The 129,164-nt window shown below is 37.7% G+C and overlaps 2 protein-coding genes and 3 long non-coding RNA genes across 10 annotated transcripts; 1 reads left to right on the top strand and 4 right to left on the bottom strand.

Annotated features, from left to right (window-relative positions):
- Positions 1-8,810: 8,810 nt before the first annotated feature.
- Positions 8,811-49,443, bottom strand: LOC127971884 (uncharacterized). The gene is made up of 4 exons (XR_008156944.1): positions 49,380-49,443; positions 12,178-12,268; positions 12,015-12,096; positions 8,811-9,547 (listed from the first exon to the last, which is right to left on the bottom strand). It is a non-coding gene; the product is annotated as an uncharacterized LOC127971884 (long non-coding RNA).
- An 8,741-nt stretch (positions 49,444-58,184) lies between these two features.
- On the bottom strand, positions 58,185-127,602 carry LOC127971724 (uncharacterized). Of its 6 annotated transcripts, none has more exons than XR_008156900.1 (4): positions 127,257-127,602; positions 127,032-127,140; positions 112,086-112,148; positions 58,185-61,496 (listed from the first exon to the last, which is right to left on the bottom strand). It is a non-coding gene; the product is annotated as an uncharacterized LOC127971724 (long non-coding RNA). The 6 variants fall into 6 exon arrangements; XR_008156901.1 differs by having other exon boundaries at positions 58,185-60,753; positions 127,257-127,599; XR_008156902.1 differs by lacking the exon at positions 127,032-127,140 and having other exon boundaries at positions 58,185-60,753; positions 61,432-61,496; positions 127,257-127,599.
- Positions 77,742-81,812, bottom strand: LOC127971721 (zinc finger protein ZIC 1-like). Its single transcript, XM_052574936.1, has 2 exons — positions 80,598-81,812; positions 77,742-79,108 (listed from the first exon to the last, which is right to left on the bottom strand). The coding sequence occupies exons 1-2, from the start codon at positions 81,556-81,558 to the stop codon at positions 78,501-78,503; spliced, it is 1,569 nt and encodes a 522-aa protein (XP_052430896.1). The 5' UTR covers positions 81,559-81,812; the 3' UTR covers positions 77,742-78,500.
- On the bottom strand, positions 83,113-85,790 carry LOC127971725 (uncharacterized). The gene is made up of 2 exons (XR_008156903.1): positions 83,910-85,790; positions 83,113-83,681 (listed from the first exon to the last, which is right to left on the bottom strand). It is a non-coding gene; the product is annotated as an uncharacterized LOC127971725 (long non-coding RNA).
- Positions 87,114-91,277, top strand: LOC127971723 (zinc finger protein ZIC 3-like). Its single transcript, XM_052574937.1, has 3 exons — positions 87,114-88,372; positions 89,335-89,498; positions 89,722-91,277. The coding sequence occupies exons 1-3, from the start codon at positions 87,373-87,375 to the stop codon at positions 89,902-89,904; spliced, it is 1,347 nt and encodes a 448-aa protein (XP_052430897.1). The 5' UTR covers positions 87,114-87,372; the 3' UTR covers positions 89,905-91,277.
- Positions 127,603-129,164: the final 1,562 nt, after the last annotated feature.

The following is a 129,164-nucleotide window of genomic DNA, read 5'->3' as shown; positions in this document are numbered from 1 at the left end:
TGATTGAACTGGATCATCAAAAGTCTGCAGCACCCTGGTTAATAAAATGGGATTAGATAAATTTTTGTTATTTAACATATTTAATTATTGCTGGCTTGCATCATATTCTGATGTTTTAATTCATTTTGATGAATGCTGAATCTGCTTTTGTTTTGTTTTTTTGAGTGGGATGAATTAATGCACATTCACATTTAGTCTAGAACTATATCATGTTCTCACAGCACACACAACGCCTCTTGACATTCGATTTATCCCAATATGGGGACAGGAGACTTGTCAGTCAATAAATGGGACAACAAAGTAACTGGCACTACTTTTTTGAAACTCAGATATTTTCTTGTAAATTAAATAGTAACGCATTACCTTACTAGTAACTCGAAAAAAGTAATCTGATTACGTAACTCGCGTTACTTGTAATGCATTACCCCCAACAATTATGTCACTATTATTAAAGGCATTGGAAATCGGCTTCAGACATCTATTCCATACCAATATTACTCAATCTGCTCCTGTATGCATTTACAGAACAATCTGAGATACAGCTACAGTATGTGACCTGCATGGACATTGTCAATGTTAAAACGTGTAAATAATGCATAAAATCTTAGGTTGAGGTGAAGCAGCGGTCCTTTCGAAGAGTCTAAAGGCGATACAAGCCCCACATGTGATTAACAGTCGGTTCTTCTGTCTCTGTCAAACAGATGCTGTTTTTAGCACTAAAGAATCCTCAATATTAATATCTGTCATCCGATCTGATTTGCCCCTTCCATAGTAAATTAGATCCTCTAATGGGAATAATTCCACTGTCTGAACCGTTTCCGTCCTCCCTCTGTCAGCAGAAACAGATGAGGCCCTCGAGTCCGCTGAAGGAGGATGTGGATTTTCAGAGAAGCGACTGTTAAAAAGACAGACACATGAGAGTTGGGGGATGCAATCAACAAAAACGTGATGAATCATTCTGGGCTCAACTAAGCTTCTTTACATGTTTGGATCACTTTAAATACATCTTTGTTACTTCGGTGTGGGTAGCTCCCTGTGCTCATAACTCATCTTCTGTTTTAGCTGTAAAGTGAAGCCACATCTAGAACAAAAGAAGAGCTAATTTTTTAGGGAAGAAAAGGCTTCATCTGAGACAACAGCTTGTGTATTGGTGGTCTTAAGGCAGCATACAGCACTCCCACACAGAACGCATATCCACCTAACAACCATCTCCTCTGGCCGAGCAGCAGACTCATACCGGCCGATATTAGCCTCTAATGAAACCAGGCAACAGGCTGCAAAATCCTCCTAATGCCTAGTGCATGAATACAGTCCAAATCATGGCCTGCCAATCAGTTCCTATGGTAACCTTACTCGCAGTTCACTTCTTGATTTTGCTTTAATGATCACGCTAGGGAATGTATTGGAGGGATACAGGATGTGCAAGTGTGAAAGGGATTGAAATATAAGGGGGAGAGAGAAGACGTGTGAATGAGTCATTGTGCTCAAGCTGTTGAACAAATGTATTCAAATGAGATGAACGTAAATGCTGAGCAGCTTCTAAAAAACGAGCCGACTTCATTAAACTCCTGTATAACAAGGCATACAGTGTGATAGCTGCTCTCTCTAGCGAGTTTTATTGTTCTGTACCTGTTTGAGTTTCTCTATCAAAACATTACGAGAGACAGAGAATGAGTCACTGGCTCGAGCTGCTTCATGTGTGAATGATAAGCAGACAATGCAGTCTTCCCATAACCACAGCAGCAGCATTATCAGAGAAACCCCTGCTACTTTCCTCCTAGATTTTTGTAGGTGATACATTACTTCCATATTTGAGTGTATTTTTTCTCAACTTTGGCCAGTTTATTTCATGAGGGTTGATTTTTGTTACAATTAAAACATTTTTTTTTTTTTATGAACATATTTTATTGTACTGCTGTCCAGTCAGGCTGTCATTTTTTTATATTATGCCAAAAGATAAATATATATTTATTTAAGTGCATTTTTAGCTGTAAACCTTAGCAAAAAAAAAAATAAATAAATAAAAAAAAAAATTAAAGAAAAGAAAAAAAAAAGAAAGCAATCAGACATTTTATTAAAATAAAAATCTAAACTAAAATAAACAAAATACAAACAAGTGAAAGTGCAAAAATAAATAAATACATAAATAAAAATAAATACATAAATACATTCTACATTTTCTAAAAGTCCACAGGGCAAAAGTGTCCGTTACAGAACAAACACCATTTAACCCATATTATTTCTATACTTCTAGCTGATTATTATTTTCTCTTGTGCTAAGAACACATAGTTTATAATAATCTGAAAAAAAAGGATGCAGAAAAGGCCTGAATCAAAGTGTAGATGCTGGTCCCTGAGCTTGTTCTTCAGTACTTTGATATTGTGATTGAATCAGAATCACAACCCACCCATCTTAATGGAAACCAAGATGCTTCAGAATCCATGTGTCTAACACAGCAGAATACCACCAATATCCCTTTAAGGCAGGTCAAAATAATGCAGGCATGGAGAAATGCCAAATCAGTATCAATAATATGAATCATGAATAAAATGTAAAAACAACTGAAATCATTAATTGTACTTTATAAACTCATCTCTCTCTCTCTCTCTCTCTCTCACACACACACACACACACACACACACTGCATTTCTTCAAGCTGTTCCTGCTAAAACCCATGCAAATTCAAAAGTAAAGTGAACCGACAATCTCCTTCTGATGTCCTTCTCCTTCCTGTAAGGTCTTCTAAATTTGCTTAATGACACACCAGAGCACACCTGCCTCTATCTATCATTCTCTCATATCTAATTACACGAACATGAGAACAAATACAGTCCTGCAGTGACCATTGCCAGGCCGAGAGACCATTTAGAGTCCATTAAAAGAGATTGATATGACTTATCAGCACCAAGTGTTTAAGTGCAACTTCATCAAAAGTGCAACTGTCCCATTCAGTCTACTTCTCAAGTGATGAGGAGAGTAAAAGACATGACACTCATTTAGAACAGTCAGCAGACTCTGACAAACACAATGTTGGCGCATTACTGACAAAATGATGCACCATACTTTAATTTACTGATTCTACAGGCACAGGACCTGTTGTCCTGGCAGATAGATAGATGCGGGTTTAGTCTGTCTGGCTAGCAAGGCTGTGTCTAGACGGTGTCATTAGGATTTGTAACAAAGCCAGTCATAATTTTGCCATAAATATGCAAGCCGTTCATTAGTATATTTAGTCCCACTTCATTTGGAAACTGAAATGCTAATTCAACAGTAATGGCCTTATAATGTCCCACACAAGAAATGCAACTGGTCTTTTACTTTTATAGAAGTATGAGAATGTGGACCATCACAAGCACTAGTACACACACTACTCAAAGTGCGATGGGTAAGGTCTTTTATTTTTTATATACCTATGACCCCAGAATATGATGATCCCTTTTCTAATATATAAATTCAGCTATACTTTCATGTATAGCAACCCATATACTGTTTGAGGAAAGTTCTATCACAACAACTCTCTGAAGTTTTAGAATGGTAATGGATATGACACTTTTAATATTTGGTCTTGGCAGAATAGATCTGGTATGCTGCAACTGCTGAATTGCTACAGTACTGCTGTTGGTTATTTCTGTTGGTTTATACATTATTGTTGCTGCTATTCGCTGCAAGCAAGTACAGGAACGTTTTACTGCCAATACATAAAGCGATATAGTGCTGTGAGTATTTAAGACATACTGCTGCTGCACAAATAACAAATAAAACCATTAAACCAGCCATTTAAATGTAAAGCAGCGAGGGTAACACTTTAGAATAGGATAACACTTGTTAACTATTAACTATGACATTTCTCTCAATAAATTCTTAATTTGCTGCTCATTAATAGTTAGTAAGGTAGTTGTTACAGTAGGTTTAGGTATTGGGTGGGATTATGGATGTAGAATCTAGTATGCATGCTAATAAGCAACTAATAGGTGTTACATTCTAAAGTGTTACCAAATATAAATATATTTCATTAATATCTCAAGTGAATTCTTTCAAATTTCCAGCCACTTGATCCTGGTTTACAAACCTTTACTTCGTGCTTGTTCCTCCAGTTTTACAAATGCAGTGACTATAAGTGTTACCACATCCCTAATATATTAAGAGCTTTATCTCACATACTTGAGCTGTGATACACACGTTGATGACTAATAATCTTAACATCACATTGCTGCTGGGCTCCAGACAGGCTGCTTTTTCTGTGAGTGAGACTGGTGCCATAAACCTCTAACAGCTGCCTTCTGCTCTTCTATGATGACCAGAATATTCATAATGGGGAAGACATCTGTGTCATCACTGATTTCTGGAAGCCTAATTATGATCACCGTTTGCCCTCCTTCTCGCCTGGGACACATAAGCTGCCATTTAGCTTTTTGTGATTTCCAGAGCCTTAGCTAATCAGCAGTGCTGAAACAAGTGAACTTGTTATGGTTTTACTTGAATTTTAACTCAAAATGTTGATTCAAACATACTGTAGTTATTGTATTAGAGGTTACCACAGAAAGCATTTCTGCATGTTTAAAAACAGTACTTAACATTTTTACAGTATTTGATCTTCACTTTTACATAAGAACAATAATCTGCATTGCAACAGCTCAAATGACTCTTGTTTTTGAGCAGGGGTTGACCAAATGCTGATCCATTAAACAAAAAGAAAAAAAAAAAGACTTTGTGCTTATATAATGTCACAGCTTTAATGGCTCTGAAGCACAGGTCCTTATCATTTATTTATTTACCCGTGAATCCCATCCACAGCATGCTGCAGGAACCCCACCATGTCACTGTTGACAGCGGCACCCTGCAAGGCTGCGCATAGGAATGGAAAGATTTGGTGGTAATGTTTTCATTGACATCAATACAAACTCAAATATAGAGTCTTTACCAAAATAAGCAGAACAGACCAGGCACCTAATTCATACATTATCAGGGAAATGCTCAGAAGTATGGACGTTACTTTATGCTGACCCAAAAAGCCCCTTGTTTCCTCTGGGATTTTCGCTCCATTTGTGTGAAAGCCTTTTTTTCTGTTACTGCAGTGTTTTTTTATTATTATTATTGCATTACTTTCATTTAAACATGATGTGGTGTACATGGGAGAATAAACTCTCTAATGCGCCCCTGCAGTCGGAGAGTCGTGCCAGAACTTCCTCCCTCCCCGTCATCACACACACCAAAGTGCTCTTTTGTACTGAAAATGTATCCACTGTTCTTCTATTTTAAATCCAAAAAACACACATTCTTCCTCTGTCAGACATACTGTAGATGTTAGATTAATGAGTTCTAATGAGGCACCCTTTGTCCTTTTTTTCGGATAACTTTGCGATTATAAATGACTGCATCTTAGAACGGGGGGAAGAATAGACTGTTCCTCTTAACTGCTCATGTTTGGTTTCCATACTTCTGAGGATGTGAGAACAATGGCTGTGTCTTCAGTATAGTCTCTCATTGCCAGACTGAAGGCACAACGCTGACCTTTGTGTTTTTAATTGGAACAGCTGTCAGGAAAGCAGAAAACCTGGCCAATTGTCATAGCTCTGTTTAGTAGTCATGATTCTTCTTGAGATTTAGTGGGAAAACAGCAATAGGCAAGTTAATATGAAATTGTCATTTTCAGTTGAATAATTTGTCAGTCTCACTTAAATAGTACATTATATTTCAATATCATATATAATAATATTTTATAATTGTATACAATCCCATGGAGTGAAATTACACTACTGTTCAAAGTTTGGGTCTTTTTTTTTCAGAACCCTTTACTTTCAAAAAGGATGCATTAAATAAAAAATTACAACAACAATGGTTTTCATAAGGTTATAAAAGAATCGCATTTTAAATCAACACAAACCTTTTGCACTTTCCACTAAAAGATTCCAGTAAAAATGTATCACAGTTTCCACAAAAATATTAAGTAGCAAAGCTTTTTTCAACATCTATAATAATTAGAAATGTTTCTTGTGCAGCAAATTAGCATTTTCAAATGATTTATAAAGGATTTTGTGATGATGAAGACTGGAATAATGGCATTTTATAAGAATTACCATTTTATATATCAAATAGACAACTAATTTAATTATAACAATATTTCACAATATTAACTCTATTTTTGATCAAATAAATACAGCCGTATGCATTAAGCATATTAATAAAATATTACAAAATTCTTAAATTATCTCAAACTTAAATAAATGTTGTTTGGACTAGTTATTTGTCCGATGCCGCCCATTTGAATTTGAGAATCCCCCTGTTCCTCTTAGGAAATAATACTGGTTAAGAAGGTCAGGATCCACTTAATGTCAAATTGCCAGACGCTTGGCTTCCAGCACAAAGTCTAGTCATTGTAGCTTATCCTGGCTAAGAATAATCCATTTAGACAGTAAAAGACCATCTGACTGACATGCATATTGTCCGAATATGGCTTGTAGGCGGTCCATGGGAAGGTTGTCTGCTGCCGAGTCTCCACCTTTCCCCTTCCTTTAACCCATTTCCTCTTCTCTCCAATGTGGTCCATAAAAGAATACACTCTGTAGTGGGCAAGATGAAAGAGAGAGAGGGAGATTGGTCTATGAATCCTATTATTTTTAATATATCAAATTTGTGCTGCTCATTTATGATAGATGGTCTTGACAGTTGCATTACAGGGCTCCTGTCTTATGTCTGAGTCTGAAAGAGAGAGAGAGAGAGAGAGAGAGAGAGATTACATAACCTGAAGTCTGCTTTATGAGAACTGAGAGAGGCGTGATGTTCCAGACTGCAGATGCTAAGCTCCAACATCAGAAGGACCACTAGTGAGCTCTCAGTCACATCCAAACCTGGCTTTCACTGCTTATTTCAGATACATCTGATGTGTGTTATCAGCAGAGATCTCTTCTCGAACAGAGCTCATTTTCTTGGTAATACTGAGTCACTCCCACACAATTACACAGAGTTCTGATCAATTTGCATGGTCTGTATTCAAGGAAATATCCATTCTGGCTACCCACCTTATATTTTGATGCAAAAGTAAGCTAATTCCTGGGAATGTGCAAGATATCAGATTCATTAGCTGATAATATAAAGAACTAGAATAATAACAAAGTGCAGTAAATAGAAAAGCTATTTAAACTACAAATCAGTGTACTTACAATTGATTATTATTCAAAATAATAACACTGTATAACAAGGTTCCTTTTGTTTACTTTTGTAAAAAACTACAGTACAGTATTTTGAAAATTGTTGGTAACCAAACAGTTGCTGGTAGCTATTGAGTTCCACAGTATTGAGTTCCACACTGGAATACTTCCAGAAAACATTGTCGGGGAACACAATCCACTGTGCCATTCGCCGTTGCCAGCTAAAACTCTATAGGTCAGAAAAGAAGCCATATCTAAACATGATCCAGAAGCGCATTTAAAATGGGCTGTGGCAAAGTGGAAAACTGTTCTGTGGTCAGAAGAATCAAAATTTGGAGAATCGGGACATCATGTCATCTGGTCTAAAGAGGACAAGGACAACCCAAGTTGTTACTAGAATAATAACAAAGTGCAGTAAATAGAAAAGGTATTTAAACTACAAATCAGTGTACTTACAATTGATAATTATTCAAAATAATAACACTTTATAATAAGGTTCCATTTGTTTACTTTTGTAAAAAACTACAGTACAGTATTTTGAAAATTGTTGGTAAGCAAACAGTTGCTGGTAGCTATTGAGTTCCACTGTATGGAGAAAAGTCAATGGAAATCAATGGAGACTAGAAACTGTTTGGTTACCAACAATTTTTCAAAATACTGTATCTTTTTTACAAAAGTAAACAAATCAACTATCAACGATCCCTTTAATGTTAGTTAACTAATTAACTAATGTTAAGTAATGAGACCTAATTGTGAAGTGTTACGAAATATTATGATGACAAATATGCAATATCAAGCAGCATAATGGACTGTTTTTTGTAGAATAACACAATAATAAAAAAAATTGTAAGAGGTATGTAAATTTAATGTATGGGTGCAATATGGGTGCACAGTATTTATATACCAATCACATCAGTCATCATAAAGCACAGAATGCTTTTGAGAACTGAGAAACAACATCAACAGCATTTCCATTAGCAAGATTCAGTATTGTACAATTACAAATTATTCCATGCACAGATATCTCAGCATGGTTAGCTAACCAAACAGAAGTGCCATGATGGTGGAACAGCTTTAGGGATGTGGCAGATCATGAATCCTCACTTGTCAGTTGCTAGGGTAACTCTGGTGTTACAAGGTACTGTAGCTATCTTAACTAGCTAATATGTGACCCTGGACCACAAAACCAATCAAATCATTAAAACAAATCATACATTTTTTAAAAATTGAGATTTATACATCAATAATAAATAAATTAATAAAGTTTTCCATTGATGAATAGTTTGTTAGGATTTGACAATATTTGGCCGAGATACAACTATTTAAAAATCTTGAATCTGAGATAAAAATAAATAAATATATATATTATCCTAAATATTGAGAAATAACTTCCTTTAAATTGAGCAAATGAAGTCCTTAGCAAAACATAGTTTTGATATATTTACGGTAGGAAATTTTCAAAATATCTTCATGGAACATGAGCTTTACTTAATATCCTAATGATTTTTGGAATAAATTTTTTTTTGGATTATTTTGACCCATACAATGTATTGTTGGCTATTGCTACACATGCCACTTATGACAGGTTTCGATGTCCAGAGTCACATATTTGGCTAACAGAAGAACATAACAGAAGAACAATAAGTGATCTATTAGATTTGTAATTCTTAAAAAAAAAAAAACAACAACAACAACATGCAACTGTGTCAAACATGCCGGATCATTACAGATCCAGCTACAATAACCATTCAGTCTGAAGATGATCTCTTGTCACACAGTTGTCTACTTCCTGTCTGTAAGCCACTGCTGTTTCAGCCTGCACACTTGTAGCTCCAGAGAGCAGGAGGTGGAGCCTGCAGAGTTAACTCTCATCTCAGGCTCCGGTTAAACTGAAAGTGACACTGGTGAAATTAAGACAATCGACTGCCAGGTGAGGCCAGTGGCCTTGTCCACAGCATTTACTTGTGAATCTTGAACAGACGAATTCATATGCACTCCCTCCTTCTTCAAGCAGCACTCTCTCACACACATAAACAAACTCACGCACACTTACATGTCATGTTGTAAAACTCCAGGCATTAACAAAAGCCATGGCTGTTTTTGTATAGCTTGTTCCTGAAAAGCGCTCATCTGAGACCTGTCAATGTAATCATCTGACTGCAGCATAGCAATGCACAATCTTTAGAACAGTTTTTTTACCATTCCTGCCTAGTTTTGTTTTCTTTCTAAATTTATCGGCGGATGGTGACCTAGGAGTCGGCGCTGTCGTGGTGACGCTGATGGATTTATGCAAATGTCAAGGCTAGCTTTGTGCCGTGGCTGTAGCCTTTTGGAAAGCATGTCTCCAGGGAGGGAGACTGGGACTTGGAATGCAGTTGTTTCATCTTCAAAGGCTCTCCTGAAAATAAGCAGACACACTAAATCACCTGCTGGCTTTATTTATTTATATGGTGATGTGCAGAACAGGCGAGTACAGCTGAGGGCTTGCGAGAGAAAGAGAGACATTAAATGGTCATTTTTATGCTACGGCCTGTCTCTGTATGTTAGCTGATGACAACTATAAACAGCATGTTAGCCAAAGCTTCTTTTTTAAGTTAATCTTCCTTTTTAAATTAAACAAATTAATAATTTTATTCAGAAAAGATACATTAAATTGAGGAAAAGTGAAAGTAAAGACATTTATAACATTGCTAAATATTTATATTTTGTATAAAAACTGTTCTTTTTAAATTCCTAAAATTTTCTGGAAAAAATCAAATAAAATCACAGTTCCAACAAAAATATTAAGAAGAACTGTTTTCAACATGGATAATAATGAGTAATGTTCTTTATCAGAAAATTGTAACCATTTTTTCTGTAGTTCATGTGAGTAAACTAAAGTCTAAAATCTTACCAAACTCATTTTTTAACAATAGTGTATGTTCTATATACAAACCTGATTCCAAAAAAGTTGGGACACTGTACAAATTGTGAGTAAAAAAGGAATGGAAAAATTTATAAATCTCATAAACTTATATTTTATTCCCAATAGAATATAGATAACAAAACAAATGTTGAGAGTGAGACATTTTGAAATGTAATGCCAAATATTGGCTCATTTTGGATTTCATGAGAGCTACACATTCCAAAAAAGTTGGGACAGGTAGTAATAAGAGGCCGGAAAAGTTAAATGCACATATAAGGAACAGCTGGAGGACCAATTTGCAACTTATTAGGTCAATTGGCAACATGATTGGGTATAAAAAGAGCCTCTCAGAGTGGCAGTGTCTCTCAGAAGTCAAGATGGGCAGAGGATCACCAATTCCCCCAATCCTGCGTTGAAAAACTTTGGAGCAATATCAGAAAGGAGTTTCTCCAAAAAAAAATTGCAAAGAGTATGAAGTTATCATCATCTATAATGCCAATTATCATCCAAAGATTCAGAGAATCTGGAACAATCTCTGTGCGGAAAGGGTCAAGGCCGGAAAACCATACTGTTCTGTGGTGAGAAGAATCAAAATTTTAAGAACTGAGATGTCATGTCATCTGGACTAAAGAGGACAAGGACAACCCAAGATGTATCCGTGCACAGTTCAGAAGCCTGTATCTCTGATGAGACGACATCAGAACATCAACATGACAAAGCCAGACCACATACTGCATCAATTACAACGTAATGGCTGTGTAGAAGAAGGATCCGGGTACTAAAATGACCAGACTGCAGTCCAGATGTTTCACCCATAGAAAGCATTTGGTGCATCATAAAAAGGAAGATGCGACAAAGAAGACCTAAGACAGTTGAGCAACTAGAATCCTGTATTAGACAAGAATGGGACAACATTCCTATTCCTAAACTTGAGCAACTTGTCTCCTCAGTCCCCAGACGTTTGCAGACTGTTATAAAAAGAAGAGGGGATGCCACACAGTGGAAAACATGGCCTTGTCCCAACTTTTTTGAGATGTGTTGATGCCATGAAATTTAAAATAAACTTATCTTTCCCTTAAAATTATACATTTTCTCAGTTTAAACATTTGATATGTCATCTATGTTGTATTCTGTATAAAATATTGACATTTGAAACTTCCACATCATTGCATTCTGTTTTTATTCCCAATTTGTACAGTGTCCCAACTTTTTTGGAATCGGGTTTGTATTAATATATTTATACATTACTACACAATTAATGAGCATTAAAGAACAGTAACATATTTATAAATCAACTTTAGCCTTTAGCCTACATTATTACTACATAAATGCTGTAAAGAAATGGGCTGCCGTAAGCCATGGACAGCCAAGCATGTGCATAAGAGAAAGCTGCTTAAAATAAAACTGCTCACAAACTGCAACAGCACCAAAAAAAAAAGAAAACCCCTGCCACAGGCCATCACTTGGCATATTCCCAGCAGTCGAAAGGCTGATAGGCAGATGCATTATATACAGAGGGGTCACCGCTGTACCACAGATCTGAAAGTGTCCTGGTCCTGCTAAAACATTTTGCAGCTGTTATAAAGCTTCACTGGTTTTGAAAGTGTCATTTATTTTAGGACAACTTGAAAGATTCTTAAATTATACCTTGGAAAACAATAAAGATATGGTAATGTATAAATTGTTGTACCAGCTGTACCATCAATATCTGTGTTTGTGCGTCAGATGGATGGAATAAGGAACTGTCAGTTTCTATATCTCTATAGTCTTCTATATCTTGGTTACATTATGTAACAAACATTTCATTGAAGTCAACCTGTAGTCAGCTCACAATAACTGAAAATAGCCAGCTTTGATGTAAAAGTAAGTTTTTTTTTCACTCTTTCAATAAAGCTAAAGTTGACAGTCAAACCCAGACATGGCAGTGCACAGATGAAAAGAGAGGGGGAAAAAAACCTACTTTAACACCAAAGAGCCTTCTTTAATCAAATCATTCTGCCAATCGAACTGCTTAATCTCTCCAAGACACAAAGGAGAAGATCCTGTAGGTATAAATATATCAGTCAGACAGATAAATGCAATTATAACTGATCTGACATGTTATGGATTTTTAGATCCCTTACAGTGACACGAGGAGGGATCCTGAGAGCTACACTGCCACCTCTTGGTCAAATGAAGTCTGCTCGACATGCTGACGTAAAGTAGACTGCTGGCCTGTTGTCAAACCAGTAGAGTCAACAATTAATAATGTGGCTATTATGATAAAAGAACAAGTAGTCAGGAAACAGGCCAGTGCACTCACATTTCGCTGCTGGTTATATATATGCTCTATATAATCTTTAATTTTAATTTACACAGAGATGGATTCGATAAATGGAAGGATGAAGTAAACATCTTTAGTGTGTATGCATGTCTGTAGAGGTACATGGATTACATTCACCATCCATGAGCGTTGATCTCATTGATGATGGCAGATTGGAGAGTGTTGATATGGACATTTCGGAGGCTTTTAGATGCATTCTTTGAGATCAAGCAGAGAGCCAGTTCCCTTCTGCCAGGACAAACAAGGTTTTTAATAGACAAGACTCTGGGGAAGCTGGACACTTAAGGGGATGAGAAAGCTGCCATTTTAGGGCTAATTTTAAAAGTACAACATAAGGTGCAAATTGATCCTCTCCACCTGTGATGCTAAAGATGAAGATAAAATAGGACAATTACATAAAATTAGAAACAGTGTTAAATGTGAAAATCTGATATGATGCGTTTAAAACCAGCAGTAGCCTTATATGAGTTAAACAAAGCTGCTGGAATTTGAACATAAATATGGAAAAAAACAAGTTACTAAAACTGATGAAGTACATAATCAGCTTTTAGCGCAGCTTGTTGCTGTTAATCAGTAAACTTAAGTGTACACATACTGAACTATACAAATAACATGGACACAATAATATAAAGTGTTTGAATAGAACTGGTTGTTTCTGCAGGTAAAAGAGTGCATGGATGCATTCCACACAATCAATACCGTAATTGCAGCTTCACTTTTGTTCGCGTATGGTCACCACTGAAGTACTTAGGGTTGCTTTTATGGTTTGAAGGCTTTTTTAGCCATGGAAAATAACATTAGTGGGGCAGTGCTGCAGAAAGGCTGAATAGCAGCAGAGTAAGAGACATTCTGCACTACGGCAGGCCAGGACAGCAGGGGAACACAAGCATATAAATGGAGGCATGCAGCCATTGGCAGGGCGGCTCAGGGGAGATATTCTACACCAAATAGGTTTGGAAGAGTTCAGGTTTAAAAGAATATGCAGAGGCAGTGCTCAGAAGCACGTAGAACACTGAAGCCTTAAATCTAGATGGTTTGGTTTATCCCCACAATAAATTCAATAGTAATAGTAAGTTAATGAAATAATTACACACATAAAGTTGCTTTATTTTAAATGTACATTTGTACTACTGTACAATTTATAAATAAATCATTATTATTGCTCTTCAATATATAACATTTATAAAGATGATATTTTTTCTATTCACAATTTTAGCACATAAAAATAATAAAAAAAAAATAATTGCAATAAAAATATTAATATCTTAGTTAACAGCTCTACCAATAAATCAAAATTCCCCCAGAACTTTTTTGACCCCCAAAGAATGAATTGTGGCCCCATTCTTATAGGCATCCTTTGTGTGTGTGTGTGTAATTTATTACATCTGCAGTTTAACATCCCCATTGGCCTCCCTATAATCCATCTTACTTATATTAAAACCCCTCTTGAATTCTAGGTCCATACACTGCAGGTCTGTTATTAAACCAAATCAAAGCATCTCTTAAAATCCCTGATGACAACACTAACCTGCGCTGAAGCACTGCAGGCTAAAAAACAGAGTCCTTATTGCTTTTTCTCTAAGCTTCTTAAATTGCAAGATCAACTTCAGCAGTCTAGGCCTTAAAACCACACAACAGTTTAGCAAACAGTGGTTTTAAAATCCACAAAACAAGATCTCATACCAAGACTAGACACGTCTCAGACAAGCCTAACTGTCCTGTTAACTCTGATCAGCTTTAATAATCCCGATTCTGATCCCATCCCATTAGTGTACATTCAATTAAATCTGAGCGGGTGTGCTCCCTGATATGTGTGAAAGCCCAGAGGCTTACGTAGGGGTAATTAATAAGAGTGCATGAGATTAACCGAGTCCCCTCCTCACTGAGACCAGCACTGCTGCTGCTTTATTATACCACTAAACACATGCTCAGATTCAGATGAACACTGGTGGAGAACAAGCTGTTAATTCCAAAGAAATTTTTGCATTGAAATCTGTGGAAATGATCTACATCATACAACTAACTATTCACTGAACTTATTTCATCTAAATGTAATATAGTGCCATAAGGGAAGAGCTTCGGTAGATCAGAGGCTGTGTGTGCATTCAGATCTGTACTTGGGTCTGAACATTATAGATGTCTCACAGAACATATTCTTCAAAGCGGAATCAAATACCCTTGATAAGAACATAAATATGTGTCTGAGAAGCTGCGTGCACTTGCATTACACTTGTGCAGACAAGCCGTGATTCACAATCTACTGCCGTCATGACTACTGAAAATGCAGGACTGAAGCGAAACGCACAAGAAAACAAGAACACAACTAGAACACTGATATGTTCCCTCTTAGGACAAATAAAACAGGTCTGCATACAAGCATTTTGTACAAAATGTGTGGCTAATGCTAACTGCAAATTGCAATTTTCAAATAATCCTGTTGAAATCCAACACAATTTAAATGGTTAATTTGAAAATCTCATACTTTTCTTTTAATAGAAAATTTCTGTGTGGTTCTTTTGATTTGCATTTCCTCATAGAAATTGCATTAGCAATACATTAACATTCCTTTAGAAGTTTTCAGCATTCCATCCATCTTTTGAATAATGACCTCAGAACAAGGTGATTTTCTGAAGTCAGCTCAGAGCTGTCTCTATGACTGTCAGTACTCATTTACAGAAAGCGTAAGTTTGACCTTACGCAATCTTCAGAGATGGTCCTCAATGCAAGACACAAGATCCAGGGGGTGTGGTTGGATCCAGATCCAACTCCTCCCGCTTTACATACACCTTAACCTACCCGTCTCCATCCCCTGATCCCTAAACCCACCCCTGTCCACCCATAAATCTACCAATCTCCACCCTCTAGATGTGGATCCAACCATGCCCCCTGGATCTTGTGTTCTGCAGTGAGGGGCTACTGAATCTTCAACGTTCAAGGAGTAAATCTTGGGAAAGAAGTGTTCTCTTGGCGCCCTCCAGTGTTCATCCGTGAGGGGACATTAAGTCAATAGTCACTGTACCATTAAAATATAAAGTTCTGCATTTTAGCTAATTATCACATTTTCATGTTTGAATGATTGCCGTATTATTGTATGTATATATTATTTATTTGGTTATATGAATTACTGATTAGCTTAGGATTTTGTGCTGTTCATCAGTGGGATGACATAAAGACAACAGTATATGTGCAACACATACATTCATACATACATGAAAAGGAAAGTTCAAAATTTTAACTAATCATCAAATTTTATTTGCATGCCTTAAAACTGTACTAATTTAGTGGTAGTTTGACATATATAGCAATGCAATAGGCCTGTTTTTAATATGAATTCACTGATATGAATATTTTATATGAATACATATTTTATTTGATTATCTTCAGACAGTTAATGTTGTTTTTTTGGTGCTGGAACAAGGCTTTGTAAGATTCCCAGAAATATTTCTGTGCACATAATAAAAACTTAATTTAAAAAAATGTAATTTATTTGATTTACTAAAAAATTTTATGTGCTACACATAAAAAAATAAGTGTGTGTGTGTTTATTTGTGAACTTAATAGGCTTTGGGGTAAGCTTGACTTGTATTTAAAGAACTATTATGACCTTTGCAATTTTGGACCGCTAAAAGCTACTTGTGTGTATTTTTCTCCAAAATATAACATGGCAACAAAAACTACTACATCACGTTCCTAAATGTCTGTTAACAAATTGTTCTGCAGATGTCAAGAAATTTTTGTGATAGACAATGAACTGAGATTCAATGTCAATATTTTGTGGCTTTACAGTTGCAAAAAAAAACAGATGTAAAAGTATGGTCAGAAAATATGGATAAGTAAAATGTTCCATTTAGGCACAATATGTCATATCTTTGTTGGTTTGCTCAACTAAACAGGAGTATAAACGGAATCATTCGACCTGACACCCTCCATGTGGACGTTGACACAAACAAGGGGAGATGTCTTTGAATTAGGACACATCTTATGAGCTGGAGGTTCATCATGAGATGAATAAATGGAGTAAATGAATCCAGGTGACCATCTGCTTAGAGCTCGGAGCTCACCGGAGTAAACATACTCCAGAGGTGCCAGGAGGTTTTGTCATCTTTAACTGAAAATGAGCTCTGAGTTTAGAGGAAAAAAGTGTGTCTGTCACTCCTCTGCACTCCTGATGAGAGTAAGACAGCTAAAGGGCTCGAACGAAGGCTCTCATTGTCAAAGTCGCCTGAAACCTGTGCTGGTTTCCACTCCCTCTTACATCTCTCCCTCCACTCCTCACAGCGCTCCTGACATGCATGAACAGGCACAAAACACAGTAACAAGTTTGTCTCATGTCAGCTTTGAATAAACAGTGCGATAACTTCTTTCCTTCTATATCAGCCTCTCTCATTCTCTCCCTCCTGCTCTCTCATTTTGCTCACTCTGGGACCCCATGCTGATTGATAGCAGCCTTAAAACGTTGCATGTTCAAATAGACTAAGCTCTGAAAGCCTCGTGTGCAGAGTGGAAACGGGGAACAAAGCACCTCCACCTCCTCTCTAACCTGTCAGATTTCAAATCAGGCTCTTATCCTGAGCGAAGAAGGGCATTCGATTTGAATAATAGCTCTGTCTCCACATTAAACTTTTCTTCTTAAAATACGGTAACGTGTACGCTTGGAGATGGTGCGTCACATGGTGCCGACTTATAATGATAAATGTAACCTGTTGTTTTCTCACTACAAACTGTTTATAGAAACACGGGTTCACTTAGCATGCTTTTATTCCGGGCCCAATGCAGAATAAAATGTCACTAGAGTTAATAACATTTAATTTAAGCAGGAATGTGATTTATATTTAGAAATTTTACCCCCTGCTGGAGTGTTTCGGTTAATGGAGATGTAAACCTTCAGTGTGTCGCTGTCTAAACGTGATGATTCTTGAACATTCCTGCTGGAGTCGGTGTTAAAAGGTTTTAAAGTTTTATGCAAAAAAATTTAATAAAAATAATAATAATAAATAAACTGTGAAATATGAAATTAATTTGTACTCAAACAAGCTGAAGATTTTCTCTTAGAAAAAAAATCATTTTATGCTCCATATTGACAATCATGACATCGCCATTTTGAGATCACATGACCATCCATGTCATACAAGTGACTGAGTTAATAATAACAACTAAAATGATAGCCAGTGCTCAGGGAGCATCTTATAAGGTGAACCAGAACCAGAACCAAAAAATGAACTATACATACCTAAATGTAAACAAAAACTCAATCATTTTAAACAATAAATAAGCGAAGCAGCAACAGCTTGTTAATATTCTGATGCACTCAATTATAACCCATGATACTGTTGTAATGAAATACGTGTGCGATTACAATGACACCTGTACAATTATTATGACTACAAAATACTGTATTTTAAGCCAACCTAAAAGACAGAAACACTCAGCAGGCCTGACCCAAATTCACATGACTTAAGGGTACGAGAGACACGTCAATCCATTTTCATGTCAGTTTGTCACTGCCTACATTATGGATAAAACAAGCTGCCAAATCATCACAGTCAGTGAACAAATCCTTCACTCAAACACTCTTTCATGTTCTTAACAGCATTGTAATGAAGCGATCAGTATTTAATCTTCTTGTGAAGATACATAAAATAACCGATAAACTTTGTGAATTCTGAACACATTTACATTTCAGTGTAAGAACAAAAATTGTCATCTTTAAAGTGAAAACAAGGAAAAAACCACAGGAGAGTGATTCGACAAGACACATTTCTACCATTACTTGTACAAACCAAAAGAGGGCGCAACTAGCCACTGAGAAACAGCACTACTTGTCAGTCAGTCCACTCTTAAGGCTCTTCTCTTCTCTTCTCTGAAGTACAGCAGCCATGAGTGCAGAGACACTGAGGCCACATCTCTCCCACAAGCACGTCCTGGGTCATGGGACAATAGCACATGCTTGTTCTCTGCAGGGTTCCCTGTGTTCCTAGCAAACTTTGACCCCTCGCGTCTGTCTGGTGCACTACCAACACCTGCGCTTTGAGACTTCCTCCACATCTTAACATGTGGCTGATGTGAAACTGCTCTAATGCACTTTTGCTGTGGATACAAGCATTAAACAAACTTTGGATTCCCAAAGGAATGCATTCAAGAAAAATGACTGCCTAGGGATATCACTGAATGAGAATAATAAATCAAATTAATCAAATTACACAAAAGCAATGCTTGTCAAGCACAATGTGCATTTTCAATTAGATGACGATCAAACAAAAACGTGACTTTTTTCTAGTTTCTTTTCTTAACTATTTGAGGTTTCATTTATATCCACTGATGTTACTATCATTCTATCCTTCAACTGTTAAAACAATGCTCAGCTGAACCTTTAATTATGAAGGCTATGTTTACCTAAATGACTAGTGATATTGAGTCATTTTGCATTAATTTTCATCCTGAGCATTTGCACCTAGAATCTATTTGTGATGTATTTTGATTTCACAAACCCTGTAATCTACTTCTTCCTGGTGAGCGCACCAGATCAAAGAAGAAGCCAGGCACATCTCAGCACAGAATCACAGAAAAGCACAATCTATCAGCCAGATTAACACACATCATTTCCCAAATACATTATAGGGTGAAGATTATAACAGCACTAACTGCATACAGTGCCAGTGTATCTAAGCAGTAGGTAAATATTATTCTGCCATCTTCACCATGTGAGAAATTAGTTCGAACAACTTTAATTTCTGGGCAAATTAAAGTGCGGCTGACTTACCTGTGTTTGTTTATATTGATTCAACACAACAACAACAGGTTGTGTTGAATCAATGACAGTGAGATTACACGGTGTAATTGTGTAATCAATGCCAGAGAGTCAGTCACAACTAAAACTTTCACCTCAGACTCACAGACCTGTAAACAGATGCACTCGACAAGCGCTTCTGAGATGCACTGGAAACGTCAAGAGCATGTGTTTCAGTGAGCAGATAGCGGATATGCAGACTTTAAAGTTTGTTTGGATGATTTACGGCTCCGATAACAGCAGGGACATAATGACGATGAGATTGCACAGATGGATTCAGCACAGTTTACCCTGACGCCCGACCGAGGAGCTCTCCACAGGGCCGTATGGCTTCAGTCTGATTTATAGCAAGCTCTCAAAGGGAGTGGCACTCCATTTATTTTTGACTCTACTTTAAGATGTCTCTGTTCGGATTGGAAATCAGGTTTTTATACAGGAGCCTTCCACTACCTAGCATAAAATCTGTTTGAACAATTCAGATTCTGATTATTTAGCAATTTCTCTTGATTATTTACATTTTCAACCTTATTTATAAATATATTTTCAGTTACACTTTAAGACTCTTTATTGGTATCTGTAGTTCCATGAGGAACCTTTCATATCCATGGAACCTTTCAATTCCACAAAAGTTTCTTTATAGTGGAAAAGGGTTCTTTAGATTATTCAAATGTTCCTCCCATGAGAAAAAATAACTGTTCTTTTGAGAACTGTTCAGTGGAATGTTTTCTGGGGAACCAAAAACCTTCTATGGCACTGTGAAAACAATGTGAAAAAAAATGTCAATTCTGTCATTATTTAGTCACCCTCATGTTGTTTCAAAAAAGACAAAAGAAGATATTTTGAAGAATGTCAACCAAATAGTTTTTTCCCCCAATGAATGAAAAAAAAAAGAAATGAAACATGTCTCAAAATACATTATTTTATGTTCCACAGAGGAAATGTCATATAGGTTTGAAACAACATGAAGGTAAGTAAATAATTATAGAATTCTCAATTTGGGTGAACTACTCCTTTAAGCATCTGTCAGAAGCTTTTACTCAAGCAGCTTGTAATTGTAACCTAATATTAAATTAAGATAAACTAACAATTCTGCGAAGGTTGCTAGAATCAGTTGTGCAGTTCACCTCTAACAGTTGATGTGTGGTACATATAGTTTGAGGTTATGTAATTATACTCAGGTGAATAGTGTGAATAGTGAAAAGTGTGTTGCTATAAATAATGACACTCATAACAAGAAATGTTTATCTTGTTTGTTTTCACATCATTACTTAACTTTATATTTCTCTACTCTTCTCTCTATCTCTCTGCAATTTACAGTATAATTGATGACTTTTGCGAACGCTTTAGACTGTGATTACAATTGTTTTGAGATTTCAAAATTAGTTTTTGCCTTTTTTTGCAGTCTCTCTGCTCAGATCAAATGGGGGCATGTGTGGAATTCTCAGGCATGGAAAACTGGGGTTGCATAAATGTGGATTTTTAATCGCCTACCAGTGTTTATTTTTCTGTGCGTCTCTCTATTTGATGTGCCGTTCCCAGATGTGCGTAACGTCTTACTCGCTTTAAAGGCCCGGAGAGCAGCAGCAATTGAGAGCAACTTCTCGCTCCCTCCAACCCATGATTAAGAGTAATGGCGCTCTTTAAGATTTGCATGGTGATGTTAACCAAGCATGGTTGTTGAAATATAATTGACTTTTCTCATGGACTCCAAAGACAAACAAAGACCCTAAAGGGGGTCCAAAAGCGAGCGGCATTAAAAAAAAATGGGCTAAGCAAGCTCCTTCCACCCTGATGAATAAGCACTGGAATTTAGAGCTGGAGGCAATGTTCACTGTTTTCTTTTTCGCCTCTTTTCTCCCTTTTTAGCCTCACCCTTTGTGATCACAGCCACATTTATTAATGGTCACTAAGATGTCAGCCATAGCCTTTACACATCAGTCACCGAGGGCTGTCTTATTTATTTTTACCGTTGTTCTCGCCCCTTCTCGTCTTTGTTTTTTCTTCTTTTCTTGTGTCAGGTATTTAAGCAGGCTGTCAGTTTTATAGGCTCTGGTGAATGGGGTTGATAGGGGAGACTCTCAAAGGACTGCATGTGACCCATCTGCCCACAACACCCTTACACACACCCTCTCCCTTTTGTGCCCTTGTTTTTGTTTGTCTGGGAGAGCCGAGTGAAAGATAAACTTTACTAGGTAGGAGGTTACAGATCGCCGTTCCCTATAACAATGCAAGGTAGCTTAAAGTCCCTAAATGATTTTGAATTAGAAAGCTTAGTACACTTGGAGACCCAAGGGGTGGGGGACAGCAATGCTAGGTAGGATACGTCATAGCATTTAACATGACAACTCGAAGTGATACTACCTTGACGTGACTGAAAGCTGAAATAGCTTGAACGCTCAGATTCTGTCAATCAAACGAGGAAACCTGTACGCTCTATGCTATTTTTCACTCCAGATGCACTGTGTCATGGTAAACGTCGCTGTGTACTACATGCTAGTCGGGTGGCCGATGTGGCGTTAGATGTGTGGAAGAGACAGGGGTTGTTGTGAAGTGCGTGAGCGATGGGGCTTTCACGCTTCAGCAGACATATTTGCTTAGAGCTGATTAACTGCACCCCAGAGAGGAAGAGCTGTAGTGCTCTGGCTACTAAGCTTCAGAGGGAGTGTGTGTTATACAACTTAGAATAACAATAGTAATTGTGTATAAATAGATATGTTAAAACGTATTTAGCTTTGATGAATCATTGCAGCTATTTAGACCAGACAAGTTAACTACAAACTACACTTTTTGACTCATGCATTATAACATTAGCAATGATGATCAGAGATTCCCAACTGGTGGCTCACAATTCTAATTGGTTTGCGGACAGGAAAAACAATGATGATGTTAATAAGTTAGGACACAAAATAAATCTCCTCATCAACAGGAAAGAGACTCAAATTGCATTCTGGGAATCCAACCCTTGCTCTACTGTTAGAGCTAAAAGAACACCAAAAAGGGAGGAGCTTTAAAAATAGGAGAGGAAAGGTTTCTAACAGCTTTAGTGGATGTAAAAGGTTGTTGTCCAATCAACACACAGTATTTAGACACAGATCTATTTAATAGATGTAATACAATATAGGCTACTAAAAGAATATATATATATATATATATATATATATATATATATATATATATATATATATATATATATATATATATATATATATATATACACACACACAAATAGTTTGATATCAGTAAGCTGGTGTTGTTGTTTTTCAAGAAAGAAAGAAATTGATCATTAAATTGATCAAAAGGGAAAGATGTTCCAAAATAAATGATGTTCTTTTAACCTTTCCATTCATCAGAATCATGAAAAACTATCAAGGTTCACACAAAAACATTACCCACCCAACTATTTTCAACATAAGATGATGATGATGATAATAATAGGATTTCTGAAGGATCATGTGACAATGAAGGCTGGAGTAATGGCTGCTGAAAATTCAGCGTTTCACATTTTGGTATCACAATGTTATCACATTTTCAAATATATTCAAATAGAAAGCCAGTTATTTAAATTTGTAATAATACTTCATAATACATCTACTTTTACTCTATTTTTGACCAAATAAATGCATCTTTGGTAAGTATAAGAGACGACTTATGAGTTAAATATTACTGACCACAAACTTTTATTTGTTTTAATATTCAGTCATCACTGTATGTCATGTTAATCACACAGACTGTATTGGTAGGCCACTTCGTGTTAATATATTTCGTATAATAAACAGTGCTGTTATTGTATTAGCTCGCAACTCATTATTAAAGTAAAATATGGATCCTGAAAACAAACCCAGCTCAGAATAACTTATCTAGATGAGAATAAGCATTCAGACCACTTTTCACCTACTCAATAGTCACCTAAACACTTAGAAAACTGCAAGGCAGTAAAATGACGGGGTTTTCCATCACTAGTGGTAACAGCACCTATGTCATTAAAGCAGTTTTACCCTGAGCGGCTAAAATCTTCCTGTGTGTAGAACAAAGCACAACTTGTATACGACAGCTTTTGCCAAAAGCACCTCCCACACAATGGCCCTGAGGAGGGACCCCCTGTAGCCGAGACCCCAGTGCCCAGACCACTCAGCTTCTTTTCCCGCAATTTTCCACACATGTGGCAGCCCCAGGCCCATGCGTAATAGTAACTTCATTAGATACCTCTTTAACCTGGCCCTTCTCCCTCTCATTTTCTCAGAAGTACCTTTCACAGGTTGACGGGGTCAAGCAGGCGCAGGGTGTTTTGGCCTAGACCCCCAGGAATGATGGGCCATGATGAAGTGTGTAGTATGCTAAAATCTGAAGGACAGGGGCTCTTCAGGATCAGGATTGAACAGCACTGACATAAACACTATAATATAACACTAAAATACATGGTTTTTAATGCGACAAGTGAATTTAGGCATCACAAAATAATGTACCATGTCAAAACTTATATTTGAGATTTGCTCAAGATTGCAATTAACCTAACTAATTATTGTGTTAAAGAATTGCTTAAATATAGGTTTTAAAAATGCGCTTAACTGATATTGATAGTAATATATTGTGTATCCCTACTTTATATCTCACAATGTGTTATATTTCTCAACTGCAGCTTTGTTTCTCATAATCACAACTTTTCACAATGTGACTTCATACCTTGCAAAAGCAATTTCACTTCTCCGAAAGCCAACGGTAGAAGAAATGAAGTTGCAATTTGAGATACATTTTCTAAGAAATTATTCTCATTTTTTACTCTCAGGTGGAAATGGGCTTCCAAACAAGACAGATTTTTATAGACACTAAAATAGTTACTGAAAATAGTTGGAAATTATCCTTGCTGGGGCAGAAATAATCTAGCTTATGATTCATCAAATAACTCCATAGCACTTGTATATCGTCAATAAACAGGAGCAGCATGTGTTTAATATCAACGGAGGAGTTAAACAAAATTAAACCAAGGTGATGCCATACTACTCATAAATGTTACACATAATTACTCATAGCATTACTCATAAATGTCATTACAACTGCCAGCAGAGAGATAATACTGCACTTACAGCCTGACATCTTTCAAAAAAATTCCAATCTATCACAAGCAACGTCTTTAGTGCCATAAAATGTGTCTTTAAAAGGAAGCTTTTGGCTGTATGATTTCTTTTGTGCCAGGCAGTGAGCCAAGCATACAAAGTAGTGGATGAAACATGTTTATTTGTAATCCGTAGTAAACCTTAGAGTGTGTAGTTTAAAAATTCATGCTGCGATCCTTGTTGCTGATGAGCGGTGTGCATGTATTACTGCATTTGGCCTCAGCACAGAACAGAATGTGTGTCTACTACTGAATAATGGCTGCGAGTCCACTATGACACTGAGACGCTAATGAGCACGTAGCTTCAGGCGTAGTTAGAAACACTGTCTGCCACTGAGAAAGTCATACAAATCCCAGCAGTAAAACGAAACAGCTGCATCATATCAGAGCGTTTAGCAGAGCCCGCAAGTGTATTGGAGCATCTGTTAAACTGTGCTATTAGCAACTGCTCCTAACAGAGCTGTAGATCAATAAACCGCAAGTACAAGCACAACATTTAATAGGCAATATTTTAGCGGTTGTAGGGAGCGTGACCTGCCAAACTCACATCCCGAATGAAGAGCTCTCCTCTCGACACACCCAAACGCTCCACCACTTTCCTTTTGGAGCATCTATCTGTGAAGTTCCCCAAGCGTAGGCGCCCTTGCAGACCCTTCAATGATGCCAACGTCAAAGAGGGGCTTGTCATTACCTCCCCTCATTCACATTTGTCCACTCAAACGTGGCAGAGGAAAAAAGGCACAGATGTTAATCTCTCTCTTATCCCCTCCTTTTTATTAAGGGAGATTAAAAAGAATAGAGTGCAATTTGGACGAAGGCCAAGGCAGACTAGTTGTGCAAAGTATTTCTGGATTATTTCCACTTAGTACAGGCGGGGGCTGAAAGGACGGCTGTCTTGTTAGCTGGTGTGTCATTGAAGACTTCACAAGCCAGTTGGTCAACCGGAATCACAATAAACGCTGCTTGTGCCATGACAAAATTCCCATGGAGGCTGACTGGCGCAAATGCACGGCTCAAGTTAAATATGATGATGAGAGATGAAAAGTTGGGGTAACAACTTCTTCCGAGCGTTTGGTTGCTAGAGACCTCAATCCCGCCCGCCTTTCATGTTTTTGGTTAAAAGGAGTAGAAGTGGAAGCGTAGCGAGGCTAAAAAGGACCGCTTCTATTTGTTAATCTCTTTCTCTGTCTTTTCATATGGCCAGACCTTCCTTTTTTTGATTCCTTTCACCTCAAAAGAAAGAGAAAAAAGTTAGTCAGTCCCCTGTTCCTTTTGTTGTGCTCTTTCTTCTCCACACTCTTTATACTTTTATCCTAATCCCAACCATGCATGAGTGATCAGTTGTGTCCTGTTGTTTCACTGTTCTGCTAGTTTTCAATCGGTAGGGTTCCGTCTTTGTTCCCTTTCATCGAGAAAAACAGAGAAAGGTAAAGAGAGGGAAGGGTAATGAAACCTCCTCCACAGACTTACTCCTTTGTCTTCTTGATAAGGTTTATTTTTCTTTTTCTTTTAGAGACATAACGGACTGTAATTAGGAGAGATCGGTGCTGTGATGATGTGTTCTTTGCCAGCTCTCAGTCTTTGGAGAGTGCTAGAAATGCCTCATCAAAGTCGACTGATGAAGTCCAGCGGTCACAGAGCCGGAGCAGGTTTTGATGTATGAATTCAATATAAAGATCAGCAGATGTCAGGCCCTGTCCAAAGGCCGTACCTGACAGGTGGAGAATGCTCTCATCCAACATGAAGCAAATAGGCACGAGGACATCTAAAATTCTAGCTGAAACGTGAACAAGCTGCACCACGAGGGCCTGGGGGTTTGTTGGTAGCTGTTTGGATGTTTGGCTTCTGTTTTCCCAGCAGTCAAACAGGGGTTTTGATCCCCAGACACGTTGGGAATATATAGAAAGAACTGAATTCTAGCTACAGTATTTAATTTAAAAAGGATGTATATACATTGTCCTATGTGAAAAATGTGTGCTATTTTTGCTGTGGGCAAATAGGCATCAATGGCGTGACACTCTTGTTTTATTTTACTTATTTAAAAATGCACGTAACTAAATAGACATCAGTGTGGGGTAAGATTTTAATTTCTTAACTTAAAAAAAATGACATTCTGTGATGTGATGCAAAAAATAAATTATAAATTTGTGATGTCTGTTAAAAATACTTTATATCTTGAAAAAATATATGTAAAAACATATAAAATTACAAATAATTATGGTATACGCTCACGTGTTCAAGTTTAAGGACTTAATTACTTGACAATTACACTAACTGCATTTTAAAATTCACTAAATTTAATGTAAACCACAACATGAATACAATAAGTACATTTTTAAAAACACGCGAGTTTTAAACTAGATTTTTTTGTTTTTACGTTTTCCTTTTCTTTATAGTGACGCATTATATAACATTGACCCATATACCTCTGAATCCTGAGTAGTTTGTGCTTCATTTATTTCTTCTCTGTGCATGACTGTTATGAGATGCATAATAATTTGATTCTCTGCTTCTCTGCAGAGTAAAGGCTCTGGTCAGTGTGTCCTCTGTTCAAAGGGACAGTCATTGTTGCTGACTGATCCCTCCTCTCTGTGGTTGTCGGGCCTATTTAAAACTATTCTGGGGGCGTGGGGTGAGCCGAGGGGGAGGGGCCGGCCAGCACTCCACAGGAAATTATGATTGCAAATGTCTTCCTGTCAAGTCCTGCGCTTGGCACTAAAGTGAGGTGAGCCGGCAGCACCTGAAAGGGCTGGAATCCAAGCAGACATCCACATCATCCCAGTCCATAGTCCAGCGGGGTCGCACACAAGTGGCCTTTGTGGCCGGCGAAAAACGGGATTAAGGAGGGGTCTTCAAGAGAATTGATTTTCTGTGGAGAACAATGAGTGGGTGAGAGGAGCTGGGGCCAGAGCTCTGAATCACACAGCCTCAGTGCCCCATGAAAGACCAAAGCCGCACAACACTGAGATTAAAGCAATCAGGTTCTTTACCCCCTTACTGCTTCCCCGCTCTCCCCCCGCAGCCACATTACACACTCGGCTCACAATAAGGAGAAAAGGCCAAAAAGAAGAGGGATGAAACAGACTGTTTGCTTTTGCCTTCTCCTCCAGCCCTCCAAACGGCTGCACTGAACAGGGCTGGCGGATCTTGTTAAAGCAACAGCAAGGCATAAATGTAGCATCAGTACTTCTGGACGTGGCGGCAAAGAGGGCATGGCTTTTTTGGGACGACACTGTCAGGGTTACGATGACGCGGTGTGGTGATGGGATCAAGGGATACACATGAAAGAAGAGGGCTGCACGGGTGCAGCTGTGCGGACCATTGTGGTCAATAATTTGCATGCATTTAGTCCAAGCCCGAAAACATTGAGCTGGCTACTTTGAGAACGCAAGCAAACCTTTATTGTATTAAATACACTACATTAAAACTCACAAATCTCATAATTGACTGTTAAAAGAGGAGTGAAAATGAAAATTCTCTCATCATTAGCAAAGTGAAATATTGTTCCAAACCTGTACAAACAATCTTTTTTTTGTGTGGTTTTTGTCTATATTATAAAAGTTAACGGGACCCAAAACTTTCCAAAAGTTACATCAAGGTAGCATGAAATTAATACATACAACTCAATGCATGCATATGGCATAACAAACCTCAAGTGTCAACTAACATCAAACCTCAACGGTTCTCATATGCCTTTGAAACGGAGATAAATCCATATAACTCTACTGGTGATTTCAGCTGTTTTTGTCCATATAATGAAAATCAGCGGGAGCTAAAGTTCTAAAAGAACATGTTTGGAACAACATGAGGGTGATTTTTGGGTGAACTATCTTTTTAAGTGAGAAATACAAAAGAAAAAAAAAAAAAGCTAAAGTGCTGCAGGGACAGATAAGGACGTCCTTTCTTTGACCGGGTACAGGGTTAAGTGTGGACTCTTCCAGAAAGGAGCTTCTCTATCCAACCAGGGATCAGATACATAAGGTCGACGAGCACTAAGCCCCTCTGCCTATCCAGAATGAGGGTTGTGATCTCCCTTTGTGGCTCACTGGGAAGTGTTGGTGCACTTGCAGGCCCCGTTCCATCATTAAACAGATTGTGAGCAGGCTGCTGAAGGCCACAGCCAGGACTTGAGGAGCGGCAGCCACTTCATTAGGGGTATTATGAGGGAAAAAAGGCTCTTCTTCTCTCTCCCATAGTCCAGAACGCTCAGGTTGGTTTAATCGTATAATTCTTTTCTAGTAAGGCTGTGTGCACAGTAAGAGCACTTTAGATACATGACAACTCAGAGATATGAATTATATTCATTCTCTAAAGTATACTCAGAATGAGATGGAATTTAATATCAGCTGTCCTGTGTTATTTTCTCTCCTCCTCTTCCCTTTTCTCTTGTCTTTTTCCAGCTGGCGCTTTGAAGTGTTCCTGTTTTTGTTCTGGGATGGCTGTGCATCCCACTGCTCCCCGAGCTTTGATATCTCCGGTGGGGTGAGGGGTTACCAGGCAGAGGTCTGGAGCTGGGATATCCTAACTTCTCTCTCCAAGAGGGCTGACCTCTGCACCCGAGGGGCGGTGCAAGCGATTCCAAATGCACGGCTCCTTTTGATGTGCCCTCTTTCAGAGCACTTAATTAACCAGTGGATGAACATTTAGCTTGAGCGAGCAAGTGTCCTTAAAGTCACTGACTGCCTTTTTGTTGTAAGTCAGAGTGTGGTAAGGGCTACTGAATCAATGACGCCTTGGAACACTAACTTGTTTGGATTGAGAATTGACTAAACCCGTCTGTTTACAGAACAGCAATGGGTGAAAAGAATGAAAACAGTGTTCTTTCAGAAGACGAATGCTCTCTTCGCATCATATTGTCTTACAGGTCTGGCTATAGAATTTCAAAACTGTTCATATTTAAAACAGATTTTGATCACTTACTTTATTGTGCCAATCATGATGCATCAAATATGGTGATTTTGTTTCTTTTTTTTCTGACAGTAATACAATCAAAAACTGATAATTATTTACATGATACAGGAAAAAAAAGATAACCATTAATGTATATAAATTATATCATATCTTCTCTAAATAAACAGCAAATAAATATAAATAAAACGTTAAAATAAAAAATGAAAAAGCGAGAGAATTAAGGTATCACAATATTAAAATGTATGGAAATCTATATTTATTTTGAGAGTTGATCAAGACAACATTTTTTAATAAGATGTTTGAGGTTTAGGCCTAAATCTCAAATTTAATGGAAATAAAAAGTAACGTTTGAAAAATACAGATAAAGAAATATATCCAATATCTTCTGTTAACCAATATATTATATATTCCTAATAAGAGTTTACCCTCTTAAAACTAAAGTGTGTAATTCACTATCCTGACACACCAATTTTGGCTTAACCAATAGCACTTTGAAAGAATACAGTACAGAAGCAAATATGGCTGAGAAATTCAGGAAATGCATATTAATAAGCACAACTGTAAAAACAAAGTTAAAAATATTTTACTCTGTTTTGGTCTCATGAAAAAGCTTCAACTGAACTTTCAGATCTCACTGTGTTGTAATTAAGACATGAAAGGAGTTTGCAATAATATCTCAGGAAAGTAGTATAATTACGAAGCTCTTATTACTGAAACAAGACTTAACCATTCAGCAGTCCCACGACGAGTGCTTTACCCTCTCTCAACATCTTCTCAAGCTAGACAAACACTTAACCAAAAAGCCTGAGATCTTCATGTCTGATTTGGAAACAGTTAACATCAATATATGACGAAATGATTGTCATGAAGCCATCAGTGAAAGGTAGGGCTTTTTAAAGGACCCAATTTCCAGTCCCTCCTGCTCGCTGCTGCCCAGGAGAAGCAGCCTCAGCTGGAAAATGCTGGATTCATCAGGCCTGGAAAATCAATTTCTTATTGCAGCACTTTGTGGCTAATAATTTCCCTGTGTCTCAGTAGGAAAGAGCAAATAAAGCCTGTTTGTTTCATTTTGGAGGTCCAGTAAAACTCCCCCATGCTGCTGGACAGACTGTGACTCCTCTCCACTCATTAGGGAACAAAATCCTTTTGACATCACACCATAGGCATTCGGTTTGAATTTCACTAATATATGCCTTATGTCAGTAAAGCTACCAGAAATTATATAAACAGAATTCTTACGCGAGAAACAAAAACTGTAGAAAAATCTGGAACAAAAAACACTGGACTTAGACTCTGCTATGACAAACTAAAAGATGTGTTCCCAAAGCTAGATCCTTTTGTCTAACAAGCATAAAAAGATTTTAAGAGATTTACTTGCCGCCTCTGACTTAAACATCAAGGCTTAACCTATTTCTTTATGAATAAGTAGCTGCAGTATCGCTGTAGCGCTCAAAGCAGGACCTGATGATTCAGACTTCCACTTGCCCTGGTATATGAGAGCTGGAGTCTTAATGACTTTGTTCCCATGCGTTTCAGTCATGCTTTGTGACATCTGATCAAACACAGTTGGCACACGCTCAGCGGCAGTTACTGTACATGGCCAGAGACCGAAAGACAGAGCGAGAACATGTTGTTCAGCGAGAGGGGGGATTTGAATGAAATGGACTGTGGAGTCTCACAAGAGATCAACCGCTGCTGGATGCTGCGAGCATGATGGACGGATCTGATACCATTTTGTGGCCTAATGAGGTAGCAAATCAACTCCGGCGGGGAAAAGAAATGCCCTGTTCTTTTTTTTATTCCTTTCAAAAACTATTTTCTGAGTCGAAAAGAATGTCTTTTTCTATAAGCATTTCTCTCTCTGGTTGGTAAACAGTAAGGTTAATATAAGAGTGTGTGTATGAATTTATATCTGCGTTCTGTGTGTGTGTGTGTGTGTGTGTATGTGAGTGTGCTGTTCTGGTAAGGTGTTTTGCAGTCAGTCGATGTTTGCCAGTTCACATCGATGATCTACAGACTGCCTACCTGTGGCTGGCCGATCGATTATCTCTGTGGGATTCTCCAACAATGACCGAAAAGGGCTTTCTGTTCTCCTCAGCTTGCATCACACTCTTTCATACCCCCTTAACTCCATTCTCAAATCCACTACTATGGACAGCATACTGTGGACATGTTTATAGTGCTTCGGTTAGACCCGTGTACCACCAAACAGAGGATGACTCAAATACTTTTCAGTTTGTGCCACCCACGAAACACTTGAGTCATTCCAGCACTTTGGCTTTAAGTAGATTTCGCACACAAATCATAGTTCTAGGCTATGAAAATCTCAGTGAAAAACGTTCAGAAGTGGCATTCGTGAATTAAAAAAATGTGCGACCCTATCACTTTTCTACAACTGTTGAATCAATCAAACAAGGGAACACAGAAGGTGTGACCCTATTATGAGCAAGATTCCCTGTGAAATGTCATAGCATAAGACAATAACGTTTGGTTGAACTCTAGATATTAAACATATGGGCAATATAAATAATTGTGCTGACCATTATTAAGATTACAACATTACTATTCATAAATAAACTAAAAATAAAACAGTAAAAACTGAAATCAATTTAATCCATTTTTAAATGACAGCACAACATGAGAACGTTCAGTACAATAATGGATATTCACTTTGAGCTTTGCTAAAGATTATATTTAATTGGTAATTTTTTTTTGTGTATTTTGAAAGACTTTTTATATTAATTGAGAGCTAGATTTAAGTGAATGTTAGATGACGGCTACGGTCACCTGAATGTTAAAGTAGGAAAAATAAGCATGCATAATTAAATCTAGAACAGCATTAATAAATAAAAAATACTGACCTATGGCCAATATAGAACTGACATATTATGCATCCCTAATAATAACACAAAATTTACTCCACAACAGGGTGGTCAGGAATATGACATTAATTGTCTTTTTGTGTAATCTTAGGGATATGTATTTTGCACTAACGACTGACTGTACATTATCCCGCAGTTACTTATCAAACAAGAGCTTATGTAATACTTCATGGTCAAATAATTTGATTCTTTGAGAAGAGGGAGACAAAGAAAAACTGAAGTAACACAGAGTAGGAGGCTGGCTGCCAGGAACAATGGTCAAATTTACAGCTCAGCTTCTTTCTATGGCTGATATTGACTTAAAATTCAGATACAGTACATTAGTGATACAGAAAGTGGCATGGTTATTCAGACCATCTCTCTGTGTGAAGCTTTAGCTTTATTTAAGACCTCATATCTGCAGTGAACCACCAGTTCTACACTTCCTACTACTCTGTTCCCTGAGTGGTGATAAACACTCAACATATGGGAAATTACTGTTGGGTAATAAAAGGTTGTTGGCTTTTGCTGACATGTAATAAATTAGGCCGTTTGCATAGGAGAGCTACAACAGGGGCTCCTAAGAAACAACTTTGTGGTACTTTTTTCATGCACACTGTCATTTTTTTTCTTCTTTCTTTGCTTTTTTTACATTAACTCTGTTATATCTGTCGTAGTTGGTGGTAACACAGTGGGGTATACACACACACAAATTACACAAATAAAACTCCTGAAGCCTGGAAAATATTTTAATAGTTTCCGTCCCACTGCCATAAAGGCAGAGCGCAGAACGTGCCACACTGGTGAACTCCACGAGTATTACTGACGCAATTAAATGTGAAACGCTGGGAGGACCAGGAGGGAAAAGATGCCCAAAATGGCAGTAAACAAGGGAAATGACACTTGACAAGTTGTAATTTATCGACGTTGTTTGAAAGGAAAAAGACTCACTGTTTTACAGAGAGAAAAGAGAGGCATGGGGAAGCAGGCGTTAAAGAAAACCATTCATAGAACGCAAATGCTTCAAAAGCAACCCAGAGCGGAAAGAAAAGAGGGAAAGAGAAAAGAGAAAGGGAGAGAGAGATAAAGAGACAGGGGGAGAGAGAGAACAGCGAGACTTCAAAGTCCATATGCAATAAGCAGAGCACACAGAGAGCAGTGCACATGATAGGACAGAGAACAAGAAGAGCCCCCTGGAAGCTTGTGGGGGCCTCTCCTCATATCATCTCATCTCACAGAATACCAGATTTCAATCTGCAGCCTGCTGATGAACGGCCATTACACAGAATGAGGAAGAGAGAGAGCGCAAGCACTCATAAATAAACTTACCAACACCACCCGGCCCCCAAAATAAAATGAACCCCAAACTGTGCTTTAAAACAGCTGCATTAAAAAAAAGCATCTAGTAAAAACCACCGGTTACAAACTCAAACACGCTTTTTTTTAAATACATAAAATGCTTTATTCTGCATCTATGGCATTGCAGTAGCTGAAAATGTAATTGCATGTCACCTTCCATGATAACAGGTACAAACAACTTAAGCGAATCTAGATAATAAGTCCAATTAGGTATTATCTTTGCTGGGAGTGAGAGGAGCTGCTCTGATAATGGTGTTATCTTTCCATCTCTGCACATATGTCCATTACACCTCTGCATCTTGGTGCTATTAAAAATGGCAGATTGATAGCCATTCAGCCGGTAAAATAACTCGAAATAGAATGTAAATTGTTCCAACAAAATGCACTGTCACCAATCTTAGCTAAAAGAAAATAAATAAATAAATAAATGCGAATAATAACAAGTGCACTGCTTCAATTTGTGCCTGGCAGATGGGTAATGGAATGATTATGGGTATTGTGTGATAAACTGGACATGTGTGAGTGTGTGTGTCTGTGAGCAAGCGTGTATCTTCTGTCCATTAACAAAGCGGTGATATTTTTACACAAAAAGAATGCGCTTTTTTGGACTGCTTACCAAAGAAGTGGCAAGCTGTATGAGTTTTTTCTCCAACATAATAATGAAATGATAGGTATCAGATAGATAGTGAGAGGCTAATATGAAATAAAATGAGCCTTGAAAGCTCACAAAAGGCTGTAACTTGTAATCATTGAGCAGCTAGTATTAGATCTGCGAGTGTAAATGCCTTATCCGCTTTCATAGTGCTTGACACAAAACAACTGTGAAAAAGAAGATCGATTGTGTTTTGCGATTAAAATTATTATACTTTGGGACCGTTTTTTTAGATGCACGCAAATCTTCTGGGGATTGGAGCATAAAGTTTCAATTTATGCTTCGATGGGGGGGGGGGGTAAACAAAAAAAGCATTAAAAAAAGGTTTTCCGAGCATTGTTTGCTAGTCGGAGGCATGACAATCTCAGTGTAAATGAGGAGAGCTAACGTGCTACATTAGAGGTGGGGAATAAATATTCCAATTCCAGCCCAAAGTGTCTTTATTTTGACTCAAATGTGAGATATGCCGTTGCCATGGTGACATGGTGCAGGCTTCAGCCCTCTCCCCAGCTGTTGAGAGGTTTTGTCTGTGTGTGTGTGTGTGTGCGTGTGTGTTTGTGCAAGCCCAAGCGCGCACATTGAAGCCCCGCTCTCGTGCTGTGTTCCCCTTTCAGCCGCCAGAATAGAGTCTCAACTAATCCGTGAAAGTTGCGGTGCTCTGAACCGCCAGCCAAGCCTTTACCCACTGAATTGAGGGCCGGGGGTCTGCACTGGGCTTTACACTTGATTGGTCTTCGCTGTGGCAAGACTCCCCTCCCTGCTGGGTGTGGGCCCGTCCCCCTCGCTGTGCTGCTCGGGTCTAGGCTAATCGGCTTCTCCCCGCCGTAATTACCCACACCCGGCCTGGGCATGCTGAAACCACCAGTAGTCTTTCTGTCTCTTTCTTCTTCCCAGTCCCTCACCAGTATTGGCACATTAGACCACAGACTGGCATCAGTGCCAATGCCGGCTCAAGTCTGTGGCACCGGGTGCTGGGCAAGGGGACGGTAAGCTAGCGAGAAGGTGGCCTCACAACTGTCCTCCTCTACATGCACAATCCGAGGATGATGGGTTTATTTGGCACAGCTAATCAGGTAATAGTTTGTCTTACAGAAACGAGTGAAAGCGTCTTGGTTGGTATGGTCCACAGGAATAGATCGGAGGTGTCTGGTTTCATAGCATCTATCAATTCGGAAGGCATTCACAGGCCGCAACCCCAGTGTAGCACACTTTTGGCACAACAGTAGTAAAAAACGCAAACACCGTGACTGAGAATATTCTTTGTGCCCCAGATTTACAGCAAGATGAAACCTCCTCAGAGAAAGTCTTCATTTCCATTCAGCTGGAAAATAAGTGAGCCATATCAATATTGAGGTGGCCCTCTTAAGATGCACCGTCACATTTCCAGAGCTCTGTAAGGGCAAAGGAGAAGACAGTTCACAAAGATTACAGAGCAGTGCAGAGGATCTAGAGCGTTTTGTGGGGAACGAGGGAACCAAGAAGACAAGGGGTGTTTATTGGACCCCCATTTGCTGCGAACATCTTATTATGGAGATTTTTTGTCCCTCCAAATCAGTCGGCAGTCACTCTCACAAATCCTAAGACCCTCGCTCAGTCAGAGCAGATCAAAAGATAACTCACATTTCAAAATACGGAAAGGGGGGGAAAAAGAGCAAGAAGAAAGGACAACAGAGAAAAGAAGAGAGCCAGAAGGGGGCATACTGCTCTCTCTTTACATAGGCGAATAAGGCGTTTGAAGCATGCCATGTGTGCCTCCTTCATTCTGTCCTATTGCACAACCCAAATTTTTCTAAAAAAAAAAAAAAGCAGCCATTGTTGTTTTTAGTTTTATTTCTCAGGGCAAATTAAATTTTCAACTTCACATCATAAACGAACCCAGAAAAAAAAAATCAGTACTTAATGGTCCATTCATTGCAGGGGTAAAATGAAAGGCCTGGAATCTGGCTTCTAGGAAGTATCGAGACCCCCTTGAAGCTGGAATGAAAAGTGTAAGTTTAGCCTCTCAGCTGTGTGTCTCAATCCATAATCCTGCCCCAAAACCCCAGCGGAGAGCAGCCTGACACTCCCATGGCGTTCCTGACCAGTGAAGGCCTGGCCTGTGCAGATTTATGGAGTACAGCTCCGTGCCTTACACTCCTAGTTGGGCTGAGACTTTGAGTCAGACTGCTAGAAGTTGCACAAGATTAAGAAGAAAATAGATCTGGTCCAGCAAGCTCCAAGCTACACATCATAAACCGTCATTATGCAGGAGGTGTATAAAGAACATGAATAAGGTGAGTGTTTATCTACATGTGTGCAGTAAGGTGTGCAAGTGTTCTTGCGGTCATATAAATGTTTACTAGGCCGTGTTGTGATTGATAGATCAGGTTATTGTGAGTTGATGTTGTTGCACTCTGGTGAGGCCGAAGGTGCATGTGCTGAAAATGGACTATGGCTAAATTGAAGTTCAAATAAATAAATGCATCCATGTTAAAAAAATAAAAATGAAGCCTTCTACGCTCAACAATATCCACAGCTCAGCTTGAAAGAAGTGTTTTTTTGAGGGGGATTACATTACCCGCCATCGTTCCAGGGTGATCATGAGTTGCAGATGATGGATTTTCAAGTTGCTGTGTTGGCAGAAATAGTTGGTCATACGGATCCTGTGTTCTCCTGTGAAAATATACTTACAAAACTTCAGCACTGACCCGGCCTGTCAAGAAAAAATTAAAAATGTATCAATTCCGTTAAAATATTCCTGAGATGTGGAGATGTTAAAAAGGCTATGTGATTTGGGAGATCTATTATTAATTAAGGACATTATACATCTTCAAAGAGTTCTAAAGCCTTTAATTGCAAAAGTAGCAAATTATGTTAAAGCACTCTTTCAGAGTGTTTTAAACCATGCGGGTGCTCGCACAGAATTCCTTAGCTGTTTGCCATCTTCAGATTGGATGAAATTAATTTTGTACTTGATTGAAAGGCTAATGAAGCAAAGAAAGATTATATCAACATTTGATTAATACATCATCTGCAGTGTCACTTGCTAGTTATTCACTTTACCTTTTCAGTCCAAACTAGATTTTCTCTTCTGGCTGACTTTGTCAATTCAGGATAAAGTCACCTCTGGACAACAAGCTCAGTGTGAGAGCGAGTGTAAGTGTGTGTGTGTGTGTGTGTGTGTGTGGACACGGTGGGTGGGGGAGCAGGTGTGAGATTGGCTCTTCAATGAGCCTCATCTTGTCCCATGTTGGGTGCTTTGGTGCATTTGTGTGTTATGTGTGTGCGTGAAAAAGAAAGAAAAGAAGGGAGGCATGTGGCGTAGCTACTACTCAATAGTGTCTGGAGCTTTCTGAGCGGAAGAAGAGAATCATAGGCACTACCTCAAAATGTGCATTTTCGGTCAGGGCCAGACAAAACGAGAACATGTGACATGGGCATTTGATGTGGCATCATAAACGTTGTATAAAATGATGGTCTAGGTGTCATTCAATGAGAATGGAGGCACATTCAGAGAGAGCCAGACAAAATGGCTGCCTCTTTGTGCAGTAGTGAGCGAGAGTTGTAAGTGATATGATATTTGTGGTAATGCAGCGCAAATCGCATTTCCCATCGCATGAGTAATCGCACACAGATATGAATAGATTGTGGTTTTCTACATAATGACATGAAGATCTATCATTTCTTTCTTGATTTATCCACAGCCAGGATGTTATTTCCCGCAGACACACACACCCACATACCCCACCCACAGTTTGGGTACCTTGTTTTGTTGAGAGGAAAAAGCTTGGTGATGTAACACTCCTCGGTATTAACTTGCCCCATTTTGTAACTAAAACTTTGCCCCTTTTTGTGCATCTTAACACAGCTCAGTTTTATGTTTATGCAACTATTTCCTTTCCTTCTCGCGCGCTTCTAAAGAGATCCATATGAATTTTGTTTCTCCACCTTTGTGTGGATAAATCACACCAAAAGGGGGAAAAAATATGAGAGTTGATTTAAACCATGCACATATGCTGTTGCATCACTCCTCTTTGAGAATAGCACATATACAGTATGGAGCATGTCTTTAAGGCTAGAGGGACATTGTGGAGAAATTCAATCTTTTACACTAAAAAAAAGTTACTTTCATTAAGACCTATTAGTTTGTAAGATATGACAACCTCATATAGGAGTCTCTTTGATTTTTTTTCTTTAAAGATTTTATAAAAAGAAGGGAAAAGGCCTTTATCCCATCATCCTTTTTCTCTGTGTGTAATGTTAACTTTGGGATCATGTGAGAGTTTATTTTTATTTTTTATTTGGAATGACTTTCCTAATCTCCGAGGTTCGGAGAGTTTGTCTGGAGAAATGGGCACGGCAGAATAGTAAGAACTCACTGTTTGCTTTTGGACTTTTTCATGAGCGGACAGAGAAGGGACCCATTCCAAACACTACAAACAGATAATGTAGTTCTCACATTCTTTAATTCTATTTCATTTAATTTAAACTGAAAAAAAAGTATTTTATAGGTAGGCCTAATCAGAAATGTATTTGAGCCTACATAAAACCACATAAATATCCTGTCAAATGACAATTATTTAAATTGCTTTCATTACATAGAAAGCAGCTGATTTCTTAAAGGTTCACAAGTTCCCAGCATGCACTGCAGCCAGGATCAATTTTGCGGTTACACTTATAGGGTTGTTGTTTGCTGACTATGCTATTGCTGTTGTTGTTTTTGTCATCACTGATGTTTATTTATTGTGCGGTGACATTCCGAGCGCATTTTTATGCAACGTTTGTAGAATGTTGTTATTGAGGTTAGTCTTAAGTGTTGAAGTCTACAAGTGTCTGTATAAAAATAGCGCATATTATATTTTGGATTTTGCAAGATGTTTTCTTAGGAAACAAAATAAAATAGACTACTTCAAATAAAATAAAAAACATAAGTAAAAATGAAAACTGAGAAAGTGAAGTGAAATTGCGTTGTCAATAATTTGTTGAAATCTTATATTGTCCTGGCTGGAATTTATGGACTGAAAGAGACATTTAATGAAAAATCTAAAACGGATGAATGTATATATAAAAATGGATAAAGTGTAGCATTGCAGAAATATTGAAAGTGCATCATATTAACTTTTTCTTCCAACAACTTTTTATCTATAAAAACTTTTTTTGCAATGTACACTCGTATCTAAATATATATATTTAATAAATAAATATAATTCATTATATATAAATACACAAACATATACATACGGTACTACAGCCCACACAGTGCGTAAACTTAATAATTATAAATGCACATACACAATTTGTACTTTTAGCAGATGAGAGTTTAGCATATTGCTAAATAGTGCAAATCTACTGGTGTGCCATAAAATGATGCAAATGAACAGATGACTGTAAATATCAATTAAAAGAGATGGAGTCTGAGTGGCACTCAGTAAAGAAGTGTAAAATGAGCTGATGACAGAGTCTGATGTCTCCAACACTGAGGAACATGTGAAAAACAGATGGTATGCTTTCATTCAGCATTCTCCTAGTGTTTCCCTTCTTACACAGAGGAACCATCTGAATAAGAGAGCAGTTTTGATCAGGCCTGCGCCTCTGTCGATTCCCTCCTATCATTAACTATGATTCGTTTATGACTCAGTATAAACCATTCATGACCACTCTCCTTGAAGAAGTAAAAAGCCTCACTGGAAATGAAAGAAAGTTTTGCCAATTAGATTCTGCCATGAAATACCTAATGACCCGAGACAGCTTTTGATGCTGCGGGTAAACTTTACCAGCAAGATAAACAATACAAGAAATGCGACAAAAAAAGTCCTCTGAAACAGATGGAGAAATCAAAAATGCAAAATAAGCTGAGAATGCATTACCGGCTTTTTTGTTGGTTTTCAAACACTCATTGTTTAATCAAAACGCTTCTATGCTTCCATAGTTTCAACTGTCTGTAATACAAACAACAAACTTTGCACTAATTAAAAATGAGAAAATATGCGAGAAAAACTTTCAAGTCATGCATTGTAAAGCTTTTCAAGTATTAGAACTAATACAATTTGAATATATATAATATAATATAACATTCAAATTTTAAACAACATGAAAGAGTCTAAACTATTATGTTAACAAGTAAATAGATTTGGGTTAAATATAACCCTATGTCATGCAGTCTCACTGAAGAACTTTATTAGAATTTATTGTATTAATACGGGGGGTAAAAGTGTGTATGTTATGCGGTTTACAGCATTTTGCAGCTAGTTAATCAATCATCTCTTTTTACAAAAAAATAAATAAAAAAAATAGACCACTTGCTTTTTTCCACATTATAATGCACTTTAATGCTGTTTGCAATTGTATTAGTACGCAGTAATCTTTTAAATGTAATTGTCTTTGAAACTTTCAAATACTTGACAACATTCAACATTTTACAAATTATGTTTTTCCTAAATAGCTGCTAAATTTTGTAGTACTTTCCTATTTAAATTAATGTTCATATAAAGGTTTATTGAACATTAACATTTTCCGAAAAAGATCCGTTAAATCTTGCTGTAAATCAAGAGTGATTTTAACAAATTCAAATCATTACAGATTATTATTTTAAAAACTATTTTAATGACCTCGTCGGCAGGTTTATAATTTTTCATCAGTGCAATAAACACACCCTCAATTAACTAATGACATTTACAGAATAAAATAATACATTCTCTTTGAATATAATAATAAAAAAAAACTTTCATTATTTTCAGACAAAAACAAATGTTATGATGTGGTTGCGACTCTATAATTGTGTACATTGTGTATCTTATACATTAATTTGCGGTGTGTTTATGTATTTCATTATATCACATAATTTATAATGTAATAAAACATGGCATATTATGTTTTGTGTTTTTTCTATTTTTTTTTTTAAAAAGAACATTTATTTGTTTTGAAAACAAAAACTAATATACGGTAGTCATTCAACAAATATATAATGTTAGCTGACTGTTTACACAATTTTAATAAAATCAGTCATTTAAAATGTGAGCACTGTTTCAAGGAACAGAACTTGAACGCTTATGAATAACAAAAGTGCAAAATTACAGTTCAATAATAATTTATTGTATAGCGACTTTTTTTGTTCAAATATGACTTAAGGAAACAAGATATCAATAAAAAAAAAGCTAGAGATTAAAGGTATTGTGCCGTTCAATTAAAAAAGTTATGTTTTCATGTTTTATATCACTGAAAAACAAAGAACATTGCTGTATTTCTGTTAAAATGATATTAAACTAAATCAAACAGGAAATGGAAGAGAAAAATATGAACATGGCATCGGTAGACCTCCCTCTATGGAAAGTATGTATACTCGCATACTGAAAGCTAAACTAAAGAATTAAACAGTAAACCACTTTGAGAAGAATATTTCAGATAATATATGATCATATATTTTTTTGCAAGTGTCACTAAAATTAAAGGCAAAATGTGTTGGCAACTCCACAAACTATTCAGCCATCTTAACTCTATTACCATATTTCCTCACAGCAGATGCTATGATTTATCTGTTAGATTTGTCAAAAAACGCATCTCCCATGGTTCTCAGTTGTCAAGCACTTTGTGTTTAGCAGGTGACAAGTCTGAGTGTAAACTGGCTGAGGGGAAGATGTTAAAGCCCCCTTGCAGGAAGAGGCATGTGGACCACTGACATGCAGGTTTATGGCTCTATACTAATGAGACGTGATTTCAGAAAACAGGTTCAAGCAATGTTTAAAGCAATCAAGGACAATGGCAAATTAGGACAAGGGCTAACGTCAGAGGAAAGGTAACCGGCACTGTAAAAGAGGGTGGGATATTTGGGCAAACTACATCTACGGACAACAAAAAAGGGTTATATTTTTTCTACGTTTTTCTACGACTTATAAATTTGCTCACATCCCCTGAGTCAGGCCTGTGATGATCTGCCTTTGCAGAAAAGCAGGTCACATTATAAAACCAGGAAGTGGCCTGCCAATGTCCTGCAGCTTGTTTATGGAGACATCTTGTTACTAGGGTGACAGGGTCCTGTCTGGGAGCATCTTCATTAGTGGTCACACATGGTGGGCACAGGCATTCTGTTCATTCACCTCATGCTACTAGAAGCCTTGGCCAGGACCCCTAAAGCCACCCGTTCACCTAACACCTCCAGCCTGCCTGAAACTCACAGCCTCCCACCGAAACCACGACGCTCGTCTGCGGACACAGCTTTAATTGGAAGCGACATGGACAAACTCAAAACCGGCTGGAAAGAAATGCAGGCAAACTTACAGGATTTACTTACAGGAAAGGAGATTCCTATCTAAAGTCTGACCGTTCCTGAAGAAATTCCTTCATTTTCCACAAACGATCCGAAAGGGCAACGCGAGAATCGCTTGCATTTTCAAAACCAGGACGTTGTAACTTTTCAGAAAAAAGCATCGGGAACACATTCGGATTACCAATTGCATGAGTTTGAGCATGAATCACGGCAAATTCATAAAGCACAGTGAAGAAAATGAAATCACAGTAGAGACTGACCGCGGTCCATTTTGTTAAATAACAAAATACAGAATGATCACATTTTTCGACATGCTGAGACCGGCCATTCTGATTACCTTTTAATCTGAGGGCTGAATTCCAAATGTGCCCAAGTTTCCTCCGGGGGGAGCAGCAGGAGGCGCTGTAAAGCAGTTAGCCTTTTGATAATGAAGTGCCAGCAAAAACAAACATGGCTGATGAGGGGGGAAGGGTTAGCACTACCTTACAGTGGCTCGGCAGGGTAATGCAAGATTAACATTGAATGAGCATTGGGAGCCCGTACTACTGATATCAAATAGATACGGCCCCTACCCACCCATGCCCAACAACAAAGAAGAGTCAGCTATGACCTCTGCTCACTCCGCAAAGTCACGAGCGATGGCTTCATTACACACAATGCCGGGGGAAGCCGCCATTACCGTGTAGTGTGAAGCACAATGCAAAGTGCCACATCAAGGTGTTTTCGGTAGAGGTGTGAAAGCACCTCCAGAATAAAAAGGTTGTTTTGGGTTATTATCACTTTCCCTCATTGTGAATGTGGCGGCCTAAATACAGTATTCACAGCGGAGAGTTTAGTGATGTTCCTGTTAATGCCATATTCTTTTTAGCTTTTGCATTTTTATATTTTATGTTTATTTTAATATTTTCCACAACAAAAAAATGTCTGTACTGTGGGTCTCTTGAGCATAAAGAGGCATGCTGTTTTAGGTCACTTCTATCTCACTTTTATTTCATTATTTATACGGGAGACTTTTGATATTTGTTTAAAAAGAAGTTGAATTGGAATATTTGTGTCTGTTCGTTGTATAATAAACTTTGAAACAGGACTTTACGTAACAAGCACTGTGACTTGCAGATTATCTAGATGGCCGATATTACCTACTTCAAAATAACATGCAAAAAAACTGTGCTTTTAAAAAGTTTATTTCCACTATTAAGATTCAAAATAAGAGCCGTGACGTTGAAAGACAGCCTCCCCTTCAGTGCATTTATATCTTTATTTCTTATGTGATTTTTCTGTATTATGATTTTATTGATTTAACAATTTTATTTTATTTTGATGAAGATTTTACAATTTATATATAGTAAAATGAGACACAATGAACAGATAGGAAAACGGCAAGAAACTGTGCTCCATGCATTAAGGAAAAAAAGCAATGGCTAGTTTGACTTTTGTTCTTCATTGATATTACTAACTGCATCTCACCTACGTTTAGACAACTCTAATTTATGCTGTAAAAAATAATCTGTGAATATGCCAATCATTATTTCCCACTGAAACAGAGAAGAGTATAACCGATGGATAGAAAACACACACAAATTGTTCCAATAATGTCTGAGAGTTGCCCCCTAAAATGAAAATTATGCACGGGAAAAGAAATTCAGTTCAGTTCAGGAAAAAAAAAACTAAATATGCAAAAATACATAGAGCGCATCTACTTGCCAAACCATTTTACCCGTTGGCTGCTTTGAACAACAAATGATTGTAAATTACACAGTCCCTTTTGTCACATCGTGCAAAATATCATTTTCAAAGACATTTTGTGGTGTAGACGAGCCAAACTAACCACTTACATATATTATTCTAGCCAGAAGTGAAATAAAGGCCGTGGAGCTTCCCTCTAATGTGGGTCGGCTCATGTTCCTGTTCTATTGAGGTTAAACATTAAATCACTGCTGTTTTTAATCAATGATAATTTCCTAATGTGGGGTTAATTAATTGCACTAAAAGCTAAATTTAGACATCATGACTTAGATGCCATCCTCAGAGTCTAAAGCAGCCCTTTTGCATGGAGTTAAGGACCCTGATGAATTATTAATTTTTAATCCACATGAGAGGTGCGGGATTGCGAAATACAAGGCGAAGTAAATCTCGGTCTTGGACTACATTCTTCTGTCTGCCCTGCTGAGGCAAGCAGTATTTCTGACTTCAGCGGAGACCAAAAAACCAAATTGAAATGAATGCTGGGATCGATAGACTGAGGGGGACAAGGCACTGCCAAACCAAAATTGCCAAAGAAGCCTCTCCTTTCCATTCGCCACTAGTCTGCTCTATAAAGACATCTGCTGATGACACACTTCGGGGAGGCCTGCTCAAGCAGAGACTGGTGGAGAATCGCTATAACGAGATTGAACCACATGACTGCTTGCTGAAGGAGCCTGAAGCAGGCTTCCACACAACCTGCTGCCAAGCAGGGTGCCACAAAGCTGAACAACCACCACAAAAATGCCCTTACACTATTCTACAAGACGCGGCCTGGACGGCAAGGGTGGCATATACCATTATAAAATGAAGACCAGCTGACATGTTATTTATATTCCCACTCAACAGGCAAAAACTACTATGCCATGGGCTGCTCTTCTTTCCAAATAATATGCATAGATCATTCTATCTATTTTCTACAGCTTTTGGTCAAAAGGACAAGAGAAGAAGAAAACGTTCATGTTCCTAGAGGTCAGTGGGTGATGCACAGTTGCCCTGACATGAGCAGGTACTTTAAGTACCAGGCAGTGTTGATCTTCTTCAACCACATGCCTTCTCCCAAAATCCGACCTACCAACCCTTTCTATGTCAGAAAACTTAAAAGCACACAATGATTGTAAAGTGTCTATTTAAGAAAAAAAATTGGGTTTGGTTAAGTTAAGCTCAGTCTATGAAAAATAAAAATTGTGTGAATAGTGCCAATGTGTAAACATGAAAATGTGCACTGCTTTAACAGACATCAACAATATGCATGATGCTATTTAAAAACACCTAGTAACATTTTCCATTTTAAATTATATCCTATTTTACAACTTTATTGCCACAACAAAATAAAACCATTAAAAAAATATATTATTTGAATAGCTTTACAGCTAAAATAATAAACAAATTTTAACTGAATAATAATAATGTAGAGGTCGGGACAGCTGTTTTGGTCATTATCCAGGACTTTCTCACATTTTTTACAAACTGTACGGCTGTAACAAATTACATTATTAGCTGAATGAAAGCAACTCTACATGATGGAAAACCAAAGAGTCTGAATAGAAATCAGAATGACAAAGAATCTTGGGAAAACCACACTTGATGTCTGACAACAAAAGCAGAAGTAGGCAGTGCTGCAGACAATGTCAAACTATTTACATCACTATGAGTGAACGCTGACTTACGGCACCTTTGATTCAGATAACATCACTACAGAATAAGGCTGAAGTGATGGATAAATGCATAACAGGTTTATGGTTGCCCTGACAGGCACACATGAAGTTCCGGTGAAGGATGGATACATTAAAAGGTGTGAGGGAGAGATTTTAATTGTTTAGTTTTGAACATCCTTCTTTCACTGTCTGCTTTAATTAATTTCAAAAGAAAAAGGAAAATGTAGAGTCGCTCCAGCTACAGTGGTGTTAAAATGTTCTCTCAGTGCATTTTCCAGATCAAGTGAACAATACTTTGGCTTTGAAATTTTAAAACCCCTCTGTCTTGGTAATGACTGAACTGGATAATTAACTATCATGGCAAATAAGCAAGCAGTCAATCAAAGCAGCAGTTTTTTCTTTCTTTTAACTGAGGTCAGGGGGGCAAGTACAAAGGCACTGTGAACATTTCATGTGCTCCTAAGGAGCGATATCAGTTGAAAATGCATGTTACCTCTAGACAGTGTTTGGTAAATGTGCCCCATGTGTGATTCTCTTAAGTTTGCCCTCTCCTGCTGACCTCTCACCTCTGCTCTCTGTCTCTCTGCACTCCAGGCCGGAGTCGCCGCACAAACACAGATGAAGCGCATCACCTTTCGCCAGCACGGCACAGGTAAGCCTGGCCCCGACCGAGCTGCTGGACCAGGGGTCAGGCTTGTGGCCCAGCATGCAACTGCTCTCGGTCACATCGGGTCCTCACACCCCAGAGATGAGCTTGCAGACGGACGTCGTCTGAGACCTTTGATGTGCGGCTACGAAAGTTTCTGTTACTGTGCTTTTAATTAGGTCCAGCAGCTGCCTCTTCCTGGTCCGAAACTCCACTATCTGCCTAATATCTTGCATGTGGCCACCACAAACACAACAAAATCAGCCACCACTCTCAGGTGCGGGATGTTCAGGGAGGAGCCGCCGCATCATGCTTCCCTCTGTTTGGCACAAACAAGTCTGATGCAGAGCTAACACAGCCCAGTTGCAGTGAGACATGGTTAAGATTCACAGTTCTATCACTACGACCAGCATGTTCCCAGCTTACAGCCAAGCGGGTGTGAAATTATGCAAATATATGCTTCCCGTCTATCATCTTTTGGCAAATTTGATGGCCCAATTTCTTAAACATTATCCTTTAATGATTTATTAGCAGGTTTGAGTGTGGTCAAATGTTGAGGCAAACTTTCACAATGGCACGAGATGTGCTTCTCTGGTTTTCCTGAAGGAAAGATTTGGTTAAGTTAAGCTCAGTCTACGAAAATAAAAAATAAAAATTGTTACAAGTTATGCACTCACAGTACAACTAAAGTAAATATGGGCTAATTTGTAAACATGAAAATATGCATTGCTTTAACAGACATCAACAATATGCATGATAATTTAAAAACACTTATACACTAAAACACTAAATTATATCCTATTTTACAACTTTATTCCCACAACAAAATAAAACCATAAAACAACTTTTAAAAAGTATGATTTGAATAGTTTTACAGCTAAAATAATAAACAAGTTTTAACTGAACTATAATTTTAAGTGCTTTTATAGAACTATAAGCTTTCCATTTGTGCTTTTAAATGCTTCAAAAATTGGCCCAATCGCTTCCATTGTAAGTGCTTTGCCACAAACTCCATTTTTGCTTTTTTAAAAGTCCTAATTATGTTTCATTTTAATCAGCATTGCCAGACAAATGCAGTCACCTGAGATTCTCAAGCAAAATCGTTGTGCTTGTAGCTTAAAATTCATCTAACATCCATCTGTCTTTGTCACTCCCAAGTTACTAGACTGCTGGACTGAACTTGACTAAAGATGAAATATGGGAGGCTGGTTAGGCATACTAATACCCTGGATTCATTAAATTAATAGGGGTCTTATTCCCCTTACCATGGGTTCACAGATGCCCTTTGAGTTTGCCGGGGCTAGAGGGTGCGCAGCACTTTGAAAGCCCTTACCGGCATATCGAGCGCATTTTAATACAGTCCTTTTGAGGCTCCTGGTAGGATGCAGAGTAACTCCTCGCCTTTAAGTTCCCGCAACTCTCCATGTGATCTCGTCAGATAGCCACGGCTGTGTCAGATCAGGCCCAGGCTGCACATACACTAGGGGGATGGGGAGGGCCATGCAAGGCAAATTAGACCAGCGGTGTTCGTTTCTATGTAGAGGCCATTCTTTCCCAAACACGTGAGTCCTTGAGAAGCAAGCGCTCAGGAGTGCTTTGATGTGGAAAGGTGCCCAGTTTAAGGCTCTGAAACAGGAGGCTTTGGGAGAGATTCAGTAGGATTCCCTTCGGTGATCAGCAGGGGAGGCTGCCCTCTTGTTGGTCAACTGTGTACACTGTACAGATTTAATTACACCAAGAATGAAGTGCGTGGTCCAAAGAAATCCTTGATGCTGCCCATTATGACTGTCATAGCATATTCCAAACCATCAAGCCACAATAAGAGCCGAGCTTGATGATCACAGCCCGAAAAATCAAAGAGGCTTCAGAAAACAACAACAAAAGGAAATGCTATGAATGTTCTGGGAAAACAATATTGTTTTCCACTGCAGTTGCACCTTTGCTAAACATTCAAATTTTAAAATGCACAGGATCAGCACAAGGACAAATAGCAAAGTGTTTCAATGACAGCACAACACGTATTCTACTTGTTTCGGTATATGAGCTTCAGAAATAGGTTTAATTAACAGACACAAAATATAACGGCATGCCAGTATCACTCTTAACACAACAATAATACTTTTTTAAAAGACTGATTCATAGAAACATGAGGATTTTACATCACTTGGTTCTATGTTACTGTGTGCAACGGCTGGATTCTCCAACATAATCCAGTCAAGGTAAATTAAATAAAACAACCAGTAGTTGTTAACAAGGTTGTCGCTGTCACTGAAAATGGCATCTTGTATTTGTTTACAGGCCAGCTAAGGGATTTTGAAGCAATGTTGTTTGCAGCTGCAAAGATTGTGGCTTGGTTAGAAACCAGGCACACACCCCACCCCGACCACAGCATTTTAAAAAGGGCTTTTTCCCTTTGGTCTTTGCACAGTGGTGTGGCAACTATGGCTCACAGGTGGGAGCCTGCCTCTACCAAATAAGCTTCCTCACTAAGGACGGGATTTGGCGCTGTTATTTTTCTATTAGGGCGGAATAATGTTAAGCCTTCAGAGGCCATCTTTCTGTTGCTATGGCAGCCCATGTTTCCTGCAGGTTTGAGACCCTGAGTGACTAGAGTGCAAAGCCAAATACCACAGAGCCTGTGTGGATCAGAAATATGGCCTTACAATTATGGAAAACAGCTCGAATCTGACTGGACCTGTGTAAGACTGAGTGACAAGTTTATTGAGATCTCTTTTTTTTTTTCAATTCATCATGTCAGTAACGAATTCAAATATCACTTGTCACATCTCCAAGTGCACGTCTCCACGCCCATCTGTTGGTTTATACACCAGTTGGAATTGAAATTTCTCTCTCTTTGGCCAAAATGTTAACAGTCTTTTTGAGAACAACACAGCCGCTAATTTACAGATATTTACAGATGAGGCGCGTACTCTCCTAATAAGAGCAAAAGCCACATTATAACCAAGTAAACCCACTCGTTACAAGCACACAAGGAAGAATGAAATACTTTAAGAGACATTTCCGGTAACTTACCTTGACTGTTTGAGAAAGACAGGAAAGGAGATGTGAACAACAAAGCGTGCCTGCATTACCTCACACCAACAACAGGAAATGAACCAAACTGTTTTTAAAAATTAATTAATAGAAGCATATTTCAGCGTCAGCAGAGTGATCAAAGTTCATCTTATTTTTTATTTGATTAGAAGACAACAATAATAGTTAAAAATATAAAAATAGATGACTGCATGTGAAACGAAAGTACATTTTAGAACGCAATAAAATAACGTTTTGTAAATCAGTGATTTTTTTTGTGCTGGGTGTCTCAACATTTACTTATAATAATAACTAAAGTAGTTCCAGAATGTTAAACATATCTCTAAAATTTGTGGAAAATAATGTCGAGTAGTGTGGTCTGCTACACTAATAGGATATGGGTGCTTTAAATGTTAGGTTAAAACTAATTTAATTAAAAAAATATATATATATCCTGCCTTCAGAATAATTATTTTGGCACCTCCATCGCCATCCCACAGCCAGAATGTCATTCTAAATACTTTAAGCAAAAATATTTTTGCAAATGAAATTGAAAAAATAATAAATAAAACCACATAAAACATGGGAGAATAGCTTACAATCAACTTTTATAACAACTTACATAACTTAAAATACAATTTGTGTTTTAAAATATAAAAAAAATACAGAAGGATAACAGATACCAATACATAATAGAATAACATAGAAAATCATCACTTACATTGTGTGTGTGTGTGTGTGTGTGTGTGTGTGTTTACTTGGTGTTCCTGTTTTTCATAGAAGCCACTGTGTGTTTGTTATATTTTTTCTCGCAAATGTGGCCTATGCAATCATATTTTGTGGGTCCTGTAAAAGTTCCTGTAAAGTTACCCTCATTGTAGCCATGATACTTCTATTCATTTTTAAAAAATATTTATTGATTTATTGATTTATTCACATGAATAGTTTGTTTAGGCTATATAAAATTCAACATAATAGCCCACCGATTCAGATACCGGTTCTGTAGTTTAACATCTATTAATTAACATGATTGCACATCAAATAATAAACATAAGAACCTTAAATTAATTGCTTTTTTCTTTCCTAAATCCATTATATTTTCACACAGTCTTAACATCCACTGTCACTTCAGGAGGGTGGTGCTCATGACAGTCATCTCACCCTCTGTGTAGTTCATTTCTAATTGGTGATGCCACAGTTCACTCCCTCCCCAGGAGTTTGTATGCTTTAGGTGTTAGCTCTTATATCATTTACAAAATACATAAAATTGTTGACAACATCATTTACATTTTAATTTAACCTTGATGTAAAATGTATTGTGTTTTTTTTTATGATTCTTTGATTCTTTTCGATCTTTAAAGCAACTGTATTTTATCTGTTCTCTACTTTTTTCTCCGCCAACATGTTTGTTTCCTCTTCCTTGAAACAAAAATGTCAGTAGTGTAAAAAAAAAAAAGCAATCACAGAGTTTGATCTTGAGAGTGACAGCACTGAGATCGCATCGCTCAACAGGATCCAAATGTGAAGGAGGAGAAGTATTTTGGGTAGGCTATCAGATTGCGCCATGGAAAAGTTACTGAGAGTATTTGATAGAACCTGTTGAACTTTACTCAGGGGAACTGTAAGCTATTTCCAAAACTTTAATACTGCTTGGATCATTAACTCGTGAAGACCTTTAACTTTGGATTGGAGATTCACAGTTTTAAAAGATCAAATGCTCCCATTTTTTACTAAGCGCACCGAGATGTCCTACTGTTAAAAGGGCATTTTTGAGCTATCGCTTAACCAAGATGCTCAGCTTTGCCTTCCTTAATCTCTTTATCCTCACTGTATACACATTTCAAGTGCGCGGATGCAGGACTGACGCTTGATCTACCTGGCTACGTTATCCAAATGGGAGTCTTCACCAGGTGACACTGATGTGGCGTGTCACCTACTGTTCGTCGAGTATGCGTAAAAGCGACAGGGTATCGCGCATGATCTTCCATACTGCGCTCAGGTGGTTTAAAGTCACAGTTTTCCATTCTCGGTTTGGGTTGACAAAAATGACATTCGGGCTTTAAGAGTTCCGTTGTCAATGTAGCGCTTAAAAGTTCTCTGGGAGTGTGATTTCACCCGCTTTGATGTAAAGGCCCCCAGAGAGCAGGTTTCAGCATTCTGCTCCACCTAACCCCTCTGCCTTGTGAAGAACCCCATTCCTCTGACTGCTAATGAACTCCCTTTGTGACATCTTATTTCCCTGCTCAGCTTCATAAGAAGATTTTATACTGTATTGTTTTGTTTCAAATTTAATTTATTTATTAATTTCTTTTTATTTTATTTTATACAATATATATAAAATAGTGGTTTTGGCTTAAGCTCACATATATGTTGCCTATATTTGCTTTGTTGCTCTACCGTAGCTGGTTTGAATTAAATGACACTGTTATTGTTTCTATTAGCCTTCCATCCAGATGTGCCAACTACTGAATCATTGACCAATTTTTTTTCTAAGTGACTATAGATTATATCATTATTCGTTCTATTTTCTTTTTTATTTTATGGGGGGAGGTGGGTCTGATGTCAATAAATATATATTAAATATATTTCTTATCCTTTCTTCTATTTTCATTTATTTATTTATTTCTGTATTTATTTATTTATTATTGTCATTGTAGCGTTATAGAAACGTTTTCTGTATTGTGAAATGTGAGTACAGCGAGTTGTTGATTTAGTTAAAATATGCGTCTCAATATGAAAGGCATGTGGAAAATAACCATGTCATCTTTTGTTATTGTATCAACAAGAAGCGTGTCTTGCGCTCTCCCACAGCGCAGCTCACCCACCGCTCACCTGTGCAACCTGCGCGTGTCTAACCACTCTCCTGGACACCTGCATTAGTGCAGACTGACGACATTTCATTTGGGCATCTAAATATTGATGACAGAAACACAGTAATGAGCTAACTAAACTTGGGGGGAACTTTTTATATGACATGGTAATGAAAGATGAAAGAAAACAATGTAAATTATGATATAGTAGCCTATGCATAGGGATAGAGAACGTTACGAGATTTGGATTTTGTTTTTTGTTTTTTGTTTTTTTGTTTACATCAAATTGTTTAAAAAAAGTTTTACATGTATTTGTATTATATATTTACTTTTGTTTAATATATTGTATCAATAGTTATGAAAATGTTTAAATTAATGTCTTTATAAAACAAACCGGAATGCTTTTAGTTGTTTGTTTTTAATCAATATAAGATTTATTTCTTTTTTATTGTTATGTTTGATGCAATTAAGGTTTGGAAAGTAAATGAATACAATCGCCTGTACAATTTATGCCAATGGCCTATTAATATCTATAATACAATTCGCATTTCTCTTTAAATATTTAGTTCTATTTCAATTAATATGGCTTTGTGAGTGTATCTGGATTGTTTCTTATGAAACTGATTATCAGTTTCTAAAAACGTATAGTTTTGTTGGTCTGTTATACAGTTGGTCTGCATAACTGCTCGAATTGCTTTTGAAACTGTGACAAGGCAAATACATGGTAAACTATGGTCCATGGTGACAGTTATATAATAAAGTTTAGTTTTGTTAATGTTATATGGCTCCTGGAAAGAAAAGCCAGTAAAATAAAGGGTAACATACATAAATAAGATTTTAAATTATTAGTTTTAGGCTTTAATATAAAATACAATTTCAGTCGGACAAGGCTAATGTCATTTCATGACACCATGAGAACTTGCTAACCTATACCTACAGTGATTTTATAAATGAAAATGCTTCAAAATGTTCTTAATACTATTTATTAGAGTTTAAAGATATACTAGTGATGACAGTTAAATTATATAGTTACAAATCGTTTGTGAAAAGTTCTAGATTGTATTAGTCCCAGATCACGTAGGAAGTTACAGCATTACATATATATGGTTATTTTATTTAATATCCTTCAATTTTCCCCGACACTAAACCATTTTTTGACACGATTTACTTTTCCAATCGCAGTTGGCACACAGTGAAAAGTGATGCTGATCAGGTCAGAGGACCCAGTCAATGACACTGCTTAAAAGCAAACCAAAAAAGTCTTCTGTCAACGTATAATTGACCGTTTCGATTTAATAAGATGCTCAAATTCGGAAAGATAAAAGGCAAGGCCCTCCTTTACACCATGTCAACATAGCCCTATGCATTGTGTAAATTAGGCTTCTTGGATTATCTCGCCTTTGTGAGCAGAACAGTGGACCCTCAATATACACACAAGACTTAATTCAAGTCTTCTCCCTGGCCACTCGAGCTTAACTTCTAACACCAAATTTAAGGACGTCACTCCCATTCATTACTCAGACAACACTGAAACAGACGAAAAAGGCTGTTGCTTGATTATTTGTTTGTGACAGTCTGCAGCTTGCAGGGTATTAGCAGCTTTATTAAGCAAATGTTTTACTTTATTGATCTTTTCTACATCCACAACATCCCTTTCTGCGTATCATTCAAGATTATTTCATAAAATATTTATTTCAGTTGTATTTACCCCAGTTGCATTGTTACTAAGCTACTGAAAAGCAAAGTAAAGTTGTTTACGCTGATAGCACACCGACAACTGACAAATATTTGCTGTACGAATTGAACAGCACAAAACTTTCACGTTGTTTATTTAAATTTCCCTCGGGCTCCAGCATCCGAATCCGCGTATGATGCCAAATCTCGTCTGGTAAATGCATCTTCATTGGTTTGTCAAATTATGTCTTACTGTGTTACTTCACTGTGTTAGTTTGAAATCAGTCACCATTTGAGGAATAGCCTAATTTCGATGACTATGTTTGTCTTGCGCAAAAGCACAACCACAAGAATCCATTCGCATACTAAAGTTATTTGAGACACATTTAAACGAAATACGACAAAGTTTTATGACGAGGATTTAAAGTTTTTTTCAGAGGTCTGGTTAAAAAAAAAAAAAAGTTTTAAGGATGATGTTTAAAAACACAAATATTATGCGCCAAAGGTGTGTCTGTTCGAATTTTTATTTATTTTTTCATGAGAAATCGAATACGTTTTATCAATAAATACAAATAATTGTTCAAGTTCATTGCAGTGTATATATAGGGCATAGCTGGACATTGCATGCACTTAACACCTGTTTGAGAGTTCATTCCTGTCAGTCGACAAACGAACGAAATAATATGAAATAATGAAGTTTTACATATAGCTATGAACAATTCTACACTGCTTTTGTAATTCATTCTCGTTTGATATGGTTAAGGAACTGTTTAGAACTGTTAACTAAGTAAATGAATGAGAATCCAGTCCGCAGGTGTTGTTCCTGAACCAGACAGGCTACAGAACACAACTTTAAGGGGACGTGCACGGATCTGTCAGGGTCCGCTATAAACACTCGAGTGAAGTCCAAGAAGGTCCGCTAATTAGTAGCCTGCCTCTCTGGAGGATTTACACGTTCTGTGTTGCCAAATGTCTGTTTTGTATGTGTAGTTGTGGGCCTGCATCAATTCGGGAGCATTTGAATTGGGCACAAAAAGATTGTCCTTTAATGACTTAATTCAGGAACATGTCTATCACAACCCACTGAAATTATTGAAAGTAGGTTATTGCAGTATTGACCAGTGTTTGTGTCCCTGAATCATCATTCTCATTCATGGACTGGACACAAACACTCGAAATATGTGCAACTTTCCTGAAAAATCTGTTTGATGTTTACTGGAAGTATGTGTTCTGTACATGTTTGAGATCCAGAGGGATGAGATTCATATTTTTATTAATAAAAGATTAATAAAAAAAGCCCATGTGAACTGATACAGCCTGCTTGTTGTTTCTGCTCATAATTTGCATGGACTCTCTCTTAGCCATAACTTTCACTTTTTTTGGTAAAAGTCTGTAAGCTGTCTGAGCTGTAGACCAAGCATTACATTGTGGCGTATGTTTACTAGAGCCTGCATCCTAGGTCCATAAATACATATTTTCAAATTTGTCAACAAATGCGCTGCTTTAAGATGTTTGTTACAGGATGTTCTCAATGTTAGTTTCATACAGACCTTGACTTTATACAATTTAAAAGGTTCTAGCACACTTCTGATATAAACATAATCTATTTATGTAATTAACTTACCTCTGAGCATGGATATAGATTACAGTTTCCCTTTGCTGTAGAACAGTGTTGTTCTCACATGCTGTTCCTCTTCCCAGATGTTTCTGTTATCATTGTCAGTGTTTGAAGTCTCTGCTGTTTTCTGGATGTTTTGGATAAGATTTGTCATGTAGGACTCATTTTCACAAAAAGTGTTATTGTCAGAGTGAAAATATTAAGAATTCATCAAAAAGTTGATTCAGAACTGAGGATATACCCAAGAGATCTCATGAAAGATGTAAATAAATAAGCGAGCCGGAAAGTAAACTGCCCGCTGTGAGCTACAAACAAACAAAAGTAATTTGTTGTATTATCAATTTACCTGCACACTCTTCAGTACAGATTTTGCAACATTATGTGTATTTTTTTTTCTCTGGTTGTCAGATTTCTGGTTTTCATCATTCTGTCATCATTTACTCGTATATTGTTCCAAAAGAAAAAGAAAAAACAACAACAACTTTGATATCATGAAAAAAACTATTGTTTTAAATGTATTAATCATCTGAAGCCAATAAATGACTACACATATTTTTGTACTTTGATTATATATATATATATATATATATATATATATATATATATATATATATATATATATATATATATATATATATATATATGCACACATAATTTTGTATTTTATTTACAAATTGATAAAAAAAAAAAAAATTGCTAGATTCATAGCCCACAAGGCTTTGGCTTATGGTGCATCCCTGGCTCATGGTCCTTTTCCCAATTAAAAAAAAAAGGCGTGACTGCTGACTGAAAATATTCCCTTATATTCCCACATATTCTTTTGAGTTAGACGTTTTCTATCACGAAACATATGATTTGTAAAAAACAAAGCTGACAGCCATTCACAAATCCACCTGACCCATTCCACTCACCAACTTGGGGTTAAGAACAGTCCCCTCCAAAGGGGAACCTTTAATAACAAAAATAACTAACTTTTTGTGTACTATTTTATCAGTACAATTCTTCAAAATTTCTCCTTTTGTGTTACACAAATCATACTGATATAGAACAACATGAGGGTCAGTAAACAAAGAGAGAATTTTTGGGGGTCAGGTTACTGTTATTTTTATTACTCAAATGTGACCAAAAGAGATCATATAGATATCATCATAGATATCATCATAGAAAACTCTGACCCAAACTTACAGTCATGAATAAGGTAACGAGCTTAATTTTTTTGTTAAGTTCCAATGCTTGTTTGAAAGAAAACTGTAAAAAGTATCCAGCTTCCCTTGTATTTTTATATATGTATATGTGTGTTGTCCCTGGCCCCATTAGTTAGGTTTAAAGGTTTAACCTCTATGTCAGGGAGCCACATCCTCTACTCACACCAGGCCTCATTCCTCCTATGGCACGTTAGTGTTTCATTTCCCCTCCCACACATTTGTCCTAAGAGGGCAATTAAGGAAACAAACGTTTTTCCCCAGATTAGGCGGCTGCCAGCTTTGCATACTAATGTAATGCCAAGTGGTAACAAATAGTGAATGCTCTTAATTACAGGCACTATTTTCAATCAGAAAGTGCTCAATTTCCCGGGATGAGGTCACAGTGGCAGGAAAAAAAACCCCTGCCATAACCTGAAAGAGTAAAGAGACAGTCATCTTTATATGTGTGTGTGGGTGTATGTTTCATAGAGAGGGACAGTGGGGGAGAGAGAGATGGCGAGAGATGAAAAAAGATGGAAGGGGGAAGGGGCCAGATTGAGAGACGGAGAGAGAGAGAGAGAGAGAGAGAAAGTGAATGAGAGTGATGCAGGAGGAGTGTGAGTGAAAAACAGAAGGGTTAAAGAGAGAGAGAGAGCTCAAATAACATATGCAGATGCAAACCCTTTTATCGTCCCGGTCTTCGCCGTGTGAGTACAGAATATGATGTGTAGCACTACAATTACCTTTCAATCACTGACCAACTGCTTAATGTATGACTTATATGCAATGTAGCACTCCACATCTAGCTGGAGATCAAAAGCCGCCTCCAGTCGAGTAATTTAACACAATTACAGTTCTGCTACCATCTATAATGTAAGGGAAATCGGTAAAGCAATACCCTGACCACCATAAACTGTAATAGCTTAAGAAAGCTTACCACTGCTAACCATATATATATCTTCCTCCATTATGAGAGATGAAATAATAATGAGTGTGTGGTGGGTTTTTAGCTGCACAATTTTGATCATAAGCTTTATTATAAGCTTTCTTTTATTATTACACATTTATTACACATGTATAACAGCCTGTTCAAAGAGGATGCACAGCCAATACATCTGGACCTACTTGAAGATGTAGTCATGAAAGAGATCTCCTGGTCTGAATTAATGATTTGGATCTTCAAATTAAACATGATGCTGTGAAACTGATGTTGTTACGACTTGCTTTCTTCTCATACACACATCAAATGTTTGGAATAACATGAGGGTGAGTAAATGATTTATTATTTTTTTTTATATACATATTTATTTTTTGCATAATGTTGCTTTGAAGGTGATGATGAAGGTACTCATTACAACGCTTGACCGGTAGCTGTGGATCAGTGAAACCGATTCAATGAGAGATAAATCCTGTGATCATTTTACAGTACATTTTCCCTCCATATCCACAGCAGAAAGGGGAAGAGTAATGACAGATAAAATCACTCACAGTAGGAATGAATAAAAAATGACTTCAAAGATGGATTTGCACAGATTGTTCTTTTTATTATCATTAACAGTAATGTGATACACATGCCTCTGGTGACCTTTTCACAGTATTACATATTCCCAGCTGACTCATTCATTAGTATGGCAGCGCAAACAGAAGGCAGAACTCAGCCATCCATCTAGAGCGTGAGCGAGAGAGATAGAGAAGCAGCGAGAGAGGAAGAGAGTGGTGTGCGCGTATGTGTGAGTGCGTGTCATGCAAGAGCTCTTAGCCCTGGAGGTTGGAGGGAGAGGCACTAAAGCGTTTCATTTGTGATTTGGCACATCTGACAAGATTCATCCGTGGCTGATCATATGCCTTCAATGAATACATTTTCCAGAATCAATGGGAGAGTACTGTAGAGCTCAATCAAAGGCACATTAATTGTCTGCTATCAAGAGCTCCATTTGAAAAAAAAAAAAAAAAGAAGCCCATCTGTGCCTTTTGCATCTGGCTGACAGGAGGAACACATGGTCGTTTTATATGTCAACAGCTATTAGCGGTACATTTCAGCTAAATGACAAATAAAATATAGCAATGGGTTAAAATAAAGCTTCGCTGCTTCATAAAACCCACACTGAGGCACATAACAGAAGCTTGGTTGACTGAGAGATCACACGGGACGCATAGATTTTACTGTATACGCCAAGCAGATCCACTTTATATACTTTTATTTCAGAAGTGCAATTTAAAAAGACGTACAACTTCGGTCCAAACTGGCAGGCCTGACTGGCAGGAAATTTATCAGGAGCACAGGCTAATGTGGTGGCTAGCGTGACTAACTGCAAAGCTCATTACTTCTGCTGCAAAAGGATTGTACGCACTTTGTTTCCATGCCTTGGCCCCATGTTTACTCAATGAGATTTTACACTTGAATGGCACTTGGTCTCCTTTTCTCCACTGCAATATTTCCAGTCACGGCCCCATGTTCTCTCTTCCCCAACTCCCAAAGCATCCTATTTTAACAAGCCAATAAACTCCGGAACGGGTGACATACTAATAAAAATGTAAACTTCTGGATAGGTTACGGGTGACTGACAGTGTGTGAATGTATGTGTGCGTGTGTGTGAAAGAGGGAGAGAGACAGTGAGAAAGTGTGTGTGCGCGCGTGGCTCTATCCTGGTCAGATGCTTCATTTCGAGAGCAGTGGAACATACTCCTGAGCCTCCTGGTTGGATTTGTTGGAATGTGTGAGAGGGAGGATTTTAGCGCCATGAGCCTAACGCCAAAGAGATGCAGACTTCACGCCATCTGTCTCCCCCTTCACTCCTCTTCTTGCCAAACTTGCCTTTTTTTCTCTCTTTCTCTCTGTCTCTCATTGCGTCCCCTTTCATCCCTCATCACACAAGTAAGGGACATAGAAGGATCAAGTCGTCGACTGCAGGGCTCCGGCAGTTGAAGCGCTTCACAGCGATATTAAAAACCCCTCTGAGTTGTTCATTTTCATTAGTGGCCCAAGAAATGACATTTAATTAGACTGTATTAGCCTGTTCAGAGTATTGACAGCTGCATGAAAATAATTGCCTGTTCTTTCACCATATGACCATCATTTTGCTGAAGGGAGCCACAGTGTTCATATGGGAAACGTTGTATGAATAAATATATGTTCCACAATAATTGGCTATCTACTGTCTGCTGAAATTAATCATTTTTAAAAACTCACAGAATTATAGTCATCTGAAATAAAGGGATAGTTCACCCAAAAACAGGACAATTCTCCCATCACGTTCCAAAACTGTAAAACATTCTTCGGCTGAAAAAAAAAAAACGTTTCAATTGTTTTTGGATGCCATTGACTTAAAAAAAATATCCTTTTGTGTTCAGCAAAGGAAAGAAGCTCATAATAGAAATAATAATAATAATGACAGAATTTAAATTTTCGAGTGAACTATACATTATTATTATCCTCATTATTTGAGGAATTACTGCATTTTACACCAATTACGAGAACATGCATTTGACACAAGTTTTCACTTTTGGTATTAAAATATACATATAAACAACTGAGATGCTTCCTCTGCATCCAGTGACTGGAAGGAAAATCACAGCATTACATCTAATACAATCACCACATTAGGCCTGCTCACATGCGTAAAGGGCTGTGGAATCAGTGTTGCCTCATTAAAACCAGACCAGATCCTCTCATCAGATGAAGCAAAGTGCTCTGATGGGCTTGACCTCTGGCTCTCTCCCCATGTGGGCGCCAGGGCCAAGGCAGACCCAGCTCATACCCTGCCTGGGTCCTAGTCAGCATACACAGCCTGCTGAAGGGAAGAGGAGGCAGTGGTGGCTCAGGCGGCCCATGACCCTCGCTGAGCTCCAGGTGGCAGCGAGACAAGCAGGGGGCCTTTGATGCCGACCTCCGGTCATTCTGCTCGAATGGATCTTACCATTGATCTGGCCTGCCATGGTAGGGAGGGTTGCCAGGTGCCCCCTAAGTGGTAGAGGATGAAGCACAAGCTGGAGTAGCGCTGGAGGTGCGCTGACCCCGCGGTTCAGAGAGCCCAGCTTGCAGCAGCCAAACTGGAACGCCTGCCTCATGGCAGACTGACACGGAAGAGCTGGCGGATCAAGAAGGGGAAAGCGATTAATATCTACTGCAACTAGTGCTGCAGCTCTGCAATTTTATGTTATACTTAATTTACAGAGGTATTAAAGATGTCAATGGACTTTAAGTATTCCATCGGTAGCCATCGACTTCCATAGTATTTGTTTTCCAGACTATTAAAGTCAATGGCTTTTTTCCATACTATAAAAGTCAATACTAACATTCTTCAAAATATATATTTTTTGTGCTCAAAAAAAGAAAGACACTCATATAGGTTTGGATTAAGTTAAGCATTAGCAAAAGATGAGATTTTATCTGTAAAGCAATGTAATTTCATATGTTTAAATAGAAAGAAAAATATCCTTTCACAAATAAATACAAAAGATACATATACATTGAGACACATATGAAAAAAAAAAAACATTTGGAGGCAAAATAGTCATGTAAAGTAAAAAAAAAAACTTAATAAAAATGCATGCAAATATATCACCTCATGCAATTTAAATCTGTATATGCTTACATCTATGTTTACGCACACACAGTTCATATAAGCACATATTCTGAACAGGGTGTTAAATCATACCGTTCCCTCTGATGCTGCTACAACATTGGGAAAAAACTGATTTAAAAAATGAGAGCATGCGAGCAAGACATGTCACCTGCGTTCTTGAGCCCCTTTTTGCCCCCTCACCTAGTAGTCTATATGCCCTCTAATCACCAGGCCATAAACACAGCCCTGAAGACCTGCATTAAAGACTGAGAAGAGAGTGAGAGAAAACAGCATCCAAAGAGTCAGAGGTAGCCTGTGTGGTATTATTAATAAGGCATTAAAAAGAGAGGCACTTCAAAGCATACAGGAGCCATCCTATCGTACATGAAAGTAACATAGTATGGCTTAATGTCTCCTAAGGCGTCTTATGGTGATGCGGCTTTGATTTGAAATGCATTGTGTGGCAAATGGATTTGCACTAGTGGAGAGTGAGGACGCTGTGTGGGAACACACCATAATTTAAAACCTGACCTCACAAGCTCTTCAAAGCATTCGTGAGTGAGGATGATGGGGTTTCACTACATAAACAAGACCTGACCACACTTGGAGGTCCCAGTGTTGTTGTTAGAAATTTTTTTTTCTTTTTTTTCTGAAGATGCTTTTCCTTTTGGAAATAGTTGTATAGACCAAGGAGAAGTTGAATGGTAGTTTATGAGGAGATTGTAAGCCTGAGGAGATCATTAAGAGTTTTTAGCTGTTAACAGGCATATATTGCATTTTTTTTAAACATCCACAGCTAAAATCATTAACCACCCAAAATCAAACCTCTGCTTTAGCAGAATAGAACCGCTCTGGGATGCTACAGCACAGCATGCTGTTCTGACAGAGGATGTCTTAATCACTGAGGATAATCAGGCTTATTTAGCTTTTAAGAATTACAGGCAGAAATTTGAAATGATAAGAAAACGAGGCCATTGAAAACCCATGTCAAGGAGGTGGTGCAACCGATTAGCCTACTTGCGCTTTTCGGCATGGACGACGGCCCTGGAGTATTGGGTCATACTTCCAATAGGACTCAACTGCTGGTTGACAATACAAAATGTTCCCACCTTGCCTCTTGGAAACAAGATGCTTACAGACGGATTGGGGGTGGGAATTCTGTCTCACGTTTGCTTCCCCTGGCAAATGACACACTTCATGGTTAAAATAGTTGGGTCCCTGAACAGACTTCACAGTTATATAAATAAAATGTGTGGCATAGGGACAAAAATGGTCATATTTAATCCCACTTTGAACCCCAATTAGGGAACTGATGAAAGCCTTCCCACCCCCATGCCTTCTGTATCATAATTGTTTTCTCTTTCCTAAAATGTCATGTACATTAGTCACGTACATAAAACATTGCAAATGACCTCTCGCAAATTTGTTTATGAAAAAGGATAGGACTCAGGATGGCCTCGCACAACCCCAAAGCACGTCACCTCAAACGACTTAAGAAAATAAAAAACAGCACCATTCACTGAGAGAATGAGAAATGTGACTCGCTCGAATGCAAAGGGTTTATCAAGTCCGTATGGCTTTGTCAAAAACAAAGACCTAAAAAGAAAAATAACATTTTCAGACAATAAACAGTAACAGATTCAGGCATCGCACTGACCACAAAGACCAAGAGCGACATTAAAGCAACCTAAATGGCTGTGTCTGTCATAAATTGGAACATCAGTTACAGCAAATTATGCCAAAACAATGAAGAGTTTGGTTTGATTTTTTCATCTTCGTCCCATATATCGTGATTCACTTATTTTTATTTTCCTTGTAAACTTAACTCTGTGGGATGTTATAATATTCCATAGCCCACAGATATTGTTCATGATATCCCTGCTTTTGTTTACTTATGTTGTCGAAACACACTTTTTTTCACACCACAGGACATACCAGCAAAGCATTATTTCTCTGTGAGCATTAACTTCAAAAATGTTTTCAATACACATTTCACTTTATGTAAAATTCTAAATAAGACAGCTCTGTGGGTGCCCCATGACCCTGAAAATCCACCGCAGCTCTATTATTTGTCTAGCGAGCTGCGGGCGTCCCAAGTTTCTTAGGAGATAAGCAGTCCTAGCTCTATCAAAAAATACAAAGCTTAATGTGTCAGAGAAGGATAAGGAAAAAAGCAAAATGAGGAGATTTGCGCAAATCAAACTGACTAAGACAGAGAAATGAGGTAGAAAAACAGGATAAAAGGAGACGGTACGCTTGCAAGTAACCCCAATAACACCATGTTTAGTTGTAGGGTAAAATATACCATCCTGTGTATCCAAAGCAATAAAATCATTTCTTTGTGCATTTCACTCAAGCTAACACTTTTTAAAGCATATTGTCAAACCTGACCAAAAAACAATGTGCTGATTCAATGAAACGCTTGGACATGAGCGATTAAAAGGGGTGCTAGCTTTTCGGGGCAGATGAAAATTGGGGTATTTCGAGGGCTTTGGGAACAGGGAGGGCGATAGAAGGAGGGGGAGAAATGAAAGGAAAATGCCAGTAGTGCCCACTCAGCTATTTTCCCAGTCAAGATCAAAGACAGCGCTGGACTGGCCGCACCGCGGGAAACTTGAAATGTGCCTTGCCTTTGTTTGCTGTTGCTAGGAGACTTCCAGACAGCCAAAAGTGTTTTCAGAAAGCTACAGCATCAAAAACATTTCAAATATATATTTTAAGACTGTCATGTTTGAGACTGAGCAGTGCAGTTTACTAAGCCATTCAACAAGAACAATAAAAACTGACTGAACTAAATAATGTGCATTGATCATAAGAAGCAGCAGCCACTCTCTTTCCCCCCACTTTTTAATTAGAGAAATAGCTGGAAAGGTGACACTTGACAGTACAGTTTTTCCTTTGTTTCCATATGTAGGTAAGCTGTCCTGAATTACAGTATACAGTAATACCTACAGAGCATACACTATAGTTTTATATGGGCTTTTTTTGTGCAAGAGAGAGAGCAAGAGCAAGAGCGAGAGGGAGAGATTAATCATCAGAGTATGTATATTTCCTCCACTTAAGCAACAATTCCATTAATGGGTGTCTTGAGTGCATGTTACTGGGAGCTCATTAGCCATTATTAGTCTAACACTCAAATAAATGTCAGAATGTGCTGAGCAAGAGCTGCTGGTAATAGGCCCTGGGTATTATCAAGACTGCTCATTTTGTGTGTCATATCTGATAAAGGCAAATGTGAACTGCATTGTGGCGATCATAAACTCCTTTTATATTTACTGTACGTAGAGTAATTAAAGCTGTGCAGGTTCAGTCTAACGCCATCTTGAGTGTGACACGCTAAGTGCTCAAGGCCCATTGAAACAAGGCTCATGAAGAATAAATAGCCAAGTAAGCGTATGCATCTAAATCCTTGCAGTTACTTAACCTGAATACAATATATGAGTGTGCTGAGCCCAGACTTGCACAAGCGGGAAGGAATTCTATTCTGTCTCTGGACCGCATCCATGCCCTTGAGTGAGGCAGTGTACTTGGGACACAGCTCGCCAATCCTCTTGCACAACATCTCACCCCACTCCAACAGAAATTGAACTTACTTTGCTCATTTTGAATCCCCCATATTAATAATGATGGCTTGCTTTATGCTGTCAGGTAACACACAATATTGACACACACAAATGTTGCATCAATATCAATTTCCGTACACATGTGCTGGAGGCATATTTAGGGATCCAAGGAGCTAGTTCCCGATTAAAAAAAAAAGTACAAAAAGTACAAAATCTTAAATTGGAGAAATGTGAAATATAGAGCAAATAATTTATTCATCATAATTATAATTATAATTTCCTTGCCTCATGCACTCCAGATCCCTAAAACCCACATTTATTTTCACCTTGAAAGTTTTAACCAAATCTGCACCAGTGAACAGCCAATTTATGCAGCCGAGTTATGCTGAGGTAATTTTACTAAAAAGACTATAAACTATGGGTGTAATGCATAAGTTTGATTAAATTGGCTATATATAGCCTAGACTATGTAGAGCGCCACCATGAGGAAAACATCATACATTTAGATGGCTCAGTTGGTGGCACTAAAATATTGAAATAACTCAGGGTTTTTTAATAGCCATTACAATTCACATTGTTTCAATCAGCTTTAAAATAACCATGAACGATCATTTGCATATTTTTAAATAGCCTCCATCAGCCAATCAGATTTCAGCAACCCAATAAGGCGTCAAAAATACAAAAAACAACAACAACAACAAAAAAGACTAGATTTCGTCGCGCTTGGACAGAAGGTGGCGACATAACAGTGAAAAAATTACATTTTTATGTAATGCAAATGCAGGCTAAATATAGTACATATAACAGTTTTATTCATTTAGACAATGAACGATTAAGGGCTAAAGGGATTATTGCACTTGGATCCCGATAATTTCTGCTTGCAGTTTTATCTGTTATTGTTCACATGAGCGCAGTTGATGTATTAAGGTTGTAGAATCGACGTTTTACTTAACGGAAGAAACAACAGTGTGAGCGCCATGAGAGTCCAGCCGAAATGACCTTCATGTCTGGAACGATTAAGATTAGAATCGTGCAGCGTCTGCCTCTTGTTTTCAAGAGCTCGAGCCAACTGGCACAGGCCGAGTGTTCTCTCCCAGCTCTCCGTCTGCCGCAGCGACAATGACAACCAGTTACCGCATGGCGTGCAAAGATGACAAAAATACTTTCACGCCAAGGGATTTTATCCTATCCAGGCAAACATCACGCGATTACCGAGAGCCTTGTTTTAAATAATTGTTTCTAACGTTTAAGTAACGGTGTAAGGTTTTGATCTGAGAGCTTCCGGTTGATCTGTGATTTTGCCACATAAACCAATTTAATGAGCGTGTGAGTATATGTGTACCGATTCCAGATCAACTTTCAAAGTCCAGAACATTTGTATGTGAACTGCAGAAGTTGTTTAATATGCTGCAACTGTTGTCCGTGTATGCTGTTGCCACCGGCGCTGAAGTCTCAGTGGAGAACATCTTACTGAAAAGCAAAAGCTATGCTCCGTTTGTTTACTACTTTTTTTTTCTCAGCGTCTTTTCATGGCTGTCTCTTTCTACGCAGCGTTTAGTCTCAACAGGATAGAGCCTGTTCTGCTTCACGCACTTTAGTCTGGATCCTCCCCAGTGTGACATCATCTGTTGTACTTTAAGGGTTTCTAGTGCCACCTCTCAACAGCAACATCACTCACCTGGAATACCCGCCAAGAGACGTTCAGAAAGCACTGGTACCCTGGTAACAATACAATAAATCATTCAGAATAACAAAATGAGAGCAACATTTTTTTTTCTTTCTTTCTGTAAATCGAACTATTCTATTCAAGGGGTTGTTTTTACAAGCAAATCCATTCAAGAACTTGGCATAGTACATTCTAAAACTATTTTACAATTAATTTGCTTACTATTTCCTATTCATTATGTAGATTAATTTGGCTCATATTAACTGAGATTTGGAAAAAAATGTATAATGTTCTCGCAAGACGGCAAAAGATAGGCTAGAGTATCCTAAATCAAACTATTATGAAGACAAAACGGTGAAAAACGTAAGAAATCTTATATTTTATTGAAAATAAATGATCTGCTTTCAATGTAAATTTATATAAATTTTAACCCAAAGGTAATGTTAATAGGTTTCGTTTTCTTCCAAATAAAGTTTGATTTTATATGCACCTACCCAGATACTAAGCCTACCAAAGAAAACACCCTTTTACAGAAAACCAGACTTTACCTCATACAATAGGCCTATATTAATTAGACTATATATTATATTATATCAACTAAACAATTCTTTGGCTTAATCAGTAAATAAAACGTATTTACAACAGGTCACCAGCACACCCTTCAGGTACATAGGCTACCTACACGACGGGCCGTATGCTATTATAAACCGATTAAATTGAAAGAACTCAAGTGCGTTTAATTTAAGGACGAAGTGCTGTTTAATTAGTAATAATTAGAGAGAGATTGAATAAAACTTCAGTGTTTTTTCTTTGGTACCGACCACAACTGGTTTATTTTTTTTCCAGCATGTGACCGCTGTCTGAACCCTGAACCCCGTGGTGACAATAAAATGTTTCGGTTCTTCGGAATTCCATAAAAGCTCAAACGTTTATAACGTTGCGAGGCAAAAGGTGGTGAAAGAGAGAAAGATTTAGTAATGGTAATTAAGAGATGGGATTCTTGACTGAAAGGTCACTGAGGCCAGAGTTAGCTACTTCATCTCAGGGCACCGTCGAGGGTTAATCAATGGAGCCTGTATGAGCTGTGGGATATATGAACGCAGAAATATAAACGTCATGTGTTTACGTTAATGTTGATGATGGCGATTACTCTCACTGTGTGAATGATATAGAGAGCAATATATAGGCTAACAAAAAGTTCTCTATCTTGTGATAGTATAATTTTTTAATTAGCCTAAGTTTTATCAGTCCTTTGACCTCCAATCAGTTCTGACGTGGGAGATTGTTTTATTAATATTAAGAGGCATAAAGCTTTGTAGACGCAAAAGTGCGGCTGACGTCACAGCCGGAGAGTCACCCGCCATGTGTAGGCTACGCGTCTCTAATAAGGACTTATCTACCAAAAAAATAAAAGTTTTGGCCGACAATGTGGGTGGACAGGGCGTGAAACTACTATCATCATCAGTTTTGAATGAAAGAAAGAAAACATATATACAACAAAAAGGGAGGCTCATTCCAATTCAGCTGCGTTGTTAGGACAACGAGAACCATCCCTCAGATGATTAGTTCCACTTCAAAAGAATTTACTTTCCGGCGGTGAAACCGTTCCCCTTTTGTGTCTGTACACAGAGTTTTCACTCGCAAAAAGACGACGACTAGTATGTTTAGTCAGTCTGTTTATTTTTGTCTTCTGTTCGCAGTACAATTGTATTAAATAAATAGAGGAGTCACCACAATGGCCGAGAAGTTCATAAACATGTATGGAAGATTTAGCATTCTTTTGTAGTCAAAACACAAAGCACTGGACACATTCAAGTTGGGATGGAGAGGTAACAATGCTAGCTAAAGCAACAAGTTTTTCCATGTACAAAAGTTTGGACTTCAAGAATTTATATGCATGACCTGTGCGAGCAGGGCAATCCAATAATTAATCAATACTTATAAAAGATGAGGACTTTTCGGCAGAATGTAGCCCTGTATGAAAATGCATGAAATATATAAAACAGCAAAACAATCAATAGAGCTTGAGTCAGGTTTGCTTTCATCTCAAAGCTATGTCAATAGCAACTGAAGTTTGTGTGTGCAAACTACAGAAACGAGCCATTTGACACTGAAATAGACTGCAGAGTGAGGCAAAGGTTGATATCGCAATAAAATTACAGGTCACTGTCCTCACTGAATCGTCTTTAAAGCTATCACACCTTGCATCCCTGCCATGATATCATTTGACACTGTTCATTTGCCCATTGACCCACATCAAAGTGCACTTCCCTCAGTAAATGTATCCACTTAACTAAGTTTAGCTGTCTCTCTCAGCTTGGAGTACAGCAAGTGGAGAGGACAGGATGGAGGCATTTGAGTCTCTACAAGTTTGCATTAAACATATCGTTTGATATAGTGTATATGGGTAACTGTAATGTGTTTAATTTCAACTTTGAATTTGTAACTTCATATCAAATTATCTTGTCTGTAATGACACTATTTTATACAATATCTTAGACAAATGTCTTTTTTTCCCTTATTTTTTGTAAAACATATTCAGCAAGTTTTAGCCTATAAAAATATTTTAGGCTTTGTGCGTATACTTTTAATAAAGAGAATGCAGAACTTGCAGAGTATGAAGTACCCTCTCTGAATAAACCACCAAAACCTAGACTGGAATATACTGGTTAATAAACAATTTTAATGTTTAATCTCACAGCATATTTTATATATTCCACAATGGACCGGTCAAATGATAATAAACTCCCTCCAAATTAATATTTTTATAGAATACAGTTGGTAAAGAGCCTATGCAGGCTGATAATATCTGTGAGATACGATTAAATCACTTGACCTCTCTTAAATAAAGAGTTTATCATCATATTGTCATTTACAATGTAGTTTGCTTAATTTCAAACCTTCATGTATGTGTGTAAATTTACTTAAGTGATGTGCTTCTAGGGAAAGTGGTCTTGTTCATCCTTAGCTGCTTTATCATAAGTCCAACAGTACAACATTGACATTCGCATACAAATAAACAACAATAAATACAAGTTCAAAAGAGAGTGAAGTACATATATATAAATATAATTACATTTCAATGAGTGTAAAGAAAAAGATATCAATGCATATTAGATATATATATTCTATCCACATTCTTGACTGGAGCTCAACTAATTGCTTCTTTCATCTATCCAATTATAGGCAGAAATAGTATTGGATTTTGATAACTCATCATACACTCTTGCCTTCTAATCAACACAAAATAATATGTTTTTTGCACATTAATTCTCAGTTTGAATATCAGTGGCTTGCTACTTTTGTAATTGACAACAATCAGCTACTCAAGATACAGGTTTCCTCACATGGCTTAAAGGACTAGATGATATGTATGAGAAACCTGAAGGACAGCGTAAAGCTCCCAACCAGATCCTCCCTACCAGCAGGTGGTAGAATCAGAGAGGATGTTTTTTTAGGATGTAAAATGATAAATGGCATTTAGCATAAATCAAATTCTGTTTCTCTTAAAAAGTCACTTGTAAATGCATGATTTCACAATGAGATCTCCATGCATAGCTACATCATGGATCATCGCTTTCTCTTGTTTTTTTTTTTTTATCAGCACTCCAAGGGCAACTAGGCCCATCAGTGCTAAAATATGAGATGAGCAAAATGGGAGGCTTATGTTTTCAATTGGGAAATACACAGGCCAGGTCTAAAAGAAGAGCACCTCATTTGAAACTTATAATAGTGTCTAGTACTGCATGTTAAAAATATATATATATATTTCACATCGTACATCTAATATGTGGGTCACTAGGATTTCAGAGAGAGGGGCAAACAAAGAAAACTGGAAATAAAAATCAAGAGAAAATATGCAGTGCTGGGTAAAGATCTAAGGAACCCAGTTGCTATTAAGGAAATTATTTGAGGAAAATAACTGCTCTGAAGATTAATTAACAGAGTTAGTTTCAACTGATTGAAAGGGAATATGGCCCTGCACAAGCAGGCCTAATTATATCCAGATCTTATTTGTCTTATTAGGCATTGTAAACAAAAATGCCACTGACTTGTTCTGAAGGCAGAGGAAAATTATAAACAAACCTATTATGGAGTTTATCAATACACTTAGTATCCAAAATCACTGGGTATTTTAATCAGAAAGATCATCATAATAATGAAATCTGGTTGGAACATGTATATGCAAATTTGACGGATATATAAAACGTATTTAGATTTTACCTAATGGCTTCATGCTTAATATTTAAATTGGCTTAAAATATCTTTTGACCTTTAACACACTGGAGTTGCTAAGGTGATGAGTATGGCATCCTAACAAGCAGTAATTGTAGAGATAAAAGCCATGCAGCAAAAATCATGCAGCACTTAAATACTCACATGGGTAAAGGTTCACCAAAGCCCACCTTTATTCACTCTGGGCCCCTCCCTCCAGAAACTGCTCCACCAATCTCAATGGGAGACTGCAGTGACCTGATATCTTACAAGCCAAAGGGGATTTGTGCTGCCTCCACATCATGACATACATTTTCATGAGACATTACTTTTTTATTCTTTTTGCAGACTGAAAATATGTTTAACCCCTTCAGATATAAAATGAAATTACATAACTTACACTTACGTTACTGGAAAAAATGCAGAAGATGTGGAGGATAAGCCAGTGATGGATGTATTAATTACCTTGTTTCATTCCTCTCTTATATAGGGCTAAAGAATTCTAAGAAATACATTTGATCCTTTCATGTGCACAGATATTTTTGTTCCCCAAGCCAATCAATACATCTAAACCAGGATTTATTTAGCTTCATCCAGTGAATTATTGTAACTCCACATTTGTTTTAAAATAGTCCATGATTCAAGACATGATGCAAAATGACCTTCATACATAAAGCTGTCAAAAGTGTAATTTGTGCATTTTGAAAAGGGAAAAACTTCTGACCAACACTAAAATCAAAGACACAGGTCTTGCAAAGCCAATATGATAAGCCTAACTGATCCAGGCACTAGACTGAGCTGATGAGGAATTAAAATGACACACATATTTATCTGTTTTTCTAAGCTAAATGTATGTTACACAGTCTGAAAGACTGATCAGTCAAACATTTTGGTTTACAATATCTATAGCTTCCTTAGTGGTGTTATTGTGCCAAGCATATTTTGTAGCAGAGGTAGTTGAAGTAAAGCTCTTTTTTTTACTGCCTCACTCTTCCATCTAGTTCTACGCCCTAGAGTGACGGGTCAGCACCAAACCAAATCCGATTTGTCCCAACCATTAATGTCACGGCCTTTAAGCTACATATCATCACAGAGAGTACGCTTGCTCAATCTGTAATTGAAATAGCTTGGGGAGAAACGCTGAGCCCCGGTTGGCCCCCTGAGCCTGCTTTATCCACTCCACCATCCATCACTGTTCACTGTGGCCTCAAGGTGCTGGTGTAATGCTGCGAGGTTAACACTGAGATCAACTTAAAGACGTGCACGCGCTCCTTTCTCTTTACCTGGCCCACAGTCCCAAGCATGCTCACATGTGACATACACATCAACTAAAAATACATATAGTGATGGAAGCTGTGTCAGGTATCCCTCGGTTCAGTTCTTGTGCAAGTTTGAAAGCGTTGATAGTTGCAGGCTCAGAGGATGGCTGAACTTCAGTTGGGGAAGTGATCAGAAGGCCCATCTCTCCTTTAGATGTTGAGTTCACAGGATTGATTACACAGACCTCTTGTGATGCATCCGTCTACAGATGAAATTAAACACCCACTATTACACACTACTTTGAAACACCCTGGACCCTGATCAATGTGATTCCATATTCAAAATAGCACTATAAAAGACAAATGCTTTTCATTACAAATTCAAATGCGATATTTTGAGACAGTCAACTAATGAAAAATTATGGTGCTGAGGGAACCAAAAAGACAACGTTCACTCTAGGTCCATGGGTCTCTTAAGTCCAAAGGAAGCTGCTACTCAAACAGTTCAGATCAAAGCCACTTTTTGCAAGTGTTCAAGATGGATTCTTTATTGCGGGTGGAAGTAGTAAAAAAATAAAATAAAATAAACACTAAATTGGATTTTAAAAATGTAATGGAAATTAAAACGCTCTTTGTTAAGGCTATGATGCTGCAAGAGTGGATAAATAAGCTCCATTGTGTCTTTTTAAGCATGTTCAGCTGGCCTCTCACATACATGAAGGCTGCCAAAAATGCCCTTGCCAAGATGTGGAGGACACAGTACGTGCTCTCCAAGTTGATCTTTACCGAAAAGGATCTGGAAGCAAGATCAGAGGAACTGGGTGATGGCCATGGTCACCCTTCTGAAAGTATAGCACTGCTGCTCAGAGTCAGGGCCATCCTCAAAGTTGCCCCCTTTCAAAAGGGGCACATCCACAACACTTGCTAAAGTGGATTTAGAATTGTTGAGGATTGAGAATTGTTGTCTTTATTCTTCCCCCGCTGAAACAAACGGGTCGCTGTGACCACATCGGCCAACACATTAGCGTCTATTGCATATACTGCGACAAGATAACCCAACGCAAGCCACACCTGCAAGCCGATTGGCTGAGCGAAGACCTTTACTGTCTTCCCTGCTGCCCTAAGACGCCATCATCAGAGAAATGTCTTATGTAAGGCATGGATTATGGATGAAAAAGAGGGTGCAAAAAGACTTGTTAAAGAAATGTCCATTGGGGTGAATTGCAATCCTAAAAATGCATCAAAAGAGAGAAATGCATCAGATATTGGGCTGGGCGGAGTTTCCTCCCACTCCCAAACCGCAGCTGTGCTGAATGGAAAAGACCCATAGCAAAAGCCCAGCACTAGCCTCATTTTGGTGGACTTGCTGAGGTTTGACAAGAGAACGGAATGTCCGGCAAGTGAATAGATGGGTATTTAATAAGCTGTGGTACCAGCTGAGCTACACGGGGGGCTGGCACCACCACCACCGACTCCAGAATACTGCACTGCGGATAAAGATGGAAAGAAAACCAACCGATCGACAGACTGCACCGCTAGCGGTGCAAATCTAAAAGCTCAAATGTGAATTTTTTTTAATGTATTTTTTGTTTTTAATTGACCATATTTTACATAAGGATTCTTCCACAGTTAAAAGATTAGTTCACCCAAAAATGAAAATGTTTTTTTTTTTGTCCATGTAATGAAAAAGATGGAACATATTTTAAAATATCTTCTTTTGTGTTCCAAATATGAATTACAAGCTTGGAATGACATGAGGACAGAATTTTCATTTTTGAGTGACCTTTCTTTAAAGTATTTTTTAACACGTGGTAATTGTCAAGTTAGCGCTTAAGCATGTCTAAATGAAACAAATGAGACAAATTATCTCATAGAGATTCACAGGAAGCTTGACAACTGAAAACACGACACTATCTCTGAGTTCTGTGTCTTGTACAACTCTCACGTTTCATGTTTTTGATAGCCTCATTACAGCCTCACCTCTAAAATCAATTTGCCTGTGTCTGTAGCATCACTCTCATTAAACACTGGGTAAGCAGGAAGAGCGCGTGTGCATGTGTGTGTGTGTGCACGCCAAAACACTCAAAACCTAACACACCCGGTTTGGAAAGAGATAAATGAAAGCAAGACTAAGAAGAAAACACAGGTTGGCCGAAAAAGACGGTGAGTATGAGTGGACGATAGCAGCTCTGTAAACGATCTGAAGGACAGAAGATCAAATATGGTGAATTTTGTGATTTGAGGTTCATCAAACATTGTGGCACCCACCTGCCACAGGACCACACTACTGCGCAGATTAAGGGGCCGGTATAAGGGAGTCATGGGAGAAGAGGGTAGCCAGGAGCACAGGCAGAGCAGCAGATGAGAGAGTGGAAAAGTGGGCTGCTATATACAGGAGGGGGTTGTGATGAAAAGAAGCCTAAGTCAGGGAGCACCGACACCACTGGCTTGACCTGGGGACGACTGGAAAAGGCAGGAATCCAATTAAAATCACACCCCATCGGCCTGCACAGCCACCACCCCCTCACCAGGCTGACGCAACTTCACACTGCTCCTGCTAGATGTGTCATTTTGAGCAGGTGGAACGCAGCAGACACTGAGATCATATAGTCTTGGTCACACTTTGAGGATGCGATGGCAAAAAGTCTATGATACACTATATGTACAAATAAAGCATAGATTAAGTGTGTAAATGTATAAAAAAGTTGACTTTGTTATAAGTTGTCACATAAGATAGACAAAAATGCAAACTAACCTTCGCCATACATCCTTGTTGCTAGGCAGAAAACACTCGGTAACAGGAATTAAAGAGAGACAGCGAGGTATCATCTCATTCACAGTAAAATAAGTGTATTAACAATCAGCTATAGTGTGTGCTCATCCAGATATTCATGAAGAAATACCATTTTTCTACTATTGGCAAAGCGAAGTCATACTATTTTCAGCAAAGATAAAACAACAGGCATTAAAAGGAGTTTAGGAAAAAGATCTCAATTCTGGATGATCAAAATGCACACCACCACTGCACTTGAAAAACAGAGTAAATACGGAAAAGACTAAACACAGACACCTATTCAGAGATATTTTATATATATATCCTCCTGAAGGTTGCTTTCAGAGAGTAAATCTATGACGTTGTAAAACGAAAACCAAATAGTAAAAAAAAAAAAAAAAAAAAAACATACAAATTTAAACTTGCTGGTCTTATTACAACAATACAGTAAAACTAAATTGGGATTTAAGATATAAACATTTAAAAAGACCTTCAAATGTATAAATTAGACTGTATGTATGCTTATAGAATTGCATGAATGTAAAAATGAAGCTACGTAATGGCTTTTCAACAGTCCACTATAAATATTGTCGTACATGCAATCACATTAACAACATAGGATTTAAACCCCCCCAAAAAGCACATTAGAACTCCACAAAACAGTACCTTGAGCACTGTACAATCGCAGGATTTCTAAAGGAGGTCAGTATCTGCTAATACTAAAAGGTTTTCGTCATTTGATTTCAATCACAGGATAGTTTGAGGAACGAAGATATCAAAACAGCCAAATTAGAGAGATCAATATGTAATTTCCGATATCATATCCAAAATCATTCTGACAGAAGAAATAAAAACAGTTTTAATGCGCTCAAATGTTAAGTTGTTCTATTGTTTTATATGTGTAACAAAATGTTTACAAGAAAACAACTGAAACATATATTATAATGTTTTTTGTATTGTTTTCAGTTACATTTATATTTTAATTTGATCACTGTTTTGTTAATGACAATATTTTAGTATCATACAAATCATACACAATACACATTATTGGAAAGTAAGATTCCAAACAGACGTGCATTAAAAATATTTTCTTTCTGTTGCAATTTACTCACAACAAGATTTAACATATTTGTGTTGTGAGTGGTATCATATCTTTATAGAAGAGAAATTCACAGTAGAGATACCTTAACAAATAACACCGGATCAGTTCGGATTAATTATGACAAATGTGTTCTTACATTTTTAGCATCTGACATACACACCACACAAATGCAAGTATCTCTGTGTTAAAAACTGTTCAACTCAGAGTCCATCAAAGAACAGAAACATGAAAAATTCTATGGCAAATTTCTAAATATTTCCTCAAAACAAGATACAAACGTGCCTGCATGCGTAGCATCAGACTTTCACAAATAAAATTCCTGTGCTATTTGTTTTTATTTCCTGTTTCTCAATGATCCAACAGTGTTTAAAATAGAAATTAAGAATTTCTTGTCAACTTCACATCTACAACTTCCTTTGAACACACCGCATCAGTCCAGCATTGATGGTGGGTTGTTGTTGTTTATTTATTTTTTATTTTTTTACTTTTGCCTTATGACCTTTCTAAGGTTATTCGCGATAGCTAAATTAATGAACTGAAAGGCGTGCTAGAAGGCCCACTGAGTCAAAAAGCCTTGGTAGCCACTTTTTCAGTTAAACCTATACGGTCTCTTTCTCAAGCCTCAAATAGTAAAAAATAAATTGATAAAAATAAAAAAAATATACAGAGGCCCACTGTATTCTTTGGTCACCGATTTTTCTCTTTATGAGTAGGTTCTGAGGAATGGTATCTAAGGCACCATCCTTGACAGTGGAAACTATTGTAATAACCAACCAGGAAAGAAAGAAATCTTTAAAAATGCTATGCAGCCTGGTCATTAGTGTTAGCTGCTTCACAGCACAGTGTGTAAGGAAGGCAAGTTACTCCTGTTACAATTTGAGAAACACCTCCTTACAACACCACACACACACACACACACACAAATAGAAAAAAAAAATCATGACAAAACTGGACTATAAAATACCTAAGAGCAAACTCTCTGATTGTATAACAAGATAGTAGATTAAACAGTGGGCCACTACCAAAGGCTCCAAATATCATTCTTTAGTCTTTACAATCACTGAGGTCAGTGTTCAGATTTTTCAATATGTGGAATCAATTCAAAACATGGGGACAGAAACAAACTAATAAGACTGAAGAAAACCAATTTCATTATGCATCTTGTGTACTGAAAGAGCTGTGGACCTCAGGCTTACAATTTGGTAGACTATTCATTGTGTTGTAACTTATGCATTAACCTAACATTTCATTCATCACCACCAAAGTGTTCAGTTGTAAGCTGCCATTTGTTTCTTGATAACAGAAGTGAGATTACAGACGACTTGTACTTGACAGAACAGGATTTGAGTTCATTGACAGTTCTATGTACGATCATAAAATGCTCTAGCACGCTAATATTAAGTGAGAAGTCTACCGAAACCGTGTATGAACAGCGTAAGTGAGTGCAGGTTGGAGTTTCACTGATCGGTACGATTCTAAGGACAAGGCCTATGTCCTCGCTTGCACTTTTATTTAAGCCGTGTCATGCTGAACTGCAGTTTTATAGCAATAAAGTTAATACCCCCCAAAAAATATAACAACAGACTTCGCATATAAGATTAAACTGAAAAGAAAATAACGATAAATTCGAAATCTGCTGGAGTTCATTCGAGGTGAGGCAACTTCGGCCGTGAAATCCTTCACGGAAAACAATTACTTTATCAAAGTTTTAACTTTTTTAAAATCATTTATTTTAGACATTAGGCCAGTCTAAAGTCTGAATTTCACTAAAAGTATGTTTCTAAAGTTTCTCGTTTTGCTATTTTAATTCCAAAAAAAAAACAAAAAAAAAAACGCATAGGTAAGCCTATCCGTTAAATAAACTGGCACGTACAGAAAAAATCCAAGTCGTGTACGTTTCCTTTGAGAAGCATAGTTTAAATCACACGCCTGATCAAAGAGAATAGAGATACTTTAATGAAACTTAGAATGCATAATTAATTGTACAGTACACAGTAGAATCTTAATTAAACATTTTCACAATGAAGGGGGGTTGATGTCTATAATAATTGCCACAAACGTATTAAGGTATAAAATTCACTCATTGGTGGTGTAGTGTGAAAATCTCCAAATAATTAGTCAAAGGCCTCGTTCAATGATGGGTTCACCTTCACACACATCAAAACAAACGATATTTTTAATCTTCGACCAACATTTAAACTGTGACAGAAAACGCATAAATCCAAGTTGTAATTTACAAAAAATAAAATAAAATAAAAAATAAAAACGTTACTAACTTTTATCATCACTTTTCAAGAGATAAACCTCTTCTTTCCATTATACATCACGTTGACAGAGGCCCTGCCTCTACAGAACCTCATAATAGTACACTACGCCATTAATATTTTTCCTGTGCAGAAATAACTTACTTTATTTTTTCGACCTATAAATTCTACTCCATTTGTTTGTAGATATTTTCTATGTGAATTATATTTTGGCAACTTTTTTCTTTGCTTTTATAGTAAGCTATTTACAGTTTAGTCACCGACGTTTCACCAACACAAGAACATAAATGTACAACAGATAAAGCTCACAGTAACAAATTGCACGCTCATATTTAAACCTGTAGGACATAATATTACATGAAGATGACCCCTTCAGCTGTCATCCCTCAATGCTTTAACACGCAGAGTACAAGCCCGAATTACAGACATTATATATCACTGTTACAGTGTTTGGGTGAAAATGTGTCCACGGCGCTATGACACGTGTACCAGCCATTCACCAGACTTTTCTGAAAAGGTGAGTTGGTCGCAAAAGTTCTATGGTTAGGTGGGAACGAATGACTTGGTTGGCTGCACGAATATTGTACAGACTCTGGTCTGTAGCTGCCCCTTTGTAGTAACAGAGGGTCCAAAAGGGACTGTGGCCTGTGCGCCATATAGTCCAAACTGTTTTCAAAGGTGTGATGGAAGCGTGACCTCATAGTCGACTCATTTCGTGTCTCTGGAGACAGGGAGGGAGTCGTCATCGTTCGCGTCACGGTGGTAGAGGCGGGCGTGTCTTGCTGTTCCGCTACCTCAGGAGACCTGGCCTCTACAAGGTGCTCGTCGTCTTCGCCGATTTTGGCGATGTAGGCCTTGCAGTGGAGTTTCATGTGTTTGCGCAAGGAGCTGGGATGCGTGTAGCATTTTTCACAGCCTCTGACCTTGCACGTGTAGGGTTTATCGCTGGAGTGAACGTGAGAATGCTTCTTCCGGTCACTGCTGTTTGCAAATCTCCGATTGCAGCCCTCAAACTCACATTTAAACGGTTTCTCACCTAAACGGGCAGAGGAGGGGGAAACGCGAGTTACGGGTGGGATGTACAGTCAGCCATGGCTCATCAGTTCTGAGTGCATGGTGTCATTAGATGTGTTATGCAGGATGTTATACAAAAAAAATATAAAAATAAATTAAATTAAAAAAGTGTGCTGCTCCACACATTCAACACTATATAGCAGGCAAGGACAGAACTTTGTTAAAGATAACACTCCTGTGCGTGCAAAACTTGACAAATCGAAATCCCTCTTTCTTATCATTTATAAAAAATAATCATGTTTTCCAGTCGGTTGTTTTCATGCAATAGCTGCTAATTTCAAAATCATGGTTCACAGGAGCTAAATCAGATTTAGCTTATAACGAAACTCAAATGCATACAGCTTAGGCTAACTCAAACTGCTTTCAGAGTTTAAAAAAAAATCTAAACAACATGAACATAGCAGTGTTATTTCATTAGTTTTATTAACCCATAGTAAACACTTCACTTGTAAATATTTGTATGGAATCGGTGATTAATTTAACATTTCTGTTTTCAGTTAAAAACATATATATATTTGCTAATATTCGCAGATATTCTGTGAATGACCCAATTCATATTTTTAAATGCGTCCTGAGCCAAAGATGAATTCCTAGTTTAATTAATTTCTAGCGAGAAAAATAAAGTTAACTGTGGCTTAAATAAATACAGTCATATCGATATGCTTTTTATTTATTTATAAATCATATATTATGGTTAAATCATTTAAAACAAAAACACACGAACTGGCCATTTATACAGAAAGCATTCTAAGGATTAATGTGACGTTAGTTTGAAGTGTAGTTGACTAGAAGCTTGCAGAGCTTAGCTCGAGCTGGTGCACTCTACCATAGCAGAGAATTCAGCTGTGCCTTGCGTAAACGTTACGTCACAGCTCTCCGGTGCCCCGGCATTTATTTATTTATTTTCACTGCATGAATGAGAGGCACCCAAACAACTGGCCTGTGGACTGATTTTCACCAGCTCGAAAGTTTCTGAAAACGAAATTAAAAAAAAAAAAACCCCTGTAATATGAGCAACAAACGTTCCAACAAAAAATAGGTTTCATTTGATATAAATAAATGCTTTAATCTCAGTCCAAATTAAAGTCTGGCACAGGCTGTAGAAAATTACATTCTATTGTGTACAAAATTTTACATTAAATTATATGCCGAAAAATTATGAACATCATGACGTGTTTTGACAACCTACTGTCAAAAGCAGGTTTCGTGAAAAGCTAAAATAAATAAATAAATAAAATACGGTATATATTTTATAGTTTTACTTTGGGAACAATTAATCAAACAGTAGCCTACGTTTTGACCAGTTTTTCTGTCCTGGCAGTTCTTAATGAATTAATTTTGTGTTTGAACAATGTTAAGCAAAACAAAAGAAAAAGAAGTGGTTTAGAAACAATTCCATAAGTTTGAAGCCTGTCATTCTATTATTAATATTATTATTATAATGAACTAACCTGTATGCGTTCTCTTGTGTATCTTGAGGTTCTCAGATCTGGCAAAAACTTTTTCACATCCATGAAAAGGGCAGGGAAAGGGCTTTTCTCCAGTGTGCACTCTTATGTGGTTGACGAGCTTGTATTTGGCTTTGAAAGGCTTTCTGTCTCTTAAACAGTTCTCCCAGTGACAAACGTAGTCGGAGTGCTCCGGTCCTCCGACATGCTCAACCGTCATATGGGTGACGAGTTCATACATGGTTCCAAAACTCCTGGCGCAGGGCGGCTTGCCAGTGCCTTCTTGGCCGTCACTCCACTTGCACACCAGCTCGTGCTTTGGGTTCTGCCTGGAGCACCTGAGGAAGGCGTCACCCCCTCCTCGCTGCATGGCCATATTCAGAGGCTTATAGAACTCCAAGAACTGGGTGACTAACTGCTGGCTGTTGGCCCTGGGGCCACTGACCGACTGCCCGTATGGGTGCGTTCGAGAGAGAAGATCCCCGGGAAGACCCAACATCATTTGGCTGCTGAGATCTCGGGTTGCGTCTGACGAGCCATGGGCCTGCTCTTGATACGTGTTGAAGAAAGCCTGGCTCCTGCCATCCCTATAGCTGTGGAGGTCACGGTACCTACCAATATTGCCATGTTGGTTAGGTCTCGGAGCCAGCTGATCAGTTACTGGTGGCATGCCTGCTGCTGACAGATTTGTCCCAATGATAATGCCCCTAGGACTGGGTTCTAAGCGATGACTGGTGTATCCAGTGTCTGGAAAATGGGTAACCGAGTGGTCAACAAATGCACTGGCCCTCGTCTCGTGGTAGTCTCGCAAATTTTGCGAGGGGCAGAGTTTTAAGGAACTGCCAGTGGGGTGCCCCATGTGCTCCTCTGCCAAAGGTGGCAGCACCACGCTGGGTTCAGTATTGCTCTCCCCAGGGTTGACGCAAGAAAGAGGGCAGCCACTAAACCGCGACAGGCTTGTCATGTTTTGTTGCTTGGCTGAGGTCTTGGCAAATCAACCAACCTCTAACGTTTACGATTTACCTACAAAACTCTTCCCCATTTCCCCCGCTGTATCATCTGCATGTGCAGTTATTGCCTGTAAAACTCTCAGACGCAGGAATAGGACCCCGGTTCGTTAAGATTGGTGTGAGTCCCATGCCGTTCACTTTGCCCTCTTGATTTGTGGCAATAACCGTGGTAGTAAAATGCTCCGAACCAGGCCATACTGCAATATAAAAGCACAGCAGGCAAACCAGCTTTTAAAAAACGGTGCTTTGGGATTGGTCGGAATGCGCGATGATTGACAGTCCCTGGATTTGTTTTAAAAGGGACACGCAGGCGTTCACCACACGACTCCGTTTTCAAATTTCTCAGTGAAAATGCTTTGATATGTGCCGCTCGCGCACTGCCAGATATTGGCTGTTCTGTGACTTGAGAGTGCCGAATGCGGTATTGTTGGCTAAGATATCGAAATGTTTAAATGCCATATATATATATATGCATTTTAAGCAAGTCTGTGCTACGAATGCTGTGCAGCAGTGTTTTCAACATCGAATAGAAATAACCGGAGTTAAGCAACGAAATCAAAATTCTCTTTCAAGCCACAATGTAGGTTTTAATATTTAATATTGTGGTTTAACTTTAATTAAATTGAATATGCTTTGGTGTTACTCGCTCCAGTATATATAATACTGGTTTTCATTGTAAACAGGATACATTATTATTATTATATTATTATTATATTATTTATTTAATACATATTTTCATTGTTTCATTTATTTTTAAGTTAAAGATTACGCTTATTTAGCTAAAGGTAAATGTGACATAGAAACTTCACTGTTTTTTTTTTTTTCATGCAAAAGTTCAGGGAAATATTATTTGTTATTAATTAAGTAAAATGACATAATATTTTATATTAAACACTTCGGGGGAAATTCGGGGGGCAATATTTGATTATAATGCACATAAAAATATCCCATATTGTAAAAGGTATCGTTCCGCATGTGAAGGTCTATTATTTGTTTAGTGAAGATTAGATTAATTTTATTGGATGTACTTAGGCGTGCATTTTTATCGAATATTTGAATTAACATTTTTTTTTCTTTATTTATAAAAATTAATAGGTGAATGAAATTCATTCATAAATAATGTATCTAATTAATAAATAATAATAATAATAAATGCGCAAAAATGAGCCACAGTAAAACTAGGGTTATGTCAATATAGCATAATAGCTAAATATAACGTTAATTGTACGTGGAATATGCAAGGGTTAATAGACTTTTGACTTTCGGGGTTACAAGAATGACATCTTTAACCTTTACAACCCCAAGATGACCTGTTGCCATCTAAGAAGGACATTTATTCGCTTATGTTTAATGTTTTGCACCTGTCGCTATTAAACCAACAAAAATGAAAACAGGTTTGTGGTGTACTCACAGTTACTGTAAAAAGTGTGACAGCATTATAGTGTGGACCGTCAAATTATTCTTTTTTAAAGGGCCAACTCAAATATGTTTAAATAACCACACAAATGTTGACGTATTAAGAACAGAATTTAATTATGTGAATTGGAATCTAAAGAACAACTTTTATACCAGGGATACTGATCACTTACCTTACAACATTTTGAATTTAAGAAAGTAATTAATATATTTATTCTGAAGACTGTCTCCAAACCCCCACCACCCTATTAATGAGTGGGCATAAACTTGACTTATTTAATAATATAATTCTTCCCACATGTGAAGTTCTTGGATAGAGTAAATATTACAAGACAATATTTACTGAGGTTACAGGAACTGTATTCACAATCAAGTCATAATTAAGAGTAAATAACACAATTCTTTTTACTTGAACAGGGTCATATCAAACATAATATAAAACAAGAAAGACCAGAAAAGGCCAAGAATATATACTTTTATATGTAATGAGTTGCAATGCAGTTTTTAGATAAATCTCCCTAACTATGATATCATACACCATAACAGAGCATAGAGAACAATCAATGGCAGACATTAATTTGTATAACAAAACTGAGTCTCTTCTCCCACACCACACAGCAACTCTTCCTGGTTAATCTCATTCTTCGTTATGTCTTCCTTACTGGAAAAGACGAAAGGCATTTCTACACACATTCTGTTAATATACAATAATAAAGACTTCCAATAAATGAGTTAGTACAATGATCTTTAAAATACATATGGAGAGAGAGAGAGAGAGAGAGAGAGAGAGAGAGAGAGAGAGAGAAAGCATAAATGAATGACCATAAGAGAAAAGTTATTAGGTATTGTATAGGACACTGAATATTGTTTTTCTGCGTACTATACATACATCTATAGTTCAGGAAGGTCACAGATTTGTCTTTGGGATCTACAGTGCACAAACTAAATATAGTCAACAAATACTAATATCAATTCAATGTATCCATAGTCAAAGTCTCATCACAGTGGTTTAAAGAAGATAACTTAACTGAAAGTGAGTATTATGAAACACTAAATTATGTATGCTCTACAAATCTAAATATACTAGTACTTTAAATATTTTGCCAAAATGTAAAGTGCCTCTCTTCCTTGCATAATATTTTTGTACAATTACAAATGTAGCTTTAACTTCATTTCATATCAAGACACCAATAAAGCCATACATTGCTTTTGAGAATTTAAAAATAAATAAAATGAAATAAAGTAAAGTAATAGTAAAACATGGTAACCAATGCTGGCTGAATAAATTCGGTCTAATATATTAGTATTAAAACTACAAAAAAAGTTGCAATAAACATAGCGGGTGTTCAGCTTTACAAGTTAGGGGTTGAATGTAGGTAAATTTAGATGGGCAAACTAAGTGGAGAACAGAGGCAAACTGAGTGAAATTTAAGTAGGAAAAAAGCACCGAGCACACGGACTCTACACTTTTAACGCCATTTTTTTTCTCTGATTTTTAGGACTCAGCAGAGCACAATAGTCTACCCTGGCAACAGCAGTTTGCATTGACTAATAAGCAGATGCGTAACGCCTCGACAAATTTAATTTCCAGTCATTTGTGCTAAACATAGTTAAATTTTATACAGACACATGTTAATTGAAGGTACCACAGTTATCTCATTACTCAATACTGATTAAATGTTTGAGATAGCCTAAATAGACCCCACTCCTCAACAAAGCTAATAGAAAACAAGCTAAATACTTTTGAATATTCAAGGTATACTTACACCGATATAAAGCCATATGTCTGTTTATACATATACAGAAAGAGAAGATAAAAGTAATAGGCCAATCTCAAAATAAAATTAAAGATTTAAATACTACCCCTAATATAATCTCCCTATGTGAAAGGATGACGAAGTGGTAGGTAATCCGAGTTATTTCAATCTGTTGTTGCTAAGCAGTGAAATATTTTATTTATTATTATATGTATGTAATAATTTAATTTAATGTGACATTGACACCTGGAATGAATGAGTAAACAGAATAACACTATACATAGGCTATAGCCTTCATATCAAGATTTTATCTGTAAACGATGCTATACACTATTGAGTTTGATAATTGTGTATTAACCCGATTCATCATTTTCAAGAGTTTAACTTTCAGCAGTTTCCAGGTAATTCTGCTCTGACTAAAAAAATGAAGACATACTTTAGTAAAGGGGGCGGGAGCTGGAGCTCATCGCATTATTCTGACGAAACATTATTTGACTATACCTCAAATAATAGGTCGAAATATAGCTCTGGTCAATGCAATTATAGGCCTTTAAGTCCTTTCAATTTTCAGTAGTCCAATGTAAAATAACGTACTATGCCCTCTTGAGTTAAAAACGTCTCTTGCCCTCATTTGCCCTTTGGCTAGAGTTGCAGTGCAGTAGATAAATTCAGTCAAATATCTGAACAATTCTCTGCAACGGAGAAAGCGAAGAACGTCCTTAAGAACTTATTTCCTAGCCACGCCTGGAAATGAATATGTCACATAATATATTAAGCGTGTTCACATTTATACAGACAAACTAGGCCTACATCTATAGTGGAAAGTAAGAAACCGTAGCTATCTCACTTCCAAGAGTGAATCCTTAAAAAAAAAAAAAAAAATCGCCGTAAATCCGCACGGCGGTACAGCATACTCACATGTGTGCTATTGTACGACAGATAGAGAAAGAGAGAGGGGCAGAAAGAAAGAGAGCAGAAAGGAGGGGGGATAAAGCTTGAAGAAAGATTAGGAGAATAACTGGAGATCTATATTGCTAGCAGTAACCTTTAAAACTTGTGTGATTTTTAAATATATATATATATATATATATATATATATATATATATATATATATATATATATATATATATATATATATATATATATATATATACGAAAAGCACACACTATTCTAATAACCATTAAACATTACTACTAAATTCTGTTAAAATGTTTTTATGTGAAATGATTTTTTTTTACGGCTTAAATTTTCTGTTATTATATGTTTAAAAGTTACATGATTTAGATTATTAACTAAATACAGCATGCAAAAGATCAACAGGGCACTTTTATAACGCATTTAATGAAAAATGGATTAGGCTACTCACCTTAAAACTATTAGAATAGGTCGCTGTAGTTTATGCTTTTTTTTTTTTTCTCTCGTAGAAAATGCTGAAAGTGAAAGCGTGATAGCTGAGGACTAAACCGGAATGAAGAGCTGATTTAAAGATTTTTGTTTTTAATCTCTAAAATATAAAAGGGAGCTCCTTTCGAGGAGAGATTGAGGGGGAGAGGGAACGTGAAATGGCTTGGAGGTATAAAAGGCGCTCCTTGGAACACTCAACGCGTCTCTGAACTTGATCAGATTTTATGTGTCCTGCAGCGAGTCACTAGCAGACTTCCTCAATAGCAAGTTTTTTTTCCCCATGAAAAAAAAAGAAATCCTGGGGACTTTATAATTACCACCATATTCTTTCACTCTTATTGTTGAGTTCTACACTCTGCAGTCTGATGTATATTTTTCACCATTTTACGGCTTCAGGAAATTTACAACTCTATAAGGTGATTTCAGAAAAAAAAACTTCCCATAGATAGATAGAGAGAGAGAGAGAGAGAGAGAGAGAGAGAGATTTACAAATTAATTATCTTCATTTAGACTAATAGCTTAATAAAAAATAGCGACATTTTTATTAAGTCACTTTTGACCTTTTTTAATCTATTTCACTTATTTTAAGAGGCTCGGGAAAGTGTATTTTGAGAAATAAATTGTCAAGCAACTCCTGAAAGTTTATGTAACTTTGGGAACAGCTGACGTGCTAAGCACGGGAAATTAACAAGCCTCTCTTACTGAACAGAAATAAAGTCCCGTAGCTTTACCTGCAAATAATGCCAACAGCGACCAATCAAATCTACTCACTGAAACGAACTGCCATTTTCAATACTAAACCATGCCAATCAACGAACGCGCAGCCAATTAGCACCCTTCCTAGCTGTCACGTGTGAAAGGAAGCGCTGTGCTCTCATTGGTCAGCGTAGTGCTGCCTCCCGAGCTCATTTATGTGCAAGGAGTGAGTGATTGACTTTATCAGTCCAAGGACATCATTCGCCTGGAAAGGGGGGGAAGTTTGATCCTCTTTCTCACGGATCCCAGTTACGGGAGTTTTCCTCCCGTTTATCGAGACCCAGGATTATCCTTTCGTTTTTCAATTCATGATTTCTTCAATGAAGCCTACGTGAAATTGTGCTCAGTTTACCGTTAGCCAATTCACTCCACTAAACTGGGGTTTCTCATACCTTTTTTTTCTTTTTGAATTGTTTTTTCTCGATTGAGCCCAATGACTATGCTCCTTGATAGCGCTCCTCAGTTCCCTTCACTAGGAGTAGGGGGGTTCGGAACGCCTAGACACCATGAGTTGGGAAACCGAGACCCCGGGCTGGGGCTCAGTCCATTCGCAGATTCATCTCACTCGGCTGCCTTCAAGATAAGTCCCGTTACTCACGATATCGCCTCCAGCCAGTCCTCAGCGTTCACCCCGCAAGCTACTGGATACGCAGCTGCGCTCGGACACCACCACGGAGGACAAGTTGGTTCTTACGCCGGTGGAGCATTCAATTCGACCAGGGACTTTCTCTTCAGAAACAGGGGCGCAGGCATCGGAGAGACCGCGCCGCCGAGTGCCCAGCATGGAATCTTTGCCGCTTCTGCTGGGAGTCTACACGGGCCCCCCGGAATTTCGGACAACCCGGGACATCTGTTGTTTCCTGGACTTCATGACCAGAGCGTGAGCCACACTTCACCGGGAGGACATGTTGTAAACAGTCAAATGCACCTGGGTTTACGCGGGGACATTTTTGGCCGTCCAGATCCGTACCGACCTGTGGCCAGCCCTCGTACGGACCCTTACGGCACCGCTCAGCTTCATAACTACAACCATCCCATCAATATGAACATGGGGATGAACGTACCCACACACCACGGTCCGGGGGCCTTCTTCAGATACATGCGGCAGCCTATTAAGCAAGAAATGTCTTGTAAGTGGATAGATGAGAATCAGATGAACAGACCTAAAAAGACTTGTGACAGAACTTTCAGCACAATGCATGAAATGGTGACACATGTTTCAATGGAACACGTTGGCGGCCCAGAACAGAGTAATCATATTTGCTTCTGGGAGGATTGCCCGAGAGAGGGGAAATCCTTTAAGGCCAAATACAAACTGGTGAATCACATCCGAGTGCACACTGGAGAGAAACCGTTCCCTTGTCCATTCCCCGGTTGTGGGAAAATCTTTGCAAGATCAGAAAATCTTAAAATTCACAAAAGAACTCACACAGGTAAGGCATTCGTATCCAACCACCCCCGAAACCCCCCCCCCCCCTTTTTTTTGCTTAACCCACTGGTTTTGAAAAAAAAATGTATTTATTGATATTCCAGCGGGGTTCTACGTACATTTCAGTTCTTTAAAAATGCACAAAAGTGCATTTCCATTTGAATTAATTTTAAAGTATGGAGTAAGATTGACACAACTACTTTAACTACACTTTAGGTTTAGGGTAATTAAATAGGCCTACATTAGTCAAATGTTTGGGAGGATACAATTTTTTTGATCACATGACCGTTATTAAGGAATTTAGTTTTTTAGATTTTTTTTCAGGTTGAGCAAAATTTATTTTTGTTCAAATGTATACATATTCCATGTCTTTGAGGGGATGAATAACAGAAGAAGAAAAAATTCAAAGCTGCGTGAGTTGTTGTGGAGCTAATTTCTGAATGGACTGTCCTCTTTCATTTGTCTGATGCTTGTGGCTATAAAGTTAGAAGTAGCATTGGGGTTTGAGTTTTGTGGATGCATGAAAACAGTGGTATATATTGGTCTGGGAAAGTATGAAGTGGTCGAATTCCATTTGGTATGATAGCTGGATTTGTGCCTAAATAACTGACCCCTTTCGAGATCCACATGAAATGCAAAGCAAGCTGTTGAACAGTCTTTATGGTTACACTTGGCAGAGAAGAAACGTGTGCAAAAATTGTTCACCAATTGCCAAACAGTAAACACGACAATGCATGGCGTGTTAGTTTGCTAAAACGAATATAAAGATTCTTGAGAAGTAAAATAAGGGATAACAGCAAGGACTCTCAAAGAGCGTGATATGTGGTTAACCAAACCATCTAGCGTGAGCGCAACACGGCCTGTTAATTTCGAAAGGCATATTACATAACTGAAAGTTGTACAGAACATCCGCTCTATTAAAAAAAGTAACATTACTAAAACTTCAGTGTTTGCTCTCACTTGCAGGTGAGAAACCATTTAAATGCGAGTTCGACGGCTGCGACAGGCGCTTCGCGAACAGCAGCGACAGGAAAAAGCACATGCACGTGCACACATCTGACAAGCCATATATCTGCAAAGTGTGTGACAAGTCCTATACACATCCAAGCTCGCTCAGGAAACACATGAAGGTAAGGGATATTTTCTGATAAAAATTAAAATGTTGTAACCACTTAGATAAACACAAAATGCATTATCAAAACAATGCGTTTACATACATTTTAAGCAGGCCTGATATTGTTCTGTATTTTGGTTCACAAATGTATAACAGAGATCAGATATCCTAGACACAGAGTACAACAAGCGTGCTATTTCCTCCTGTATGTCACACATCTATGAACGTTGTAATTTAAGGTACATGAATCTCAAGGCTCAGAGTCGTCTCCAGCTGCTAGCTCTGGATACGAGTCCTCCACGCCGCCAGTGTTGGTTTCTGCGAACACTGAAGACCCGACAAAAACACCCACGTCTGCAGTGCAAAATACATCTGCACACAGCGATGGACTACCGCCTAATTTTAACGAATGGTACGTTTGAAGCTCCAAGCAGACTCTCAAATGGTGGACCAAAAGGTTGAAGTAACCTTTTAAAAAAACTATTTACGCTATGGCGTTCAAAATGGCATTGAAACAACAGGAAAAGATGAGAGTTCGCCAGCAGGCCTCGTCCATTCTCAGGATTCGAAATCTGACTTTATTCCGAGTTCGAAGAAAACTAGCAAGGCATAAAATAACAAAATAACACTTTCTAAGAAGAAATGGGTTTCCTTTAGTTTTCAGATTTCAGATGATTATTTTATTTTTCATTTTATGTATTTTCTGAAGAAAAAAAAATATTTAAAAAATAATGGCAAAGAAAGAATATTTCACGGTGTTTTATATTAAGGTGACACTCACATCACCTTTTGATTGATTGTTAAAACTTCAGACAGTCTTAAGAAACGTGCCAAAGTCTTTGTCTTGAACTTGAACAAAAAAAAATAATAAATCATAAATAAGTATATAGCCTACTCGTGAATGTATTTCCTTGTTTGATGGAGTCAAATCTGTTGTCCAAGTCCGTTTTCAGGTGGAGAAATGTGGTATTAGCTTACGATTGTTACCTTTGAATATAACGTTGCCTTTGTTAATAATGATGTAAATACATATCCATGATGCCATATTTCATATTTATCAATTTGTAATTTAATTATCGGCGAAAGAGCCGAATCTTAAATGATATTTATGTAAATGTTTTCTAACAAGACTGTACAGTTTTGAGTCAATAACCAGTTTTAACGATGAAAAGGGAGTCAGTTCTAAAGTTCCCACGATACGATTGTATCTTTTTTAACCAATATATGTGTCTTATCTGGGTCGTAAAGTATTAATTATATTAATATTATGACATGACATGATCTATAGTTTCAAGTATGCATTTTCCAACGCAAGTTCATGTGAGGACCGGTATTAAAAATGAATAAAAATATTGTTTTTATTTTCTCCCCTTTTTCCTTTTCTTCTCCTAAAGTCATGCAAGGAAGTAATATTGATCCTTTCTGGTTCTTATCAAAATGACCTTTTTTCTCGTTTACTCTTAGCATCAGAGTATAGACTACATCTCTATAAGGAACACTTACAAATTCGAGAGGCCCACTGACCAGTGTTTTCATCGACACGCCAATTTCTGATCAGATACACCATGCAATAGCATAGCTTTCATTCATGCATCAACTTTGAACTTGTGTGACAGTGTTAAAGACATTATATTCTTGGGGTTTGAGGTACAGCCATTTGAATCAGTATGGTATTCCATTTTTGATGGTTGCAGAACTGTCTTGGAACTGTGGATGCAAGTCTGTGTTTTATGTGTCAAAGAGGAGCAATGATATGTCACAACAGTTATCTCAAAATAAAACTTTTTGTCTGTCAGTTTGCATTGTTTTAAATGTAGTTATTCTGTGAATATAGCGTGTTGTTTGTTATGAATACTGTGGTATAACATATAGAAAACTTTGATTACACATTTGCTTGTTTTATGTGAATAACTTTTCCAGATATGGAACTGTATGTGTGAATGAAATTTAGCATTAAGAGTACTAGAACTTTTTAAGGTGGAAACGTGAGGGAAAATTTGTGTTCAGTGACACCAAGAGTTACAGCGTTGCATTGTTACATATTTTTTAAGAGACTAAAATTATGCATATAAATATATTGTGCTTATGAACATGATTTCAAACCACCAGCTACTTTTGAAAACAAACATAAAAAATACAGTACCTCGTGAGTAACGTGATATATAAATACGTTTATTTAAATAATTTAATGAATATATGTTTTATATACTATTTTCTATACGTTATGTTAAAAAGAAGAAAGATTTATTTCAGCCACCTTCGATGTATCTTCAGCCCTGATCTCATACAGAACTGATGTACAAATGGAGCTTGAATGTTATTTGTGACATTTTCTCGTGGAAATGGGTCACGCATCAAGTTATTCCTGAAAAGCACGTTTAACTGATGAACTGTGTCACTGTGCCATTTTCGAGGCAAACGATGTTACTACAACATACCTATTCACAACTCAGCAAAATCTTGTACTTTCTTTCGAAGTAGGGTTATTGTTTGTTGGTTTGTTTAACAAACTATTTATGACAAAATGTGAACACGTTTTTAACTGGAATTAAAACAAATTCTGAAATGTCACAAATGAAGACCTCAGTTTTTCTTTTTCATTTCTTTCTTTTGCTATTCTTCTCTGGTTCTAACCGTGAACTTATACGCCCTACTCCAACGGTACGAAACAACAACACACTTGAACTTGGCAATAAGATGCCGCCATCTTAGCACCCTGTTTCTTTGAGGGACGAAAAAGTTCTGAATTGTGTAGTGTTATTGCAGGTTAACAGCCGTCTTTAGAATATTATTTCAGAACCTGTCTTGGAAATTTGTGTGGTACACAAGCAAGAACCCTGCTAAATTTAAGTTTGAAAACTTTCTGCCGAGATACGCTAAGATACGCATTCTCTCGATTTCAATTATGTAGGCTGGGCTTGGCAGACATTCATTCAAAACGTGTGGTAAAAACAAGAGAAATTGCACCAGTGGCAGAATGTATATTTGTTTTATTCCACTGCACTACAGAAATACGTATTATATTTTTTAAAAAAAATTATATATATATATATATATATATATATATATATATATATATATATATATATATATATATATATATATATATATATAGCCTAACAGTGCAGCACTAATTCAGACATTGCTACAGAATTTAAAATAAATTATAAAAAACGTATACAAAATATTGATATGTCTTATATTTATAAACTAATAGGCTACGAATACAAATTAGCAATATTTAGAAAAACGAATCAATAAAAGTGTACGTGGTGAACACACAAAATATATTTTTCACTGAGTCAAGTTCACGATTTAAAGTCTATATAGGCAACCATTATTTTTAGAGGACCTGCTGGGCTCTTTTCTCCTTCCTCGCTTTGGTATGCAGTATTTTAGCCCAACCCCCATACACTCCACCCTCATATCAAACCCACCCCCATCTTCAAATATAAACAGTTTTACAAATTCATTTAAACTGAATCTTTTCAGATTTCTGCGCAAGCGCAGTTTTTTCTATTTCACACAACATTTTCTCCTCACGCCATCGGCTAGAGTCCATCTGACAAATGCAGTGACGTCACAACATGGCGCTGGCTGTTTTGCCGAGGCACCCCAAAACACGCTAAGCTTGACTAAATGGGCAACCTCGACTTTATTTAAAGCTGTCGCGAACAACTAAAACTATAGAGAGGTTCACATAAGAGAAGGCACGGTCCTTAAACAATACCTGTCTGAAGAAAGACAGGCAGTTTATAACGAAGTCTGAAAACGATTAGAAAACACTTTGGTACTGCAGTCACGTGGAAGGAGTTTGAAAAGTGGCGGTTGTTAGCTGTATGAAGTAAGAAACAGAAAAAAGGTCCATTGTCAATAAAATGCTGGACAAGCAGATATGAGAAATGTGAGGTAGGGTTTTGATTAGGCTAATTAATCTGTAGTCTAACAGACAATGTTTATATATTAAATAGGCTTACATACATTTTACATATTTACTTAATATATAATTTAAACATGACTAAGTAGAAGTATTCAACTGTTTATGAGTTGGATGAGCGCTCTGGCTAATAGGTAATTTAGGGTCCTTTCCCAAGTCCTCCCTGAAGCCGCACTCAATCTCATGGCTTTGCTGGCTAAGCGGAGTGTCTAAGAGGATAGACCGACACGAGCAGGTTCCAAACGCTTTCTGTCACGCAACTGCGTGCGCGATCATAATAAACCCAGGAGTTACCTTGAAGGTGACAGGTTGCAGTTAGCACTACGCCTATATGTTACCGTGAGCTATTATTTTTCCGGGTTATACTTTACTTTTCAAACATTAAAAACACCCAAATATATCGCTAAACACATATCAACACACATGTCCCGGCCCTGTGATGTAGAAGTAAATTCAATGCCGTTCAACAATTGATATACTCTATAGGGGATCCTGTAGTCAAGCAAGTCAAGCAAGGTAAACTCACTACTGTTATGTTCCAGAAAATGTACTGGATATTTGGCTATTCGTTTAATTACCCCATACTGTAAAAATAACATTGTAGACTAGAAGTTATGGCATTAGCTATCATAATAGATACAATTCTGACTGTATTATTGTATTTATACAAAAAACTCCATAGCTAAAATATGCTATAAGATAAGTGAATTTGACTGTATTTGTCTGTAACTCCCTATTTACCAAACAATACCAGAGTGAGGTGGAAGATAGGGACAATTTGCACGTCAATTAACCCTTTTCAGTACGCTCTACCGATGCTTATTCACCTGTTGGAAAAGCGATGAATATGAAAAGGTGCTCAATATGACTGTTAATCCAGGATGTGTCCTTTCAAAATCTACTTTGGATGTACTGCAAGCCTTTTGTAATGTTAAAGTAAGGCAATTGGAGCCATCATTTACCTTGATGATTCGTAAAGTTTGCGTTTAAATTGATGTAGCCTTCCCTTCATATTTTAATGAATTTTAAGGGCTTTTTTTCTGGTAGCCTTCTTTAAATAAGACAAGACTTTATGCCAGAAGTCCAACAAAGTGCCAACTCCTTTTTTTGTTTGGAATTAAGACTGTGACTTGTTCCATCTTCCTCTTTTTTGTTATGCTAGTGGAGTTTTTATCTCATGTATCTCCTTATTTGCAGCGGGTCGCTAGCACAGATGGAAAATAATGTCTAAAAATTAAAATTTGTCATATTAACGGCTTGTGATAGATAGATAGATAGATATTCTCTTTTTATATAAACATTTTATTAGCTTGTACTAATACTTTACAAAGAGGTGAAGTTATTATTTTTAATTTCAGTGAACACAGGCCAATTTTAACAAGGAACCATAAAGAAAACTTACCACATATTAAAAATAAACGTTATTAAAATCAGCGCAGATAAAAACTGCTTATGTTTAAAACGCCTTCACTGAAATACATACCCCTGCGATTATGTTTTACACCACGTCGGATAGACGGTAACACACAGGGGAAATTTAGGTTTAACACTTTATTACAAAAGAGTTATGTGTGCTTTAAGGACAAACCTCTTACTATGACGATAAGAAGTTATTACACGATAAGTCGTAAACTGTATTCTCATATTAGGATGGATTTCTAGACCCAAATACTTTTCACACTCCAGAAATAGTTTTAAGTACTATTTGCAGGTCTACGTGAATGTTTAAATAAGAATGCAGCGAATCGATTTGCACCTTAAAAGAGAACACGTACAGGGTACTTTTTTTCCGTTCTTTTTTTTTCTTTTTCTTTTTTTTATAAGTACCGAGTAGTTCTTTTTTTGTCTCTGTCAGATTGAAGGCACTCCTCCTCCTAACGTTTTCATGGTGTAATTTTCGGTTCGATTTTAAATACGTGTACATTTAGTTTATTATTTAAAGTTTATTCTAAAAAAAAAATAAACATCAAGATATTTTACCTAAACTTCATGGGAATTGTGTTTGCTTTAACAAGAAAGGACATGAAATTATTTGAATATATCTGCCAAAAAAATTGCTCAGTTCAGCTGGAGCTTTGGAAAATGTTTTGTATATACCCAATGATGCTCACAGCACCAATGCCTATATATATATATATATATATATATATATATATATATATATATATATATATATATATATATATATATATATGAAGAGTTCAGATGCAAAAGCCTCTAAGTGCCATCTGAAATTTTCATCTGAAATTAGGATTTTTATCAAGCTCCTATGCTTAGGTTGAGTCATTTTACTTTAATGGCAATGTGAAGGTCCTTTTCCAGGCTATTAAAGTAAAATAATTGAACATAAATATAGGAGCCTGATAAAAATCCAAATTTTAGATGAAAATTTCAGATGGCATTTAGAGGCTTTTGCATCTGAACTCTTCATATATATATATATATATATATATAAATTAGATATTAATAATATAAATAATATTGGTTACTAGAAGTTGGTGACCACTGGTTTAACATCATTGTGAGTCACTTATCAAATTAATAGAGGATAAAGAGAGCTAAGATGGCCATCACTGCATCAGTAGCACCTATAAACAAGGGTCAGGGGCTGTGGGGGGCCAGAGATCAGGTGCTAGTGATTTGGAAGCCTATATAAATTCTAATATAGACTTAAGCAACAATATAAAAAAGGCATAATCATTGGGACAGAAAGATACACTTCTGCTTCAGCTGACATAACATGACTATAATTAACTTTAAAAAAAATTAGCCCTTAAAACATAAAATGGAAGGTGTCAACTATTAATTGGTCAAGTCATATACATTTTTATTTTTCATATTTTACTGTTTATATATTTGCAACTGAACATAGAATACACAAGCAGCTCTATACTGAAGCTTCACACCATAGCTCATGCAAGTAATGATTTATTTCCTGAGGTGACTTCCAAATCTTGTGTACTCACTTTTTTTAGTTTCATAGAAAGTCATTATGCACACTTTAAAGTGTGTGTGTGTGTGTGGGTACACATAGGTATAGAGGCTATCAGGGAGTGGGCGGCCAGGTGCTGTTGGAAATTGCTTGGCTATTGCCAAAGAGACCTCATGCCAGGATAATGCAAGGTCCAAAGGTGCACCAGAGTCAATTCAACCCCTCATGCTGCTTATACCTCTCAATACCCCAGGGACAATCTCCTGTGTAATTGTTTTTCCGGTTTCATCTGTACATTTTGTGGGGTATTACAGAAAACAGATCACATACTTTGTCTTCACTCACTTTTTTTCTGTGAATTCATGTGTTTCTTAACCATGCTGCCTTTGTGGCACACAAACACTAATTGCAATCACAATATCTAATACTGACCCACATTATCACTTGTAAAAAAAAAAATCTTGAGGGCATGTTTCATATAAATGTATAGATTTCAAACTGCAGTTCAAATGGACATTTTCTCATTTAGTAAAAATTATGACGATCATCAGTTTGGAAAGTTCACTGACTGTCAATTTAAAATCAAGTTAGCATATCTGAAAGACAAATTATGCATGAGTGAAAATCAGTTAACTAATTTCCAAGTTGAACGAGGAGAGAACGAAACTTACCTTAATATAAAAGGTGGGTGAAGACTGCAGCGGCAACCCTATAACGCAATAGGCCTACTTAAAAACATATTTTGCAAATATATTATCCTGTAGCTATGTTTAAAATCTAATAAACATATGCAAGAGAACATTATAGGTATATTACAATGCAAAATAGGTAGCAACCGACCGTTATTACGCTGAAAAACTTGAATATCTGGCTGCACCTAAAAATGCAAGGGAGTTGCATTCACAGATAATGCGATTTAACGATTTAAACAAACAAAAGTGATTAAACAACGTGCAAATTCAAAGATAACTACAACAGTAAAAATCAGGAACACATCTCCGTGCAGTAGAAATGTACATTTTATGCAGCATGCGTTAGATGCACCTTTTTCTGTATAACTAAATAGTTTAGAAGTCACGCCATACTTTGTCAATGTTTGTCATAAATGTCACAGGCAGCCTGGCTTAACCCTGTAATTGTCACAAAAAGAAAAGTCAGAGCATAGAGTTATTAACAATTCACTTGGCAAGTCCTTGAGGAACTCGCTCGAAATGAATGTCAAAGAAACTTCAATCATGCACTGTAGGTCAGATTGCTGCAATTTCCCTGTCTCAGAAAACTCGAAGGTGTTATGTTTTTTTTTTAAGTGAAAACGTGTGGAAGGAGTAAAATTCATTCGTTTAAAGCTTTCAGATGAAAAGTTTATAGAGTTTAATCATGGCTAAAAGAAACGTTCATTTACCTGCATGCGATCGTTTTGCTTTTTGTCTTTCTTACATTATGTCAAAAAGCCTATATCATATCCTTACACAATTTTATCCTTTACATTTCAACTTTTAAAAACGGGAAATTCTACAGCATAAAATGTTATACACTAAGATACCAGAAGTGTTTTTCCTCAGGTTATTAATAATACATTATGTCGCCAGTCTGGTTGTTTCATTTAATATGTCGCCATTAATGCATTCGACGCCTGATTGCATCAGAAATGAACAGGAATGTGAAGTAAACCGCTCATCATGTAAAACGCCATGTCTTAAGGTTTAGGCATGCTAAAGTGAGGAAACGAAGTAATTTTGTTTTGTTTTCCGACTAATAAATTCAGAATATTTAGATATAGCTTACTTTTAAAAAATATATATATAATCACATAGCCTATACATGAAACGAGCATCTATTCCACATGAAGTCAGTTTTAACGTTGATGGAAAAAGACGAACATTAACAATGTAAATAAAATGCAAACTGTCCGGGAAATTCTTCATACAGGCCTACATTTTGCATTCAGATATCAGCATGTTTTGGGATGAAATGTTATTCCTTCTCAGAAACGATGTCTGTGTTTCTGCCTGTTTTGTTTAATTTTGCCAAATGTGACTGCGCCCTGAATGATTTTGGTACATCACCTAAATAAGTTGAAATCTGGGGCATTTGGGCTCAAGTAGGCTGCTTGTCGGAGTCAGTGAAGTGTAAAATTGCAACACCAGACAGCCAGCATAATAGCTCAGAGGGGGGCTAATGTTCATGCTACATTCACAGAACATTTTTATAATTGCTAAATTAAAAAGGGCTATGTATGTAGGTCTATACAATGATTTATTTTGTGCTAAGTGCTTTTTAAACTCATTTGCACTTTATAGTGCCGTTTGAAATTCCTGATAATTCTCTGCATTTGTCACACACTCATATCGATACAGTTTACAATCATAAAGCAATGCAAAACTGTGTACCATTTCGTATTACTGAGAGCTTTGCAACCTCTCAAACATGCATTTATTTATTTTTTAATATTTGATCTGCAAGTCTCTTGAAGTGACAACACTGCCCTCTGCTTTAACAGAAACCTTAGAGTTTCTTTTCCATCCTCTTAAAACCCAGAATGTCAGAATGTTTCAGAAGATAAACACATTTTAAACAAACAGACCAAGTTTCATTGAGACCGTTTAAATGCCCAAAATGTAATAAATAACTTCTAAAATGATAACATAAATCATAATCAATACTGAAAGGCATAGCCAGAAGGAGACCTTGGAACAAAAACATGTTTTATCTCTAAAACGTAAAAGTTCTGCAGTGTATTAACACCTAATATACACTGGTGGGATTTTTAATACAGAGTCATGGACAGTTCAGCAGACTACTGTCTGAACATAGAACATAGACAGGCTGCCAGAACATGTAGATTAAGGATTAATCCATGTCAATTATTAATCCATGATTAATTCCAGTTTCCCCCTGAGAGTGGGAATGGGACCCTATTTAAAAAATAAATAAATAATTGTAAGATCCGGCTGAAGGAAAGCGGATGTACATCCTCTTGTCCACTACACATACATCAGACCACTCATCAAAATAAATAAATTAATCCAACATCAACAAATTTAACTTCATGGGAGGAGTCAAAATAACTTTTTGTACATCTTTGGAAATAAAGGGGTGGTAACATGCACTGTACAGTGTACCAAACATCCACACATAGTCTTTATGCATTACCTCAACCCAACCAAGTCTGTAAAATAAATACATTCAAAAATGAAATATGAAAGGTTTAACTTCTTACATGCACTGCATTCAAAAACAGAAAGATGCATTTATTTAATAAAGCCTAATTTCTTCCTGATGCACTTTACAATTCCGCAGCTGGCTATGCAGAAACATTTCCTCTCCCGATGGTCTCTTAATGAGAAACATTAAGAGATACCCATCACCCCCAACTGCAAGACTACAGGAAAAATTACTATACCCTTTAATAACATACATTAACAGCAGCTGCAGCCGGAGTAGCTTCAGTTCTCACTGGTCTGCATGTCACATGCACTAGGCAACAACCACACTCTCAGAGTCGTTCCAAATGTCGAAATAGTGGCTGATTATATATCTTTATCTAGAATATAGAAGTAATACTTCTATATTCATCCTTGGGTTATTTTAAATGTTACTTGGGGCAGTGTGAGTAAGTAGATATGGCATGAACGTAAAAGATTCAGAGGTAAAAATGTTTAGTGCTTTAAGATGTGATGGAAACTAGCATTAGGTTAGAAATGTTACACACCGGACGGCCAAGACTGAAGAGCCTCTACACTGACAGCTGCCTCTTATTATGCACGTTTCAGTCATTCTGACATGCATTCATATCTTTCTATTCCTGCCTGACACATTTTCATTTCAATTAACCATTAGACCTGTCATCTCCTTTACTGCACACACATACACTTTTTTTTTTTCTTTTTTGCATAGAAAATTGCTCTCTAATTAAAAGTAATCAAAGGCTGATGAGTAAAAAGCCTGGCTATTTTCATGATTTTATTTATTTATATAATTTGTAAAGTGAATTCCTCTATATCGGATGATTTTTGATGGCCAGAGGATTGGCAGAACAAAGAAATTGTTGTGTGGAGTCACTAATTATTTAAATTATTATTTTATTTATTTATTTGAATGTCAACTTAACAGCAAGTTGTTGCATCCCAAATTAATGGGTGGGTTGAAAAATTAAAAGTATCCACACAAACTCTAAAACTTAACGCCACATATATTAAATGGCATCCTGCATAACATCCTTTCGGTGTGGAAAGTTTGACAGCAAACCACACAACGACTTGATATGCTTTTAATTAATATGGAATGACATGCTGTCCATCGAGACTACCTAGGGACCTGAAGAAGAGGCAGGGACAGCTGCATAATTACTACTCTCACATGTACAGAAAGTAAATAATTTATTGCCTATAGTAGCCATTAACCGAACAAACAAAATAAGCTCTATAACTACCCAGCAATAACTTAAGTCTGTTGAAGAATCAGGAAGAATATTTGATTAAGGCAGGTTCTCATACCAAACTTTGCTTAGAGAAAAAAAATGCACAATATGAAACTAGTTTCTCAAGATTAAAATAAGAAATGGATGTATATAACACATTCAAAGTCACATTGTACAATATATTCTGGATCTGTTTCAGTGGATCTAGCCATCAAAAACATGGTGGTAGGAGGCAAATGGCCAAAAATGCACTAATGGCTGCCAAGATGTTCTAAAAGTGAAGCATTTATGACCTCCAATAATAACATTAAATGTTCCTGTAATAACGTTGCGAAAGTCGTTTCTCTCTGGTGATTTACAATGGATTTCAGTCTTCAGCCTGTAAATCAAATACTGGCAATACCCACACACTTGCTAGCTTGTAGTCTGTTTTCAGCAACATAAACTGCTTAACGTCAATTATGATTTGTGCTGGCTGAATTTAACATTCCTACACATCTACAGTACACAGCAACTCAGAAGCCCACTGATACGTTGTTGTAACTACATGAGCACAGCATCCAGACTTCCCACACACAATTATGTCTCATGGCATCTGTCTCTGGAGACATTATGGGGGACATCATGGAGACAGGAGCTGGAGCGCAGGCATACCTCATAAGTCAGCTCTGAGAGCATATATCATGACACCTCCATTTATTTTTAAAGAGAGCGCACTGTGCGCGTGTAAACTTTGAAAGCGCCTAATAGATTTGTTCGAGTTTTAGCTACAAGAGAAGACTGATCACAAGAGCATGCAGAGCAGAACTGTTCACATATTTGCATCTGACCTGCTCTTGTTCGGGTCCTGGGAACAGCAGAGAGGTGTGTACAACCTGAAGTTTACATGATATCACAGTTTTTTTTTTTTACCTTGCCCCGACCACATGTGGAGTTATGAGATCTCTAGCAAGTGTAAACTCAGCAAGGAGTCTGAAATACGACTGTATGAGTGCAGAGAGCTTCTCCACAGTTACTTCCACTCATTTATTAATGCCTGGAAAAGTGATGTGCTAATCCTGAAGAGAGGCTTAAACTTCTGTGAAAAGTGTGAATATAAAATAGGTAAGACAAGGCATGTTTATTTATATGTCACATTTCATACACAATGGTATTTCAAAGTGCTTTACAAAAAAAGAAAAAAATCCATGAATTTTTTTTTTTTTATATATAAATGCTATATTAATATATACTTGAAAAAAGCAGTATAAACATTAATTTTGTATAGTACTGTATAATATTCACATTTATTTTCAAATGTAATTATACCCGTGTTGGCAAAGCTGAATTTTAAACGGCCATTCCTTCTCTGTTCAGGGTCACATGATCCTTCAGAAATCATTCTAATATAATGCTTTGGTGCTCAAAAAACATTTATTTATTAATGTTTAAAACAAAAGTTGTGCTGCTTAATATTTTTGCAGAAATATTTTTTGTGATAATTATACTTCTCAGAATTCTTTAACGAAAAGTTCAAAAGAACAACATTTTTGATCACTTTAATGAATTCTTATATTCAAATATATATCCAAATATATATTTGTTTTGCAAAAATTTTTTTTACTGGCCTTAAAGGTTTGAATTGTCATTTTTTAGATTATATGCATACGTCACTGGAGCAAGGTTAAAAAAAATACCATGAAGCTCAAATTGCAGACTGTACACCAAGACAGTCTACCGCTTGCTTCACTTCAAACCATGCAACAAGGTCTGTCCAATATTTGCAACATGTGTGCTTATCTTCATTCGGCGAGAGCTCTGTCTGTCCTGCTCCCTTTGCTACAGCCCCCGTGCTTTGTGCAGAGTCCTGCATTTGGTCTCCCGCCTTTGCTGGGGCCACGAAGAACTCTCCAAGTTTCCATTCACGCTTCTCATTACTGGGGCATGTTGAGGTTTTATGGAGCCTTGTAAACCCTTGAATTACTGCACTTTAAAATAGATTTTGACACTATTATGCGACTCTGCTTATGCTGAAGCCTTTCATTGCTAGACGGAGGACTCATAACGGCGGACGACAAAAGAGCATGACTTGTTAATTATTTTTAACTGCCGGATAAAATGATTATGAACTAGGTAAAAATGCACAAAAGGCCTGTAAGGGGGTGAGACACGTAATGATGTTTTGTCAAGAACACGGCAGTCGTAAACTTCTTCATAATAATAAAAAAAAGTTACAATTAGTTTAGAATCTTTTCATTCTTAAAGTACATGAACTTAGACTTAAGACTTTGAGATTGTGACATAATCTAACAAAACAGTTTGTTTGCTGAGTAAGAGTCTTGTGACTATCTGTCTGTGCATTTCTCCTCCCAGGCTTCTTTGAGACGGGAGCCGTCTGCTGGGCGGCAGAGCGGTCAGAATAGAAGGTGGCAGCCAGTCAAAACACTGCCTGTTATTCCAGCCAGAGCCCAAGTGCCAGTGAAGAGCTTCTTTTCATGCGCCCTTAATGTGGTAAAGTGATCTGCTGCACAATAGGGACACTCAAGGAGGCCATCCCCAGCAAACAGGCCAAAACAAACAGCTCCCCTTGGCCTAGCTGCCTCACCCCCGGCCCCCTGAACACATCCCAGCACCTCTCAGGTCTGCTTCAGTGGGCATGCAAACAGAAAGACGCTCAAAGATACTGTACACATCCATTCACATGCACGCGCAGTTACTCGATACGTACACAAATAACATCCAGAAACAAATAAAACATGAACACATGCTGCGACAAATAACACGCGTACCACATGCAACCACACATACTCCGCAAAAATATGCTGAGCTCACACCCTCATTTGGGGTATCAAAACAAGCAACAGTTCTGAATCACAATGAAGAAAAATTCTTCATTTAAAGGTGGGTGGAGGGGGGGGGGGGGTTGATTTGAAAAGATAAAAAGTATATTGGCTTAATCTTTTCTAATGATTGAGCCACTGAATCTCCTATTTTAAATGTTTTATGACATGGTAAGTTAAGGTTATTGACATGCTGTGTGACCCCATCAAAATCAGTGATATTTATGAATGAATCATTTATAATTTTGACTTATAAATATAAATGCAAACCTTTTGAAAACAATGAATATATTTTAGGAAAGTTCAAAATTTGATTTGACTTTGTGTGGAAGCGCTTTCAGTACTGACCACAGCAAGCATTTATGCAGAGGCCCAGCTGGCTCAGAGACAATTTGGCTGACAATGTCAGAAGAATTAACACTCTCTTTTACAAGCTCAGCTTTAAATTACTTCTCTAGCACTCGGTGCTAGCTTCAGTAAACGAGATGAGATGAATTCAAAAAGAAACTTTACATGCGGCTGCCCCATGTCTGTAATAAGCCTTCTCAACCCAGACATTTACCACACAACCAAAGTTCATGAGAATTATACAAGCACTACAGCCGCTCCTGGAATGGGCCTTTTTCTAGTGTGCAGCATGCGAGAGAGAATGAAAGGCAAATGCTTTTCCCTCTTCTACTCTTTCTTCACCCTTTTCTTCTCCCCTCTCCTCCTTCTTGTCTGTTGAAACATGTGGTCAGCTGTTGTGCTTCCATGTGGTCAGATGATCAAAGGCAGAGCGGGATAGTAATTGTCCCCTGCTGAAGCGCAGCTCGGCCTGGGATCAGGGTCCCAGCAGGTGGGGGGACAGCCATGAGAACGGCCAGAGAAGCCGGAGGAACGCGAGAGGCCCTGCCTGGCAGAAATAAAGACTTCCTAAGGGTTCCTCTCTGACAACAGAGCCGCTTGGGGAGAGTGAAAAATGAAGCTTCCACACATTTAGGATTTTTTTTTAAAAGGGGGGGGGGGGCCTCAATGGGGGGATGGTGAAAATGAATGCATAAGAACAAGAGATTATAATATTTGGAGAAAGGGAAGAAGACTTTGATTGTGCGACTCTCGCCTCAGTTGTTGGATTTTAACATCCCTGATTTGCGTTTTCTGGAGGAAACAATCATGTCACCTAGTTTCAGTTGTACTGATTATGCAAAATGCTTGTGCAATTGTTGGAAACCCAGCGTACGGGTGTGTCTGTATGAGACGGGCCAGTAAGAAAGAGCGTACGACAGAAAGCACGAGAGAATGAGATACACCGTGACTAAGTCAGTGTTTACCTGAAGACCAAAGGGAGCTGTGAAAGCTCACAAGTCAGCCTACTTCACATATATGTGGGAGCCCACAAAACACTTTTCACTGCTGTCTGTCATTTTGATTGCCCAGCATGACTCCCTCCACCCTCAGCAACCCCCCCCCCCCCCCCACCTCTTCCTCTGGCCAGATGGCTTTTTTTTAACAGTCTGTGTCTTGCACCTCCACTCTCAATCCTTGGAAGAAGCGGGAGGAAAGGGCCAGCGGGGGACATTGGGCTGTGTGGACAAATGGTTTTGAGGTAGCAGAGCAAATAAAATGGATTAAGGGGAACCTTTTCACAGATACCCCCAAAACTAGTTTGGCACTTCTTAGGCAAGGCCCTCATAAGTGCAGAGATGAACCAATCTATTTGCAGAAATAAGAAATCTTCAGTGAATAGAACTAAACAAACTCTTCTGACGCACCTGTAATAACAGACACTTCAAAGATAGGGTTTCAGGCTCCACATACATGTATTAAGATGGGTATATTGTAAGAATATGAACAAATTTCAAGAAGTTCTGATGCTCATAGGTGTTCATTTAACATATAGAGTAGCATGCAAAATCATCAGAGTAGAAGACAAGGCAGTATGACATCTGCAGAAGACTATCATTGCAACAAAACATATTCATCAAATCCATTCGAACACAGCAGGTATCTCTCTACAACACCACAAAGGCCCTTGGTTCCTTCAAAGTGGAAAACGGACAGGAAACTCTGTGATTTCATCATCACAAAAGATTTCTGTTGCAACCCGAACCTGAAGCCAACAGGCCTGCAGACATTAAGGAGGCTACTGGAAAGGGGTAAATAGACCTGTCAGTCTTCTCACAGTCCCGACAGAAATGCCTGCGGTTTGAGTGATGGAAGATGTCCCTCTTGCACAATCCCATACATTACAAACTCATTCATAGATATTTTGACGCAGGCAAATTTCTTGTAATATCTGACAATGCTTCAGGGATTAGAGGATCAAGATTCAAGGATGTGCCTTTTGTCTTTGCAACCAATTCAGAATCGTCTCCAGTCCCTCATGATGGCTGAAGCACGTCAACGGTCATTTTAAAATAGCACAAAATAACCCATTTGATGCTGTTCCAACATCAGCCAAATCAAATGCAAAACAATGACTCCATATGTACCCGAAACTAAATGTCAGAGCAAGAAAGGACTGACATTTGACTTCCTGATGGATGTCATTATGTCACTAGGCAACATAGCATGAGTGTCCTGCCTGAATAAAAAGAGCTATTGTCAGACTGCAATCAATAAGAGAGCTAGTTTTTTTTTTTTTTTTTTTTTTTTGCAAATAATGCACATGAAACACAAATGGCACATACTAATCAGTCTTTTTGTTTGTTGTGGAATAGCGGGAAAAATCCCTTTTGAGCTGACTGTTTTCAAAAGCCCTTTTGGCAGTCTATCAGGTAGCTATTTATAACAGCCAAAACAAATAATTATAATATTTACAAAGGTTTAAACAGACACACAGTCCAATTTGATAATGTGTCTACATGGATTTAGAATCATATAAAGGGAATTTGTTTGGCTTGTAAAAAAAAAAAAAAAACGAAAGATCAGAACTGATTCTAATGTCACTGGATTAGATCGGTGACGTTGGCCCTTCCCTTCACATCAGGTCGCAAGCTCCATGTCACATGACACCAGGGCCCTGACCCCTCTGTGATGACATGCTACTTTAGGGTCAGTCGGGTCACTCAATTAGCAAAGGAGACAAAGACCTGGGCGTAGAGGAGGCGAGAGACCAACCGTCCCATCCAAAGCAATCCAACCCCTGTGCTCTCTGTCGCCCGTGTGCATCTGCTTGTCTGGCCAAGCCCTCATTTAGCAGTTCACTGACTTGGAGACATGCCCGCTGCTCTTCACGGAGCGTGCGGTGACAGCCAAGAGTCACTAAAGAGCTGAAGAGTGACTCCTGTGCCACATGGTGGAACCGTCGGCGAGATTATGATCTTACGTCGACAAGTCAAAAGTCTGGTCTTGAATTGACTGGCACATACATTAGTGTCAATAAGAGTCTGATGTCAGACAGATTGGCATCGACGGGTGCACATGCTGGGAGGGGAAATAAAGCTGCTCTTTGGTGTAGTAACAGAACATGCAAGGAAATGTATGCAGGCATATGTGTTTATGCAGTATAGCTTACGCCGTTACACAAACATCAAGGCGTTCATTCATATGTCTTCGGCATCCCGTGCACACACCCCTGACACTAGACGCCCACTAGTATACAGCCTCTTTTCAATCTTGATTTCCATCTTATAGACACTCATCCAGAGGGAATGATACAGAGGAAGATTTCAGCTGAGAGCATGATTGTAGTTGAAGGTATTTTAGGGGAACCTAATTCTGATGGAGGTGTCTAGAGGGCTCACTCAGAATTGAAACCCTCCTCTTTTCACAGAGCGATCGGGTATGTACTTAGTATCGTTTTCATCCCACAGCAACAATCACACATATTGCCTGTGTTCTTTGATGATGAAAACAACTTACTGTCAGAATGGATTGTTCCCTGTGCTTCATCTATAGCTCTCATAAATCTAGAATATGTTTGGAAAAGTTGAGCAAACTTGCAACAAAATTATTTCTAGCTACGCTGCCCCATTCCAATGGATGAATCCTTCTTGCAAACTTGCAAGCGCTAAACTACAGTATTTTCAGCACAACAGCTGGCCCTGTCATTTCCATTAGAAAGCAAACCACCACAGCTGCTCTCACCAGCATCTGCTGAGCTGTTAATGAAAATAAACAGCGCCAATCCCCATAAACATCCTCATAAAGTCATCAACTATCTCCGAATTTACAGCACTGAAAAATGCATTAGGCCCTGCCTTGATTTGATAGCACGAAATTTCTCAGCTCATAAATATATTTATATAGCCTATTCACAGAGCGCACCAATTACAAGGCGAGCAGGGAAATTGTCAAACAATGTTTCGACATGTTTAATAACACTGGGGTATGATTTGTCAAGGCAGTGCACCAAACATAGCCACTAATGAGTAGCAATGGAACTCAGAGACTGCCTGGCCAAATCACGGGGCCTTGGAGGACTATTCAACCATTGTCAACAATTTCACTCTCAATCCTCACGCAAAACGACAGAGACCACCGTTAGTGGATAGCACTTAGCTAATGGCTCCCTTTTGGCAGGCGTAATTACACAATGATTAGCTTTACCCACTTCAAACTTTCACACTTCACCTTGTGTTCCTATAGTCTGCAGCGAGCAGGTCTGGGAACAGCTATGCAGACCGGCCAGAACCAGACTTGTTTGAAATGGCACTTTTATGTTGTGGATTCTACGTGTGGAGATATATTTAGTAGGTGCTAATCTAATTGAATCCAGTGCTTCCTGTCAGACAAGGTGCTGGCAGACCACATAAACATATCAGTGGACAATGTAACCTCCATTATTGTAATCTAGAGTCTATTGAGGACCAGACAAAGTGAAAGGTTAGCATGCTTCTGTCAAATGCACATTACTTTAGTATTTGTCTATTGGAGTGATATTGAGGTTTGTCATACACAGAAATAAATGCTTGGAGGTAAGCAATATTTTTAGACTACTGGACTGAAAAATAAGTTAGTAAATTTCAAATACATTAAAAACAAATCCGAAACAAACAAAGTTTGAGCATTGAAACATACACAACTAAGATTATTCAAAGTCTGCTCCATTTTAATCATCATTACTTTTTCATTACTTTATCATCAAAATTCATAAAACATTTGCATGAATTCAACGTATCTTGAAGGAAGTTAATTAATTAATACATTAATATTTGTCTAAATAAATTTAATAAAAATAGTTTAAAAAAAATTTTAAACAATATTTAAATGAATAAAATTATACTTATTATACTTATTATACTTAATATATACTTTACAGCACATAAAAAGAATATTTATATGCATATAATATATTTATTCCCAAAAATAGTTACAAATATGTACGTCAAGGTATTCACATGTCAGATCTGCCAGAGTCAGAGTGCTGTTTATATCTTAAATCTCTACTCTCCTACTCTGTCACATCAATGGAGGGAAATTGTCGTCAATTTGAATGTCTGATGAGATGCCGCTGGTGGTCTGCCACTGGAAGTTGAACATATGGGAGGGGAGGGCTTACCGGGTGGAGAGGCTCAGCCGACTTACTACTTTACAGATAGCCATGCTGCATGCATATGTTGGCAATAACCACAGGGAACGGGCTGTAAAGCATCCTTCAGTTACAGTCGAAATATGATACTCCAACTTTGGGTACTATGAGTAAAACTAGCTGATAATTGATTAATTGAAAATAATAATAAAAATGCAGATACATTTCTTTCATATCATATCAAAAAAAAAAAATAGTATGCATGATTTCAAAGCACCATGAAAAATTCTGGTCACCATTTTGAACAACTGAAGCATAGCGAGCAATGCAATGCTTTTGTTCCTGGTACTGAGACAAAAATGTAAATGCGAAACATGCTAACAAATGGGAACCCTGATGTCACAGCAAATGAACAGTTTTAGTAACAGCTGATAAAAAAATAATAAAATCAATAATGGCAAAACAAACATAAGAATTAAATGAAGCTTCCCTATCACTGCATTTGGGTGCAGTTGTCAAGTTATCTTGCCCGTAACTTCCCAAGCCAAATCAATAAATATACTCTTGTGTTGGTTTCCACCATCAATCCTCAGCAGAGCTAGAAGAGGGAAGCATGCCTTCCTCTGATCAATATTACAACAGCGAGGTGAAGGGCAGGCACCTGAGACTCCTGCTTTGTAGCCAGATGGGTCTTTATATGTTCTCTAGAGGACTTATTTACCCCAGCCTTCGGCCTGGATGCTCAAGCCACTACATTTCTGGCCTATCCACCTCTTTGCGCATGAAGCCGCATAAGAAGTCTGATTCAAGTCATTTCTCTTTTTTCCAGTCAAGTTAAATGGTGCACCGTGTGTTCTACTGGATGGCAGGAATTGAAACATTTAAAAAGCCAACAGCGATAAGCCAAGCACAGACACCCCGCAGACAGACCACCTCGCCGTGGAGACACTTAAGCGTCTGTGGCTTTGACAGCATTTTCATCACACCCCCTACCCCCCTTCACCATCTGTGAATGTGCCCGGCAACATCAAACCGAGTCTGAGAAACGAAAGCCAGGAGACAAACCCGTCCAGGGTACTATCCTCTGTGAAAAAAACACAATGTCACACTTTGAGCAGAAAAAGACTCGCTTGGCGTCTGTTAATGTGCATCGTGCAGGTAATGTTTTTCTCCTTTTCTCTCGTGAGGAGAGGCCAGTGTCGCTGCCATGTGTGCAGTTAGAGGCCGCCCTGGCAGCAAGCACTGCTCGCACTTGCATCAATTACAGCGGATGGGCCTGACAGCTGTAATTACATACCTCAACACTGATTATGTGCGGTCTGTCATGGAGACCAGCAAGGCACCTATTTTCATGCACTCGTTTAAGCAGTCAGTTGTCAGGGCAAAGTGGCAAAGCAGGAACGGCCCTCGACAAGGAGGAGGAAGGGAGGGAAAGTGGCGGGGATGTAGCTTGCGTGGAGTCAAGTAAACCCCCGCCGCATCGGTCTTGGCAAGATCTCCTGCTGCTCAGGGCAGTAATAGCTACTGCATAAAGAGCCCATGTTATTATTGTCACAATAGTGGAGGGCTCATAGGAAATTGGGGTAGACCTGCTCATTGATGCTGTTGTCTTCTCTTCGACACAAAGCAAAGACCTGTGCACAACCAATTTAACAGGAAGTTGTCAATAAGACTCAACCTAGTATTTTAGACAGTATCGAGTGTTAAGTGTCACAATGATACAGATATGGCTACATTAGAGGAGGAAATGAAGGAAAGTAAACCTGGCAGTAAGGGAGAAAAAAAATTATATAGAGATCACATGCACAGCTGATGCACTGAGCTCACTGAATCGATTCCAGGGAAAATCAAATATGCCATTAATATTTAATTCACTGTCTAAGCAAGTTAAATGCATTGGCGATCACATGATAAAATAGTGAGCTTTTTTTGTTCGCAAGCTCAACCTGAAATTAAGACTGGAAATGGAAGCGGCAGCGCTCCAACATATATCGCGGTTCTGTTTCAGGGAAAGTGAGTTTGAATTTTGGCTCGGGTCCTTGCTGATCCCATCCCCCTACCTCTCTCCTACTTCCTGTCTGCATACAGTACTGTTGTGCATAAATAAAGGGAAAACACCTAAAAAAAAAATATATATATATATATATATATATAATAATAATAAAAAAAACATGGTCATATATTGGATTAAATTCAATCACTCTCGAGCACTAGTCTTTTAAGAGAGAAAAATCTCCCTGTGCCCTAGCCATGCCATCCTCGCCCTTTTCAAACCCCCATCCCATCCACCCATATTCCAACCCCCAATGCTCGCATTAAAAGCCTGGCCATTCCAGCTGTGAGTTTGGGCAAACAGCCAAAATGTCTGGCAAACAAAATGGAAATCTCTGAAACAAATACAGTAACTATGATTTCACAAAGGATTTGGCCTATCCAGAGAAATTATTTCTTCTACAGATGTGATGCCTATGACTCAGTTTTGAATATTGACATCATTTACATAGCTGTCATTGACTGCATTTGCATCTCACAGCCATTATGGTTACATGTAAACATCTTAAACAGTGTTCTTTTATAGGCAAAAAGTCATAAACGGTTTAAAACAAAACCCAGATCTTTGCCCACAACCCCAATTTCATTAGGCAAGTAAACACACTTTACCAGCTTATTCAGCATGCATGTCATTAGCGTTGTAACATCAAAACTGGAGAAAAACACTTTCAAATGGCAGATTTTTGCCTGCATTCGAAATGCATTCAATCGTTAATAAAAAAAATAAAAAATCAATTTTAAAATGAAAGTACAGTATAGTAATCATGAAATCAATCAAAACAACAAAAAGAAAGCTGAAATCATTCTCATTCATATATAAAATTAAGGTCTACAACAGGCAATTAAATACAATTATTTTTTTAAATAAAGTTCACCTCTAATGACTTTTGTGGGAGATCATGAAGAGAGACACCATGTCACAAGCACAAAAACACACTAACAAAACTTGCAGAAGCTGCAGAAGAACATTAAGGTTGGTAAGGCCTACCTGTCCTCCGATTTTAACTTGTTAACTCCCTGGTTACAGGACTTCAAAGAGACAACTGGCCCACTGAAAGACAAATGGGAAGAAAATGTGTTAGAACAGTGAAGCTAAAGCCATCTGCATAACTTTGTCTTGTTTAAACATCACATTTCAGGAGGTCTGGGTGTTTACATGACTTGATTTCAATGAGGAGATCTTAAGGTAACATTTTGCTCACACAAGGACAAGTATTTTTGAGTGCTGGTATTTCCTCGTGACTGGTTACGATGTGTTTTCAATATACTCTATTATGCCATTTCTGAATTTCTGCAAACCATAATAAGCAAATGTCTGCTTATAAAGCTCTCAGTCTTCAGTCAATTCAACAGTGTGAGGTGTGAGTGCTCCCTTTTCAGTGACCTTCAAAAGCTTATTGATTTCTGCGAATACAAAAGTGGCCACTCATACCCTAAACTCTCAACCGCAGCCGCTTTCTCCCTTAAAACCTCCAAAGCTGTAATCACGAAAGTAAAAAAAAAAAAACAGACTGTTTTGCTCCAACAAACAACAAACAAAAAAACACCTAAGTGAGAGTGTGCATCGCTATTTGTCCGAGCACATTGTGAAGATAATGGCATTTAATCAACCCCCAACCAGACTTGTTCCACACACCCGGGCTTACAAAGACCGTCCTCCAATAATAAGCGGTCTAGTCCTTGGCTTCCAGGCCTTTTTCATATTGCCTATCGACATGTTAGATTAAACAAAATTTCACATGTCAATTAAATGAGTGTTGCCCGGGTGATTAGCAGATCTCACTAATTGTCTCCCTCCTCCTCTGCCATAATTTTCCACATGGACGAACAGGAAAGAGGGCTTTGTCCAACAGGGCCCCCATCAAGCATGTCAGAGATGGTTCTTTACATCCTCCTCCACTTCTTCCCATTCTCCTGGGGAGAAGCCGATGAAGAGTGGGATGAGGTGGGGAGGAGTGGAGATGAGATTGGAAAAGGGAGGGATTGGATTCACTTTTCAGGGCGACCCCGTTCAGTTTGGGGCATCCCGCTGACATGGTGCAGTGAGAACGCAAACAGTGGGTCCTGGTCGCCTGACGCACGGCCCCATTCACACACACCCACACGTGCACCCTCACTGATAATTACCCAGCCGGCCCCCAGAGACAAGACGTCCACAAAGACTGGGCCACTAACAGTTTTAGACAAGGGCCAAGGCACTCCCAAGGTCTTCCTCTTCCACATATTATAAATTCTTTCTTCTCTGACATATGTTTGTTTTCCTTGCCTTAATGAACATGTTCTCTGGATCTACCTCACATTTGGTCCGTCACATCAAAGGAGTGTCTGGTTGGCTTTGGTGGATCCAAGAATATGGAAAACAGTTTGTTCTTGCTCTAAAATAGTAGCAAATATATAGGCTAAACTATGCATTTCTGTTGCCCAGTTTCACTCCATCATAAACTTGTTAATAACAAATAACAAGCACAAACAAGATTGCTTCCTCGAATTCTGATGCTAAAAAAATGTCTGCCATCCCATTTATCCCAAGGGATTGTTAAGACAAAAAGGAAAATTGTGATCATGATTTAGTCACATTTATGCTGTTCATGCAGAACACAAAAGAAAATTATTTAAAGACTGCTGTGGTTCAAACCTGGATCCCACTGACATTCACAGTAAGGAAAAACATTTTTTTTTTAATCTTTTTTTTTTTTTAACAGAAGAAATAAAGTCATACAAGCTTGGACCAAAATGAGGATGAACTACCCATTTTAATGTGCCTGAGCAACACTGAACCAAAACCAATGCCATCAGTTTGTGTGCTGTGAAGGAAAACCTGTCTGAAAACAGTAAGTGTTTTTGTAATTACGTGAAAATGCAAATAATGCATATTATTTTATTATTATTATTTAAGCAGAACAAGTTAATTTTATAGTAAACAACATAAACATGCAAGGACAAATCAAGTAAACCTGAAATACCACGTCAAATCCCTCAGTATTTGTTTGTGTACAAATATATTTTGTACCTTAAAACGCTCCTATAGTACAGCTGTCCTTCAGTCACAAAAGACATTTTTGTTTTAATAACAGTGTTGGGGAAAGTTACTTTTAAAAGTAATGCATCATAATATTGTTTTACTCTAAAAAAGTAACTTACGTTACTCATTTACTTTTTATGGAAGATAATGCGTTATGTTACTTTTTAAATCTGGCCAGGCTTGCTTTTTTGATGAAGGATATTTGTGTCATATGACATATTTAATAATTGCAGGTTTGCGTCATATTCTGAGCTTGCATTTCCCTGTTTTTATCCATTTAGAGGAATACTAAATCTGCGTTTTTGTGAGTGAGATGAGTAAATGCAAGTTCACATTTAGTCTAGAACTACAGTAACATCATGTTTACACGGCACACACAACGCCTCTGCACTTTCTCCTGATTTCTCTCAACATGAGGACAGGAGACTTGGCAGTCAATAAATGGGAAAACAAAGTAACTTGCGTTTTATACTTTTTAAAAATGTAAAACCAGTCCTTTCTTTTCAATTAAAACTGTGTTACTTTAATTACTTGAAAAAGTGATCCGATTATGTGACTCGCATTACTTTTAATGCATTACTCCCAACACTGCGTTAAACCCAACCTGACTCAAGTTTTCCCAATTTTACTGAAGTGATCACACTCTCTTTGCTTCATTCTCTCCTCTAAGTGAATAAGGATTCTGGTCAAAGAGGACATAGCCCTGTTTGCACTGCACTTTCTCAAGTGTACGTAATCGAAATTGTGTGCCATTGAGTCCAAATTTGCTGGAAGTTTCATTTAAAAGAAGTACAAAGAATTGGCTGCATGGTCTACTTTTTGTGCTGAGGCAGCAGACCATAGGACTAATAATAGATGAGGGGAATCTCACATCTGAGTCTACCTCACACACTGAACGGCGGCGGGAGAAACATGATGGGCATGAGTGTGACATTCATCCGTACTCTAAATTCATTCACTCAAAAATCACGCTCGCTCTCCCTCCTTCTTTTACACACTGCATTTTCCCAGAGGCCTGCATTATGTATGTGTAAGTGTGTGTGTGTAGGTAGTGAGTGCCAGGCTGTGTCACATGTAAGTGCTCATGCATAAATGTGTGTGTGTGTGTGTGTATGAGTACAAAAGAAGCAGTCGACACAGACAGTATCTTGAACAAATCTCAATGGAGAGTTAAAAGACCGTTTCTGAATCTGATTATACCAATGAATTCTCTTCTCCTCACATTACTTTCCACATGAACACGTAAAATGAAAATGTGACACCTACTACTACATTTGTCCTAAAAATGCCATAGTATACCATTAGTGCTAGTGCCCTTAAATTATTCAGAACACTGCTTAATCTCCAAGTATGAAGTGAGTTTAATTTATTCTATTAAATGTTGCTAGTCTACAGTTTTTACATTTCCAACCTGTAAAATTAGTGATTAGTCATTTGACTTCTTATAGATACAATCAGACAAAATAAAACCATCTATTTAATTTTGATTAATTGTTTTACTTATTTTTTAATTTAAGTAGTCAATACATCTGGTAGAGCTATTATTTGATTATATGCATAATTTCTTGAGAAACTTTCTTTAACATTTAAAAGGATACTATGTCAAAGTTATCGCTTTCCTTATTCAAACTGATGTTTTTTTCCATGAATATATTGTTGACCTGAAGAATGGACGCTATATCATATACTTGGAGAATTATGAGCTATATGACCTCTTATCAGCACTAGGGGTGTGACAATACACTTAGCTCACAAGATGAGACAAAATACAGATACTGTACTTGGTTCACTAGAACAAGACAGTATTTTAATACTATTTTTAAGACATTCTCTATGAGAAAATATTTGTCTTAATTACAAAAAGTAAAACAATGCAGTTATATTTTGAAATATTTTAACTAATTTAGGGTTGTGACTAATGATTATTTTGGTAATCAAGTAATCTACTGATTATTTTGCAAATTGAGTAATCTGATATTTTTTGGCAACACAAATAGACCTAAGTGAAAACCAGGCTTTAGTATGACTATTTATATATAAACTACCGATTAGACAATAATAATTGGCTACAATAAAATATCAAAACCTTATTGAACAACACTATTAAGATACATAATGCAATATGCCTATACATAACCAACTTAAGTACATTATGTATTTGAACAAATACATGCAAAGGACAACAATGGCCTGGTGATGTTTCACCTTACAGTGTTATTAAACAATGTAATATTTGGCCCCATGCAAACTCAGAAACCTTTATACTGAAATTGTGATGTACAATAAATGGCATATTTAGAAACAGGTTGAAGTATTCTCATGTGTTGACAAAGGTTTATAAATAATTTACGTTACAAATCTATTGAGATAATGCACACTGTTTTCCCAGATGAACATTAAGCAATTCAAATTCACAGCATATGCAGAGGAAGAGTTTAGCCCCATTCACACATACAGTCTTCACTGGTAAATTACCGGTAAGTTATCATTAAAAGATCATGTGTCAACAGGACCTTTTCAAAAATCATAAAATCATATCATTCTTATGGAGATGACATGATTACTCTGAACTGTTTACAAAGCTCCGCTGTTTTTTAAATTAGTTTTCCTATATAAATATGCGTTAGATGGACATCTTTGACCATTTGGCCTCACAGCTTTTTCAACGTGTCGCACTTCTCCATTAATCAGGGCTGCGGCTCTGCAATTGGATACTATTATGCTCGTCTCGTATTTATGAGAGCAAAAAATTCTGATTGTCTAGTAATGTTAGTTTGGTTGAGACCATTGGCAGGCGAACTCATGAACTCGAAAGTGATAAACAAGTTTTTTTTAAATGTAGGATTATTATATTAATTTTTCCGCAGACAAACGCTACGCACCGGAGATCTGGCACAGTGCCAGATAACTTTAAGCCCAGCAGACAAGAGGGGGACGGCATCGGGTGGGGATTTGGGGGGGGGGGGGGGTTCTATGGCAACACTGAAGTTCAAGTCCCACCGTGTACTGGAGGAAGTAGCAGAGCTCTGAGGAGTTCCATCCATACAGCACGGGTAGACCCTTTGTTGGGGTAGACTGCATGAGACATGTTTTACTGGCTCAGGAGGACTGGCCATGTAATATTAAATAAATCATGGACACAGGCTCCTGAGGGACAGGGCTGTAAAGTGCTCTGGACAGGACCCCTAATGTCTAGAAGGGGTTTGTCCTAGACTCGCACTAATTTGACACAGCAAAGTAATCTGACAAAACTGTGGGGCTTCGTAACTTTGTCACAATGTGTAAGGGCCCTTGTATTTAAGGATGGCTGCTTTCACAGTGGAGTTAATTAAGGTACAGTTTAACACAAATTGCTGAGGACAGAACTTAATAGATGGCCTTGAGGGTCAGAGAGCCGCCTTAAGCCGTGCAATCTGAACTGCCAGTCTATAAGTCTATAACTTAACAGAGAAGCCATTCAGTGTTCTGCCCCAATATGTATCAAAGCAAACTTAGAAAATAGAAAGAAATGTTATGACTAAGAGACTTTAGAATAGATTCCATCAATACAGCAGATCAATACAGACTCTTACCTTTCTCACAGCTCTGACACACTTGATATGTCATGTGCGGGCAAGTGCAGTGAGTCTCACTCAAAAGATAACATAAAAAGAAAGTCAGCTTTCAACATCTGACAATGATTGTAAATGATATGCCTCTTCAACAATAGGAAAAGTCTACTCCCCTCAGAATACCACTCATGAATGGAATCAGAATCTAAATTCCATCAAAGACAAACACCCCATGCCACCTGTGACAAAGACTATAACAAGGTCAAAATTTTAATATTTTTTTAAAAATTCTGTTTATCCTTCCAAAGGCAAACATTCTTAAGGCAGACATCAGAGCATTTCGTGAATCAATGGCTTCTCGTCTATATTCAAAGAATAAGGAGTGTGTCCAGGGGCTAAATTAATATTTTGGAGACCAATATAGTATATACACACTATAAAAAAAACATACTGAGTGGACTTTATACAGTTTTACAATTACATTTTATTTTTGATTGTTAATTATATGTTTGATCATTTTTCTTTTCAAAGAAAAATAAACTATATTATATTATAGCATGGACTTTCATAATACTTTTATAAAGTTTTTACAACATTTTATATTATTACATTTTTTAGATTGATCATTTATAATAATATAATATAATATAATATAATATAATATAATATAATATAATATAATATAATATAATATAATATAATACCAAGACTTATTTGGTGAGCTTAAGTAATATTTTATATAAAAATAAAATGTACAGCTGTTATGTATGTAGCCTTTTTATGTATGTATTTGTGTGTTTATTTATTCATTCATTTAATTAATTCATTTATTCATTTTTTTATTGATCATTTACATTTAGCCTTTTTTAATAAAATAAAGTAACAAATATTTAAAAGTATTAAAGCCATTTTAAAATATATTTTTTATAGCGTATTTAATTAACTCCGTATCCAAATGTTTAGGCTCAATTTAACCCCCGAATGTACCATGAAATAAATATGCTATGCCAAAAGAACCACAAAAGCTACTAAATACATTTATTTCAGAAAACAACATATTTTGGTACAACAGGATTTTTTTTTTTCATTTACAATCATTTAAAAGAAAGGACTTATTAAAAACTCTAAGAAGACCAAGGTCTTGTAAGTGAATGGGTCCCAGTCTAAAATGGTTAGGGGCCCAGTCTATGCCCTTGTCTTGTCTCTGGGGGCCGATTAGCTAATCACCACTGAGAGATGTCTTATTAGAAGCTCTCATCACTATTAAACAACAACTGCTTTGTTTGATTCAACATGAACACAGGTCAGGAGATATCAGGTGTGAATTATGAGGGGCTAAAAGGACAGATTGGAAATGAAAACTGTATTGCAGCTGTCAAGGGTCTGCAGCTGGCCTTGTCACTACAGCTCTTAACGACCATACATAATCAGTTTTGGGTCACATGATGCAGTACACACAAATAACACTCAAAGCCCATCCAGTCAGAGCCAGCATCCAATGCTGTTAGTCTTCGTGATGTGGTGTGCCTTACTTGTTAAGCCGTGATTTATAAATGCAATCACAACACTGCTTGACACAAACAGACATTATAGGTTCTGGTTACACCGAGTATTAACAGCAGCCTCAGTTGATTTGTTCACAGCGGACGACTACATTTACATTGAATCATTTAGCATTTAGCAACTGAGACATATTACTGTTTACAGCAGGTATTTATGCTCCCAGAACAAAAAAAAATGTACAAACGCTGTCACTGAGATGGTCAAAGGATACGAATATCTGTATATTTAGATACTAATACTAGTACAATTTAGAGGGATGGTTCAACCAAAAATGAAAATTTTGTCATCATTCACTCACCCTCAAGTTGTTCCAAACCTGTATGAATTTCTTAATGGTGCAAGAAGATAAATGAAGTGTGTTGTTAACCAAACAGTCACTGGTTGCCACTCTCGCCCATTTGGGGGAAAAAAATATCAAGTCAATGGCTACCAGCAACTGTTACCAAAATTACCAAGTAGAATCAGAAGAAAGAAATTCATATAGCCCTAAGTTTGGAACAACATGAACAATACTTTTAACTACGGATTTGTAAGGGACTGGCACAGCAGCTTTTTTCCCCAAGAGTGTACATGTGTCTCATATGTGACCTCCTGTTGAATCATATTTCAAAGGGAGGGTCTCTGAATTCAAAACTACATTTAAGACTTATACATCAGTGTATCATCATGTTCAATTGTTTCAAAAAGGATAGTTGATTCCAAAGTGAAAATTGCATCAATATTTACTCACCCTCATGTTGTTTCAAACATGTATGACTTACTTCGTTTAGAAAAAGGAAATTGAAAAGAGAAAAGAAAATAGTCAATAGAATGAAAATCCGAATGATTTAATGTGGTTTTGGACATTTAGACTTTCATTATAGGAACAAAACATATGAACCATTCCTTATCTTTGGTTTGGTTTGGAATGACGTGAAGGTAAGATCACAGAATTTTAAATTTTTGCATGTATTATTCCTAAAACCCTTTAACTTAGGGTTCATTTTCAGTAATGAGTAGAAGGTGAGAAGACTGGCTTTGACTGCTGTGATTTAAAGAGCTTCACAGAAGAGCTTTGTCTTCAGGTGTTATGACTGTGTAAGAATACAAGTTTTCAAGTTCATCCTGGCTAACCTGACTACCTGTACTCAAAGTATGAAGCCAGTCCTGATGCAGTCAAACTAAGACAGCAAAGCAGCCGTTTACATTGCAAATGCACCATAAAAATCCTATTTGAGGAATGGAGAAGGAGAACCAACTGACTTTGTTGGCTTGCAGCTGTAAAGCAATGTCAGACTCAAGTTTCCCTGACCATGAGAAACAGCCCCAAATGCACCCATCTATGGCGTCCCCCCACCACCCCTCACTGCCTGCTGCTCCCTGGGGGGATCACCACCTCCTGACCTCCTCTACCGAAGGGTCAAAGGGAATTTAACAGAAGGCTCCCACATTCCTCCAAGGTGATAATTGCTGTTGCTCTCTACAGGGGGCCATCAGGCAGTGGGTAAACAGGAGGAGCTTAAAAAACTCACCTACTCCCCTCCCCTCACACAGCATCCCGTGGATGACACACATGAATTATGGCATCAGCCGACAGTGTGTCGACAGCGACACCAGTGCAGCGTATGTTTTTTACAGCCCTCGCAAGTGTGCAGCTGTTAGCCTCAGTGTAAACAGCAGACCCACTTCACACCTTCAGTCAGACGTCTCCAAGCACCTCCTATGCTAATAAGATTTATTGAAAATTTTTAAACTGAACCCATAATAAAACAAAACATCATGGCGGCTTAATTAGTCCTCTTCATCATCTATACCCCCCACTCTGTTGTCTCTTAAGGAGAAGGCCTTGGAGGGATCTGATGGATGGACTGTGTCAGGGATGAGACCTCCCTCATTAATTTAGGACTGAGGCACTGATCCTCTCATGTGGACATGAGCCATGATAATGCGCAACTGAGATCCAAAATTAACTTTCTGCCACACCTGCCAATGACAGGTGAATAAAGATAGTTTATCCACTGCAGATATGTCCAACTGGCCATGAAAGTATGTATGTATTGTTATTATTTTTAATAAATGTAAAAAAAAAAAATTAAATGCACTGTCATCCCTATAAATAGGGGTAAAACAAATGTTCCCACAACTTCACATTACTCTAAGCACCCCCAAAAAAAAATACAAGTACAAAAGAAGTGAAATTAAAATTCTAGCTGACCAATAAGCAATAACTATTTTAATGATGATGCCTGATATTCAAATTCTTTATTATTTTGTGCAAACTAAAATTAAAACAATAAAATAAACCTTTAAATGTTTCAAGTGAATTTAGGCAACATCGCAATGTTATATTATACAGTTCGACATTATAAAATACATTATACATATTGGATCTTTATTTTGAGATTTGCTGAAGATTATACCGAACATTGTTATTTAATTATTGGTGTTTTTAAACTTTCAGTGAGAGGAAAGCAGATGTAATGTTAATGTAAAAATAGGCAAAATAATCAAAAACAAGTTAAATACCTAATACTGATTTATTTTTGTTAAACATCTGTTAATGTCAACCAATATAAAACATAGTGACTCTTAACTTGAACAAACAAATCTTCATATTTCAAGCAATGCAACATGATTCCCCATTAAGAAGAAATAATTGCTTCTGCCTGCTGCAATGATTATGATGAATATACATAGCCAAATACTTCTCTAGCCTTGATACAAAAGCTCATTACTCAGACAAAATTCTTTGTGAATTTTATATGTATTAATATTTCCTAATTAAAACACCTGATTCAACTCAACTGCTTGTTTGTGTGTTAAATATGGAGACATAAAACATTCTGGGAAGTGGTCCCGAGGACTGGAGTTGGGAAGCAATGACTTTGGGATGACATGGTAAAGCGTTTCTCCACCCCAAAATGAAAACTGTCATTAATCAGTCACCCCCATGTCATTCCAAACCCCTAAAAGCTTCGTTCATCTTCAAAACACAATGTAAGATATTTTGGATGAAAACCGGGAGGCTTGTGACTGCCCCATAGACTGCCAAGTAAAATACACTGTCAAGGTCCAGAAAAGTATGAAAGCATCATTAGAATAGTCCATCTGCCATCAGTGGTTCTGGGCCATCAGTTTATGGGACAGTCACAATCCTCCCAGTTTTCATCCCAAATATCTTAAATTGTGTTCTGAAGACAAACTAAGATTTTACAGGTTTGGAACGACATGGGGGTAAGTTATTAATGACAATTTTCTTTTTGGAGTGGAGTATACCTTTAAGAACAGCTTTTTCAACACAACTTCAAGTGACACGTGAAAACTATTTGACTTCTAAAGTTCCTAGCATCATTTTAACTACATACCGATTACAAATCTTCAACAAAAACCAACAATTCCTCCGGTACAGCATCTGATATCCCATAAACGATTATAGACAGCAAACTCTGGTTAAGAACAGCCTGTCTTTGGTGTTTGGTTAAGGCTATTACTTTTAAGGGGAAAGGAAGACATTTTCTTGTCTGCTCGACATTTCCTGGCCTGTGCCCACATGTGGTTTCCCCGAGCCACACAGTGAGGCTTTGGGGGTAATAAAAGCAGAGGTGGTGATTAAGGAGCAGGAATAATGGCCTCCACAAAACCTGGAATGCGTTTAACTGCCACGCCAACCCGGGAATCATTCAGGGCCCAGCTCCATTAATATCTGCCATTATTCAGCTTTTCCAGGGCAGATGCATTTTTGACTTATTAGGCTCTGCAAAATACGGTCATTAGCTTAGCGGTATTACAAAACCCTAACAGGGCATAAAAACAAAGAGAAGTGCATAATCTCTGGAACCATATAGGACAGTATCAATGTATTGTGTGGCAAAATCATATGAGTAAAAAAAAAAAGTAAGTAATCATGAAAGGCCACTTTTAACCTATAACCAAACCAACCCTAAACTTACCTTCAATGAAGTCTAAGCAGATCATACAAAAATCTACAAGTGAGATTGTATGAATCCATTCAAATTCATCAACTCACCAAACTGTGAAAGAGTTATGAACACGAATAAGAATGTGTGTGTTTCACTTGATGAACACGTAATATTGTCCATCAAGGCAAGACAAGCCATTCACAGGTTGTCTAGTGCCTACTAATTTTTGTCAAGCCGTGCTTCTGTTATGCTTTGCTAACCTGCCTACTGATTTAACCTTGTTGAATTTTGTGAGTCCTCTATAAATCCTGGATTAGGGAGGACAAATGTCACAGAGACTCTCACTCAAAGACATCCTCCATGTGACTGTGTGCTCAGCACACCCAATCCCCATCACTTTCCTCATTACATGCACTTCATGGCTCCTTAAGGCTCCAGGTTTTATCTGGGATTTCACATTTCTCCTTTCGCACTTGATATCCCCAGCCCAGTAACTTGCAATCAGGACCTGGCTCAGGGATCCAGAGCTGCAGAGCGGCACCTTGATTTCTGCAAAGTACCAATGGTAGAGTTAAGCCCTGGTAATTGCAGGTCAAAAATACACTTCTGGCCTCCACCCACACAACACACTGACCTGAGCTAATGGTTAGAGTGTGGGAGAAATGACGAGGGTTTGCATTTTATCTGCTTGTTCAGTTGTTCCTCAACGTGCCAGGGTAAAGGGATCCGTGTGTGCATCGGATGTCTGTTGAGTATGTGTCTAATTGAGAGGTAAGCAAAAAAAGTTTTGTGCCTTTAGAAAGTTTCCAATAAATATCCTGCTCTTAATTTTAAACACCTGCCCATAAACCTCTGAGGAATGCTAAATAAAACCAAAGCTTTCAGAGAAAGCCTTCTGTCTGGCTCTCACACCAAGACAGCAGGATTTGTAATGGCTGTAACTAAGATTAAGCAGTTCAGGCTGGACCGGAAGTGCAAAAAAAAAAAGGTCAATGCACTGGTACATGCTTCACAGTAGGGATGTGCACAAGTAATCAACTATTTGACAACTTGTCTGCACTAACAAGTCAACTGGTAAGGTCCTGTCCCAAATGATGCTCTAAGACACTGTGTCCACATTTTGGTGATGCACAAAAATGATGGCTGAGGGCGGCTTGTGAACAACAAAACGCAGGTGCTCACAAAAGGACACTATGGTATCGTGGACATACACACATCAGCCATTGTAGGTACATAAGTGTGCAATTTGGAATGAGTCCTAAAAGCAATCTTCAAAATGTTTCACTTAAATTAAAATTCTAAACCTGGCTTCCTGTCATCTCTATACTGTTCTATATACTATATATATATATATATATATAAATGCTAAAAAATGTAAAGTTAACAAGTTTATATATTCACATTAAACAATGTATAATATAAGCATATATTTAAAAAATATGCACTCACACATATGCGTCTATGTATACATACTGTATAAATGTATATATACATATATATATCCACATGGTATATTGTATAAGCATATAACATAACACAAAATACATTAATAATTTAAAAATAATTCAATAAGATGCATTTAACTCATGCATGTTTTTTCATAAGAATAATCAATAAAAATAAAAATAATACTAAATAAATAAACTGTACATGTAAATATAAATTGCAGCTATATATATATATATATATATATATATATATATATATATGTGTGTGTGTGTGTGTGTGTGTGTGTGTGTATGTATGTATGTATGTATGTATGTATGTATGTATGTATGCAAGTAGCATGCACACGCATTTTAAAGCATGTAAATATGTAAACATACACACACAAAGAATAAAGAAAATAATAATAATGTGCAAATGTTGTAAGCACCTAAACAAGAGGAAAAAATGAAATAACCACGGAAATCAGGCTTTCTTTGTGTCCACATTCAATCACAAATCACACAGCAGACCTTGTGCACAGCAAAATAGGGCAGGAAAAGGGTCTTGAACTTGCTTTCAATTTTGACCCCCAGGAGGGGGGCGAGGGGTAACCTAGGGGCCGGAGACGGTTCTAATAGACTGCAGCTCTGGTTTCGATTGCCCAAACTCCTGACGCCTTCCGCTGCTGCACCTGTCAGCCGTCAATAGACCCCCTGCCCGCACCCTTTCAGCATGGTGAATATATGGCCATGATGAACGCCCCAACCCAGCTAATTACTGAGACCTCAAAGGCCTAGATCTGCTGCATGCACCACTACTACGCCAAACCAGCCTGCTCTGACCTATGCATCTTATATACACCCTCACACACACGCGTGCGCGTGAACGAACTTACACATGTGGGACACTCGTGAGCAGCACGGCTGATGGAAGCACTATTGCGTGGCAGGAGATTAACAGAGCTGTCTACACGCAAGCATGAATAATACAGTTATCACTCCAGACAGACAGGCAACACAGACAGCAGGTTTAAACTGCAGCTCAGTGCTGAAGCCCTGGCACGACACTGCATCAGATACACACTCTCTGCAAGAGATGATGTGCATGAAGCATCTGTAAAAAAATAAATCAAGATTAGGGGAGACTGGGGCTAGTTGTCACATGCCTGTCTCAGTGAATATAGTATATGGAGTCAATGTTTCATTACACAAATGTTGTCACACAAAAAAACAGTAGTTTTAAAAGTTCGATTCAATGGCCAATTTGGATTATTACATCAACAGAGCAAATTCTTCTGTATTTTGACATACAGCATAATGTAAAGGCTTAATGAAAAATAAAAAAATAAATGTTGGGTGGGGACAATCAGAGCTTGCGGGGACGAGTTTAAGCCGACTATGATTGGTCCAGCATGTCACCAGAAAGAAGTCTGTCATTTCACTACAAGATCAAGTTTATCACATTTTGATGGACAATTATAAAGGCAAAAATAAAGCAAAATAAAACATATGGACAGATTAATTAATCATAATTTATCTATAACCATGGTTTGGAAAATAGACATGAGGATTTAGGTTTTTTTACACACTTGGGCCTAAATAAATAAATAGGTCACTTTGTCACATGTTTTTGTATAGAACATATAAATTAAAACTTATGTTTATTTCAATTAATAGTTTATTATTTTGTATGTAACCTACATTATGTATTTTTCATTATTTTGCAAGCAGTTTTGCATTTCACAATTGTTTCAATGTTTATGTTTCGGGGGGGAACACTATATAAGGTTTTTATGTCATATTGTTATTATGCAAACTCCATATACTGCCAAAACATGCCTCTCCATAGCGACAAAAGGTGTGCAAATTATGGGGGGGGGGGGGGGGGGGGTTATTAAATTATATATTTTTTAAATTACATAAATGATTCAATTATAAATTATTACTAGGTTTGCTGGATGGATGGACAGAGACATCTATTAAAGTATAAAGTAGCCTATGTTGTACAAAAATGACCCTGAGTAAATATATCTCTGTATGAACCATAATCTTTGACACTACATACTTATATTAACTCGATGTTAATATCTAATAGAATTTAGGTTTCCACAAAGAAACATTACGTTGTACCAATGCGTGCGTAATGCACAATATGTCGCGCAAAACATAGCCAATGATCCTCATGTATGCAGTCATGCATGAAGCATGATTTTAAAATGTGTACACCAGCGGGACAATAAAGTCAAAGGCACGTTCCAGACCGACGTGTAATCCCAACAACAACATGAAACACATGACCACGTACGCCGTGGCACCTGATTCGCTCTCATCACAGTGATGCAGGAGCTCAAACATGGATGCGCCTCGTTAACACTTCACAGCGCGGATCGTTGCAGGTGCATCTTCGCATTATCTCGCTACATAAAGTGGGCTCACATTAAAATGTGCTGTAGTGTACACAATCATACCCACATATAACCACGTTTCCATCAACTGTCAAAACTCCAGCATTCACTGTATGTGTTGTCTGTCTCCTCTCTCTGCCCCAGACAGCAGCTGCACCTGCGACAGCACACCGGCTCTGTTCCAAGACAATCCCCCAACATGAACGCATATATTTAGTTGAAGACAATGTTACAGGACTACATATGCCCAGACTACAGAGTGCGACATGTTACGTGTGCCATTGCTGCGTACCGGCGTCCCAGTGGAAGTGTGTCGTCTGCGCTGAACTTGCAGAGGATGAAAGTGATGGTTGAGAAGCGCTCACCCAGCTCAGGTCCTCAGCATCCACTTTCCAAAACTATAGAAACCTGTCTCGAAGCAATCAGTAGGCTACAGAGCAAGTTCAGGGCGTCCCATAGTCACCGTACGCCCTGCGACATATTTTTAGTTTTGACCCGTTGATGTCATTTCCTGTGTGAGTGCCACATACCTTGAGTCGTTTCAAAACCACTAATTGGGAGCAATTTTTCCGCTCGCTTGACCGCGCTGGTCTATAGGTTCAAGCGAGCGGTTATTTCAAAGAAATTCTTAAACAAATCTGTCGGGTTTAGTGTTTTGGAAAAATTTAGTGATATTCAAAATCCCGCTTGATTCGTGCGTCCGCCGACTGTGGCGCATTTACTTTTATATAATCGCAAAAAGATTCATTCGCACTCTATCGAGACAAATGCGTTTACAGGAACTGTTTTCTGTAAGTGACCTTTATTAAAGTGCCCTAAAGGCCTTTCTTAAATATTCTTCTAGAAAGTTTGTTGACAAAAACATGGTGGAATTTTAATCTGTAGCCAACAAAAATCCAATCAATATGTATATGCGATTACAGATTTCATTTAAACGCCTGAACGCCTTGTTTTTGGTATTTATTTTGGCTATTTATTTAAACTTTTATGCTTTATTACCATAGTTGTGTGCTACAAATAAATTTTTTTTTATAAATTGTCGATTACACAGAGTGCTGTTAAACATTCATGTTTGTTTAAAATATTATAATGCACCCCAATTTCATTACATTTCAAATGGTAAACATGTAATATTTTAATGAAAATAAAAATTATTAATTCAATTGAAAGAAAACACCACATTAACTACAAATAGGCTGTGTGATTGTATATAACACTTTTTATTTTACTTTTTATCTCAGTTTTGCGTTTTGTCCCTTAAAGGTTTATACAAAAACCAATACTGTCAACTTCTGCTGTACCGTTAGCTGGCAGGTGGTATGATTTTGTTAAACTAATGGAGGGAGTTGCAAATTCCTGAACTCCTACATACTTTAAGTGCTGATCAATTGCCATTCATAATATTTGAACAGACTATAGTGTTTATTTGCAAAGTCATAAGGTGTTTTCCAGGCATTTTGATATTGCATGAGTGTTTGTAGTTGACATTGGCCTTGCCTATGTTTGTAGTTGGCCTATAGTTTTCTTGCCTATACCTCTTCTGAGTTAAGAAAAGAAATGCTAAAGATTTTCTATCCATGACTAATGCCCCCTCCACTGCTAGATGAGTGAAAGAGGGGCCCAGTTTTTTTTCTTTTCTTTTTTCTTTTTTTTTTTCTTTAAGGTGAAAAGATTCTAGGAGTTTAAAACTGGACCCCTGCAAGGCGCTCTCTTCTTGTCTCTTTACCTCTTAACCTGGAGACTCGGCAGCCTATCTCTGATCTATGGAGTTTCTCTCCTTGGGCCAACATGCCATGATAGATGGTCATTGGCCTGCTCATACAGCCCAATATTTCAATTTCCTGCCTAGGCAGAGGCATTTCAGAGTTTGAATAGAGTTCATAGGCACAGTGTGGTTCCTGCCACTGCCCCCGACACCCGCAGTGAAGACCCCCAGACCCAAACATAGCACCGAGCACATTCCAAAGCCTCAGCAAAAAGCATCCTGGCTCTCAATGGTAACGGAGTGGTCTGCTGCTACCTAATACTGTTCAAAGAAACCTACACTACCAGTCAAAAGTCATTTTTTCTTATTGCTATTTTCCACAATTTTAAATAGTAGGAATTATTATTTTTTTTATACAGTGAAAGGATTGTAGGAGTTTAAAACTGGACCCCCAAATGATTGTGTCTCTTATTTTAATTATAATCAGAATTAATC

Source organism: Carassius gibelio, chromosome B14 (genome assembly GCF_023724105.1).
Source record: "Carassius gibelio isolate Cgi1373 ecotype wild population from Czech Republic chromosome B14, carGib1.2-hapl.c, whole genome shotgun sequence".
Lineage (NCBI taxonomy): Eukaryota > Metazoa > Chordata > Actinopteri > Cypriniformes > Cyprinidae > Carassius > Carassius gibelio.
This window is presented reverse-complemented; position numbering and strand designations above follow the sequence as displayed.

Bases quoted from the DNA above. Each gene is read 5' to 3' on its own strand.
- LOC127971723 (XM_052574937.1), top strand. From the start codon at position 87,373: ATGACTATGCTCCTTGATAGCGCTCCTCAGTTCCCTTCACTAGGAGTA. The intron at 88,373-89,334 runs GTAAGGCATTCG...TCTCACTTGCAG, and splicing joins TCACAAAAGAACTCACACAG to GTGAGAAACCATTTAAATGC. The intron at 89,499-89,721 runs GTAAGGGATATT...TTGTAATTTAAG, and splicing joins CGCTCAGGAAACACATGAAG to GTACATGAATCTCAAGGCTC.
- LOC127971721 (XM_052574936.1), bottom strand. From the start codon at position 81,558: ATGACAAGCCTGTCGCGGTTTAGTGGCTGCCCTCTTTCTTGCGTCAAC. The intron at 79,109-80,597 runs GTTAGTTCATTA...CTGCCCGTTTAG, and splicing joins ACACAAGAGAACGCATACAG to GTGAGAAACCGTTTAAATGT.